The sequence below is a fragment of the Cupressus sempervirens genome, chromosome 2, assembly GCF_028749045.1.
Source record: "Cupressus sempervirens isolate cs-2001-9-10 chromosome 2, ASM2874904v1, whole genome shotgun sequence".
NCBI classification, from domain to species: domain Eukaryota; kingdom Viridiplantae; phylum Streptophyta; class Pinopsida; order Cupressales; family Cupressaceae; genus Cupressus; species Cupressus sempervirens.
The window spans coordinates 444,280,624-444,424,802 of NC_143119.1; the positions used below are offsets into that span (position 1 = coordinate 444,280,624).

A 144,179-nucleotide genomic window follows, 5' to 3' on the forward strand; every position below is an offset into this window, starting at 1 on the left:
GTTGTTCCCACTCAAGTGTAAACATTTAATATGGATTGGATTCAAAAGAAATAGTAATGAAATATAGACCCAACTGGTGAGGCTCAAAGTTTCCCTTTTATGATATGTTTTGTTGATTCTTGGGATTCTCTTGTAAGACTAAGTGTCCAACCTAAAATTCTTTAGGGAAAACCTTCTTGTTATAACTTTGAGACATTTTTTTTCATAAACCCTCATGTGATCAAGTGTAAATTTTCTATGTCATCCAAAAGTTCTGGTTCTTGTAGGCACACAACTCTATAGTCCTCATCTACCATAAGACCTCTTAAAACCAACCTTAGTGGTATAATCCCAACCTATAATGGTAAAATAATCTCTGAACCATATACAAGTGAAAAGGTGTAGCTCCTATAGCTGTGCATATACTAGTCTTGTAAGCCCAATGTGTAGGATTAATCTGTAAGTACCAATCTCTTCCCAATTTATTGACAGTTCTATGCAAGATTTTGAGAAGAGGCTTATTAGAAGCCTTAATATAGCCATTTCCTTGAGGGTAGTAGATTGAGGACCAATGCTGTTTGATCTTGAATTTCTTACAAAGTTGTTTAAGGTCCTAAATCTTTAATTGTCCTCCATTGTCAGTAACTATAGAGGAAGGTATTGTTACGATCAACCATGAACATAAATAACAATTACATGTAAATATAATAGATATCTAAAAATAATAGATTGCATAGAAGAGAACACAGGACACAAGGATTTGATGTGGTTCACCCAATCCTTAGGCTTATGTGTACACCAACAAAAAGTCCAATATTATTATTATCTAGTGATTACAATTTGCAATCCCTTACAACTCAATACCACTGCAAGAACCTACACTCCCATCGTACATTCTATTTTATATAAGCTTTTTTCACTTACAAAATTAGGGTTAGAATAAGTTGTCCAATAGAAAAATACCAACTGAAGCCTTTTACAATAGTGAGTCATTTGATTGGCTTCAGGGGTGCTACCTCTGAAAACCCCCATGGGGGCATTGTCCCTCAACCCCACCCTATACTGCGATAGAGAGCGCCCCTAGGGTGTTGCCCCCAAACCCCCATAGAAATAATCTGGGGGGAAATCGTGCCAAAATAACCTCTATGTCTGATTAGGCTCTACATCACAATAATCTCCCACTTGGAGAGTGATCAAACTCCACAACAATAACCTTCGACTTGGAGACTAATCATAGTAGCACTAAACCTGTAGTTCCCACTGGAATATCAAACCACCTTACTTTGATGTTCTTTTATTCTATTTAGTCTAGAAGATCAACGGAAGCTGAGAGGAGTTCAACTTCTCCCTTGTTACTACCTTGGTAAACATATATGTTGGATTATCACCTATATGTAGCTTCTCCAACTTTAACTGCCCATCATCCAAAATTGGTTGAATGAAATGGTACCACAACTCTATGTGTTTTGTCTTTGAATGTAGAGCAAAATTATTCATAAGATAAATGACACTGTGGCTATCTATGAACAAATAATTATCCCTCTGTTGGTGTCCCAATTCTTTCATAAAGAACATAAGCCATGTCATCTCCTTGGTTGCCTTTGTAGTAGCAACATACTCTGCCTCTGTAGTGGATAAAGCATTAACCGTCTATAACTGAGAAACCCAATGTATTGTTGCCCCACCCATAGTAAATAAATAACCTATAATACTTCGCCTAGTAACAATATCCCCTACCAAATCTAAGTCAACATAGCCCTATAAATTAGTAGTAGAGCCCCCAAAATGTAAACACTTACTGGATGTTCCTCTCAAATATCTGAGGACCCATTTAACTGAAATCCAATACTCAATCACTAGATGGCTCATATACCTGCTAACAACTCCCACTACATGTGAACTATCTGGCCTCATACATACCATAGCATACATCAAGCTTCCTACAACTAAAGGATAAGGCACATTGGACATCTTAGCCTCCTCTTCTACACATCTCCTTGGTCAACTTCAAATGACTAGGTTAAGGTGTACTGACAACTTTAGCATTCTCCATAGAGAAACATTACAACACCTCAATATAATCAACGTGAGATATAATGCCAATTTTTTGTTCTTTCTATCTTTACAAATTTTCATGCCAAGGATTTATTCTGTTGATCCCAAATCCTTCATAGCAAATGAATGTGCTAACTATTGTTTTAACCCCTTAATGTGATCCATGTTAGACCAAGTTACAAGAATATCATCAACATATAAACATAAAATAATGTATTTGTCATCATCTAACCTCTTAAAATTAAGACAAGGATCTAAATAACACCTATTGTATCCATTATCATGCATAAAACTATTAAATTTTAGATACCATTGTTGAGGTGCTTACTTCAAGCCATATAAACTTTTTCTCAATATGGACACTAAGTTCTCCTTACCTTTGACCTCAAATCCCTATGGTTGTGCCATATACACCTCTTCATCCAAATCACCATGAAGAAAAGTTGTTTTAACATCAAGCTACTCCAAATGCAAATCTTCAGTAGCCGTAATACTTATAACAATATGAATAGAAGTCATTTTAACAACATGAGAAAATATCTCATGAAAATAAATGTCATTTTTCTATGCAAATCCTTTTATAACTAACATGGATTTAAATTTTTCTTACCTCCATCCTCTTCTTTTAACCTATAAACCCATTTATTCTATAAAGCCCTTTTACTTGTAGGCAACTTGCATAAATCTCATGTCTGATCTTTCAATAAGGAGTCCATTTCTTCTTTCATTGTAGACTCCCACTAAATCTTAGTATCCAAATGCACATCTTCATAATAACATTTAGGTTCGCCAACATCAATTAGTAAAATAGAGTACAAAGAAAGATAAAATCTTTTTGGAGGTCTACTTAGTCTTGTTGAGCATCTAACATTCATGGGGGTTTGTAATATGTGTTGTTGCAATTGTTGTAGAGCATGAGGGATTACTAGAACATCTTCACTTTGAGTATCATCCAACACTACATAATCATTTTCTTTCTTCTCAAGTTGCTGCAACAAATCTTTGTACAACACTTCTCATTGAATATGACATCCTTGCTTCTTACAATTTTATGATTTTCATAATCCCAAAGCCTATAACAAAATTCATCAATTTCATATCCAAGAAATACACATTTCTTTGACTTAGCTTCTAGCTTGGTTATATTTTTAGATCTATATGTGTAATTGCTTCACAACTAAAGGTTTTGAGAAAAGAATAACTTGCCTTCTAGCTAGTCCATGCCTCCTCTGGAATACCACAACCCAAAGGAGTAGAGGAACCTCTATTAATCAAATATGCATCAATATGGATAGCCTTTGTCCACATGTTTAAGGGTAGCCCAACATGCAACCTCATGCTCCTTGCACACTCCATTATTGTCATGCTCATGTGTTCAACCACTGCATTTTCCTATGTAGTATTTGGAACACTTTTCTGTTTGCGAATACCATTAGTGGAGCAATAATGTTCAAATTCATAACTACAATACTCGCCACCATTAGTAGATTTGAGACATTTTAATCTCTTACCATTTTCATTTTCGACCAAGCATTTTCATTTCTTAAAAGTTTGAAATACATCAGATTTCTATCTAAGGAAATAAACCCAAACTTTTCTAGTTGCATCATCAATAAATGTGACATAATAATGAGAGCCACCAAGGGAAGACATCTGAGTTGGTCCCCATACATTTGTATGCAAAATCTCTAATTTCTCAGTTTTTCTTTCCCTTCTCACTCTTCACAAAACTTTTTTTAAAATTTTCCATACACACAACTTTCACAGAAATCCATATTGACACATTTCAGACCTGGTAAAATTTTCTTTGAATGAAGTAATTTCATACCTTTCTCACTTATGTACTCAAGTCTGTTGTGCCTTGGTGTTGTATCAAAATCTACAACAATTGTTTGTTTTCCCTGCTCAACTGCAACAACTATTCCTGAACATTCATTTTTCTCTAAAATAATTAAACTAGAAGGAATAATATGACTTGCACAAAGATATAAGGTGCCTACTTTCACACCTTTTTCTACTACAAGGGAGTCTTTTGTAACCTTCCAATTTTTAACATTAAAAGTAATTATGCAACCTCCATCACCCAGTTGCCCTACTGAAATTAAATTCCTACTCTACCTTGGAATATGTCTTACCTCATGTAGTAGTCAATGATTCTCATTCTGCAACTTAATCTTAACTTTTCCCTTTCTATTAATATGAAAGGGTTCATTATCACCCAAATAAACAAGCCCAAAATCCCCTTGGACATAATCAATAAAATAACCTCTATAGGGTGTAGCATGAAATGAAGCCCCACATCTAAAACCCAAAAATCATCAACACTTTCTAAAGAAAGAAGCAAAGATTCTTGTTTGGATTTTTGACTTACCACATTTTCCTCCTTGTTCTCTTCTAGTTTATCTCCTTCATTTTTCTTTCAAGTTCAACAATCTTTCTTATTATGCCCTAGTTTCCCACAGTACTAGTAATCTCTTGGTCCTCTGGATTGAGACCTCTTCCCCTTTGATTTTCCTCTTGATTTCCCATGATTTCTAGAATTGTTTCCTCTCACTCATTTTGTCTCTGCTTTGTGTGTTCAGAGCACTTCCTGATGTAGATCCAACTAAGATTTTCCTATGAGTTTCCTCACTCAGAATAACACCAATCACAAAATCAAATCTTAGGGTATTAGATCTAGAAACAAGATTACTCACAACCATTACCAAGCCATTCCAACTCTTAGTGAAAGAACAAAAAATTAAGAGAGCTATAATTTCTTCATCAAAATTTACATTCACAAAAGATAACTAACTAGTAACTATATTAAACTTATTTAAATGATCTACAACAGATCCACCTTCTTGCATCTTCATATTAAATAAACCCTTCATGAGAAATACTATGATTAAAGTAGAGGGGTTTTCATATAGTTTTGCTAGGGTTTGCATCAACTCTTTCGTCGTCTTTGCTTTTGTAATGTTAAATGTCAGTGATGGTGCCAAGCATAATCGAATACTTCCAAGTGTCATTCTATCTAGAATCTCCTAGTCCTCATCTGTCATAGTTCCATGTTTCTTGGCTTTACCTTCCAATGGCTTCCATACATCCCTATGATAAACATAGTCCTCCATTTGCATTTTTCATAACTGAAATTTCTACCCATCAAACTTCTCAACCTTTAGCTTACCTTCATCTTCCATTGCTCCCACTCAATTGTGAGACCTTCCTACCTAGGATAGCTACAAAAAATGACAATAATTTGGGCTAAAAAAAAATTAAACAACTATCTAGCTCTAATACCACTTGTTAGGATCAACCACAGACATAAATAATGGTTACATGCAAATATACGCAATATTAGAAAATAATAGATCACAGAGACGATAACATAAGACAAAAGGATTTAACATGGTTCACCCAATCCCTAGGGTACATCCACCAACATCAAGTCCAATATTATATTTATTCAGTGATTACAATTTGCAATCCCTAACAACTCAATACCGTTGCAAGAACTTACAATCTCATCATACATTATGAAATCCCTAACCCTAAGCCATTTTATACAAGCTTTTCCTACTTACAAAATTAGAACTAGAATAAATCATCCAATAGAAAAATAACACATGATGCCTTTTAAAATAGTGAGACATTTTTTGGCTTTGGGGTTGTTGCCCTCAAAAACCCTCACAAGGGCATTGTCCCTCGACCCCACCATGTACTGCAATAGGGAGTGCAGCTAAGGTGCTACCCCCAAACCCCTATAGAAATAATCTAGGGGAAACCAAACTAAATAAACCTCTGAGTCTACTTATGATCCACATCACAACATGTATACCATATCAACAGATGATATAATTTAGGATGAACAAAGAAACTTTCTTCTTAGTAGTACCATAAAAATGCACAATCTCGATCCATTTTGTGGAATACTCAGTGGTAGTGATGATGAATTTATGTCTACTTGATGAATTAGGATGAATCTGCCTGACTAAGTCAAAGGGCCATCGGTGAAAAGGACAATGTGTAATCGGAGGCATGAGCTCCCTACTTGGAGCATGTATAATGTTGCAATGCATCTAACACTTCTTACAAGACCTAGCATATTTAAGGGAATTTGTCTACATAGTAGGCCAATAGCAACTGACCCTTAGCAACTTCCAAGCTAATACAATACCACTAAAGTGAAACCTACAAATTCCCTCATAGAATTCAACTAATAGATGTTTAGATTGGTCTTTCTCTAAACACCTAAGAAGTGTTCCATATAAACCACTCCCAAACAAGTAACTAGAGATGAGGGTATAATGAGAAGCATTACGAAGGAGGTGGAGTTTCTCATTACGAGTTAGGCCATCAAGAATGACTTGATCATGAATAAAGGAGTAAATATTAGCATAATAGGAAGATTCCGAACCAATAACAGTTAAAATGGCATGACTTTTAGGGGATTTATATGTTGGATATTGTAGCTCTTTGACTAGGAACTCAAATCTTGACTTGTGCTCTTGTAAGACTTAGAAATGACAACTTGTAAGACTTAGAAATAATGTACCATGTGGTGTGATAAATAAGATCCCCGCTCCTAGTCCACTTTATGGGTAGGAACAATCAAAGAACATTTTGCAAGTACGCTTAGTCATATACATAATGTGGGAATCATGGAAGTCTATCTACATAGGAGTGTTATCTTGTAAAGGCAAATCTACTAGCTGAATTGCAATAGCTTGTCTTTTAATGGCCTTACAATCAATGTACTTAATGCCATATTCTAAGTGAATCATCATCCATTTAGCCAATTGACCAGTAAGGTTAGCATTACTCAATAGATACTTTAGGGGGTCAATCTTTGTTATTAGATATGTAGTATGCGCAAGCATGCAATGTCTTAGCTTTTGAGATAGAATTACTACGAAAAGGAAAGATTTCTTAGTGCTATTGTAGTTGACCTCATAGGCTACCAATGTGCAACTGATATAGTATATTGCTCTTTCCTTCCCAATTTCATTTGTCTATGCTAGCAATGCCCCTAAGGATGTAGTTGTAGCTAAAACATACAATGTGAGGGGTTTCCTTGGTATAGGAGGCTTTGCTAGATATGCCTTGATTTAATCTAGACTCCTTTGACATTCTCATTCCAAACATGTAGCTCCCTTATGCATATTCTTACTGAATGGTTTTGACCTATTAGCAAGTTGAGAGATAAACCTCTTAATAAAATGAAGATGTTCCCAAAGACTTCTCATTTGATTGATATTTCAAGGAGGTACCATATCCATTATGGGTTGGACCTTTTCAAGATAAACTTCAATTCCTTTGGCATAGATAATGTATCCTAGTAGCTTTCCTAAAGTGACACCAAAAGAACATTTCTTTGGATTTAGTGTAAGCTAGAATTATTCCATATGATCTATGATTACTTCCAAATCTTCAAGATGTATATATATTTTCTTAGACTTAGCTAGGGTATTATACACATGATCTTCCATATTATTTATGCATCATACCATGAAAATTGATTTTTATAGCTCTTTCATAAGTTTTCTTAGCATTTTTTAGTCCAAATGGCACAACATTCCAACAAAAGGTTCCCCATGCACATGTGAAAGTTATATTTTCTTGATCTTTAGGAGCTATCTTAATTTGGTTATACCTCGAGAACTCATCCATAAGAGAGTACATCTCATAGCCTATAGTCATATCCACTACCATGTCTATATTTGGAAGTGGAAAATCATCCTTTGGGTATGTTTTATTTAGGTCTTGAAAGTCTATGCTCACATGAATGGATTTGTCATGTTTTGAAATTGGTACAATTATTGATACCTATCCAACATAATCAATAGCTCTTATGAATCTAGTCTTAATAAAAAAATTCTAATCTTGCTTTGAGTAGGAGAGCAACATGTGGATACATTTTTCTAAGCTTCTGTTAAATTGGCTTTACACTAGGAGCTATGGATAAATGATGCATAATGAGATTAGGGTCAAGCCCCAACATATCATAATAAGTCCAAGAAAAAAAATATTTTTCTCGCAAAAGAATTTGGTAAACTCTTTGTTCTCTTATGCCGATAGTGACTGGGCTAGATGAATAATTAGAGGACTCTCTTATGTTGCAAGATTAATGTGTTGAGAAGGATATATCAAAATTGAAGCTAATTCTTGAAAATGATTGGGTAAGCTACCAAGTATCTCATCCTCAAGTGCCTCATAGAGGTTTTCACTCTTGGATACATCTTTATTTTTTACTTTTATTGGTTTTGACACTGCCATGAAGTGCTTTTCACCATCAAAACATTTTTTATTTTATTTTTTGACTAAATTACTTGATATCAGACTCAATCATGTTTTTTGTTGGCTCACTGGTGGAAGAGACCACAGGTTCAATGGTATTTAGATAGCAAGCAACCTCATAGTCATTTTGAAAAGTCAAGAGCTCAGGTTGTTGATTTTGTCGAGATTAGGCTATGAAACCAAGACAAAGGAGTGAAAGGGATGTGGAGTGTTCAAGGTTATTGATGTGAAAGGGATAATCTCTAGTGACTATAAAATAATAGTCTATAATGTCCCCTTCAAAGATGTCTAAATTAATCAGTTTCCTAGCGTAGTGATCTTGATCAATAAGTGTGACCTAAGGGTTCAACTCGTCAAGTCTTATGTGTGACTCATCATCCACCTCGTATTGGTTAGCATAAGTGTGAATAACATTGAAACTCGATTCAATTGACTCTACTGAGAAAGAATCTCATTCATACTCACGTAAATCTGTATTTTCTTCCTTTTGTAGTAGATGTGCCATTTTTTTGCATATTCATGTTTGATTAGGGCCTTCTACATCAGACTCATCAAACTGTCTAGAGATAGATTCTTCAACACTATAACTCGTTGTATGTTCAATTTCAAAGTCCTTATCTATATTCTCTTAATTCACAATATTAATGGGCAAGGGTTCTTGTTCACTAATAGATTGATAAAAAATATGCAAGTCACTAGTAGCACCAAACCCTAAACAAGTAATATCTCTAGCTCTTTGTCCATCAAGATGACTAAGGGGTTTAGTAAGAGCATTCCTTTTATCACTCAACCGTCCATGACCAAGATAATCCATCTTATGTAAGAACTCATAACCCTTTCCAAATGTTTTTGGGGATATCTCAATAGTAACAATAGTCTCATTAATATCTTATTCCTCTCCTTTATAGATCATATTCCTAATAATCGTATCTTAATTTTAATCTTCTAATGGTATAGAAGGCTAAATGAAAGTACCATAGATTGTCATAGCTTAAGAGGAAGCTTTCATCCTTTATGAAAGTCATCCATATGATTGTGGAAAGATAGGAAGTACTGCAATACAGTCCAATCTATATCTGCCCGTACTTATGTTCATTATTTAAAGCTTCTTCTCACATTTAGGAAGTGAGTCCTAATGACCAGTTTCTTTTGCAACCCTATTATGAGGTATAAATGTTGTAGCAGTGATAGCATTGACTAACAAAGTATTGTCCCCAGGAATAGATTCCCTAATGTCATTAAAAGGAAACTTGATGCATTGATGATATGTCGATGTCAATGGCACACCTTGCATTTCATGGACCCAAGGTCTCCCTAGCAAGATATTATACACAATTGGACCAACATCAAGCACTTGAAAGACAACATATTTTTCACATAGACCCACATGGAAATGTAAAACCACTAATCCCTTAGAATATATTTCCACTTCATCATAACCCATGATAGTGATTTTATTTCTAGGATCAATGACATGCTCTAAAAACCCCAACTATTTAACTAAATTTAAAGAACATATATTTATCCCTTCACCCCCATCTATCAACACACATCTAAGATAGGTTTTATGGATCAAAACTCCTATGTGCAAGGCAATATTGTACAAATGGCTTAAAGATTTATCATCTTCCTCTGAAAAGGAACTTTAGTGAGTTGAAACAACATGATTAACCATAGTCTAGAAGTGGTCAGGATCATAGGGTCATGAGTTGTCTGGCAATGTGATTATCTTGGTTGCAAGAAAAGCTAAAAGAATCACCTCATATGAATCCCTTTAGGGTATGAAATCTCATTTTGGTCTTCATTTCCATGATCCACTTCCCTTCAAATAATTAGATTTGTTATTTGAGGAAGCCTCTTAAAGTTTCATTTCTTGACTTCCACTTGATAGATTGAATTTGAGTTCCCTAGGATTAGATGTGTCTACCACCCCATTATTGACAACATGTTTGTTTTTGTTCCAATAAGTGTTCTTTCTTTTATCTTTGTTTCCATTGTTGTTGTTGTTGGACTTAAGTAACATATCTTCAACATGGAAAGTACTTTCTACCATGTTGTCAAATTTATCAAAGTTTTGCTCCCTTAGTTCATAGTGTAATTTGGGCACAAGGTTGTTCAGAAAGATGTCAATCTTGTCTTTCTTAGGAACTTGTCGAGGATACCTAGAACACAAATTTCTCCATCTTTGCAAGAATGTGTCAAGTGATTCTCCTTTTTTTTGCTTAAAATTGCATAAGTTTAACATAGTAATGGGTTGTTGGATGTTGTATGAAAAAACTGTTGCACAAGCTCATCAAAAGTCTCAAGTGGAGGTGAAATCTTAGCAAACCATTCCATAGCTTGACCACAAAGGCTTTTAGGGAACAACCTTATAAGTGTCCTCATGCATGAAATCTATACTTGAAGTGTACAATTTTCTCACATGGTCGTAAGGATTTGCATTCTCGTCATACTTGTCATATTAAGGAAAGTTTGTCTTGCAGGGAAAAGGAATCATGTGCAAAGTTTTGTCAAATGGTAGAGGACATATAGACTCAATAGAGAATGAAGTCTTTGGTTTCACTATGTGTTCCATGTCTTGAAGTCTCTTCATCATAGCCTCCTTGTAAGAGGGCTCTTTCTTTTGAATCATACTATCAAAATCAAAGTTGGATGGTAACTTTTCCCCTTTAGATGTCAAATGTAGGAGATACAGGTCACCATTTTTCTCTAAGTGTTTCTTCACAATTTCATGAAAGCGAACATCTTGTTGGAGTTCAGAAAGTTTTCATCAGTGATAGCTTAGTTTGAATCATTGTCATGTTGAGACACATGTGAATCATGTCAAGAGTTATGTCTAGAATTCCTAGAGGGAGATTCATATATGTCATAGTGAGGTGACCTAGGAGGAGTATTCAGGGGCAATCTATTTCTATTGTTCCCAAATGCATTTGAAGTGAATTTTTCATTATTGCCAAATAGATTTGCATTGAAGTGTCCATCATTTCCAAACACATATGCATTGATTAAATCAACCATATGTCATGCTATCTCTTCTATAAAAATTTTGTTGTCTAAGTTCATTTTTCCACATCTTTCATTTTGCATAAAAAGGTCATGAATACATTTGTCTCTTTCCTCCCTAGACATGGTATAGGAGAGACTAGTTTTTGATCTAGGGGATGTGATAGGTGCTTCAAAGTTGCTACTAAGATAGTTGTAAGGATCAAACCAAGCTTTTGAATTTTCCTTATGGGACACATCAAATATAATATGGGGTTCTTTGCCTAAATGACATTAATGGGTAAAAAGAAACTCATCAAAGCTAATTTAAGGCTATTTTCCTTGGCTAACTTGATACCTAGTTGTTATCAACATGAGAGAGAAGGCAAAAAACTAATAGGATAACTCAAAATACTTGGTGTCCAAACTAGATAAGTAAAATTGTCACTTTTCCAAAAAGTAAAAGAGAGAGAGAAAGAGAGCTATTAGCAAAGATAGACTTGCCAAAAGGTGCCCAAGCCACAGGTTAGAATGCCCTATGTAAGACACTTGTGGGTCAAACAAAGCTGAGCCAAGACAAGAGATAAACTAAACCAAAGAGATAAAAAGATTTGGACATGTGAGCAATTCTACCAACGAAGATCATAACCAATATATCTAAGCGATATTTTTGAGCTAGAAATACATTCAATCCTACAGATCTTAGACAAGGGAGTTAGGAATAGCCAAATACAAGCACCCTAATTAGCCAAAAATGTGTTTCTAAGACAAAAAACTGGGTTCAACAACCAGGCAAAACTTTACAGAGAACCTAGACAATAGAAGTTTAGCAAGATGCTTCTTACTATATTTAATTCCCAAGAAGTAAGACTATATACTAAAGGGTTGTACGATCTTTCTTTGGACTACAAATGTGTTTTCATAGAAGAGATAGGGCATCAAATATGTAGCCCTTTTATGTGCAATCTCCTTCAAGAAAACAATCCTACAAAACCATAAGTTAGGGCATCAAATATGTGCAAATGAAATCAAAACCTTACAAAATCACTTGTTAAGAGATGTTAGGATAGATGGAAAACCAAAATGCAAGCTAACTAATCCTAAAGACTCAGATTGTACAATTAGGAAATCGTAGGCAACACTTCACAGGTTGATAGAGCATCATACAATATACCTCTAGAAGACATGCAATATTCTAAGCCCAGATGACATGGTGCAATGAACCATAACAATATTTTGATTGAAGACATGTGATATTTCACAACAAACCCAAAAGATAGTGTAGAAACTAGTAGGATCACTTGCAAGTTATGTGAAATATCACACGTCAATATTGGAAAGTGTCATATGATATTCTTGCAATAAAAAATATGAGTGAAAAACATATGATATCAAAGATGAAAAAATGGAACTAAACCCTACGGTTTTGCCCCATAGTAGGCACCAAAATTGTATGCTAAAAATGTTGCACACTTCTATAAACCTTATACTTGAGAGAATCCATGAAGAAGGGAGTCTTAAGAGGTGGCTTATAGCTTCCTATCTATGATGTACAAGAATCAAGTAAGCAATGATAGTGATGGCTCTCAAATGAACCCAATAAGGTAGACCCTTGCAATGTGCACCATAGAATGAAATATTCTAAAATGATAATGCAAATAAACTAAATGAGATGCAAAACTAAACTAAGATGAAAGCTGCAATACAAGGAAAAAAAAAGTCTAATATAAGTACAATGAAAGTAAAGACTAAGCTATGATGCAAGAACCAAGCTATAATGAATGTAAAGTACTTCAACAATGAAATAATGCCAAGAGTGTGATGAGTGCTCTAAGTGCTCTAGAATGAAACCTATATCATAACTTTAGCATGCATGTCTAAGGTGTGAAAGAGTGGGGAGAGAGCGTCCTTATAAATAAAATGGACAATGGAGATTAAGAGGCAAAATCTACGGTGGAGAATGAACCTCATGTTGACTTTGGTGCACAAGAATCTTGCTCGAGACAAGATCAACATTTGTGTTTAAGAGGCAAAACACATGATTAATTAAACATAGCAAGAAAAAGGTTTTTCCAAAAATTTATCCACCAAATATAATACTTTTAGCTTTGTCCTTTTGGGTTTCCTCGTGAGGCATTACACCTCGTAGATACCCAACTTTCTAGAATAACTCTAACATATGCTGCACCTATTCTTACACATAGAAAAATAGGAAAATAGGTTGCGAAAAGGGGTTTACCTTGGTCAAAGCTTTGTTTAGGAATTGACCTTTAAAATGATATGAATCTGCATAAAGAAAAGATTGTTTATAAAATAAAACTTAGATCTGAATTTTAAGTTACCTTATATCTTGACAATATAATGCTTCTTTTGATGTAATCACAAGTATTAAGGGAACAACCCTTGACTTCACACAAAGCTTCAAAGGAAATCGTGAAAGACAAAATTTTACACAATAAGTGTTGTAGTTTTTCACAAAGTTTAATGATAGAGAATAATGATGTTTTGAAGGCTTGAATACTTAAAAAATGCTTGGATGTTGATTGCTTGATCATGAATCTTGATAATGGATGAATAATGAATCTTGGATACCAGAATGAGGAGAGATAGGCTACTTATATACCCACATACATGTCATGATTCAAAATTGATCTATTCTAACCACAAGAGCTAATTTCCCATCAAAACACCTATAAGTAATGGAGGGTCCTCTTTTCACTTTTATGGATGTGAAAGTAAATTATGAAAAATAAATATATTAATATTAGACCTAGCTAAAAATGAAGCGAAGCAGTAAACATTTCAAAAAGGTAAATGTTGCCTTTTTATTCGTGATTATTTTATTGAAACCTTTATGATATATATGTGAATACCTCCTAATCATTAATAACATCTAACAATACTTGCACTCTTTATTCAATATATATTTTCCCCTTTTTAATTACATTAAGATAAATTATTATTATTATTATTTACATTACATAATTTACAACAAAATTATTTTTAACAAATCTAAGGTTTCAATTGAATAATACATTTTATTCTATACATATTAAAACATACCAATAAAAAGAGAGACAATAAAGGTCAAGTTCAACTAAAATTATGGTTGAATTCACAGAACTATAAATATTCAAAGAAACATGTAATACAAAAATTGTATCCATTTATTACATCTATTAATAAACTATATATCAAAAATTGTATACATCTATTAATAAATTATATATTTTTATCTATGAGAAATATAATTCTTAACCTTTATTTAAATTAAACAACCAGCATAACATACTTTGCAAACAGAGAATTTTAACATTAATATTTAGAAATAAAATAATAATAATATATCTCTTTCTGCAACATCCTTTCATTTATACTCTATTATTTTTGCACATACACTTCGGTATGGAGGAAAGTGAAACAATTGCATTTCCTTAAGATAAAAATTTAGAACAATTGCATCTCCTTACGAAATATTATTAACTAGCAATCACACCTTAGGGTGTAATAGGTACGCCGAAGAGATATTGTAAGTCAAAAAAGTGATCAATTTGGTCTATAATTTGGTCAAATTCCTCGTGCAAAATAAAATCATGCCTCATTACCAGAAAAAATTAACCTTAAACCTTTATCACAAATATTAAATCACAATCCTAAACATAATTGTAATCTAAAGTAAGATCATAACTTGAATTGCAAACATAACCCCAACCTTAATCATGACATAAGCCTAAACCCCTATCCTAATGGTAGCTTTGACCATAAGAGTAATCATGTTTCTATATCTAACCTTAATCCTATGATTAACCCTAACTCTAAGAAAAATTCCTAGTTGCAACCATAATACTATCCATGATGTAATCCCTTAGCCTAACTATAATTTAAACCTGTACACTACCATAATCTCAATAGTAATATTAATCCAAACATTAAACAATAATCTTAAACAAAATCATAAGCTAAGCTATAAATCCAATCCTAAAAAATTAAGTAATGTGTAAATCTAAACTCTTATCCAAATGTTAACCGCAACTAACAATCCTAATCAAAACCCTAACCATAATTAAAACCATGATATAAATCTAACCATAAACATAATTATTATTGTAAACCTAAGCTCTTATCCTAATGTTAACCGCAAATAACAATCCTAATCAAAACCCTAACCATAATTACAACCATGATATAAATCTAAACATAAACATAATTTTGAACAATGTCATAACCCAAATTCTAGGCCCAATCCTAATCCTAACAATTGCATTAACGTAAACTCTTACCCAATCGTAACCCTAAATATTAATCCTAATCAAAGTCCTAATCATAACCATGATATAAACCTTAAATCTAACCATAAGCATAATCCTTTAAACCCTAATCCTAACCATAATAATAATAAAGCAATGATTCAAACTTCAACCCCAACCAAGATCCTAACTGTAATCCTACTTCTACTCCTAACCCTAAATTGTAATCCTAATCAAAACCAAACTCTAACCATGAGACAAACTGTCATGTGAACACTAGAATAATAATAATAATAATAATAATTGAAAGATAACTTAAAAACTAACAAAATCACAAAAATAATTAAATTCTTAAATAAATTAAATTATAATTATAAGTTTAAAAATAATTAATAAGATTTACATTTAACATCTATAACAATTTTATATTATAACTTTAATATTTATTATATTAAATAAATAGTGTATATTGATTATATTATATTATATTTATATTTAATAAATTAAATGTAATATATAATATTAAATATAATTATTTTATTGAATATAATGAAATTACTATTGTATTAAATATGACATAGAATATATATTATATTTAATAATTAATATAACAATCATATCATAATAAAAATAAAATTTAAATAAAATTAACGAGAGACTAAATTAATATAATAAAAAATAGATAACCTAATTGATATGGAAAAATGATATCTTAATATTTTTTACCAAGTCAAAAATATTTTTGATAAGGAATAATCATAAAGCTCATTGCTTTGGAAAGGTTAAATCATACATCAAAGTTCATTCCTAACTTATTTCAGCTAGGTAAATCTTCGTTCCATTTAGCTGCCATATTGAAATGGAGATACAATTTAAAAAAAAGAAGACGTGGCAGAAATCATTCAAAGGATATGGCAAATGTCAGAAACTGAGAAACCGCTCATAAAAACCCATATACCCAAAGAAATAGTCTGATGTGGCTAAAGTCCAAACAAAATAGTATTCTATGACTCGTGTCCTATCTTTTGTGGTGACCAATGATCGGACGGTCAAAGACATTCCCATCGTCTTGCACTGCCCATTGCTAAATGCAGACCGTAGATGCAATTCTGAAGTTCGAGAACTTCAGTATAGGAACGCCTTCGGCGTAATAATTATAAAACATATTATTCTAAATTTCCTATCAAGATATCCTTTGCACATTTATTCCATAGGCAGTAGGACAAATGAAGGAAGACAGTCTCAGTCAGCCTCTGGCGTGGCAGAGGCGAAGCACATGCTCCAGCGGCCAAATTAATCCCAGCCTATTTTGGCGAAGATCACAGTGGATGCATTGAAAGAACTAGCTTCCCATTAAAAAGGAAAAATGAAAGCTAAGCTACCTTCTGTAGACATGGTCATTGGGTACAACGCCGGGCATGCTCATGTACGAGCCTATGGTGGAGTGACAGTTCCTTAAGTGGCATAAATGCAGTAAGATATGCAGCAATGGCCATAGATCTTCCGCAGTCAAGACTTGATTTGCCAGACGTCATTATTACCCAATTCTCCAATCATCTTACGGCTCAAAGAAGAATGAAAATAAAAAAAATTTCCTTATGATTTTTGCCGTGAAGTCATGGTGATTGGTGAAACATAGTTTGTTGACAGTAATAATAAATCTTACACATGTGGGTACCGTGCAGCAGGCAGAGGAATGCCCTAGTACATTTTGCATGCTGTCATTCCTTTTTTGGGCTTGGCCGAGATAATTTATTTAGAGATTCAGGCGGTGGTTTATAGCCTAAACAAGGTGTACAGACAAAACCCACAATGCCATTTTGGGGTGGGGCATCGAAGAGGCCGTGGTTCACTTGGTGATACGAGTACACATTTCTTTTAAGTATGAGTAATCAGCGAGCTATGCATTTTTGGTGGCTGTCTGAAAATGTTTGTTTCAGCAGAGGTACCATGCTCGGAGGTTAGGGATCTCGGTTTTTGAACTGAACATTTCAAGTTGGAACTGTGTGATTGTTCCAATTTTCCATATTTGACGCTTTTTCCATTCCTCCAGTACACGAATGATGACCTCCATCACAAACACTACGCTTCAGCTTTGTATTTGTTCATTAGCCTTGATTTCCTTCATTGGGTCGGGAGTTCCCTTTCTATTTTTCTCTGGAGATGTGAGTTGAAGACTCTATTTCATCAGCTCTTTATTGCTTTGTACGGTAGATAGGAAGGAATTGGAAATATTATCTCTTTGTAGTTCTAATTAATTAGATTGAGCACATTACCCGAGTTGGGCAATCATGGGGTGAACCTGAGATCTGCTATGGCTTCAATAGGACTATAGTAATCATAATTTTTGAGGATAGGGTTGGAGGGAGGAGTGAATATTGTATCCATGGACTGGGACATGAAAGTTTCCTCGTCCCACTGGGATTGGGATAATATGATGCTATTTCCTAATAGAGGAGCAGACATGGTTAAGAAGGCTCAATGGGAGAATGACACGGTTGCTGCGAGCGGGCATCAAGAGATGGATGACAGTTCAATGCAGAATGGATCTTTCTACTCTCTTGGTTGTGGCTCTGGATCGACTCTTGCCTATGGCTCATCTTCTAAAAGCTCTGCATCAGTGGAGTTTTCCACCGAAGCTGAACCCGATCTCTGCAAAGTCAAGGTGGAGTCTGTAGAGTCTGGCTATGCCGAAAAAATTAATGTTGCCTTTCTTGACCTGAGAAGCCAACCTGATCCTAAGACAACTGGGCTAGATAAGGGCAAGTCTTCCAAACCGAAGGCTAATGGCGAGCGTATTGGGTTTTGCGACAGAGAACAGCAAGAGTTGCAACGGAGTTTTGCAGGGAAGGAGTTGGATAAAATCGACAAAACCAATGCCTCCTTCACAGTTGCAGCTGGTTCAGGCAGTGGGGGAGATAGTCATATAGGATTGAAGTTGGGAAAACGGACTTATTTCGAGGACGCATCTGTTGGCAATGGGATTCCAGTCAAAGCAACGCCTTCATTAGCAACCCCTGTCACTTCCTCTACTTCTACTAAAAGACATCGCGGCCTCTCTCAAAGTATGCAGTCTCCATGTTGCCAAGTTGAAGGTTGCAATGCAGATCTCTCCTCTGTGAAAGACTATCACAGGAGGCACAAAGTTTGTCAGGCACATTCCAAGTCTTCTATGGCCATTGTTAATAACCAGAAACAGCGCTTTTGCCAACAGTGTAGCAGGTTTTTGTGCTTTTCATTCTTAAGAGTTTTTGTTCCGATCAAACTAAACATTCTTATTTATATGTAATATCTACGAAGAAATGATTCACGACTGAAGTGAAAACAAAAAGAAAATAAGCTTTTGATTTTACTACAATGGTTTTTGGATTCAATTGCATATGTTCTTTTGTTACACCAAGCAACTCGGGATTCATCTAATCAAAAGCTCAGATACAATGATGCTCCAATAACGGCCATAATTTGGCCCTAAAAACTGTAATTATTGGATCCTTTTACTGGTAGAAGCAAATAAACGGGGCACCGTATTGTTCCTAATCCTGTTTTGACCTCGTTAGAAGTCTTATGGGACTAAAAAATGGTGAAAGTCAATCTGCCTTTAGAGTTTCGATTCTCTCATTATTATTTCCTAGCCTTTTGGCAATGCATACCTGTTTACAGCCTAACAAGGACCTACTGTAGTTGATATGCCACTCAATAAATGTTTTGATTAGAAAGGAACACGGCGTAATTTCCTTTTCAGTTCTTTTCTGAATTTATATTAATAGTATGCCATGTTGGTCTCAAAAATATGACTTAGAAGACGACTGTTAGTTTAGTTCCGTCCTTGTAAAGCCACAGCGGTGGATGATATCTTAATTTTCATGCCCTACACCAAATATTAGTTAAGTGGAAACTATTCAAATTACTAATAAATTATAAAGTTAGTTGACGAAATCTTTTGTATGCAACTGATTATTCAGTGATCACAACATCTGGTATGATTTTCTGTGCTCGTCGTAAACCATCATCAAACTCTGCCCGCTTGTTTATCCTGTTTTCTTCTTGTCCAAATTTGGTGAGAGATAAGATTATTAATAGTTTTCTGGGCAAGGAAAGAAGTAAATTGCTCCGTAGCAAGCATTTTTCTTTTTTAGCTTAACCATTTTGTTGTTGTATGTAAGCACATACCATTAATAAGTTGAATAAAGCTACATACTTTACAGTAGTGCTGGAGGATGGTTTATGGATGCAAGCATTGAATATTTGCGCACAATTTACAAATATAATGATATGTAGTGAGTTGGGAATATATGCACTTCGTTACCAAATGTTTAAGATTTTGTCTTATTTATGCTTAAATGTGCATGTAGGTTTCATGTACTGTCAGAGTTTGATGATGGGAAACGTAGCTGTCGAAGGCGGTTAGCTGGTCACAATGAGCGTCGGAGGAAGCCTCAGCCTGTGTCAATAGCTTTGAACTCTTCAAGGCTTGGTTCCAGTTTCTATGGTACTGTATAATATTAAATAAGAATAAAGTTATCCGCTGCATCATTTCTTTTTTGATGGGTTAAAAACTTGCATTGAATAAAACTATAATAGGACCAAACAAGTAAAATGGCTTATAATGCAAGCAGGGTCACAGTAGGCGCTTCTAAGCCTGTATCAGGTAACAGAAAATATCACTTATGTTCCAAATTTCAGTAATCTGGGGCTGAATTTTTAATCATACTCTGTTGTTATGCTTCATAAGATGAAATTTCCTTGAATATTATCTTTAAGCTTTTCCTGAGAATTGGTTGGGTTGGTACATACTTCTAGGAATGATCCAAGGGTTACTTCTATCTGTTGTTGTTTTTGGACTGTATTCTATATGCAATTGTATTTGAGGAATGCTGTTACCCTTTATTCATTCTGGCATGGTGGCTCAAGTTTTTACCATTGTAAGAGAAAATTCTTAAGACCTGTTAATCCTGGTGCTGTCTCATTAGTGTTCTTGCCTCTCTCTTGGAGATTAATACTTAAATGTTGTTATTGATTTGGAGTAGGTAGATTTCATTCTTTTACTATTATGTATTCATCCTTCAGAGTTAAAGAGGGAAATAGTATGGGTTGTATCCAGTCTTTGTACCAAAAATGATTTTGATTTTCTAGAAAAATGATTATCTGGTCTCTGAGTATAACCTGTTGTACATACCTACATTTTCTATACACTATATTTTTCCGCTGCCTTTCAATTCCTATTTTGCTTCTAAATAGAAAATGGAATAAGTGCTAAACACTGTAGACAATTGACCAGGTTTCATGTGCTTGAGTGAAGGAGCTTTTCAGGGAACTTGTTAAGTACAGCATTTTGACGTGAACACAATTGTAAGAAACAGTGCAAGGGAATCAGCTGCAATTGTATACACTCATTATGCTATGTATTTATTGATTACGAAAGATCTGTAGGGAAACTTATAGAGCAAGGTTCTAAGAGAATAAAGATGTAGATATTGGTATGTTCAAGTTTCAATAATATAAAAGGAGTGTGAAACATTTGATAGTACATTCTGCAATTCCCAATAGTATATGACTTTGGTGGGGTATCGAGTGCATGCATACTATAAAGCATGATGGAGTCCTTGACGAACAAAATTCAAATGTTGAAAAACAAAGTAATTGAAACAATTAGGGATAAGATATCTTGGTCAATAAAATGCTTAGTTGACGCCAAAATAATTGACATGAATATTTGAACTATAGAAATTAAGAATTTGAATGGAAGAATATCAAACCTATAAAAATATAGCTGTAGTTGTTGGATAAAGTATGTAGTCCTTGACGGACAAAATTTAAATGTTGAAAAATAGAGAGATTGGAAAAATTAGGGATAACATATCTTCGTCAATAAATGCTTAGTTGACACCATAAGAATCCGCATATGAATATTTGCTCTATAAAAATTAAGAATTTAAATGGAAGAATATTAATTCTATAAAAATATTGTTGTAGCTGTTGGATGATAGAATTCATAACATATAATTGAATCATAGGAATCATTTATTGAGAAGTTTTTAGGTGTCCTTGCTTAATAGTTGAACATATTGCAAGAATTGACATAAGAGGAAAAGATAGTAGCTGATTCATTAGTACAGTTTTTTGTTGAATCTAGAGGACAATAATTGATTATGGGAGAAAGATTTGCTCACTATCGATTTCCAAGTGGAACTGCAATGCTTTAAATATTGCGGCATTGGAGGACATGAAATGAACATTTATGAAGTTAGTAACCTCCAATATTCTTTTTACTTACCAATCTTAGTTCTAGTAAGGGTTCAACAATTTTTTTTGCTTGGATTCCAGTTCCGCATATTTAAATAAATAAATTTTCTATATTTATATGTACACATATTGATATATTATGAAATTATATAAATATATTTATACATATCATAGATTCATACATATAACATGTTCATTGTTCATTCATCATTGGTTTGTAACTTCAAGCATATAATAATAAGTTAGAATTGTGATACTCATAATAATTTGCTAATAAAATTACAAAGAAAATATCTCATATATCATATTTATGATTTGCAAAAGTCTTAGAATTTCATTACATAACAAGAAATCAAATCGTAAGCCATATTTAATATTTAATATTCAAATTCATCTTCATCATGATTATAGGAGTCAAGGTCAATGTTACTTTTTAGAGGTCAAAATTAGGGTTCTGCATCACTTTATAGGTTTAAAAAATAAAAAGTGGCATGCGGGTCCTGTTTTTGGGCATCTTCAGCCTTGGATTCCCATGAGTCATGCTCTGGTTTTACTTGGGTTGTTTCTCAACGATCTAGTACCTTGCGGGTCCTATAGCCTCAACGATCTAGTACCTTGCGGGTCCTATAGACCAAGACTATTTGGTTCCCTGAAGGTACTATAAAGTAGGACCTTAGGTAATCCAATTGTCAAGGAAGGACTTGGGATGAACTTAGGCAAGACCTAGGTAGGATTGGAACCAAAATTGAACCACGATTAGGATCTAACAAAAAACAGAGGGATCTAGTATCTTGGAAACTTAGGCTATCATGTAGATGGAGCTTTGTCTTTGCTCAATCTTAGTCTCAAATCATGGCTAAAGGGATTTTGTCTTGGAAAATACTGTAGTTCAAGACCTTTTATATTTGGTTAGAAACCTATATGTAGAATGGGCAATTCTTAAATCTAGTTCCATGTGTCCAAGGGGTTTAGCTTAGTTGGTTGAAGCAATGAGTTCTCATTATGGAGACCCTGGTTCAAATCCCAAGAGGGACATCTTTGTGAAATTCTAAGTTGTGACTCTTGGTCTTCTATTGGTTGTATTTGTCTCATTGTAAAAGGTGGATTCTAAGTTGTTTCTCTTGGTCTTCCAATTGTTATTTCTAGTGTGGTTGCTCGTATGGAGCTTGAATAAGATTGTAAGTCTCATGTTGTTGCTTGAATAAGCACATGATTTGTAAATGATTTCAATATAATCTAGATCCATGCAACAAATAAGGGGCTCAAACATCACGTTTTTAAAGAAAAAATGGAAAATTATTTGGTTAAGGTAGAGGCCTTGGACAAGTGGAACCACATGCTTAGGCACTTTGAGTACCTAAAAGTCTACAAAGATTTTAGGTTTTATGAAACAAAGGATTTTGTTGAGTGGAGACAAATATATGATTATTTCAGCAATGGAAGTCTATTAGCTTCTCAATGCTAGGGTATGGGGATGTATTCTAAATAGTTGTTGTTGGTACAGATTAGTTATCGCTTGTTTGGAAGCCTATGCTTGTTGTTTAATGTTGGTGAGACTTGAACTTGGATTCATATGCTGAACAAATGGCTTAAAAGCATTGCACACAAGCAAAAGGGCGAGTAATTTGGTTAGAACAAAAGCTTGGGAAATCTGAAATTGTAAATTTAGGGTTTGAGAGTCCTTGAAGTTTTGTATGGAGTTCAATTGGAATGATAGATATGGGCTTTAAGTGGTTGTAGAGATTTGAACTAATGTTGATAGAGGCAATCTATGAGTTGCCTAATTCTAGAGCGAAAGGTATGTTCTTATTAGTTATATCGCTAAGGTTGTGTTGGTTATCCCTCCTTAACAAACTTGCCTCCATTTTTTTAGTGGTGATGGGGTGAATTCTTTCCTTTACATTATCCCAAGGAGCTCTTGTTTTCATTGCTAATCTACATATACATCTTAGCTTTTAGAGTATTATTTGGGAAATTGAGGTGAGCATGATTGATGAGAACATATGCTTACTGTATTGCTTGGCATGGAGTTTAGCAAGCGTCATTTATTGATTAAGTTAGATAATTGGTTGGATGATTGTTTGCATTTAAGAAGAGCTATTAGACTGATGTTATGTTTGCATCAACAAATCCTTCATGTTTGGACGATAGAAATGTGACATGAATTGCTATAATAGATAAGGGTCCTCTTTCTAACAAGCGTTTAGGGAATGCCCATTTTAGTAGGGTCAAATCCATTTGTTGAGTTTGTAGAAGTGCTTGAAATATTGCTTTTTAAATCAACTATGTATGTTTTTGAATTAAAAATATACACGTTTGATTAAAGAAATAATCTGTTCAATACTACATGGATTGTGAAAAACTTATACCGCCTATTAGGAAGTGAAAATTTGGGGTTTTATCATTTGTAAGTGAGATCTATTTACTTAAGTTGTTTACTGATTCCACTCCTTTGCCCTATCATCTCATATTGGAAGGATGGACAATGTCCCTCATGGCATCAAACAATATACATTATTTATAATTAGAGAATGCTCTTTAAGTGGTTGGTTGTCTTCATAATGTGACCACTATAGTAGAAAGCCTTGGGAACTTGTGGTGTGAGCCAATTGATCTTACCCAATGACTGAGATTCAAACTTCGAAAATTCTACGAGGTGCGATTTTTGAGCCTAGAGCATATTGGCAAAATAATAGAATATTAAACACGTGTCTTGATCATGGGTCATGTGGGCAGCAACCTTAGGAGGCCATTTTGTCTCATGTTTTGGATGATCTTGGCTCCTTAAATTAGAGTATTCTTATTTTCCATGATAATTATAGGATTTGAAGACAAGAAACTTGGTTGTGTAGGTTTAGCCAAGTTTCTAGGTTGAACCATTGTTTAGAGGTGATGAGGTTGTGTATGTGTTTGATTTTGTAAAAGCACAACATAGAAGACCCATTGTTTCTTGTTGTTGGCTTGGTTTTGTTATTATGTTGTCTAACCAAGTTTCCAAAAAAGTACTAATATGCTGGATAAGGATCTTCTCAATCATAGTAATATTTATTGATTCTTTGGATGAATCTTTGGGAGGATTTTGTATAAACTTTTATGCCATTTTGGATTTTCTAAAGATTACTTACAAGGTTTTGTAGGCATTATTCTAGACACAAAACATTTGGCAATTAGCTTTGAAATTAACCACGTCAATTCAATAAATGATGTTTGATATACTAATTCTATTGCTTTTTTTGTCCTTTTTAATGAGTTAACCTCTAAAGATGATAGATCCCTCATTATTTTTTGCAATTTTTTATTTAACCATATGCCAAAAAGATCTTGATGAATACTTTTGGATGGTGCAAACATCATTTCGATTGAATCTTATTCTAGGGAAAACCTATATTTAAAGATGAGGCATTTTTCAACAATTATTGCAAAATTACAAGAATACCAAATGTTAAAGTAACTATATAAAAGAGAGTAATGTAGTGAGGGCAAGAGCTAGGGGTCCTCAAGGAGACTAGATCTAGTGCCTTGCTTGGGAGAGACCTAAGGTTGTTAGATCTAGTAATAGAAAAATGAATAGAATCCTTTGAGACTTGAGAGGAGTAAATATTAAAAGCCATGATTAGCAAAGTTCAATATGAAATGATATGATCCATTATTGGGTAAGAGACAAAATTTCTCAAAAAGTTTATAGATTAAAGACCTTGATTTGGGGATTTAAAGGGTGTTAGAGCTAACAAGGATAACATATATGAACCTATGAGTCGATCAAATTAAAAATCCATAATTCAAAAGGCTTAGAGGATCTTAAATGCAAAAAAGAATAAGCAAAAAAGGATTATATTAATTGCACATTTTGTAATTATTTTTTATGATGTCTATATAAAATACAATGGATGTGCAAATAAGCTTCTAGAGGAACTGAAAATTGAGGTATATGAGGCCCAAAGAGTGTACCAAGGTGCTATTGCTATGACACCAATCCTCCTTAATTATTTGTATGGTTACCATTCCTTCTCTTTGGAGTGTGTCGGTAAATAGATCTTAGAATTGGTAAGTAAACAAGAAATGGTGTTGAGTATTTGGTTCACTAAGCTTTCATTCCATGCGGGATTTTCAAAAGTTTATCTTGAATTTTTTGTTCTTTATTTGTTTGTCATAAGAGTGAACAAGTCTTAACACAATCTATGTTCTCATATTAAAGTTAGCTAGAGTCGAATATGAATAATTAGTTGTAACTCTTAGAGTAATACAAATCTAATACACAAACTATGTTCTCATACTAAAGTTAGCTAGAATTGACTATTGATTAATTAGTTGTAACTCTTAGACTAACACAAATTTAGTGTTATTTTATATTAGTTGTTTCCAAGAATATGCTTGTGTCAACTTGCTACATGTTTGACACTTGACATCTACTGTCCAATAACATCCTTGTTAATCTTGTCTGGATTCACGGGAATCTTTTGTAACATATTAGTCTTTTTTGAACATCCACATAATGAATATTGCTCCAGCACACCTAGTTTGTGTTTGAATTCTTGGAGGTACAATTCATTGCCTTTGTAGAATTATGAATTCCTTCTTAAACATCTCTTGAATGAATTTCCATCATTGGCGACCTCACAATATCACTTTTCATATGCACCTCTTACATTTGTCACTAGATGGACACAAATTAGGTTCGTGCTCATCAGTAGATATCGATTTTCTTTAATAAATGCGGCTATTCTACTCTTATGCTTGAGTGGTTTATTGTTTTGTGCCACTTCAAAAACATCTTTAGTTCTCGAGATATTGAAATTACTAGCTTATGTCTTCGACTTGAATATTTTGTTTGATACATATTAGCCTTGGAGAAATGTAAATTTTCCTTGCTTTACCACAATTTACTCATCCTTCTTCCACTATAAATTTCTTTTTTTAGATTGTAGAAATTTGCTTAAGCACTCTACCATAAATTGTGTTGGCTAAACTTTTGAATGTGATTGGTGATAGTAGCGCAACATGTACTTAAATACTACATGGGCCGGGGGAAGATTGGACCTCTGGACCTTGTGCTTTACCATTGGAAGTTCTTGCCAATTGAGCTAGAACCCCAACGCTATAAACTCTACTTTCTTATTTCCACCACTCTAGGTCATATTATCACTTTCCTAGTGGTTTCATACCTGCCTGTAAGTAATCTATACAACACATTATTTATTAGGAAAATATGTCTAGTGACTGAGCATTACAATAAAATGAACTCATAGGTCAAGTTTTTATGAAGCACAAACTAACCTAGAAAGCTTACATTTATTATCACACAAGATTGTTTATGATTCTAATATTACCTTAAGCAAAGGCCTTTCGATGCTTTTGCACTTTATTCCATAAGACCACCATTTTACATCCTACAAACTCCTACTGGGAGGCATTTTTCATTGCCACTCGTTCGATTAATAAGCGCATGACCTATAAATAAACCCAAAAACATAATAGAGACAAATTACACAATTCATAATGTGTCTAGGTCTTCTTGATAATCGTTCAACTATAATAGGAATGTATGCATGGAATTGATTGCCACCTATTTGACCTTAAAACCAAGGTCTAATTAGCTCTATATAGTATTGTGTACTTGCAGTATGGAACACAAGTATTCTACCTAGTAGACGGAAAATTATGTGACATTAGTTTTTCAAGTCACAATGCAATTTGTGTGTGCCCTTTCATGTTAATGTATGCAAGAATGCCTATAAATGATAACTAAATAATGAGATAAAGCAATGCTGAATATATCACAATCCCACTAAATATATCATGAAGGCAGATTATAAGGCATTGTAGGAAATCCTCCTTGCAAAATCACCTTCAAAGTTAACTTCCTAATTGCAATTAGCTTGCTTGATGAGTAGAAGCATGGTCTAATGTAAAACTTGCACCAACAACTTGTAGTGTTTGCCTACTTGTTACGCTAAAACAAGGAGAGCCATTTATACTAGAATCAACTTGAATTGAAGTCCCCATAATATAGCCACTAGCAAGAGCACTACCATGAGGAGCATTGTATCGATTGTGAATTAGAGAATTGTACTAGTAGTCTAATTTATTTAACTTTTTATCTTGTAGTTTTCCATTAGCTGCTTTGGTGTGTGGAGTCACCTAGAATCATATATGTAGTTATTGAAGCTGGAGTCATCGTCTCCTATTCGTACCAGGGACCTGATTAATCAGACATTCCAAATAGTTACTTTAGCTTGAAATTTTGTCGTATACAAATTGTGCTCCTTGGGATGTGCTCATTGAAGTTGAATTTATATCTCACACATTACAATGCTAAGTATACTTTTATCATGATGTTGAACCTCTTTGCCCATTTGAATAGAACCAATTGTGCCACACATTTGATGAACCCTATATAGAAATGTAGCAACACAAGATGTGGGAGAAAATTGTTGCAAAGGCAAAAAACATATTAATATAGGCATTTCAGCAATAAGTCACCATGTGAAATCCTCTCTTTGCATATGGTCCTCAGTGTACAAATTAGAGATGACTTTCTTGTTGACTTAATAATTCGTTGCAACGTATGGGATAAAATCTCATAATGGCCAATAGTTGTAAGTCATGTTTTGCCATATCTTGAATCCTTGAGAGTTGCAAGATGATTCTCTTTTTAATAACAAGATTCCTTGAGGGTTGCAAGATGATTCTCTTTTTAATAACAAGGTATTTTCAATTCATTTGACAACATTTTTCCTAGAGGAAATCCTTTTGTAAACATTTGATGAAATCCACAACGGGAATGCATTAATATGGCCACTTATGAAGTGCCTAATATTACTCCAATTTTGATGTCATTTCCTACAAGAAATTTGCCATGACTTGTTTCTTGCCTTGAAATCTAATGATTTAAAGAACTCAAGAGGTCCTTGGTATACAATATGGCCCTTTGATGGCAAAATAATGCTATGAGGTGTAGGCACCAATGTTGGTGTTGGACAACCATTTGATTTGTGTGGGTTGGGTGGAGAATAATGCCCCCTTCTTGAAACACAATTAAATGATAATCTATAAACATAACAATAAAATAAAAAATATAAAAGACTAAAATAAAAAATAATTAAATTTTGTTGAAGTTAAACAAATGGTCAAAAGGCATGGATGAAAAAGTTGTGTTGCCCTCAATGATGAGGTATTAAAGGGAGAGAAGAGAACTTCATTTAATGGGTACATGGAGGGTGAAAGAAACATGGAGCATAAGAATTAAGAAAGGATCAAGGGAAGAACGAAAGAATTGGAAGAAAATAAGGAAGTGACTCTTTAAAATGTGAAGGTTTGTGACATTGTTAAAGGGTGTGACCATTGGAAAGGGCAGACATGGTGAAAAGGTGTGACCCTTCCTCACAAAGGATATAAAGGGAAGAAGGAAGAGAGTAGAGGAGATCTAGAGCAGATAGCACATAAGTAAAGGAGGGATCTGAAATAAGAATTGAGAAGGAAAGAAGGAAATAAGATATGTAAATCTAGAAGAAGAGGATATAGAGATCTTGAATGGGATATGTGTAGATTTGAAAAGTGAGTTAGAGAGATTTGAGAAGTGAGAGATAGATGAAGATTAAATAAGATTTGAAAAGGACAACAGTTGCTAAACAAATGTGTCTTCTCATAACCAAAGGGTGTGACACATTCATAAGGGCATTAACAAATGAAAGGGTGCGACTCCATATGCTTAAAAGGATATATAAAAGAGAATTTCATTTGAGAAGAGCATCCAAGGGAGATCAATTTAGGAATAATAGATTATTCTCAAAGGCTACAATAGAAAGTGGCAACTTAATTGTTATGAAAGGTGGCAACCCTCCAATAACATATAAATGAGAAATCATTCCAATCTATCATCACTCACCAATACATCAAATCAGAGAACTCAGTCCTCACTCAATGCTCTATGTAGCACATATTTATTCAATCATCATTCACCAGTATATTAGATTATCAAATCAAACAAAATCATTCAATCATCCATCAAATATCAATTGGGAATCAAGTAAGCAAACCAACAATCAATTGTTCTATCAATTCAGTCGATCTATATTAATCATACAATCATCGAAAAGGAAGACAAAGCATAAAAATATAATGATAGATCATAATAATAATTCAGACTTGCGACGTCGTTATGAATATTGTATGGTACATATATTATATAAGAATTCTATTTGTGATTGTTGTTATTTATGTATATATTGTTCAAAATTATGATATTATGCAATTGTTCGTAATAGTATACATATAGATACATATACAAGCATATGTATAGATAATCTGCATAACTTTGGTTTATATTGCATTGTCGATTCATGAATAGTTTCTTTTTTTGCGAAATATTAAATGTACCTGTTGACTGTTGTAACTGGTCATAGTAGGGGAGATGAGGAGATAACAAGTTTGAAAACAGTGTGAGGTCACCTTCTAAGCTCTCCACGTCATGGTATAAGATTGAGGAGTCCCACGGGGCCAAAGGGGGACAAAAGGGACTTGCCTTTGGGCTAGGGAAGGACTATCTAGGTCATCTATTGGGAATTCTCCTCATGACCTCTATCATTGTGAACAAATGCATAGAGATGCTTAATCATTAGAGGTAAGATAGAACTGGCAAGGTTGAGGTAAATGGTGATAGGATGACACATTAGGTATGCCACCCTCATATGTATGACATAGGCCACATGAGGCCAAGGGGGTTGGTATATTTGCTCTTGGGCTTAGGGAGGGGTCACTGTTACACCTCATCACGTCACCCTAATCACTTTTATTGTTGAGACATCTTAAAATTTGATTAAAGCAATTTACTGATTTGATCTACATTTCTAATAAATGTTAATTTCTATCTCAAGAACATCTTATTGAGAATTATGATTATACATGACTCCTAACTTGCTTGTAGGTTCTTGATCAAAGCAATAAGGTGCCCCTCAACACTATTTTCTTTAACATAAATAGTGCCACTAAGGGCAAAATTTGGGTACTCATGATTTTGGGAAATTATAGTGAGTGAAAACAAACAAGTGCAAGGTGTTGATTTAGTGTCCATTCCCACAACCTCAATATCACTAAATACTTGTGAAGTGAAAGAAACCAAATTTCACGCCCTTTTGCCTTCCTTTCAAAACCATTTAGGGGTAAATATTACCAAAATTGAAACCCATGACTAGATCAATTATTCCAAATAAAAAAAACATAGATGTAGAAACATCCTCCCTTGATTGTGTTTTCACCATGTCATGGAGTTTAGGCTTTGTCTAGGGTTAAGTTAGGCATCAAATGATGACTTACTAACGATGAATAGGTTCCATGCTATTAAATAATTTGCCTCCATCAGCTTTGTTCTTTCAACGCAATTTGTAGTCTTTACCTTTGGTTTGAACCCATGTTTAACGAAGTATAAACTTGTGTATGTTTTTAGAATAAGCCAAAATTAGCTTTGGGTTACTCCCAACACCTGGTGATTTCATGTGTTTTCCTTTGATTCATTGTGAAGAAAATACCTACAAAGGTGGTCTAGGAAGGAGATCTTCTTGTTCCCTTTTTTGATCGTTTTTGGTCCTAGGTACTATTAGTAGGTGGTCTATGTGAGAGAATACTCTTTGAACTCTTGAATCTCATTGAAATACTTGGAGCTTTGACTCATTTACCCTTCAAAAACTTGATTTATTTACATTTTCTAAACACAAGAATGAGTGAGAAGATCAGAGGATGACAATTTACATATTCTCATCCATTTAGATGGAACATTAGGAGTCATAGAATTGATGGACTAGTTGCATATATTGTTGTAACTGAATTTTTTGGATTATACCACCTTTTAAACCTTTTAAATTTAAAAATTCTTGAATTGGATCTTGCTAGGACTCAATCTTAAGGTGCAAAAAATTGCTTAAGCTCCCTTGTATGTTAGGCTTCATTTGACCATCATCTATAACTGATTTGAGAAAACTATAGATGCTCTGACATGGTAAAATTTGCTATGTATTGTTCCTCTTCATCCCCATTGTTCATATCAAATGCTTGAAGTTGGCAAAAATCTGGGAAGTTTTAAGTTCACAAAGGTTTTGGTCATTTGCCTAAGTTTTGAGTTGTAGAGTTTTTGTGGAGTGTTAGATTTCTTTTGGCTGTTTGATTTCCTATAGTAACTATTAGTCTTGCATAGAAGTTCTACATAGGCTATTGGACCACTTCATCCTCCAAATATCTTTCCATCACTTTGTTAGTTTTTGAGGACTGTTTAGACTTTTTACACTTGTTGTCCTAATGACCTCCCATCCTCTCCAATTAGACATCCTTGCATGCTCCCACTCATGATGATTGGTCAAGTTTCATGTGCTTTGTGAACTTGCGGAGTTCATTTAGATTTCCTAACATTTACTTCTTTCTTTTGAGATATAGTTCTTGTCTGCCCCCAATTCTTATGATTCTTATGTTGAACCTTAAAATTCTCACTATTTAGTGTACTACAAAATTAAATCTCTATCATAGATCTTCTTCCCTTGTATTTTATGCCCTAATGACATATACATTCATTTTGTCACTAACCTTACTGTACCCATGCATGTTCTAAGTGTTAAAACCACATACTGCAGCCTCACAAGCATAATCCCATGACAACTATGGGCTAGCAGTGATTAATGACTAGTCTTTGATAACACACCGCATGATTGCTAAGGGAGAAAATACATGTGTTGTTGAGCGGTAGGAAATCCACTTAATAAAGAACAATGACAATTGGATGAATTGTGTAACATCTAGTTTCCTCAGGAGTTAATTAACATCTAACAACTCAAAGAATACAGTTATTACTTCGGTCCATAGGAAGACGGTTATCTCATTCATGTTCATGTGAATAAGATTTACCGTTAAAAATCCGATAGACAAAATTTCTTAACTAAAAACTTTAATTACCATCAAATGAAATTACTACAGAAATTGAAAACCACACACCTCGGAAAATTGAGATTGAATCAAACTAGGGATGCTTCTGCAACCATCGGGTTAATCCAAAAATGCTCTATAACAATTTCACATGACGACTATCCACTATCTTAAAATCAAATGATAATTTCAATTAAATACCACTATATTTAAATTAGGGCATCAGTTACCACTGTATCAATTAGGGCATCATTTACCATCGATTCATTTAGGGCTTTTGATACCGCTAACTCACTTGGGGCTTCCGCAACCACGAAGTCAAATAGGGTTTCCAATACCATGGATTCAACTAGAGCTTCCAATACCATTGATTCAAATAGGGCTTCCAATATTATAGATTCAATTAGGGCTTTCAATACCACTGGATTCAATTAGGGCTTTTGATACCACTCTATTATTTAGGGTTCCAACTATCACTCAATCAATTAGGGCTTCAGATTCCATTCCATCCGAATTGCTTATCGGTGATAGTTTCTCAAGATTAGATAAATAGTTATATTCGATATTCATATAAATGAAAACAATTCACGAATCTATCTAGGTGTAAAATAATGGTATCAATGAAATTAACTCAAATCAACCTTACCTTCTTATAAATAAAAGTGATAATGCCCATTTCCAATTAATAGTTGACTGCAAAGCTTATCTTTGTCTGACGCACTACTGACATCTTGGGGAGAGGTGAAACATTGCCAGGGGCTTAACCACCCAACCTTGGACCACAACTTGTACCCACACGATCTTTAACGAAAAAGGCCCTCCCTCCACGGAATTGGCAAGGATCATCTTGCCATCAACTGGGGTTCCTGGTAATTAACTTACCATACGACTTGGCAGCAGGAGATCACAATAACAAGAATATGCATAGCTATTAATTAATTCATATTAAATGATAAATATTGAACTGTCATAACTGATACTGATTCATATTATTACAGATTCCTCTCTTTCACCTCATCACCCTTTTTCTTGGCTACACAGCCAGGTGGATCCCAGGTGTTAGGAATTCTCAAAACAATCGGTTCTGTCAATTATACATGCATCCAACATTTCACAAATTGTGATTACATAATTATGTTCTTTGAAGATCTCAAAATTGAATGTCTAATTAATTAACTCCACCTCTTCACCATATTGCTCGGTGAGTTCCATGGTGTTTGGATTCATATAAATTAGTGTAACGCTATCACATAAGGAAAATCATTATTCTCTTATAGACTATGACAGACTTCAAATAATTACTGTTCTCAAAAAGAATATGACAACTTGGTAATGTAAAACGGCAATCTATTGTTCAATATGAGTTTTATTTCCACTTGCTAATGCTAAAAGAAAACATGTTCAAAATTGTTGACTCACAGGTTATATTATGCATTCATAACATCAAAGAAAGTGTAATGGTTACACGAGTTTAACAAAAATCTTACGTGGCTCTCTGTCCCCAGATACTTAGATGAACATGTGTTTGAATAGACCTGTCGACCTTGCTCTGCAATCCGTAGTAGATGATAATGGTTCGAATTAAAACAGGAATGATCTGAACAAGACTCAGTCATTATAGTGATGGTTGATAGGGAACTTGATAGCTAAGGGTTTAGAGAAGCCGAAAGAGAGTGAAAGAAAGAATGTCGATAGATGACTAAAGAAATTCATAATATAGAAGAAGCCTGTCTCTATGGCTACCTACAGTTACAAGATTCAATTCAAATACCCTCAAATCGACTTAAGAGAAAAAAAAAGAAAGAAAGGAGGGAAAAGAAAGAAAGAAAGAAAGAAGACGAAAGGTTTTCAAAAGTTATTATAATTATTAAAATCTAATATGAACAAGCAACATCAATTAAGTAATTATTAAATTATAATGGTGCTAAATCATTTTATATTTAAATGTACGTTTTATAATAATTATTAAAAACAATATAATGAAAGATAAATTAAAATCCTTTAAGATAAATTAAAATCCTTTAACATACATTTTATATTTTAACTCAATTATTTTTAATTAAATTATTTATTTAAATAACTCATGCAGTTCTAGAGATGTATCTTGTTTCAAATTGCTAGGTCCTCAACTTGTCAGCCCAGTGATGGTGATGCTCTGCCTAATTTTTTTTCTGACAATGCTTCCACCCCTTCGACATACTCCTTGCAAGGAATTTCTCTGTAATTAAATTATAAATTATATATTCATAAATAATCGTAGCAGCTAACCTTTCATCTTAATTCCATGAATTCACAATTAACAATCAACTAACATGTCATCTTCACTTGAAATCATAACGACCAACTATCTTACCATTTCACCAGATTATATCAAATTAAACTGCCAATTGATTTCATGCGAACCTCAATGACTATATTTCAAGTTAGGTCAAAAATTGGGATGTAACAAATTGCCACAGTATGGTAGTTAATTATTATGATTACTACCATACCACTGAGGTCTTCGGTGAATGATTGTGGGTAAGCATTGTCAAGGAACAAGTAATATAAATATATGTGTTGGTGTGAGTTTTGTGACAACCTCCACATGTAGGATATAACACTTAGAATTCTAGGATAAGACACCAAATATCAAATCCTCTCTTGAATAAGGAAGTTTAGATGCTAAGTAGTTTATATGATTTTGTGATCAACTAAGACAACATCAAGGTCTTTTCTTATTGTGGGCTTAACACAGTTTTGTAACGCAATTTTTTGGTAATTAGTTCAGGACTTATGTTGTTCATTCAATGGATATTAACTTTGCAAAGTTGGATATCTTGGCAATGAATTCGCTTCAATTACTTCTAATGAAACAAATTGTAAATGGATAAGGGTTTGCGAAGCTAATCTAAATCTAATAATGGAAGAAACCATTAATGGTGAGGTGAGGCTTTAATCAACCCTTGCTTTGCCAAATCAACCATGCAAATGAGGCTGCTTGCTTCTAAGGATGGGGGACAACTTTTAGAGTCCATACATTCGAATACCCAATATCGACACAATCCAAATGAATAATTGCCAATTGAAGTTAGATGCTTGCAATTAAGCCCAGAGTAACCTTATATTGTTATTTGTAATCAACAAACACCAGAAAGTATGGACACTAGATTCACAATGATTCACCAGCAACATCTTTGATTCATCTACATCTACTTCTATCCAACACAAAATGAAATCCTACTATGATGAAATGTAGAAACCATGTGTAACATGCCATTTTACTAAGCTGAAATAAAGTACATATTCTAGGATTTTAACTGAATATCATAACGGAATGACATGAAGCAATTGAGAAACAATACATCATAACTATAAATCCAAATTTAAATAACAACTATATCCATTTTATATGAAAGACAACTAAATTAACTCCCTTACTTGATTTCTATGATTTCAATTTAAAAGATACAAATCAATTCAACCATATCTACCACTATACATTTCAAGTAATATAAAGGTACATACAAGTAAAAGATTTAGGATACATATTGAGTTAGCTGAATTAATTGATGATGTGTTGTTCAAGCCTTGACATCTAGCAAAGAGGAGAAGCATTGACATAGGCTTAACCTCCCAATTAGGGACCTTAACATATCCCCACACAATCTCTTACCACTGTAGTCCCGCCATCTTGAGCATACTGGTGTTAGAGTGTCAGCTAAGCAACAAACAAGGTTGAGGGATTCCTCTGTCAACATCTCCTCTGTTAGCTAGCACTCTTGACCTTTAGTGATCATTTTGGCAAGCATGCCTCTATACTACCTTGACCGAGGATTTAGGTAGGTATTAAACAACCCAATCACCACCGCTCCACTTGATAACCGATTATATCTTGGACAATCATGAGCTGACTTGGACTTATGCAACCTCTATCTTTAATTGATCTTATATTTAAGACACTGAAAAATAGTTTTCTTTTCTTTTGCAGGATTCCACTCCTCTTCACCCATTTATACTTGGCTCTACTAGCGTTGGGTGCGTCCTAGGAGATTGCTGATAATCATGAGATTCTTTTAAATCATAAATTTTTGGTAAACCATTTTGAAAACATTCACAACTAGTACATATCAAGCAACAAAGAAAAACATAGGATATTTCAAGGCAGATTTTACACAACATAAAGTATTATATGATTGCATCGGTTGGTATTCCTTTCCCCCAAAATTATAGTGTAATTCATCCTTACAGCATGCACCCGATGCTTATGAAAAGAAATTAGTCATAATATGAAAAGGGAATAAGGAGCAAGCCGAAGCTTCCCAGATGCTAATCGTGCTCAATTCTAACACTGCGTTTGAATAAGGGAGCTTTCTTGAATCGTAAGGCATTACATATAATGCAAACAATTTGAGAAAAATACATGACTTGGATACAGAGAGAAATAAGACTAGGTGCTTGTGCGGTAGCAACCACTATGCAAGATATAGCTCCACTTGAGTGGCTTAGTATTGCATTACTGTTTTGGTGATATGCTTCTGATGTCCGACGAGAAGCAAGAAGAATTTGGTTTAAGAGAATCGTATGCAAGGGAGAGAGAGAAAGCGTGTGAGAGAGTGAATGCTCTCTCAACTAAAAAAATAAATATAATGCTGCTAAAGGGTGGCGACACTCATGCTGGAGCATAAAGAAGTATAAATTATATTCTCCATAATCTTTAAACAATATAATGTTTATATATATATAATATTATGCTATCATGCCTTTGATTTTTTTGTCTAGGATGGTACCTACATATACATATATCTATATGCATATGTAATTTTGAGAGTACATATAATTTCTTTCTATCATTATATTCTCTCTAGATATGCATGCATATACTTATATATACATGTAAGTGCAATTCATAGGCATTATTAGAGTATCATGGTGGCATCATATATATATATATATAAATATAAATATGTGAAGTCTATAATGTTGAGCACATCCACATACTTAGAAATGAAAAAGAGGTAATAGTTCTTTCATGATATTAAAGGTTTATTATTTCTCCTGTTATAAAGTTGACCAAGTAGCTTAGGACTATCCAAGGTATACTTTGTTGCCTGGTCGTTAAATCCTTCATCAAGGTAGTTAGAGCCCATAACCGATAGTCTGAAGATGGACTAAATTGGTGCCCCACTCCTTGAATCTCTTTTAGCAATGCTTCCCCCCCTTCGTTTGCTCCTACAACCAAAAAAATTGCATTTTCCACAATAATAACTTGTTCCTCCATTTAAATTGCAATATCAATAAAACAAAATAACTGATAACTATCACAATGGGTGTCCACCACTAATCTTTATATTAAAATATAAGTATTCATTTTGTCAAAATAGCAGAAATCAACTAACAAGTCATTTCCACATGAATCAATTCGGTCAATCATGACTTCCATTTCACAAGATCATGCTAATAGGAGTATCTAACCAACCATTACAACGACTATGACATTATTTTAAAAGATAAAAAATTTGAGATCTAACACCATGCAATACTCCAAAATAACTGATGAAGGGTGCTACCCTTAGTACTACAAACAATAACAGAAATAGAGAAACAACAACAATTTGCAAGAACAAAAAAATGGGCTTATTATCTCCAAAGGTATGGAATTACAAATTTTAGAAATACAACATGGAAAGCCACATGGGTGTTTTGCTTACAATATTTTGTAAGCCAAAGCCACTTCCAACAACTTAGAACAGCTATAGACAACCCTATGAGCCTTCTTTATATAAGCAATTTTCCACCGCTCAAGAAGGTTCTAGAAATGTAGCCCTAACCCTTGACGCTGACTAACCCTACATTGTTTTATTTTTCATGTTTTATTACATTAGAGTTGGCTCAAAATATTGAAGTATATATTTTTATGTAGCCCAACTTCTAGAGACCATAATTTTGTAACCATAGCTTTGATTGACTATTATAACAACTTTTTGGAAATGACATCTCCTAAACCACAACACCAAACATTGAAAGTGTTGTCAGCTGGGGTTCAACCTTGTTTCAGAGCCTTTAACGCCTTCAAAATTGAGTTCAAAGATTTTATTCCAAAAATTCTCAATAACTGCAGCAATACATATGGTATTGCAATGAAATTTAACTGATAGGTCGCTATATCTAAGATGTGAACCTCCACTCGTGAAATCAAAACATTTTGAGCTCGAATGACCAACTTACCAAAACTAGTAAGTTTCCACAAATAGAAACTCTGCACCGAAACAACTCTTATTAAAAAAAGAAAAAAGAAAAATATTTTTGGGTGATGCAAGATTGCCCTTACTCCTAGGAGCAAACACAAGTAATCCACCATGAAGACCAACAATAAATTTGAAATTACTTTGGTAGCAATATTGCATCAATCTCTCCAAGATTTTCTTCAACTCTAACTAGTTTAATTAGTTACAAATGAGAAGGCCTTTCCATTTATAACTGACCGAATACAATGAAAGGCCATAATTGATTCAAGATCAAGGGCATAAGATTATGCCAACAAAGCCCTAATCTAACTAACAATTATTAAATGTTTGATCAATTACAATGAAACACTAATTGAAACACCGCCTTGTGGGCCAGTGAGAAAAATTACTTTGCTTTTATTGACCAATCAAAAAATAACTTAGGTAGAAGTATTATGTGGATTCCGCATGTAGACTTGGTGTGATTTGATTGAATGTTTTTAACCATATGGAATTGGAACCTTTTGATTGGTTATTGGTTGATGGTGAGTGGGTGCCATCTTAGCATGCTTATCTTGTACAACTCGTCATTATCTTTTGATAGCTTTTTCAAACCTTGGATTGATCGTGGTGTTCCATATTCCCAAATTTCTTCATCTTCATAATTTTTTCTATTTCTTCTTGGTTTTGAAAATCTTCCCAATGACATAGTCTTCAACTTGTTTCTATTTGACTTTTTGGACTTGGTATTTGGAAGTGAGGAGGTACTTCAGGTGGTCAAATCCCTCAAACTGAATTTAGATTTCCAAAGGAAATTCAAGTTTTATAATCTTCTCCACCTGCTTGTAGCCGTGATCGTTTTCTTGCAAAAAACTTGTTGCTTTTGAATTCCATCTTGAGAATCTGGTCTTGAACTTGGAACTTCATTTTGATCTTCAACCTGGAGCATCATCTTCTAGTCTTCCTAATAATACCTCTTTGTCCATCTGCAGCTCCTCATTATCCTCCCTTACTTGAAATGAAAGGCCTTTTCAATCCCTTGCTCATGAATCCATGTCACTGCGTTTCTTCAAGCACCTTGCAAAACAAAAATGATAAATAAAATAGAAGTAAGCCATTCTTATGGCAAATTTAACTTCATACTAAAGTTGTAACCATGTAATATTTGTATTGATGCCCAACAACTCTCAATCTCAATCTGATTAGTATTCTGATTTTACCTGTTTTGGATCTGATTTTACCACTTCCGGATCTGATTTTCTTCATGGTGTAGAAGCTTGGTTGCAATCTAAAATGACAGTATTCATGAAGGGGGTCAACCATCTTTGGACAACCCTGTCCAAGGGAAGTGAAGATTCTGCACCACCCTTGGACAGGTTTCAAAGAGTTGTCAACCTCACCATTAAACTTCTTGCCACTTCCGGATGTGGTTTTCTTCATGGTGTAGAAGCTTGGTTGTAATCTAAAATGACAATATTCATGAAGGGGGTCAACCATCATTGGACAACCCTGTCCAAGGGAAGTGCAGATTCTGCACCACCCTTGGACAGGTTTCGAAGTGTTGTCAACCTCGCCATTAGACTTTCTACAACATCCCCTTTTCATCTCAACAAAACACCTTCACATTTTTCCCATTACCTTGTATAACTTGGATTCAAATCCTAATTTACTTTCAAATGGATGCTGATCTGGTTGCAATCTGATTGTTACTTCCAAGGACTTTATTATTTTTCATATCCACATAATTGATCATACATTTTGAATATAGATAGATGCACATATCATTATTGTTGGATATACATACAATAATTATAATGATCACCACTGAACCACAAAGAACAAAAGATTATTGTGTGGTCGAGCGGTAATAAAGAACATAGGAGCCATGTGCTAGAATCTTGTGAAAGGCATGTACAGTCTTGTGGTTTAATTGAGTTACAATCAATGGTTATAGATGAGATTGGATACCTATCAACCAATTGAATGGAAATCACAAGTCTTTGTTTAAACTTAAACTTAGTGGTCAGTTGCAGAAATCTTCACATGTGAAAGTATTCATGGCAGAGTTGATAATCATGGAAGTCAATAAATTTATGAATTCTGTCATTTTTTTTCATAACGTCAGCAGGAACCTTCAGCAATGGAGGGAGCTGAAATCAAGAGTTCAACATTAAATTGAAGTATTGAGAAGCCAAAAAGAAAATATTTGCCCTTTGATGATTGATTTTCCAGACGTCCCTATGTTCCTGAAGTTGCAGATCCATGTAACGTTCAACATGGAGGAGGACCTTGACAAACTCTCAGTTTTCAGGAGTCTTTATTTGATTCTTCAAAGCAAAGAAATGCATGTTGATATTTCATAATACTGTGAAATCTTTTTGATTTGATGTTCTTTAAAATATTTTTGTTTATTGAGTTGTAATTATTAATTAAGTCAAGGGACACAATCTAATGTTGTTAATATTAAATGTTTAGTGGTGTTTCCCTTCATTTTGTATAAAGGGGCACCACAATTGCGTAAAAAACCAAGAGAATTAGAATCAGAAGTAGAACTTGGTGTGTGTGTGTGTGTGTGTGTGTGTGTATTGTACAAACCTTGAATCAGAGCAATGGAAATAGTATTTTAATTAGTGTTCTACCATTGGTGTTCAATTGTGTTGTAATTCTTGATAATTTATTCGGTTGTCTCTATCTTGGGATTTCATTTATCATTTAAATCAAATTTTAAGGATATGCTTTGGCTTATCAGAATGCATTTTCTTGTTTTGGTGTGATTCACTCTGACTGGTTCTTATAAGGCTAGGTTGATTTGTTTAGATAAGTCATATTGATAGAGGGGATTTCTTTTGTATTATTGACAAAGAGCTTGATAAGAAGCTTCCCAACATGTTTATGTAAGACAAACACACTCAAATTGCTCGACAGCTCGAGTAAAGCCAGTAGATAGATGCACATATCCTTTTAAATTTTGACATCATTTCCTAGTGATTCTTCACACCCTAAAAGAATAGATTCATATAAACATTATGCATTTGCAATTTCATGCATTAGGAGGAGAAAGAGTAGGAAATTAGTCCATTTCAAATCTTCACGTCGGCTTGAAATAGATCAACAAAGAGTATTGAAAGCACCGATTAAAAAAATCGTACATAAATGCACAAAGTCTGCTTAATGCATCAATTCATTTTTAGAGAAGTAAACAAGTATGGGTGATTGACATACACACCCAACTAGGCATAGTAGAGCCTAAAGTGCAAGGAAATCACAACTACATTGGTTCATTTCGTTTGTTTGTGTTACACCCCAATTTTAAATGCTCCTTTATAGTGTTTGTTAAAATTTCAAAAATTCATGGAGGACGATGAATCACAAGGGGGAGGGGTATGTTACATCCCAATTTTGGCTCCATATGAAATATTCATATGGTTGCTGAGGTTTCATGTGAAGTCAGTTGACAGGTAAGATTAGTTACGATCCTTTGAAATGGTAAGATGGTTAATCGTTATAATTTCATATGAAGTTGGTAGGCTAGTTATTCGTTATGATGATATATTAATGTTATCTTGGAAAGTTGGTTATTATTCATGAACTCATGGGAAGTGGAATGGTGGTTAGCCGTTATGATAGTTTATAATTAATAACATGTTATGGTAATTGTTATTGATTCCTTGTAGGAGGCACGCCAAGGGGTAGAAGCATTGTCAGAAAAGAATTGGGCACAGGGGCACCACCATCACTATGCAAATAGGTATGAGTCTTGAATCACTATGGCTAAGGGTAAACAACCAGGCAAGCAAGAGTGTACGTTGGACAATACCATGAGCTACGTGGTTATATTTTTATAACAAGAGAAATATTAAACATTTAATATCATGAAAAGAACTATTGCCTCTCTTATTTTGAGACCAAGGAAGTGATCAACATTATAAGTTCACACACACACACACACACACACACACACGATGTCACCATGATGCTTCGATGATATCTATGAATTATACTAATAGGCATGTCCATATTGATAGCCATGCCCAGTGCCCAACACCCTGCATCTGCACAGGTAGGATATTTATATGTATAAATATATGTCACCTTGATACTTTGATGATATCTATGAATTATACTTATTAGTGTGTGTGTGTGTGTGTGTATACGTGTGTGTATATAGAGGGAATATGATGTTAGAAATAAATCATATGTATTCTCTAAATCACACACGTATATAGATGTATGTATACATATAGGTATGATTATAGATATAACAAAATAACATGATGATACATTATATTTAAATTTTACAATTATATGTAAAGTTGTTTTTATAAACTTTATAATTCCTCTCGTTAAGAGGCGGCCATCTCAAGTTGGCGTCCATCTTTTAAAATTGATGATCTTTCAAAACTAATGACCTTTTTAAAACTGATATCATGGTACTGAGTCGGGGAGCTACAAGACTCAGCGGTTGCTAATGAACAAAGAGGGTATTACTATTGCGCATGACTTCAAACAAGTTTGACATTGCTATTTTCCTTATACTTATTTTCAATTTCTTTTTCCCCATTTCATAGCATCTCGGGCCATCAGCTCCAACCTCACGATGGTGATATCTTGTTGAGCTGACTACTATCGACCATTGAAATAGTTCACTATAGGCTCGATATGCAGGTCCAATAACCATAGGGACCTTGTGCATTTCTTTTTCTTGTACTCAATTATTTTCTTTATGAGAATTTTGATACAAAATCTGATTGCGAATTATGACATAATGATATACATGCTAGTATTTGTTGTATATCGGCTATAGATTTTATTCAAAGAAACCATGTGAGAAAGATCTCAGTATTTTGTGATAGTCTCCAAGGACTCACCCAAGGCTAGTGAAGCCAAGATTAGTGGGTGGAGACAAGGGGATTCTTGCAAAAGAAAAGAAAACAATATGATCAGAGCTTCCATGCATGAACATTTTATTTTAAAGATGTTATTATTAATCAAGTCAGTTCATGATTGTCCAATTATACTCAGTTGTCAAGTCGAGTGGTGGAATTAAGTACCAGGATGCTTAGTGGTTGGGCAAGGTGTTCAATGTCTGTTTTTGGGTAGGGAGGGCCTTTCTTAGATGAGATCGTGTGGGGATAATTTAAGGGTTTACAGTTGGGAGGTTAAGCCCTTGACAATGTTTCTACTCTCCACCAGATGCCAAGACATGCACAAGGCAGAGATAAGTTATGCATTCAACATCTGTTGGTAACAGGTTTCTTCCTTTTATGATATTTGAAATTACAGGTTGTAGATATGATAGATTGATTTATATCGTTGAATTAGTTAATCCCTTCAATTAAATCAAGTTTCTCGTCAATGTAAATGATAAGTAGTAAAATTTGTTGATTTTCTAGTTGAACATTAAATATATCTATATGAATGAGATAGCTTTATCTGGCGGTTGTCGTTTTTGTCTTTCATTTATGTGAATAAAGTATATGAACATATCGTCTAACTATATGTTATTGCTATGGTTAGAAACATAAAGAAAAGGGATGATACAGTGGTATTTGATGCCCTAAATAGTTTTTGTCTTTAGGATATAGTGGTATAACTATTCGTGCCCTAAGTGGTATATATGGATTAACTTGGGTTTTGTACATGTTGCCCTAGGTGTTTTGTACATGTTGCCCATACCACTTATTACATAGGACTGTGCTTGTCTTGTCTTGCATCCCATATTTAATACATCTTGTTTTACATTGAATTGTTGCAAACAACTAGGTGCTGAAGCTAATGACTATATCTGGTCTATTTTCTAGGTAAAAGATTGATGATTTCTAGGTCAAGGAACTTTGTAAATCACTAGGTCTTTGTATTGTATCTGATGTCAATGATAGCCATATGTAGATTTTTTAGGGAGCTTATTTGTGAAAGCTTTCTATTTTAGGGTTTCCTTTTGTCACATTTGGTAGTATGATTCTAAAGAAGATTTGACGAATGTTGTAGAATTGATACATTGCAAACTTTGCAATAGTCTTTGCTCTTTCTAAGCATGTTGAATTGTTTGATATCATATCTTTGGTGTATGTATGTGCATAAATTTTATTTTGTTGTGGTTTTAAAGAATTTCAAAGCATGTTTAGTTGTTTGATATCATATATTAGGTTTATGTATATGTGCAACTTATATTTTTTCTTGGTTTTAAAGAATTTCTAAGCATGTTTAGTTGTTTGATATTATACCTTCAGTTTATGTAAATGCATAACTTTTATTTGTTGTGGTTTCAAAGTGTAATTTTTTTGGTAAATGGTGACTTTGTTACTGTATAGATTAGGCATCAGTCTTAGAATTTTATGATGGAACATGCACTCAAAATGATATACATATTTTCACAGTAGTTAAATAGTCTTTACATGCCTAATGGGTTTAGTGATTCATCTAGGAAGCATCTAGAGCAACCATCAAGAATTTTCATCTTAAGGAATCATGTTTTTTATACCTTCATATTGCACTTATGCAATGATTTTTTTATCTGGTTAAAGTAGTTATTATATGTAGTAGGTTAGTCTTTAGTCTAGTGATAAATTTTGGGGCCAAGCGTATATTGGATACTATTGACGCATTTTTTTAGTTTGTATAGTCTCAATTGTGAATACTCCTTTTAAAGAGATAGGCACACTCTTGTGGGTCTATTTGACATTCAAGTGAAGGAGAGAATAATGATTCTCAACAATTGGCTTGTGATCACTCACACTTTGTTGATGAGCCAATTGATCGAGAAAACCTTAGGATCATATTTCTTTGACCTTGACAAATGATTCCTGTAAGAATGTCAGCAGAAATTTTGAGGCTCAGTGGATTTGATAGGTGATGTGGTTGCTGCATGCTCCATTTATTTCTATTAATTCTCTTAAAATTTTGAAACCTTTGCTTTTGCAAGTGACAAGTAAGATTGTGTTTTTCCTTTATTCAATGGTTGCCATTTTCCTTACAGTTGTCTTGTTGATGCTGGTAAGTCCTTGTCAGGTGTTGATTTGAAGGGTTGTAGGATGATGGCTGATGGGGCTTTTATAATTGTTAATAGTATCTCTCCATTATCTTGTAACTTATCATGCATGTGGAAATAGACACGTGGATGGGTTGACATCATTGCAGGCTCATCTTACTTAACTTGAAGAACACCCTCACAACTTTTACATGGTGCATTGACATTGTTGACCTGATTTCATGGTGATCTAATGGTTTGTGAGACATTTTCTCACAATGATTTTGTGCTTTGGGAGTTCTGCGAATTGTTGGATCATTGTTTCCCTTGTTTCCTGGATGGTATGGTTTCTCCTAATCATTCTCACCAACAAATGGAGGGTTTGAAAATTCCTTCAGTGAAAACATACATTCATTGACTATCACTTTGCAATGTTTAACAAAGGGAATTGTTTGCAAAGAAATACCTAACAAGCCAAGATGATATAATGCATACATAAAACCAACCACACACAAAAAGCACACTATACACATATATTACATGACTGCAAGAAATCAAACACAATGTTTCAAATAAATGTCATTCGCATGGGTCGACAAAGCAGTGACCACTTGCAGTAGAGAGAAGGAGAATTCACTTGCTTAAAGATTGAAATGATAGAGAGCCCACTCCATCAATAATTGAATTTGCTGCTATGTCCTGATTTGGATTTACTCTCATTTATTTCAAAGTTCAGGAACCTTAGAATGTTGCATTGTGGCTCTTTTGCAGTCTAATGAGCTTGCAACTTATTAGTTGCCTGGTCTCCCTGTTCTTTAAGTTTGAACAATTATGGTAGTATATGCCATAATTACAGACATGGTTTCATTCTCTTCCAATTTGATTTGATGCAGCAATTCCAATTCAGAAACTCTATTGTAATGAACAGATTGACTTATTTGTTATAAACTAGGGTATACAGAGAGGTCCCAAGGGCTGTTTTTGAAGTATTTCTATAAGATCACAGGGCATTTTTCAAATTATTTATCCCATCCACTTGATTATGCAGATTAGGCTCTTTTTAGTAGACTTTGCTAAGTTGTTTCCTTGTCGATACTAATCAGAGAAAGACTTCAAATGTATGCCATATCTTAATGCAAACTTCATCTCTCTAGTCAAAACAAATGGTTTTGTATTACCAATGATTGTGGCATTGGAAACACTAAATCTGGCTACAACTCCTTTCTGCAAATCAATTATTACATTCTTAATGGGTTTGCTCAATGAACTGCCTCTGTCCATCCAGTGAAACAGTCTGTTGCAGTGAGAATTCACTTGTGGATGTCACTAGATGACCATGACCATGGAATCCAAGCATACTTGGGTGAATTGTCAATTTGTTGATATGGGCAGCAAAGATACAAATTTGCTTTTTCTTGGTAGTGAAAAACTGACATGTATCATATTCTCTTAGTCAACTACAGGTGTGTGCAAACATGGTTGACTTGTAATAGCTAGCCCTCATAATATTGGTAGTAGTAGATTGGCTGAATAGTCTGCTTGGAAATCCTTGATGGAACTTTGACAAAGATGATGTCTTTTTCGGTTCTACATTCCTTAACAAGACACCATCATAAATTCTTTAATGTGTCATCATAATTCCAAAGTCCAAATGCTCTCCTTTTAGCAGTTATATTAAGAAGGTAGTGACCTTTTTGCATATATTTGATATTTTCCTCTATTCAACTTTGAGCACTCTCACATTTGCTAATCTAACAAATCTCTTCATCACCTCTTGCAGTCACAAGGTCTTTATCAAGATGTTGACACGAGGCTTTTTCTCTGATCAGCTTTTTGGGTTTGATCTCTATGTCATATTCTCGTACTTTATTGATACGATTTTGTTCTATTCTGTCTATTTTTTCCCACATATAATGCATTCCTTTATATTTTGGGCAGATAACATCAACATCAATCTTGTTTTTGTAAACTAAGTGCCGAATTTTCTCAGATCCTTGGCAAGAGCTTATGTTTGTTATCCCACAAGGTTATACCTTACCTCATAGTTCTTTAAGGTCCAGCTGAAGAAAACTATAGGATTCTCTCTTTAATCATCATCTTTCTGTATGAGTACTGCTGCAATGCTGCACTCTTCTAAGTATGGACATATGATAAAATCATTGACGAAATCTGGATTTGACAATACGCTTCTGACATGGCTTGTTTGGTCTCCCCTGAGGTTCTCTTCCCCTTTGTCATCTTTGAATGTTTGGCCTTTTTTGAACATGAGCTGACAGGTTTAACTATTCCTGCAAAATCAGAAAGAACTTTGGGACAAATTTATTTGCCCAAAGAATGATTGGAAGGATTTCTTGTGCTGAGGTGGTGAAGGGTTAAAGACAGCCTTACTTTTGTTAGGATCTTTGGAAATGACGTTTTTTCACAGTATGCATCCCAAGAGTTACCCCCGTGGAACACCAAAACACTTTCTTTTCTTATGGATGGAGAAACAATGCCAAGCTCTTTACAATGTTGGAACACCTTATCCAAATGTGCATGATAATCCTTTTTTCTCTTGAAGAAAACAATCAATTCATCCAAGTAATTTAGGATTATTTTATTGATCAGGTCCTTGAATGCAATGTCCATCCATGTCAGATCCTAAAATCTAGTCAATTACAAAGAGTCAACTTCTCTCCCTTGGCTCGAAGAGAACACACCACAAGCCGCAGATTCCACATAATACATATTCTACTAGATCCTCCAAAAGAATTGGTTGCCATACTAGATCGCAATACCCATCGTTTGTCTGATTATTGCACTTTGGAACCCAAGATCTTGGTTTTTTGAGTTATAATTATATTTGGCTAATACATATTCTACTAGATCCTCCAAAAGAATTGGTTGCCATACTAGATCGCAATACCCATCTTTTGTCTGATTATTGCACTTTGGAACCCAAGATCTTGGTTTTTTGAATTATAATTATATTTGGCTCTGCATGATTGCAGATAGCATTTTTCCAAGCTCTTCTTGATAGGGCATTAAGACAACATGAACTTCCTGGTCCTTCAGGAGGGCTTTTCTAGCTTAAATTTGTGAGAAGTAATTCCATTTTTGGCCATGAGTTAGATTACATATCTTGCGTTGTTGACATTTTAAAATTCCAACTCCATTAGCCCTTATCTCTTTTTCTTCAAAGGAGTAGGCTTAAATAACCCACACTTCACAAGTCGAGAAACGCCACCCATACCAAGAGAACTGGAGTCTGTTGCTTCCACACCTAGAATTAGTTTCCCTTCCTTCTTACCCCGCAAGTCATCCTCCATGCATGAACTTCACTTTCTACCTATAAATGCGAGAACTCGAGGCAAAGAGATTCTCCTCTTTGACCTTGGACAACCCATGGATTACCCCCACTAGATAAGGCTAAGATTTTATGGAACTTTTATCTATTTTCAAAAAAGTTAGAGAAGTTAAATATTGAAGGATTGTTTGGTTTATTATTGATAGAGAAGCAAAGACTAGAATGATGTATGAATTATGTATCCTTATTGCTATCATGCCCCCTTTCCTTTCCTAACTTTTCCGAAGACATGGTTAGCCTATCCTTCCAGCCGGGTAGGAATATATCAATTATTGAAGGGATGTCAAGGTCGTGAAACCTTGTGGTGCGACCTTGGTGCAAAGATTATTTTATTAAGGTGCTCATTGATATACATTGCCCATATTATAAAGTTAATTAATTACTTGGCCCTTTTATTTCTAGTCTCATTTTGAGTTGGAGAACCTTTTATGCGCTATTAAATAATCACAATGTGAGTGCACACATAGGCCAATGTTTCTTGTGTGCACTATGGTAAAATTTTGGAGCGAAAATAATAAAAAATTTGTAATGATATGTTTGTAATAGCTGCCAGAGAGTAATGAACATGGGCAGAGTTTTGAGTGCGAAGCCATGCATGGAGAGGGGAATTTGAAGATTGATTATTTTACTGCGAACACAAATTTGTTACCTGCACAATTTGTTTGAGACAAAGACCTTGGGCAAAGCTGTTTGGACTCAAACCCAAACAGCCAAATCTGAGTATGTTCATTTGCAGACCTTACCACTTCATTGGAAACGCACGTTTATGGAGGAAAGTGCCGTATTTCAAGTATTTTAGTTGGATTGAATGCGGTTTACACAATGATGCTACATATGCGAGTTTGTGTGGATAGAATGATGAGATGGTAACTGCGCGTGGAATACAGGTGAAGAGTTGTGATTTATGAATTTGAAGGGCATTGTAACATTTCAATGCAACAGTAGGCTTGGGTTGGGAATAAGAGGTGACTTCCTATCAGTGTTCTCTGTGTGTCACGGGAGAGCAGGTTGGAGACTAAGCCATAGATTTAACATCGTGGGTGGATGATATATATACGACCAACAAACCTACTATGCGTTCTGGAATTGTGGACACAGTGATGTCTGAGCATCGGCAAAGTCTTTGATGCAGACGCAGTGAAAGGGGTGATCTAGCCCTGTTTATGTCTTCCAGAACACATTTATGTTGCAGCTAAGCACTGCTTCCAGCAGAGTCTGAGATAAGGCGACACCAATAGTTTTGTTCTTGGCATCATTTGTTCCAGGTTCTGCTAGTTTACAATTATTCTACCAGTTTTTTAATGTCAGTAAGTTGCTGATGTGTAGATACTGCTTGAACATTAAACCTATTTAGTCATTGTTGCAATTGGCTTCTTTTGCATTGAGGTAACATTACCCCATTGATAAATATGTGGTTGTTAAATGCTCCTTTGTTTGGCTGAATTATCCTGGTTCCAATTCATTCTCTAAGACTGCAAAAGTTAAAAGAAACCAGACATTGTTCCATACCTTAAAAGTTGCAGGAAAACATGGAGACTTAAATTGTCTATTTACATTCAAACAAACTTTCAGAACAAATCCTAACAGTTTGTTTTTAGATTTGAGAAACAGTTACCATCAAATTCCCTATTTGGAAATGTTACAATTGCCCTTGTTATGGAAAGTAAACAAGTAATCAAGCATTACAGTTGCCCTTGTTATGGAAAGTAAACAAGTTATCAAAGAGAGAGCCTACATCAGGCGCCAAGCATGGTTTCCCAGAGGAGCTTTCCAAAGTGTTTTGTTTATGGCAAGTTTAAATATTGTATAGGATGCTTGGCATAATAAGCATAACGAATACAAGGAGCATCACCAAAAGTAAGCTTGTAGTGATGAGAAATTTGAAGACACCTAAAGGTAATGTGATGCAGGTGCATCATGGGGAATCATGTCTATTTCCCCTTCAATTTTGGCTTTATGGTCATTAGGTGTTTGCATGTAGGTGAAATTGCATTTGGTATTCATTTAATGTTGAGTTGTTGTAATTGGTCAAGTTCTTACATCATTTTATGCATAGTTGCTCATTGGTCAATGGAAGTCAACCTTGGTCAATGGGCAGTCAGAGTTCTATTTTGGGTGGATTATGATGTAATATGGTGTTTGGCATGTTTTTGAGTCATTTGGTTGTGTTTAGAGGAGTCTTGCATGGTCTTGAGCATAAAATTTCAAAAAGATACAAAAAATGTTTCAACTTTTGTAAAATTGCAAAATTGCAACTTTTGCAAAATCTCAGAAGTTGAACACTCATTTTTGGATTGTATGCATTGGGTGAGGGTGAGTGTGGGAAGGTGAGGAGTCATTACCCACGTTGTTTTAAGGATGTAAGAAGATATTTGCATTGTTAATGAAGCATGGGCAAGTTTTTGGATGAGTAAATGTATGATTGCTTTAGGACTGTGATTACTGGTAAGTGTTTTTGACCTTCAAATCGTGATTTTTCTTGAACACCTTTGCTGCTCAATGGGTTGAATAAGTGGAGTAGCTAATTGTACACATTCGACACACTTTGGTTGGGTTGGATAGTTGAATTTTTGAGTTTGATTGGATCTTGTAAGCTTGTTGGTTCTGTTAATGCCTGTGATAAGGGGCCTATTCTTCTTAAATACACTGTTGAAAAATTCTGATTTTTGGTCATTAGAGGGCTAGGCATGTGCACTAACTTATTCTCTCACCAATTTGCTTGCCACTTGTGTTACCTGTGAAAAATGATATGATTTTGGGCTAGGCATGTTGCATGTGACTACCTCAGTGAACAGAGTATGCTGCAGAAGCAGAGGGTTTTGGAAGTGTGGGATGACATTGGAAGGTGGAAGTTGGTGAATTAAGTTGTCCTTGAGATGTCGGTAAAGCCAATTTGAGTGGGTGGTCAATATAGCCCTTAGATTTTGAAAGCCCTAGTTGAATAAGCCAAAAACGGTAAAACCTACATAAATTGACCAAATTGGGGCTTTTGGTATTAGAAAGCAGTTGGAGAGTTGAAACCTTGTAATCTGATAGTCCTTCCAAATGGGTATCTGAATATGTGATTTGTTTGGGAAGTGTTTTGAAGTGATTTCTAGTTATTAGGCAAAAACCAAGTTTGGAGGCCTAATTCTAGTAGGTCAATTTAGGCCTAGTCGATAGATATTGGTGTGGGTATTTGAGCTAAGTGTGGTGATTTGGGGAATGGTTGAAAATCAGTTAGAGAAGATGCCTAAAGCCTCTATCTTGCCTCTTGGTGCTCTTGAAGTGGTAGTTGTGCATAGGTCCTAGGGTGGTCTGTAAGGGTTGAGGGTAAGCTAGGAATTAAATTGGAGTTAGTGTGAGTTGTGTGTAGGAGTGGGAGCAAGGAATTTGTTGAGCTAGACGGATTTGGAGAAGGCTATTCACCTTTTACCTTGAGATCTAACTTGCATTTGGAAGCAATTGGTGGCTAGTGAAACTCACCTAGACCGGTTCAGATTTTGCATCAACCTTACTCGGATCATAATGTCTTATAAGCTATTTCAAATTTTGCTTTTAAACCATGTATCACTATCTTTTCTTTCAAACTCATTAGAAGTCATGAAAAATTCATCACTTGACAAAAGTGTGCTATAAAATATTGTTCTTGGTAACAATGACTTCTTGATCATGTAACGTATCATCAAGTACTTCAAAGATCAAATACTTTTTCATGTCTAGTTAGCACAAAATACCTTTATTTTGTTTTGTTAACATGGTTGTGTTTGACTATGTATTAATTGGTTGTTAGCTCTTGGGTAGTTATAGGGGCTAGTTGATAGATGGTTGCGTGCTTGTAGCAACTAACTAGCTCTTTGGTCTACTTGTTCAATACCTTGATGTGTGGGTAAAGATATACTTTTATTTCTTTATTTGGTATGCATTGTTTTTTCAATCATTAATTCAAGTATTAGTTTATCAAATAGAGAAAATTTGGTGGCATTGCAAAAAAAAAGATCTGATCAGACTAAGAGTTTCATTGGTGCAGGGGCCTTAGGTCATGAATAAGGTGGTCAAACACCAAGGAGGAGAATGTGAAGGTCAATAAGTGTCCAAGTTGACACAAGTTAGTTTAGATATTCTTGTTGTGCATTTTAGACAACTTGATTTCATGTTATGCTAAGGTTACAAGCAAAGTCAAAGGGTGGCAATTGGTCAAGCATGGGGAGTTGACCAAAAATCATCAATCTTAAGTTTCATAAACTTTGTTCATGTTTTGGTATAGTTGGGTGGCCTTGGTGAAGTTTTTATGTCATGATTTTGAGAAAAATGTAAAAATTGCAAAAAAAGTTGTCATGCAACTTTTCTTGCAAAATGAGGGAAGCTCAACATTCAGCTTTGTTTGGATTGATAATAGGTAGATGAAGTTGTAGGGACAAGGTAAGGGATATATAATTTGTCTATCTTCCATCTTGAGGGTTAGAGATGCCATGTACGGATTTGGAATGAGTCAATACACTTTTTTGGAAGGAAAATCTGTGTACAGTCAGCAGTTTTATTTCTAAACTTGGGAAAATAAAGAGCTTGAATGACACCAAGAACAACGCCAAATTTGGAATAGGTTAAGCCTTGACAAGGGATATGATGTGGATGATAAAGAATTAAAGACTGAAAAAGAAACTAGTAAAAAAACAAAGTAGTTTGATACATTGAATGTAAAGGTGAAGGTCATATAAAAAAATAGTTGTCTTAGGAAAATATTTGTGATATTTGTCAGACTATAAGTTATGCAATTAAAGAATAACCATATGAAACTTGAGGAGTAGGATCATCGCATTGCACAATGTCAATGTTGTGATGGATTGGGTCAGTTTGTAATACATTACTATAGAAACTAGAGCACAATGAGATTACTATGCAAATAGGTGTGGACCTGGAGACCAGGAAGTCATTGGATGTCCAAGTAGGCCAAATATAAACATGATTAAGTATTGATTCTTACTAACTTACTGAAGCCCAACTGTAATGTTCCCATTTTAGGTCATAATGCTCTATAAGCACGGGCAAGTTTTGGAGTTTTCCAAAGGTTTCTAGCCAGTGTGGGAGAGTTCTAGCATTTTGGGAGAGTGCACTTTAATGTTTTTTATGGAATTCATTGATGTTTTGGAGTTTAATTCTCTGCCTATGTTCTCCTCAGTTCTTGGAAAACATTGCTATTTATGGTAAGTGCTTGTTATGTCACTTGTCTTGCTGTTTTTTTTGGAGTTGTTCTCCTTTGTCCTTGGAGGACATTGGTATTTATCATCAATGCTTGTTTTGACATTTGTTATCATCCTTCAACATCAATTATGTTCCTCCATGATCGATTTCTACTTTCAGTGTCTCAATGAGTTTTTTGTAAGGTGGTTGATAATATTTTAATATTTCCACTTTCAGTGTCTTAATGAATTTTTGGTAAGGTGGTTGATAATATTTTAATATTTCCACTTTCAGTCTCTTATTGAGTTTTTTGTAAGGTGGTTGATAATATTTTAATATTTACACTAAAGTAATAAAGTGATGTTTTATTATTCATTGTAGTGTTTAAATATTAAATAGGTGTTTTATGTTCCCCAGGTTGGGTGTCCATGAGATTGTAGGACTTAAGTTATTTTAAAACGTTATGGGAGTGTTTTCAAGGGAAAATAAAATATTTGAGTTTTTAAATTCCCCAATTCCCTCTACACTCTATAGATTGGAGTTTTTGCTCTCATTTCGCCAATTCAATTGTGTCACATATAATAGGATAATGCTGGAATGAACAGAGAAGTTCTTCTGAAATTGGTTGAGGATGAAAACACCTCATTAGATACACTAGTTTTGGTGGCGAAAGATCCTCTTTACCTGTTTTGATGTTTTCACACAGGAAATGCAATTAGTTTTCACATTTTTGTTGGAATCAGGGATTAAGGAAATGGTGATATTCAAGGTATTCTGATTGCAGATTTGTGGGTTTTCTTTAGTCGGTTAGCAAAGATTTTTCTGGTTTTTCTTTGGTGGTGTTTCAGATGATTCTCTAGTTGGAGAACCTTCTTTTGACACTAAACTATGAATCTGGAAAAGGTTTAAATTTGTGGGCGATTGATTATACTGATATTATGTGTTCTTGACTGAGTTTGGAAGTTCATTGGTGCCGTTGGATTAGTTTGGTTAAAACTTAGTATAGAGGGATGAACTAAGCCTTTTGGGAGATAATTTTTAAGTGTTCCCTTGGCGATTGGGGCCACAAAAGTCCATTATCAGCTTAGAAAATTCACTGGACAGTCATATGTTAGTCTTTTTTCATCTTACACGAGTGTTGAGTTAAAACATGGTGAAGGGAGACAGTGAATGGGTGTTTATGCTAAAAAGTGGATTTTCAGAGATTTCCTCCACCATATAGGACTGTGACAGAACATAAACAGACCTAACAATTGCTCATAAATCATTATCAGACCTGTCCCTTTCTATTCTTGGCTAGTTGGAGCTGTTTGAAGACTGTTGTGTAGGATGTTGTGCGGTGTTTAAGGCATATAAGATGGTTAACTTTTGGGTGTTCGTAAGTGTCCAGTCCTGACTAAAGCAAGGACCACCAAACAGCAGTTCTACAGCATTGTCCTGCATGCTCTCTCAGATTTATTCATCTACTCTTTATCATGTAAGAGGTGATTCTCAAATGGACGTGTTGTATGTATGGCATATTAATGTAATGGCAACCTTTATTTGAATTCCTTGTTGACTCTATTGCAGCAATTGAATAAATGCATTATTCTTGTATCAGCTTTGTAACAGTGGTGAATTCATCATTTGAAAATCTAGATTTTTTCTCTATTTGTTTAGAAACCAAGGAAGGCATGCTACAAACTTGGACCCATGTACATAAAAGAGAGATTGTGAAGATAGACCCTAAGTAGAGCATCTTAAGGCGCTAACTTTTCCACTTAAATGCAAATGCATGCTCACTAACAAATCAATTATAGTTTGAGAAAAAACACAAGAAAGTTTTAAACTATCATACCTATATAATTAATGGAATTATTCCAAAGTTTTCCCAAAAGAGAGATTGTGAAGATAGACCCTAAGTAGAGCATCTTAAGGTGCTAACTTTTCCACTTAAATGCAAATGCATGCTCGCTAAAAAATCAATTATAGTTTGAGAAAAAACACAAGAAAGTTTTAAACTATCATACCTATATAATTAATGGAATTATTCCAAAGTTTTCCCGAACAATACAATATGAGCAATATTCTATTTAGGAAGAGTTAGATGGGTCATTTAGAATTTGATCACATCTAGAAAAACCCTACACGCTTGATTCAAAGAAAGGGTTGGATAGAGAAGCATCACTAGGGTTTGATGGGAGCATGATTTGGTGGAGTTGAATGACGATGGTATTTAGGAATTTTAGTTGTTCGAAGGATGAAACAAATTCACTTTGTGGCTTGTACCATTGACAACTAGAGGACTATGGAATATTTTTGTCAAAATTTAATTTTGTAGAAGCTAGGAAAATCAATAGAGGCCAACATGAATTGTACAATGACGAGCAGTACAAAATGCACACAAGTTAATAATTGTTGGTAATGTAGGAACACTATTTTACAAAAGAATTCAAAATTACTAAAGGTGCATCTTAGAATAATAGTATTAAAAAAAATTTGATTTGGAGCCTTCTTATAAGTGTTTTGAAGGCTAAGACTTTTATTGCATGTTTTGGCATGACTTCTAAGTGAGGTTAGAACACAATAAGGAAAAATAAGAAATTACTAAAGACTGATCAGAAAAAGAGAGTGCAAAGTGGAACCAACAAAAAAGGTGAAAATTAAAGACAAAATAAAGACATTTGATGGGGTTGAAGGAAAAAGATCAAATAATAAAGTGTAAATATTATATAACTCCCTTGTAAAGTGTAATATTTCATTCTTCCCTTATATATCTCCCTTATATGGCCTAATAAAGTGGAAAACTTATATATTTTTCTTATGGCTTGCTACTCATATTTTCTTGATGAAAACATAGTTTGAGAAATTTGATCTATCAATATGGTTTGAGATTTCCTTGTTTACCATACAATTTGGCAATTCCTTGCTTCTTGTAGAACCCAAAGAAGTAATAATATGAAAGATATCCCATTTAAACTGGGATTATTGTGAATCGACGAGCAAGTTGTTTTCCCCACTAAAAAATTGTGATTCGCGAACAAATCTGTCCAAACTTTCCATATCTATGCATTTAAATTACTTTAAAATCATCTTAACATCCCATTTTAAAATGAAAATATATGTGAAAAATTGTTGCTAAAACTTGTGAAACCCTTGGAAAACTCACAAAGTTGCCAAATCATTCAAAGATAGGGTAAATTTAAGGACGAAATCAAAGTCAAAGCAGATTCAGTGTGAAAATTGTTTGTTATTTTGTCTGTTGTTTTCATTTCAACCTTTGGAAAAGATCTAATGAAAGGAGTGTGAGGGTCAATGACAATCATTGACAAAAGTAAAAAAGGCCTTAGTCATCCTCAATTGTAGGGGATATGTGAGATAGCATTGAAGGAGCTGCTGACTTTTGTGTAAATCATGGCCTTAATATGACATATACTCTCTACAGGTCCCACTCCATGGATTTTGATGTAAACAAGTATATAATTTATCAATAAATATTAGACAATAGTTTTAAAATTAATTGCTATTCTTTTTTGCATTCGAGTGTGTATTTTTTTGCATCAACGTTTTGGATCACACTATGTGATCCATCATCAGGATGAGTGAAGGAGCATAGGGAGTAAGTGAATATCCCAATGATGGATCCAAGAGTGTAATCCGACACATTGATGCAAAAAAGGGCTACACAATCGAATCCATAAAAAGAATAGAGATTGATTTCATGGATTGTGGAAATCTATTTACTCTTAGTTTTAAAATTGTTATGTACTATTATAGATGGCACTTTGATGTGGATGGATTGAACCTCTATGGTTTAAGAGTAGTTTTAAACTTCAATTATTATTGATTATTTATATATGTTAATATTTTATTTGACTTACAAATTAATATATTTAATTATTTATTATGAACATTGTTCACCGCCAAAAATATTAGTTGTAAGCTAGGTATTGCCAACAATGCTGTGGCTTGCTGATCTTCTACCCTAACTAAACAATCTGTTTTGTTGAGTTCTAATCCATATAAAGGACTTGCTAATTGCTAGTATAGAAATAAAGCATTTCATTTGTGGTATACGATTTGATAAGCTTTCTCAAATATTGATCAATGATATTGCTGAGATCACTTTTGAGTGCAACTCGTACTACCTCAAGAAACCTCCATTGTCCGTACTAGCGTTGTAAACAAACTTCACCCATGTGACAAGGTAGTTCGTCTGGGTGACTGGTAGTAGTTTGGATGTTGTAGGTAGACGAAGTTGTACGTTGAAGACAATAGGCTAATGTCCTACATCGGTGATGGAGATGTTCATAAGATGGCTATAGGATTTGACTATATGGCCATGTCAATGGTTATGACGTTGAATGGCGTACGATTATGGTGCCAAGATGACGTACAATGTGTGGTTAAGATTACAAAGTCATACAGTGAGGGTATATGGGCTGTACAAGGTATGTGGATCCATATGGTCACCACCTTTTAGATGACATATAACCTATAGGCCGTACGACTTCTAGACTAAAGTGCAATGCGTAAGGTTGTCGACTATCTCTAATTCGAACATAAGTAATGTAATATAGAACAATTACTAATTGAATGCGCTAATGATAGCACTTTAGATTACAACAATAGTAGATTGAGAGCAAAGGAGAATAGGGTGAGGAGTTACTCCCATTGAAATTGCGGATGCCAAGTAGGGAGGGTCTTTTAACTCCGAGATGGCATAACACTCAACTCCAATTGGAAGTTCTCATATACACATAAAATATTAGGTTCCCATGCCTACAACAACCTACAAATTGGCCTTATATATGGCTTCGGGTAAACTTCTTGAAGGGTTACAAAAAGTGCCAACACAACCAACACGCTATAGACAATAAAATAAAAAATGGGTTTGAGAGAACTTTAATTTTGGGGCCATACATAAATAATCTTAATTGAACTATTATATTGCGATCCTCGTTATTTTATAACTAAATTAATTAAAGAGGCCCTTATTTTGATTTTTGGGAGCACTTAATTAATAAATTTAATTAAGTCATTTATTAAAATTGGGGACATTACAAGAACTATTGTACAAAACTCTTTGCATAATTGCAAGTGAAGTCTTGGATCACTTCAAAATAGTTTCCACTTTTACTAAATTCCTAAATGTAGCTATATTGTAGTTTGATAAATTTTGATCCCAGTTAGTTCAGAGATAGCCAATATTTGATGTCAAAATTAAACAACTATTCGATGACTCCCCTCTTAAGAGGTCCGATGAATATTGATCTTAGTTACTTCATAGACTTGGCTAATATTTAATCTCTAATTGAGATGACTATTTAGTGACCGCCCTCTTAAACAATTAATTGACTATTTGCCTATGTAATCAGCAATATGAATATAAATGGCAATTTTAAAAAAAATCTTATACATTTGGTTTGCTGATTTTGTCCATAAATTATTTTTGCTGCTATGGTACAACCCTTGTTCACTATTGTTGTATGCCCAAAGATTTCCTCGACCACGTCTATGATACTCTTCTGTTGTATGGCTGTAGAGTTTATTATATGCTTGCAAATCTCTTTGTCTGCAACAAGAATACACAATAACCTCAATTGAATTGCCAAATGTCCAATCCTCATTGGTTGTTATATGACCATTTTTTGTTCTTTTTGTTACACCTCCACCCGTTTGATCTCCTAACCATTTAGTTTTGTCTTGCAACATAATTTACCTTCTAAAGTATGACCTCCATGTTTTATTGTATGATTGTTTTTTGTTGGCCCTTCCATATGATCTCCTATGTTTGGTGTACAACTTGTTCAAGGAAGTTCTATATGGTTTGGCAGAGCCCGTTTTCATTCTTCGGTTATGTGATTTGTCCAACAAACTTTAAAGGTTCAATTTCTGTTGTTTATGGTGCAAACCATTCAATTGTATTCATATTGTGAGCTGCTATCAATCCTTTTGTACTTGTCTCTTCTTGAAAATGTAGATTAGACAGAAGCAAAATAATTATTCCTACCATTTGTTGAATTGACCAAAAGTACATTTAGTGCATATGGGGATATTTATCATTTTTTTTGAGAAGACATTTTTACGACGCATATGGTACCATCTTTATTATGTTGATAATACGTTAATCATTGTCAACTTTTGGGCAGTTATAGGAGTAAATTGATAGATGGTTATGTTACCATGGCAACCATCCAGCCTTTTAAATGGCCTTTGTGTAATTAGTCAAGGAGATTAGCATGATCCTTATTGACAATCTTTGGTCTACTTGTGGAATAACTTTATGTGCAAATAAGGAAATACTTTTACTCCGTCTAGTATCGCTTGAAAACTACAAAGAAAGGAAAAAAAGCATTTTGTTTTGTTTGCCAACATACAAGGAGAGAGCTTACATGGTTCTCACATTAGAGTCCATATAGAATGCTTTGGCAAGAACAAAATGTTTGTCAAGTTTGCCTTAGATCTCAGACAAAATTTACAACACCTTGTAACTAAGTTTACAAAGAATACTTATCACTTCAAATTACAAAGGAAACACTTTGTTAATGGGGGGAGTTGAGACTTGAACTTATTACTTCCTGTAAATCATTTGAAAACCTTAATGAAAACCCTCTTGTCATGTCTAATATATTTGATGATCAAATGTAAAAACGTTAACTTATTTTGTCTTGTTCAATAAGTATGATGTTTAAATGTAAAATCATTAACCACTCTTTTTAAGGGGATAATATAAAACTTTGAAATAAAATAAATCTATTGGCTCCCTCAATAGAAAACAGCCTTTAAAGCTCATCTTCATACCAGATGCATCATATGACATTAGGACATCAGTGCAAAGAATATTGTTCTATTTATAAATGACTATTTGAAATTATGAATTTAATTAAAATATTCAGATTTATAGCTTATGACATATTCTGAAAATAGAACTCTTCTTGATTTTCTTCTGTAGTTCTCCAAATTTGCAACTAATATTCCTTGAATGATTGTCCTGTAATGTCCCCAATTTTTAATAAAATATTCTAATTAGGTTAATTAATTATATGGTCCTTAAAATTAAATTATATTACAAGGACTTTTTTATTAATTCGATTTAATTAATGAAGGGTCCAAATAATAAAATAATAACTAAAGTTTGTCGGCCGAGGTTTTATTTGTAATCCTTCGAGAAGCTCCCTCGAAGCCCTTTATAAGGCCAACTTGTAGGTTGTTGTAGGATGCAATTTGGATTATTTTTGTTGTACTGCGAATTCCTATTGGAGTTCAATATTGTTTGACATTTTGGAAGTGGAAGATCTTCCCTACTTGGCTAGTTTGGTTTCAATGGGATTCAACCCTCACCTTATTTCGATTCTCTGTATTACTTTTCTATGGACTTGGCACATTTGGAGCACCATCTCTGTTGAGAATATATTTCTATGTTTTGGTGACAAATTGCATACATCTGTCTTCTTGGTTTACAAATCACTATCTAGAAAGTTTCCTGTAAGTGTTTGGTGTTTAGTTGAATCGCATCTATTCGGTATCGTGAGCCTCACACTAACTCCCATTTCTAGCTTCGACAAATCCACCCGAATCCATATTTTCCCTCGGCACAATACATTCTGTCCAACGCTGTATGACACACAACCCCTCCGTTACTCCCACTATACGACTTTCACAGAACCATCGTATGGCTTGTTCACACCACCTATACAACCGACCCAACATCACCTTATAGATGATAGTCACCCGAGGTCCCCTTCAAATCGAGATCCCCTTCGGACCAAGATTTGCCTTCGGGTTGAGATAGCCTTCAGACCGAGATAGCCTTCGGATTGAGATTACCTTTTGACTGAGATTACCTTTGGATAGAGGTTACCTTTGGGCTGAGATTGTTTTTGGACTGAGATACCTTTGGACAAAGATCACCTTTGGGCCAAGGGTCACCTTCAAAGTGAGATAGCCTTCAAGCCAAGATTGCCTTCAGACCAAGATTACCGTTGGATAGAGATCTCTTTTTGGTTGAGATTGCCTTCAGTACATGACACGTCCCTAATATCTACCCAAGTTAGGGTATTCGTCCACCAACTTGCTAAGAGAAATTAATAGGTTTTGTCATTAAACTCTCAATTTTCATTGGAGGGGTTTTATTCTCTCTGGCTGTAATTTTCACTTGCAATAAGCTAAAATATTCTAACCTGAAATTGATGTTTTTTTTCTCCTTGGTACGCCTTCCTTCTATAATTTTCCTTTAATCATATGACACATCCTCAATAGGTTTTTGAGCATTCATAACTTGACTTAATCACATTCTTGTTGTAATGGTGTGCATTTGTTTTAGCTTAAGATCTACAGGAGATGTATGAGGGAGCAATGAGTTATTTTTATTTTCAAGGAGGAGACACTATAGTCTGCCTTTCCCAAAGATTGCTTGTCCTCAAGAAATTTCAGTTTTACTTTGTCAATCTGAATCATTTTTGCTAGTACTAGAATCCCAAATCAACTTTGGGGATTTGTAATTCCTATATCCTCCTTGTGGTATAATTATCTTCAGCTGCGACATTGATACAATTAGTAGTTGGAAATTCTACACTAAGTGATGTTTCTTTCATGGTCTTGGTATGTCCAGCTTTGGACTACAATGATGTCTCTGAAGGGTTTTTAATGTCAAACTCATTGTCCCATTTGTCATGAGTGGCGGTTCACTTTACCCATCTCTTGCGAGAATGAATGGAGCACTTAGAATTCAATGCATCTAGGGGATGGTCATAGAGGTGAAGCACTAGGACTTCCTAGGAGGTCACCTATCCTAGTACTACTCTAGCTAAGACATGCTTAAGTATAGAGTTTTACTTCTGCAATATCCCTTTGGATAGTTTTTTCCCCAATTTTCTCACAAACAATTTTCAGAATGCAACAGATATCTTTATGCAAATATAACCAACAAATAAACCGGCAAATGCTCATATAAAATATTCAGAAATTGTTATTGCATTATAAATCAGCAATGCAATATCATAACATAGAATCCAATCTTACAAACAACAACAACAGTCAGATTGGAAAACACATAGAAAGGAACCTTTAATTTCAATATGAACTCCATCATTAATTCACCTCTAATGTTGAACTGAAGTTGCATCCGATTTGCCAAGAAGAGCTGGAAGGTTTCTAGCCTTGGGTTTTGAAAAAATGAAAGGTACACGCTTCCAAGTTTCTCCAGGAGAAAACTGATGTCAAATGGAATAAGAAAGCATAGCTCTAAAGAAACCAACTCTCCTCCTTTAATGTCCAATGCCATGACTCTTTGATTTCCTGTACCCTGTTCCATTGTCTTCTTGCCATTTTGTCTCTTATTAACCCACTTTAATATTAAATTGACCCTCTTATCAATCTGCGTTAAGCTTTCATAAGTCAATTTTAATATTTCATGAATTTGACTTTAAATTTCCAAATGTCGCTAAAACGGGACATTACACCTCCATAGGTAGACTTTGCATGCAATCCCATTTGTAAAACCTTCAACAAGTGTTGTGCCTTATGGACCATTCATTAGAAAGCCCCTTAAGCTCATCAATTAATAAATAGGAGATATTTTCCATAGCAGTCAATTTGTGATATTGCTACGAGGATTCAATTGTGCAGCTTTTGAGTCAAACTCATTGATCCACGTTTCATAGGTAGTGGTTCACAAGAGCTCATCTCTCATGAGAATGAATGGAACATGAAGCACCCATTGCATCTAGGTGATGCTCAGAGGTGAAGCACTGGGATTTCTCAAGAGATGACCCATCCCAGTACTACTCCAGCTCAAGCGCACTTAACTACATAGTTAAGCTCACTTTCTTTGCAACTCCAGTTGCAAAACCTTCAGCAAGTGTTGTGCCTTATGAACCATTCATTAGAAAGTCTCTTAAGCTTATACATTGATAAGTAGGATATATTTTCCACAAGTCAAATTGTGATACTGCTATCAGGACTCAATTGTGTAGTTTTTAAGTCAAAGTCATTGTCCCATGTTTCATTAGTAGTGATTCACAAGACCCCATCTCTCCTGAGAATGAATGGAGCACATAGCATTCATTCTATATAGGTGATGCTCACAGAGGTGAAGCACACGGACTTTTTGAGAGGTCACCTATCATAGTACTACTCCAGCTTAGGTGTGCTTAACTACAGAGTTTCCTCCATAGTTAAGACTACATTGCTTGCAACCCCATTTGCAAAACCTTCAGCAAGTTTTTAATCTACTTGCCAGACTTCTGATATAGTTTACTATCATAAGGCTGATAGCATCATCTAAGGTGTGAGACAATTTATTGTCTAGTATTTCTTTGGGCTCATGTACTGGTATTTCCCAATAACTTTCAACAACAAAACCAAGAGTTGATAATTGGCAAGGTTTGTAATTTAATACAAGTTTTCTCTCATCTTTAGAGAAAAAAATCAAAAAGGTATCTTGCAGTCCTGCAATTCTTTCTTTGAACTCCACTGTACAAAGATGAAAAAAATGGCCATTTTTAAATCACTCTCTCTTGTAAGTCCTCATTTTTATCATTTGAACTCTTTCAATGTGTTTTCTGAATTATTCTTTTCTTGACATTTCTTCATGTCCCAGGCTTAATACCCTTGTTTCATTAAGCTCATTTTGTTGTTGGGCACCCTTTCTGGACTGCCGTATCGCATTTTTCAATTCTTTTTTATCATTTCTATGTTTGGCGTGTAGTTCTGTATGTCACAGTTTCAACATTTTTATTTTATAAACTGTAGAATCAAAACTTATTTTGTAGCTTTACAAATTCTTCTTGCGTATCTGTCTTACAAGCATATCCCAAGCATCCATTTTCATTCACCGTTTGTTGTAATTGCTCAATCTTAACCTTGCATTAACTTTATTTTCCAACTCACTTTTTCTCAAGTACATAAGTTCTCATAGTTCTTACTCAATACTCTCGATCGAATAAGTTTGTTCTTTAGAACTGCAGTAGTGCTTTCCATGCTTCCCTTAGTTCGTCTGAGAAAAGCTTATTCACCTTCCCTAATTTCTCTTGGTGTTTCTATGGCTTCTATTTCGGCTTCACAATATTGGTTAATTGTGATCAGATTAGTGTGAAGTATGGCATCCATTTGATTCTTATTAGTCCATATATTTACCTTTAGGTTTTAATTAACCCAAACAAACTTGTTTTTGAATTTCAGATCAGCTATTGATCGTGTAAGGACCAATGTGATGTTTTCTACCAGTGCTGTCTTGCTTCACACTTAGTCAAAATGTAGAATGTGCCAGCATTATACTTGCAGACAATAGATGGTATTATCTGCCTTGGAACAATTGTGAATGCAAATTCCTCTTCTGCCTTCCCAAAGATTACAAAAAGATTTTCAGTCTGATATCGAGTCCTTTCTTAAATAGGTGATAGGAATTTGTTATATTATAATCCAAAAAACTAATTTCCTCCTGTGTGAACTATCATGAGCTTGTGTTATTTTTGTGCGGGAATGTTACAAAGGTTCCATTCAATGAATACCATAATAAGACGGTAAATACTGTATTCCTTGTTTACAAAATTCCATTCTTATGTGCCATGCTCTCTCAGATAGTTGTGCCAGGTTTTTTTCATGAAACAATATGCTCAGCTTGACCTAAGTACTATAAAAGTGCTGCTTATTCATATATATAGCATTAGATTTTAGCCGTGAAAAAAAACAAGAAAGATTGGCTTGGTCACATCGAATAAGATCATCTCTTCTCACGATTTTCTGCTCTTATTTCATTTTCACCATCAATCCTAGGCAATGAATACAAACTTCTGAGCTGATGTCCAAGATGATAGCAAATTGTTGCATCTTTTCTCATGATGAATTATGGTAGTGTTATGAATACCAGGATCCAACTCCTTTGTGCAAACCCGATTTTATGCTTGAGTGGCACGTGAGCAAACTATATTGAGTCAAAATTATATGAGAGGTGTGAGGATGGAGGAAATGTTTCACTGCTGATTATCCACTGCCCAATCGAAGATTTGATTCTGATCAAGACTGGCTAATCCAGTTACAGTATTTTTGATTGCAGCATGCAATAATATATTTTTTTCACAGTTCTGTTGTGGCAAATATCTATACAATGATTTTTATTTGGTTCATATGGAGTTTATGTTTCCGTGGATCTTATTTGGTTTGGTAGCCTCAATGTCTAGAGCCTCAAATAATCTTTGGTTCACTCTAGGCCTTGTCATCAGTGGGAGCGGTATAAATTATTTTATCATCAAGCAATCGATAGTCTCGTTAAATAAGACATGCTTGTAAGGAAGGTCTCCTTAAAATATGATCTAAGATTTAAAAAGAAAATTCCAATCTTTGTATGCTCATTAATTGTCATAAAGATTGTAGTTAAAAGTAAGATTTAAAATTTTCTCATATTGCATGAATTATAAATTTTGTAAGTTTAAATCATTTCACATGTATTTTAAATGCTTTTCTCCCATTTTTTTCCCTATATGTGACTGGCAGATACTCACTGGTTAAGGTGTCCAAAACCCCTGGTATTGACTATATGGTGTACATACCCGCTCAAATGCCTCAAATGGAATGAGCTTCAGAGTGTAATGTATATATACGGCTGACTAGCAAAGCTAACTCCTGGTTAGAATAGGCTCACGGCCTGTAATGGTGCTTTAGTTTCCGTCACTAGTATCATTGATAATAAATGATGAAATGGACTATTTGAGAGGGCACACTATGCTAATTCATGGAACTTGTGCCAGTCTTGCAAACTGGGATTTTATCATATTTTTCAGTTTTTATGGCAATATGAATACCCATATATGTAATAATAGAGAGGTTAAACAAATATACTTTAATGTATCATAAACATTGTGGACTTTTATAGGACCAGTAAATGTACAATACTAATATCTTTCTTGAATGTACAGATGGCAGTCGGACTGGTCTTCTAATGGATAGATCATCCTTCATGCCCCCAAGAATTTTTTCAAGTTCAGTACTGGATAGCTACGACAACTTCAAACTCGGACATGGTAAAGGCTTCTGGCCAAGGATTGTTAAAACAGAAGATCAGTTGAGTTTTGATGGTCAATTGCAAACACCAGGTGTTAATCAGCAATCCTATCTCAATGCTGTGTCTCTGCCATGTGCTGAAAAGCGATATATGCTTTTGCAGAGCTCTGAAGCTGCTTCTGATGATTTTCCCAGTCAAAGCATTCGCAACTATACATGGAGCCAAACAAACCCTGCCACCCAGGCCCTAGCACTTTCATCTTCATCAGGAATGGAAGTTCCTGGTGGTTTAGAAATAGATTCTGCCACAGGAATGTTATCGGGTGTCTCCATCCAAAGCCGTGCTCTCTCTCTTCTGTCATCACAATCAAGGAGCTCACGGGCTCCAGTTTCATCATCTTTAGATCTGGCCCCTCGGCCAGATTTTGCACTGGAACAGTTTATGCATCAGAATCACTCTCCCATGACTCAAATACCAGTGCCAGGAATGCAACACAATTTTAGTCCTGTTACCAACAAATTTCTCTCTATTAACTCCCAGTCTTCTACAGGTTTGGTCTCAAATGGATATCCAGCATCTGGAGCAAGTTCGCCGGATAAGGTCAATCAAGGGGGCTCACTTATTCCTAATATGGGCGGTATTGGAAACTTTGAAGGTCCTTTTCATGATTTACTGCAACAGGAAATGAGAAATCCTCATGATTCAAGGTCCAAAGATGTTCGGCCTACCATAGATTTAATGCAAAGGGCCTCACAGGCACAGTGTAATGAATCACAGGAGCGATCTGTTATTGGGCAACATGGTAACAGGCAATTTACGGAGTTTCAGTTGATGCGGTGCTATGATACATCAATTCTTGACTCACAGCATATGCAGTAATTCTATTTTTCACCTGTTAAAGGGTTCGGAACCTTCTACAATTTATTTTGATATGAGATATTTTGGTTAAGAAAAACTATTCAAGCTATATGTTCAGGTGATTATTAACTGTTGAGCAGACAATAAGCCTAGATGCTATATACCAGTGTGCCGTATTAAGTACACCTTAAATGATGTTTTCTAATATGAAATGCATGAATGAGTAATTGTTGTGTGTGATCATTTCTATATTTCTATCGCAGGTGATTAATGGTTATTTTAATTGTCTGTTGGTTCCATACAGTTTCCTTTGCCTTACTCATTTTCAATTCATCAATTAGTAATTACCCTTTATGCACCTTGTATGCAAATTGTCATACCAGGGGTTGCACGGAATTACATGGTCTGCAATTTCTTAGGGAAAGAAAAGTGTAACTTTTCTCCGAATATTTTGTGTAGCCTTGTTTAGATAATTACACTTTCATATGCTTTTCATTTCTTGAAGATTGTAGCTGACTTAAAACAACTCAATAATAGTATTTCTTTTTCATCAAATGGTAATCCTATACAGTAAACATAACAATTGCAATTTTCCTCCTTGTGGATGCTGAATATTGTTAACTTAACTTTTTGTTAGTTTGACAGGACCGTTTAATGAATGTTGAGATTTTTTTAATGTCATGCCAACATTGTTTTCTCAAAAGAAGTGCTGCTAAGCCGAAGTGCAATTACACTTTCATATGCTTTTCATTTCTTGAAGATTGTAGCTGACTTAAAACAACTCAATAATAGTATTTCTTTTTCATCAAATGGTAATCCTATACAGTAAACATAACAATTGCAATTTTTCCTCCTTGTGGATGCTGAATATTGTTAACTTAGCTTTTTGTTAGTTTGACAGGACCGTTTAATGAATGTTGAGATTTTTTTAATGTCATGCCAACATTGTTTTCTCAAAAGTAGTGCGCTGCTAAGCCGAAGTGCAATTTTTCCTTGAAATTCTACAAAGCTGGGGTTGCCTGTTAACATTATCGTAACTTGTCCGGGTCGTGAATCTATTTCTTTGTATATGGCTATTGCACCATGGTTTAAAATTGAAAAAAGGTTTTGAGAATTTTTTGTTTGTAAACCTAAAAGAAACTACAAAAACTACGGTAGAAACATTGAGCATAACACAGTAATCATAGATGATTTTATATGTTTTATAATTTATGTTTAATTCTGTGTACCTAATGGCAATTTCAATAATTCAGACTGTAACCAATAATCCAATTTAGATGTATGTATTTCAAGTTTTTACTTTCTCCAGGGTGCTGCATTAAAAATGTGAGCTAGAAAATACTGTTGGGATTTTGTATTTTGATTCGTTGTAGCTTGTAAGTGATAATTATGTTTGTTTTAAATGGTCAACTAGTAAGTGAGTATTATTTAAAAAAATAAAAGAAGTCAGCTTGGAAGTGATTATTATATTTTATTTTTAATGGTCAGCTAGTTGCTGACATATTTTATTTATTTATGGTAAGTGATTATTCTATGTATTTTTAATGGTTCTATAGTCTGAGAAAATGAAGAGTTTGGAAATCAAAAAAAAAAAAAACAAAAAAGTCTAAGTAAATTCTTTGAATAATAGTTAGAAGGTGAAAATTAAAAGTAACATTGTTGAAAATTTCGTTTTTCATATATCAAAAGTAATGTTTAATTCAATCATATCATTAGAGAAACTAAGCTTGAACTTTTATTTCATGAGTTTTGTTGACAATTAAATACCAAACAAATCTTAAAAAATTAGACTATTGTTAACCAAAAGAAAAAATAAATGTTTAGTGTTTGTTTGACAAAACATAAGTACAATTAAACAAAATAAAATACATAAATGAAAGCAAGATGGACGTTACTGCTATTATTGGTTCCTATCAATGAACCTTTAAAAATTGCTTAGGCTCCCATCCACTGTCGCTCTATAAACATCTTCCCCTGTGATCGATTCAATTGTGGTGGAGGCTGATTGGTTGTGCCCTCTACTATGTTAGATGGAATTGCAATCATAGCTCTCTATGGATTGGATGTTCTTGGTCCTTCACTTGTAGGGGGCTTAAATATTCTTCTTGGGTCAAGTGGTGTTAGGTTTTCTACTAGTGAGGCTGAGGGTTGGGGCATCACCTTCTAATGCTAATATTGCTGACATGTGAAGCTATGCCGAAGTTGCCAAATTTGCAACCACTACTTCAAAGGTGAAAACTTATTGTCCCATTGCCAATGCCAAGACCTCCCTTGTGGTGGTGTGGTTTGGATGTGGTGGATAATGTGGACTTTTACTAACAATATGGGTTGGTCTATTGATTTACTAGTTTCTGGCCCTCTCGTCTCAATTTGCATTGCTGAGTGATATATTCTTGGATATCATTTGTCTTTGGTAACTTCGAGCTTGTGCAAAGGTTGCTTTTCCTACTGCTTTTACTTTTGATGATGAACACATTTTCATTTTGAGCAAATTTCGAGTTTGGGAAAATCACTCTCTATGCCAAACCTTGGATGATATCCTTTAACCCTATTATTGAATCGCTCAGTGTACGCCTAGTGTGGGTTCATCTCCCCAATCTCCCCCTTCACTTTCAAGAGAATTCTTGCTTTGGGGCTATATGAAACTCTGTTGTCATTACTTTAAGATGGATGAAGCTACACCTGTAGTGAGCTTTACCTTTGCTTGCATTCTGGTTGACATTGACATCTTTGCATCCCTTCCAAGGATGTACTTCTCATTGTCGGGGACAACCCTTGGACCTAATTGCTAGATTGTGAGGGCCTACCCTTTTTATGTAGGCGAGGTTCCTCTTTTGGTCATTTGGCTACAAATTGTTTTCTTACATCAAAAAGGCGTTGCCACTTGGTGGAAGGATGTAAATGATGATCATTTGACTATTTTAGCCTCTTACTCTTCCTCAGATGACTACAGGTTGATGATGTCTCCCCTAAGGTGTTCCTACTATTCCACCTCTTGCTATTGGTTCAATCCCCTGTAACAACATGGATCCTTATTCAACTATTGTTGCTCCTATTTTCCATTAGCTTATTATTGTCAAAGTTTAAAGTTGTGACGCTGTCATCGTATTTTCGAGACCTCAACTAGATCAGTCCAATTGAGCAATAATAATAAACACAACAAAAACACGTATACAAAGAGAACCAAGCTAGATCAACATTTATTCATGAAAAATTAGATGTACAGATGTTTGGCAATATACCTTCTCACATGCCAAGGTTATACATGCCTATTTGCTTACAATCTTCGATCAGAGACCTTAGATTCACTTCTAATGTACCTTAGCGTAAATCCTTCAAATTGATATCTTGAGATACATTACATTACCATATATAGGTACCACGACACACATGCCAACCTCAAGATACAAAACATCCCTCAAGAATAGAAAAGATATTACAACAAACAAGCTTGCCCCCCAAATTATAATGAACACAAGACATAAACCATAAGAAACCTTGTGGTATTATATTTAAGTCCTCACACAATCCAAGGACATAGCTAGAAGTGTCATCGAAGATCTAGGATCATAGATTTTCACTGCAAGATTAAAATCCACCAATGGTCATGAAAACTGGCAAGAACACACTACCTGAAAGAGAATGAATCACAACTTGAGAAACAAGAGACCAAATAATATGTGAACCTATGAACAAGAACAAGACTAGGTCCAGATCATACTTTGAACATCAGATGTGTTAACTTGAACAGATCAAGGATCATTGAATCAGTCAATAGACTATAATAAATTGACAAGCTAGAAACATAATATTTTTTGGTTGATGCAAGATTGCTCTGAGCCCAAGATACTCCTTGATAAGACAACTGTGGTTTATAAGAAAGTGAGTCTCTCACTATGATGCTTGAGAAATATCAAAATGATCCAACGCAGCCTAAGAAATCCATGCAGAATTTTCAACTGGTTTATCCTTCCACTTGATTAGATATTCTTTATACTCTTTGCCTCTTGTACTCTTTCCAACTCTATTGTTCAATACCTTCTCTATCCTATTCAACTACTTCTTATAATACTATTGCTTCACATTTGAATCATCATCCAAACTTGCTTTAGGTTCATGATACTCGTACAAATCAACAACGTTAAAAGGTGAAATATCCATATCCTCAAGTAACTCCACTTTATAAGCACTCTTGAAATTAAACCTCTTCAAGATCTTACAAGATCCAAACTTCTTAATCTTCAATTTTTTACAAGTCCCAATTGTAAATCTTCCTTTCTTCAAATGAGCCATAATCTCATCTCTTGTTGAGATTTCTTATGCCTCCTAGTTCTATCAAATATCTCCTTATACTTATGATTTATACTTTCTAAATGACACTTGACCTCCTCATGTAATGACTTCAAATAATTCATAAATTCCTCAGCTTCAACACTCATTTTATCCTCTTGCTTAAGATCCCTTAACTCCAAAACTCCCTTAGAATTCATACCAGTAACTACTTCAAATGTTGTATTTATAGTGCTCCTATTTAATGAACTCTTACATGCAAGCTCTTCTTGTGCTAAAACCAAATCCCAAGTGCTAGGTTCATCTCCAACCAAACTCCTCAACAAATTCCCCAAGCTCCTATTCACAACCTTTCTTTGTCCAAAATATACTCCAAAAATAGTGCACTATCTCTATTTGAAACTATACTTGGTAATCCATGCAATCTTAAACATCCTTAAAGAAAAAGTTAGCTGCATGTACTACATCTGATGTCTTTTTATAGGGGATGAAATGTGATATTTTAGAAAATAAATCCACTACCACAAATACATAATCATTACCTCTTTGTGTCTTTGGTAATGCCAAAACAAAATCCATGCTAATATCCATTTGAGGTCTACTAGGTACATGCAATGGAGTATAAAGAACCAAATTCTAACTACTCCCATAATAACTTGACAAATTCTACAACTTTTAACAAGTTTCCTTACATCCTTATAAATCTGTTTCAAAAATACCTCTCACTCACCAAGCTCACTATCTTGTCAATACAAAAGTGTTTGAAAAGTTGTCTACTATGTTTCTCCTTAATCAAATTATCCCTTATTGATCCTCTAGGTATGCATAACTGAAATCCTTTGAATGACATATTGAATCCATAATGAAATAATCCAACCACTTGCTTCAGCCCACTATAATTGGTTCCTTTAGAAGCCGCCCATGCTTATGCAAAATAAGGATTTTTCTCATACAATGTCTTGAATTCATCAAACCCACGCACTTTTATTCTCATCTATTTCATAAAATTTTTGTCTTCTACTCAATGCATCTGTTACTCTATTTGACTATCCACTACTATGTTTCAACACAAAAGTATAACTCTACATGAACTCAACCCATCTCATATGTCTCTCTAATCTAATTTTCCTTGACTACTAAAATAGTGTAATGCCTAATGCTTAATATACAACACAAATTCCTCAACACAAATTCCTCATGCAAAAATTAATTTCTCTACTTATTTAAAGCTTAAACTATGACATATAACTCTTTGTCATAAACCAACTATTTCCTGTTGGAGTCATTCAACTTTTCATTACAAAAAATAATAGGTCTACCTTCTTGACTAAACACATCTCCAATTGCATTATAATCCACTGGAAATACCTTGTTGAAATTTGATAAAGTCAATACTCATTGCTCAATTTCTTTTTACTTCAATAACTCATAACTTTGGTCTTCTCCTTATATCTACCTAAATTCTTTATGATCACCTCTCATAGTCTCTATCATTGGGTTACAAACTAAATTGAAATTCCTAATAAACTTCCAGTAAAAAATAGCCAATCCACGGAATGATCTAACTTCCCCAACACTCTTTGATGTAGGACATTAAAAAATAGATTTTACTTTTTAGGATCCATCAAACCTCAATCTAAAATTCACAAAGTCATGATAAAATATCTCGGAATAACATTTGTTAATATTAATCATCAAAATTTCTTCTTTCAATCTCCACAATACGTGTCCTGTTGGAATATACAAATGGGAAGAATGCTTCTGAGAGGGGGGGTGAATCAAAAGTACTACCCTTTAGCCTATTTTAAATCCTTAATAACATATAACTAAAATTATGATGCATGTATATAAACATTAAACAATCATGAGAAACAAACATGCATCACCACATAACACTTGAGATTTTGGTAACCTAGAAAACCCTCCAAGAATAAGAAGGTAAAACTGGGGTGGGGATGATACCCACAAAATCATTGTAGCAATAATGCTTGACCACTTTTGATGGTTTGCCCTGTTAAAGGCTTTACACTGTGTCAATAGTGACCTAGTTAAAGGATTTACAAACACTTTACATGAAGTGTTACCCTGTTAAAGGATTTAATCACCTTTTTAAAGGATCTACAAAATATTTGTTACACTAACCTATCACCATAGGGTTTCCTTTCTAATACAATGGCTAAAGAGTATTAGGTATAATAAACCTGATAGCTTACAATCCTTGATTGCTGAATACAGGCACTTGATCTACTTTCTCTGATCTTGATTCTCTGAGATCTGATATTCGTTCATATCCCTTGCTTTGTTCTGATCAACTGGATGTCTAATTGCTTCTCTCTTCCTCTAAGTCTTTTTACTCTTCACTTTGAACTCCACTATAGTTTCCCCATACACTCCTTCATTCATTCATTCGTAATACAATGAGATTTCATCTTCCTTATAAAGACATTTGAAGAGTTAGGGTTAGGTGTGGATCTATGATCCATATTGAATCTCTGTTTCCCGCTCATTCCTTGCGCTTTTGTTATTGGTTGCATGCCTTCTTCATTCTTTCATTGGCAGTATGTAGTTTGCATAGGAAAAATAAAAGATTCGATCTTATCTGTTTGATCCTTCTAGATCCTTCAATGTCGGCCATAAAAACAATTTTACATCTGAATTAGTGAAGTTACAAAATCATATGTGCATTTAGTGTTACTCGACACTTACTAATTTTTGATGCTCAGCACATGTAACAAAACTATCTCACTCGGCTCCTATTGCATTTTTGTTTTGCTCGGCATTGTCTGTGGCTCGACACTTAAATATCACTCGGCTCCTGTATCATGCTCGACACCTAAAGTCACTCGGCGCTTGATCTTCACTCGGCACTTGAAGATCACTCGGCACTAGATCTTCACTCGGCATCTAAAGGTTGCTCGGCACCTGAAGATCACTCGACACTTGATGGATTTTTTGACTCGGCACATGTTGTGGCTTGACATGCATAGTGTGCTCGGCTTCAATGTAGAAAGTGGTTAAGTGTGTTGGCATTCAAATGTCAAAACCATTCTGAGACTAACAATCTCCCCCCTTTGACATGAGTGACAAAAATACTTAACTAAGCATTATTTATTAGACCTTATGAGTACATTCACTAATATGCTCGGTATATATACATAAGTTAAAAAAAAACTTGATCAAAATTTTGTAAGAAACAATATATATCGCAAAATTATTGTAACTCCCCTTGAGTTGATTGTGCCATTATCTATTTTATCCTGGTAACCAAAATTGTTGTGCTGAATATGTCTCATGCTATGTCTCATGCTGAATGTTGATATAACATTATATCTCCCCCTTCATCTCATCTCCCCCATTCTCTTTATTGGTAACCAAAATTGTTGTGCTAAATATGTCTCATGCTGTGTCTCCTGCTGAATGCTGATATAACATTATATCTCCCCCTTTATCTCCCCCTTTTTGACACTTATGTCAAAGAGTTCTAAGGGTTAAGACCATATTTTGCCAAAAAGGTCCTATTTACCTCCATAATCATCCTGAGAGAAGCATCCCAATTACTCAAAGCAATTTCAAGAGATTTGTACTGAATGACAGTCTCTGTAGCAATATGAACAAGACCATCTAAAGTAGACAAATGAGGGTCTTTCTTTAGAACATTTTCTGCATAGGTTTGTTCCTTCTGGAGGATTTCCAAGTGTGGGGTGATGGAAGATTGAAGCTGTAGCAATTTGGATTTGATGGTGCTCTCTTCTGTTGTCAATTCAACTAATTCCTTTTGAGTACGAAGCGTTTGAGCAAAATGCTTCTTACTTTGAGTTGGATCCTTAGGTAGCTGCATGCTTGAAATATTCAAATTTCTCCGCAAGCTCACTATCCTTTGGCTGGTCTCTTGTGTGAAATATGAGAAGTCACATAACTTTTTGTACAATGAGAATATATTCTCAAGTACCTGTTTGACCTTTTCAATTTTCTTGGCTAGTTCAACTTGTGATAGTGCTATTTCATTTGCAATTTTCTTGTTTACTTGCCTTTGAAATTTCTTTTTAGACCATTCCATTAGTTTTACATTGGTCTCTTGGTCTTCACTTTGTACCTGTTCCACTATATTGGCTAGTTGCTTTATTATGGGCTTTGTTTCATCAGGTACCTGTAAATTGAAAGCATCTAGAAATATATCCTTAATTTCTACTAATGCTTGCCTTTGTTTGTACTCATACCTAAGTACCTCTTGTTTCTTCTTCCTTTCAAGTGCCTCTTGCACTTCAGTCATTTGGGCAATGGTCATGCTGTCAAAGTCATACCTGGGAATGACTATCTCTTCATCAAGAGTAGGGTCTCCATAGTGAAGTACCCTTGCAACCTTGGTAGAACTCGAGCCTGGTGCAGATATTTGCAATGGTACTGTAGAGCTCGACTATTGTGAAGTTTCAGTGGGAGTCCCTGTTCTAGGCAAGTTGGCCAATATTTTAATTTCCTGCTACTCCTCCTTAGGGCTCTCCCCTTCCTTGTCCTGTTCTTTTCTACCTTGATCAACGACAATTATCTTAGGCAATGCACCTTGTGTTTGTGCTGTAGATATAGAGGTATCTTTTTGTCTAGTTTGCTCTTTTGCTGTCTTCCCTGTAGGTGTACTCATTGAAGTGTCAACCTTAGTAGTTGTATCTTTGACTTCATGCTCTTTAGGTTGAGTACTAGTAGCTGTAGGAAGTTGTGAAGGTGGTTCTTGTGGATTCACCTTTTCCTTGGTAATTTCAGCTACTGCTTTCTACGGTTCATCTACACTCACCAAAATAGGGCTACTGCACAACTGTGATTGCAATGTTGTTTGGTGAAGAATCTTCTTGAGATCCTCTGTAGTGAGTGGATTGATGTTCTGACAAGAGGTGTTAGGAACATCCTTTATTTTTACAGATTCTGCAGGTGTAGTTGCAATATGTGGAGGACTAGGTGGTGGCAATTGGGTGTCTTGGACACTCTGTTCTTGTTGCTGCTCCTCAGCTGTTGCCTGTTCACCTTCTTGGGCATCTTTCTCCACATCTTCCTCTTTTTCACTTTCATCAAAACATTCTTCTTCATTTCTGCCTTCAAAAGGGTCCTCTTCTCCCTCCTTTCTTGTAGTCAATCCATAGATTACCGTCCATATTTGTGTTGACTTTTTGACAACATCTTCAATTTGATTCTGCAGGATACTGAAGGCTCGATATTTGGGTACAAATTTGCTTGCGTATTTCTTGCTTGCCTTACTGATTTGACCTTTTGTAAGGTCTGGCATTACACGAGCCAAAGTTGACTCTCTTATTTCCTTTTCCACTTTGAGGCAGTAATGCCCCTTATTCTCAATTAATGTGCTTAGCTACTTGGGTATTGAGTCATCAAGTTCAAGTGGAGTAGTCTGGAACTTTGCCATCATAGTGTAGATGGACTCCTCAACTGTGTTTTGTTGTTCTATAGACAACTAATTGAACTTTATGGTCTTAAGACCAGACAAATTTGCATTATCTCTAATATCATTACAAATGCTTTCTAATCTGGATGAAGTTGAGCGTCTTACCATTCTAAATTGTTCTTCATTAGATTCTATTTCTTCTTCCTCTGACTCCTGTGGTGCAATAGACTTTCTTTTCTTCTGCTCTGCAGGTCCATCTTGCTCTATTGCCTTCTTTTCTTGTTCCTTTTCTGCTTTGGCTCTTCCACTTGTATCTGCCCTTGTAGTTGGCTTTACTGGGCTAGGTTTTGTCATAGTTTTCTTTGCCTTAGGCTATGCAATTGGTTGCTTCTTTGCTTTCCTTTTCTTGGGCTCAGCCTTGGGTGCATCCTTCTCTGCACTTTCCTCTTCTTCAACATCTTCACCCATGCCTTGGGTTAGTGCAGGTGGTCCTTGCTCTTGCTCTTCTTCATCTCCTTCTGCTTCTTCATCTTCTTCATCCCCTTTTGCTATACCCTCACCAATTTTTGCCTTTAGCTTTTTAACCAATTTATCCTTTTTCTTGAGTGTGGAAGCAATCTTTAACTCCATATTCACCTTTGACCTTACCACATCATAAGTGCCAAAGTTTGGGGCACTCTTGTCTATCTCTTCTGCCAATAATGTAGTTATTGTTGTAGATGCTTCATCTATGTTGATCTCATAACCAAGAGGCCTTAACCATCTCACTCTTGGTATGATGGCTTGTACATAGGTATAGTCAATATTTACAAGAAAACAAACATCATTTACATGTTTCTCAACTAAAGAAACTAGAATCCTGAATCTTTGCTTCATTGATTTCTTAAAATCTTCAAAATAACTTGTCATCAGTGTGTCAAAATTGTCTCCCATTTGTTCTATATATTCATTGAATTGGGCTATGATAGTTCTATCATTTCTCCATGCAACTTTTCCAAAAGAAGGAAATTCATTTTGAACATAGAAGAATATACGAACCAAAATTGCACCAAATTTGCATTGGGCACCCTTTGTCCTTCTTATAGCTACTAAGTTTTCATTAATCTGTTGTAGTTGTAGCTCTACAAGATCATAAGTATGATCCTTTTTCACCAGTTTGTAGCCTACATCTATTGCAATACAAGACACATTGTTGAGTCTACTGGATTGATAGAATTTATGGGCAATAACTCTAACAACAAATTCAACGAGAGGATCTTGAATGGTGTCAATTGTCATTCCTCTTTTATTCCACTTGGCACTTGTTTTTTTCTCAATCACCTCCTTGGATTCACTTGTCAAGGTCTTGTACCGATCTAGGGTAGGATATCCAGTTACCCTATGAATTATTCTTTTCGTGATCTTTATGGGAACATCTTCTAACCATAGACCACCATCATGAATTCTTCTTAACACAAGTCTAACTCATTCTGTCTTAAATATGGTGGGAAAACCCAAAGCTCATGTTAAACTCTTCCTCTCAACAATTTTATATTCATCCTTCAAAACTCCATCGACACACAATTTCTCATAGGCTTCCCTTATTTCCATATCTCCTATGGCTCCTATCTTACAGTTATAGCATCTCCTTATGTCCTGAACCATTACAACTTTCAGGGGTATGTGGGAAAGGGCTCCGGTGGGATCGTTCTTATATGAAACTTAAGGGATGGGACATAAATTAGGCTACTTAACCTCATTAGATACTAGTTGGACCTCAAATGAATCTTTGTCATGGGTTTTCTTAGAACTCGAAGCCATTTGTGCAAACTAAGGTTTCCTTTACAAAGAAATATGAAACTGCATAGCTCGACACAAATGAAAATACCTCAAGATTGATGAAAACGCATTGTAAGAGGTTGGAATATGCTTGGAACACTGGATTCTCTACTATGAATTTGCTCCGTTCTCTTTCTCTTCTTTGCTTCTTGTTCACGATGAAGAAAAATGATTAAAATTGCAATAATATACCCTATTTCCATTGCATTAAATGCTCAACTGCCCACTCATCTTCTGAAGGATTTTTAACATTACTCGGCTTGCACTACATTTCCACTTCACTTGGATTCCATTGGAGTTACTCAACTCAACATCAGTCATCAACTCGGTAGCTGTTAGGAACTCGACACCCACTAAAGTTTTACTCGGCCTTTGAGGACAACTCGATAGTTTTGTAGGAATCTTCATATTATGACTTGGCATCTTTGCTTATGCTGATTTCTTCTTTTTAGTACTTCTTTGTCTTGGGACTGGTGTATGATATAACTTTGTATATCAGTCCCATGCATCTATTCATGTTTAATTTGATGAAGTGTGATCACTTGACCCATTGGGTGAAGTAATCCCTTCACTTGATGTGCTGCACTCATCTTTCTTCTTCCAAGTCTTATTCATTTGCCCTCTCATTTTTTCGACATCAATCAGTTCTTTTCCTTTGTTGGCTTCATTTTTTGGTGCATTAGACCTTGTAGGACAATTTCTGCTGATGTGACCAATTTTCAAGTAGCTGAAACAAGTGGTTTGACTTAGCCACCTGCTATAATTCCCTCTGAAGTGTATCCTTATACAAATTTTTAGGATATGTCCATATTTGTTGACAATAATGACATCTAGGATCCATATTGAATCTCTGTTTCCCACTCATTCCTTGCACTTTTGTTATTGGTTGCATGCCTTCTTCATTCTTTAATTGGCAACATGTAGTTTGCATAGGAAAAATAAAAGATTCGATCTTATCTATTTGATCCTTCTAGATCCTTCAATGTCGGCAATAAAAATAGTTTAACATCTGAATTAGTGAAGTTACAAACTCATATGTGCATTTAGTGTTACTCGACACTTACTAATTTTTGATGCTCGACACATTTAACAAAACTATCTCACTCAGCTCTTGTTGCATTTCTGTTTTGCTTGGCATCGTCTGTGACTCAACACTTAAATATCACTTGGCTCCTATATCATGCTCGGCACCTAAAGTCACTCAACACTTGATCTTCACTCGGCACTAGATCTTCACTTGACATTTGAAGGCTGCTCGACACCTGAAGATCACTTGACACTTGATGGGTTTTCTAACTCGGCTTATGTTGTGGCTCGACATGCATAGTGTGCTCAGCTTCAATGTAGAAAATGGTTAAGTGTGTTGGCTCTCAAATTTCAAAACGATTTTGAGACTAACATGTCCTAGGTACAAAATCACAAATTTACCTAGGAGTTCCTTCATTCCTTCATTCATCAAGCTCATGGAAGTAATAGGTGGATTAGTTAAACCAAGAGACATAACCAACCATTCATACAAACCATCATTAGTCTTAAATGTAACCTTCCATTCATCACCTTCTCTAATTTTAATGTGATGATAACCACTCTTCAATTCAATCTCAGTAAAATACTTTGCTCCACTGAAACAATCCATTATGCCATCCATTCTAAGTAAAGGAAATCTATAGCTTACTATGATCTAGGTGATAACTTTGGAATCAATACACATTCTCCATTCAACATTCTTCATAAGTGCCAATATTGTAGGTACTACACAAGGACTCAAGATTTCTTTGATCAAACCTTTCCTCAAAGTTTCTTGCTCTTGTTCATTTAATTCCTCATTCTTTGCAGGTGTCATCCAATGTGGTACTTTATTTGCAAAACTTTCTCTCTAAACTAGATCCATACAATGACTAATACTTAAATAGGTGTAATCCATCAAGTACATTATCTAAAATGATATCATCAAATTATGTAATTAACTTTGTTATTTTATTAGGGTGTTCGTCTACCATTTCTAATTCAAGTTTCTTCAAAATCAAAGCATTACACATACTCTCTTTCTTCATACCATCCAAGAACTTTCTTCCTTCAACCAAGAAAATCTTTAGTGTGGTGCAATTCTCATTCTCAAGATCTCCTACAAAAGGTAAGAATACTTGCTTCATCCCATTTTATTCTATGGTATACTTATTCAATCTACCATCATGTATTACTTGTCCATCATACTACCAAGGTCTACCCAAAAAGATATGTGATAGGGAGGTTGGGTGAATCAATCACTGATTCATTCTCTTGGTCTTCTCACAAGACTCTTAGGGTGTCTCTCCCACACCACTTGTCACCTATAGGACCTTAATTTCCCAAGGTCCCCTGGTCTCTCTAGCCAACCCAACTACCTAGAAAGATTCATCAATCAAGTGAAGACTTAGTGCATTCTCACTTCATTCACCATAGCCTTTAAAGAAACATAAAGGCTCTCAACCTCCAAATCTTGAGCTAGACCTTGCAGAGGTGTGGAGGTATTGTCAAACACTTCAACTCAACCAACTAGGTGTGTTAGAAGTCCCATCAGTTTCATCTTCCCATCCAATTTTTTAATTTCTTCACAAATAGGCCTAAAAGGCTAGTAGCCCCAATTAGGTCTCCTATAGTGAGAAAATAGGGTTTTTCTCCTATGCCTTCCAAAAATAACCCTACAATATTTTTTAGGCTTCTTATTTCATTAGTAATCTCAAATATTTTTGGGGTCTTGGGGTCATATCCTTCCATTGCCCTAACCCAAATTAGGTGAGAATTGGGCTTTTTAGGTGTCATAGGATGCTTCAACAATCAATATTGTTTTAGATTTATTCTAGGATTGGAATGATCCTCTACATTTCATGGGATGATGGTAATAATTCCCTCTTCCATGTCCAAAATGAATTAGGGCTCTAGCTTTGCTCCTCTGCAAGAAATATTGATTTCTATATGGTTTCCCTAGCTAGACTCACCACAGGCTCACTTAGGGAAAGACCACAAAAATAATTTCTCTTCATTTATGGGTCATTTCTTCTATACACATGATGTACAAAGATTCTACTCAATATTCTCAAGAGGTCATATGGAATGAATGGTGGGAAAGTGAGTTAGAGCTCCATCTTCAATAACTGCCTGGGCAAAACCAGTGACAATGTAAGCCCAAAATAATTTTACAAAAGGAAAAAAATGATCAAAAATCTTATCTACCATCACATAGAATCAAGAAAACATGTACTTCAAAGGATACATAGGTGATAGTATGAATCTTGAACTTCTAACTACCTACTGTCATCAATACCAAACAAATTGCATACAAATTGCTTCCAAATGCTAATTGCAAAAGCACTCTATCTGTCCAATGAGCATCCAACCCTACTCATAGGTCTTGTCATGCCTTATAAATGGTGGTTTGGTGGTTACTTATCCCTTAGGACTCTCCATCGATTTGCAACTTTCTTGAAAAAAGTTTCTCAAGCAACTTTTAAAAGTTGCACAATGCAACTTTTACATCTTTTAGCAACTTTTCCCCAATTTAGTCAAATGACCTCCATTTCTTTCCAAACTTCACCACAAACCTTAAATAAGGTAAAAAAATCACTCTAACCCTTCCTAGACCCTATTGATCTCAGGATGATATCACCATCATGCTTTGGGCTAATCAGAGGGCTTTATACTTGTTAGCGCCTAATTGCATCTAGTAACAAGATCTAAGACCCTATGAACAAAATCCCTATTGTACTCCTACTATGGTCAACATGACCATATATCTAACACATCAAAAATTCTCTGAGGATCACACACACACAAAAAAAAATGAAACATTAGATTGTCTAAGCAATCCCTAGGTGCTCCTACACCATTCTCCCCCTCTGCAAAGCTTTCAAGGAACATGAGGAGAAATCAGTGACATATCAATGCCAAGATTTTTGAAATTTTCTTCCTCTACCCATGTAGCTTAAGCTTTTGGTTGTCCTTTCCATTGGATTAGGTGCTCCATGTAGGTCTTGTGCCTAGTAGACTTCCTTACCCTGGATTCCAAGATCCTTTCAGCTTCTTGTTTCACCTTGGGAGGTAGGGCTGCAGTATTGACATCTTCCAACATTTCTCTATTGTTCTAACTTACCTTTGATAATGGTTCATTGTATTTGACTAAATCAGCCACATTTAACACTGGTGAAATGCTCAATCTGTAGGAAGCTCTACCTTGTAAGCTTTCTATCCATATTTTGCTAATGCCTTGCATGAACCTACTCTCTTCATTTGTAACTTTGTTGGCACTCCCTTCTATATTCTTGACTTTTTTAGGTGGACCATAATATAGTTTAAGGGGTTGGTGAACATTCCTAATGTGAAAAACAAGGAGAGGCCAAGGCATGAGCTTACTCTTTAAGAACTTCATACAACTAATGACAAGGTCTTTCAGAAGATTTTGTTAATCTTGCAGAGAGTCCCAACAGAGGAGATGATCCCAAAAAAAGGAAGATATGGAATCACCTTTCTAATCGTTTCCACCAGTTGAAGGATTAACAAAAAGACAAGAGAAAGGAGCTAAGCTAAAGATAGTATCTAAACTTGATCATAAAGCTCCTATTTTAATGTCACCTAATTCTAGTTCTCATATTATTGCAATCTTTGGTAAATAAGAGGCTATTCCTAATGCTATAGATCAAGGTGACAATACTCCATCAAAGTCCTTTGAAGAAGAATCTTCTAATGATCATATGCCTGCACTATAACATTCCAATTGTGATCTACCAATAGCTACAAACCTGAATCTAGTTGAAGAAAAAAGGAATGAAGTTCAACTTGAAGAATGGTTGTGTCAACATGAAGAGGAACTTCACGAACCCACTAGTAAGACTCTTAGCCTTGATAAAGATGTGACTGAAGAAGAGAGTCTTGAGATCAACTATTAGTTTATAGAAGAATCAGTTCCATTGGTAGATGCAACTTTTTCTTATAGTAAAGAAGAGGAGATTGTTTGTAGGATCCTGCCACTCCTCCAAATGGATGAACCCTCTCAAGATGACCTAACTATGAAACCAAAATTGAAGAAGGATCATTGGCTTGTGAATCTCTTTCTGTGCATTTTAAACTATGAAGGTAATGATCATACACTAAAAGAGGTAAGGAATGAAATTGATTTGGTTCTTCAAAGCAATGAGGTGACTGGTCATCAACTATTGGATTCCATGGTGAAGGTGACATCTTCCTACACTCAGGCTCATAAAGAAAGTTCAAACCATTGCAAGAATGATTCATATTCTTAAAAGAGGTGTATGTCTTTGGCACAATAGAAGACCATCAAGAGGATAACATGAAAAATGCAAAGGGAGATAATGAAGTATATGACTGGGTATGGTTGTTTAGACTTGAATAGATGTATAGGCAGCTAGTGCATGTAATTAAAGAAACATGTGGAGTTGCCATGTTGTTGTTGCTGCTACAAATAGGGATCTTACTTAGCGATCAAAATCAATTGTGGAGGAGGGGATCCTACTTCAGTCAATCAATAAGTGGATTCACTTGAGTATATTTTATTGCTGGTTTCATAAGGTTAGATTCATCTCACCTCTATAAATATGTTAAGTTAGGTGTGTGTTTATTGTAGTTGTCTTTCCTTGCTTTCTTACTTTCTGTGTGTTTGTTTTTCTTTTGTTTTGGCTACCCTACTTTCCCACCACTCAAATGCATAGCAACTCCCTATGCTACTTTAGACTTTGCAACCCAATGGACTAGGCACTGATCTTTGTTGTTTGGTGTTTTTTGTAATAAAAGAAGCAGGCAGTCTGTTGCTGTGTGTGTGCTTTTGCCGAGCTCTTTTCGAAACCCAGAGATTGCTAGGTTCTTACCTAGGCACTAACATGCCTAGTTCCCCAGTCAGGGCCAATTGTTTCTATGATTTTTGTCCCCAATATTTTTCAAGCTTCTGGGATTAGGGTTAAGTTGATGTGATGTGATGTCTGTGTTTAGATTATCTTTAAGGATCTTCTCTTCTCATCTATTCCTTTGTGTACACCTACATGGGCATTTTAAAGTAGTCAAATGCATTTGATCATATTAGGTGATTAGGAAAGGGAGGGTAAGTTTATGCATTCCCTAGATGAGAAGAAAGTTGTTTTGAAACCCTAATGTTTTGATCAAGTGTTTGTGGTGAAGACAGGATGCATTCAAGAAGAAGATTGCAAACATATTTAGAACAAATGATAGCAAAGAATATGAGGATAAAAGTTAAAGACAATATGTAGATCGTGAAAATAAGCAAGAAACAAAAATAATTAAATTTGATATAGAGTGAGCATTAAAAGATACAGAGATGGTGAAAGAACCAAGTCAAAGGTGGTATGACTCTTTTTATAATGAGATCAACGGCTTATATTTAATCTACACGTTTACATTGAAAAGTTGACAAGTCAAATGGCTCAGAGAGTAAATCTAGATCGTCGGATGAAGACTAGATCAATGGATGATGTTTTAAAGATGGAACTATAAGTATTCAATGATGAATCTCCTCAACTATCATATCTTAAAAAATCCATGCTTGTCGTTATATCACTATGGAAAGTTGCTCGATTGTTGATTATAGCAACATAACGACAAAATGCCACATGTCTTGATGGGCCCATTATATTCCATAAAGTGCCATAGAAAAGTAGTCCTAAGTTAGATTCTCCAAGAAATGTTATAGTTCCACCTGTCTGCCGCAATATGCATAGTTGGAAAATGGACCTGCATCATAAAGTAAACAAAGGGTTAAGATCTTTTATTGCCACTGTCTAATCTAAATAGATAAACATTCATTGTTATGTCACTATAAAGAGTTGCTTGAAGAATAACCAAAGTGACATAACAATAGCGTGACATGTGGAACAGGTGGGACCTTCTTTCAGTCATGCACAATAATTAAGAAACACAACAAGGATTGTTGATCTCACAACAGATCTATGGTTGTCGCTTTCTCATTATGGAAAGATGGGGAAGTTTTAATCTATGCGACATAATGAGGTAATAACATTTGTTCCACTAGGCCCATCACATTCCACAAGATACAATCAGAACCTAGTCATGAAGTGCCATGAAGAAAAGTAGGTCAATGTCAGATTCTCCAAGCAATGAAATAGTGCCACCTATTTACCATGATATGCATAGCTAGAAAGTGGACCCATAGTGCAGAGCAAAACAAAGAGTTAATATCTTTTATCACCACCGTCAGATCAAAAAGAGATCAATGCTCATTGTTATGTCACTATTAAAAGTCACTCGAATGTTAATTATAGTGACATAATGATGATTTGACACATGTACACAGAGGGACAAATAGAGGAAATTAAAAAGGAAAAATAAGGAAGTTTGTTATGTTTTAATTGTGATTGTTGGTTTAAGATCGATGGTTAGAATTCAAAATTGAAGTGACCATTGGAATATGAATTATATGGATTTGGCACCAATGTGATTGCTATAGATCAGAAGAGAATGTGAACCATTTTGAGGAATTATAATTATTTCTACTATATTTTCCCAATGTATTGAACTATAATTGTTGACTGTTGGATTTTTGAGTGTTTCAAGTGTTGTGTTAAGGTAACTGATGAATCGGTAATTGGCCAAGAAACCTAAGAAGGGGCATATAAATGTAATTTCATCTGATAATACATGGATCGAAAATTCTGTATAACTTTCCCCCCTACATTTCTAGATGTTGAATGAGAATCAAAGAATTAGATTTAATGAAGGATTTGTATGATGTTTGCAGTTAGGTAATGTGATTGTTCTAATTCCATTTAGGACTAGCATGCCTAGGTTTCTTTAATTGTCTCTTTTAGTCAAGCTAACCTTGCAATTTAGAATAGTTTCTATGAGATTTTAGGACATATGTATTTGAATTTGGTGATATCTTACTAGATTCAATTTTAGTGGAGAGTTATCAGTCAAGGTGGATTCCATTTCATCTTTCATATGCATCTCTTCTCTATCTCTAGGTTGCATTTCAGTAGGACTAGTCTACACTTAGAAGTAGGAGTAGATGTTAGAAGAACTTCAAGGTAACTTGTGGTATCCATTCCATTGGGTGTTATAGGTTTCCCAAATCTATTTCTCCTTATGGTGTTTGTAGTTATGAGCATCCTAGTTTATTCACTTCTACTCTCAGGTTAATAGGATACCCCCCATCCCAATGATCTATTAAAAACACAATTCATTTCATATATTGTATATAAGGGAGTTGTACCTTATAAATCAGAGGGTAGTGATATAATACATATATTGACCCATTTTTTGGTAACATCCTTTTGTTTCCTCACATTTTGGGCATCTAGAGTCAAGGTAAGACCAAGTTAGAAAGAGAGACAAACTCTCAACCAACAATTCCATAGCTCCTAGATCTATAAGTTCACACACACCTCTTGGGTGCATACCATACACAATCTCAAAAGAACTTATCCCTATTTTCCTATTTACACTACCATCATGGGCATATTCAACTTGATGAATGATCAAGTCCCATGTCTATTCATACTCCTTGATTAGGCATCTTAGAAGGTTAGCTAGAACTCTTTTGATCAACTTAGTTTGACCATCATTTCAAGGATGGTAAGATGAATCAAATGATAGATTAGTTCCTAGTACACTCTATAGAGTCTTCCAAAAGTGACTCATAAACTTTTCATCTCTGTAAGAAACTATGCTTAAGGGTAATCCATGGATTCTTACAATCTCTTTGAAAGAAAGAGAGCAATGTATCTAGCATCATGAGTGGTTTTACAAGGGATAAAATGACTCATCTTGCTAAACCTATCTACTACCACATAGATGTTATCCAACCTTATTTTATTTTTAGGAAGACCTACCAAAATGTCCATGCTAATGCACTCCCATGGCTTGTTAGGAATAGGTAGGGGTTGGTACAAACCTACATTACTAGCTCCCCCTTTTGATTTCATACACACGACATATTTCTCTACATACCTTCTAACATCTCTTGGAAACTTGGGCCAGTAGTAGAACCTTTGAACCATTTCTTGTGTCTTATTAATACCAAAATGGCCACTAAGACTGCCATTGTGCTTCACTTGAATGAGGTTCTCTCTTATTGAACGTTGAGGAACACATAACTAATTCCCCTTAAATAAAAATCCACTTTGCAGAGTATATTTAGAGAATTGACTATGAAAATAATTTTGAAAATTAGGACATACCTTATATGCTTAAGAGAAATCTTCATCATCCTTGTAGAGGCCCTTGAAGCTTTCTATGCTAATGCTTTACAATTACACCTCTTGTACTATCAACATTGTTCTGCTTAGTGCATCTACCACCTTATTCAGTTGTCCCTTCTTGTGCTTAATAGTGAATGTGAAAGATTTTAGGTATTCCATCCACTTTAAATGTCTATTGCTCAGTTTATCTTGAGTGCTAATGTAGCTAAGCTCCTGATTATCAGTAAACACCACAAATTCCTTAGGTAGGAAGTAATGTCTCCACTTCCTTAATGACTTCACTAGAGCTTATAACTCCAATTCATAAGAAGAGTACTTCTTCTTTTCCTCATTGAGATTCTCACTAAAGAGAGCTATGGGTCTACCTTCTTGACCTAGTAATCCTTGTACCACAATCCCACTTGCATCACACTCCACTGTGAACAACTGATCAAAACTAGGCAACAATAGAATAGGTTGGGTAGCCAATTCTTGTTTTAATCTTTCAAAGGCTTGTCCTACCTCAAGAGTCCATTTGAATTTAGTCTTCAATCTACCTTTGATGGTATCTAACACTAGTGCACAAAGACCACTAAAGTTCCTAATAAAATTTCTATAAAATTGAGCTAACCTATGAAAAATCCTTACCTTTGTCCCTGTGGTTGGTGTTGGCCAATTCAAAATAGCCTCCACCTTGCTTGGGTCTAGCTTCAATGAACATTATGATACTACAAATCCTAGGTATACAAGTTATTGCTTAAGGAATTCACACTTTTCCAAGTTGATAAACAACTTCTCTTCCTGCAATCTCTAGGTGTTTCATATGTTCCTACTTGGTTTCACTAAAGATGAGTATGTCATCTAGGTATACTACCACAAACCTTCCAATGTAGTCCTTAAGTACTTCATTCATTAACCTCATAAATGTGCTAGGGGCATTTTTAAGCCCAAATGCCATAACTTTCCACTTATACAACCCTTCTGTGGCTTTGAATGCTATTTTCCACTCATATCCTTCTTGGATCTTGATCTGATGGTAGCCACTCTTTAAATCCAACTTAGTGAAATATTTATACCCCCTCATACAATCCATCAAGTCCTCAATCCTAGGTATAGGAAACCTATATCTGGTTGTGATCCTATTAATAGCTCTAGAATTAGTGAAAATTCTCCACTTACCACCTTACTTGGATTCCATTACCACTGGTACTGCACAGGGACTAATGCTCTTCTTTATCAATCCCTGGTCCAAAAACTCCTACACTTGTCTAGCCACTTCTTGGTTCTCATTTGGAGTGAGCTTTTAAGCTAACTTGTTAGGTAATGAGACACTTGGGATAAACTCAATCCGATGATTAATATCCCTTTTAGGAGGTAAAGTTGCTGGTTTCCCATCACTAATAATATCTCTGAACTTACTAAGAAAATTTTGCACCTCCTCTAGTATAGGTGTTGGCATGGTCTTCTCTTCTTCCTTAGGTTGTACCATGATAATGTATCCTTCACCAACTTATTGTAGGATATTGAAAAAATCCTCGCCACTACTCAACATAACACTAGGGGTTTTTGATTGTGGTTATTTATTCTCCATTAGCGACTGTATTTTGAATGTCCTACCATCCTTCTTAAAAGAAATGGTATTCTACTTCCCATCATAGATGACACCTTTTTCATACTTCCATGGTCTACCCAATGGGAGTTATCATGCATCCATAGGAAATACATCACAAATCAACTTATCATTATATCCACCAATAGATAACTCCACAATAACCTTGCAAACTTTTCCAAGTATTTTGTACCTTATTCAAAATAAGGCTCTCATTTGCTTTTGTTCCTCCTTTACAGGTGTAGATGCTCAAAAATGGTTCATGTCTATGGTTTAATCACATTTTCATACTAACCCGTCCAATTTTCTTATTCCACTAATTTTGATCTTTTGGTCAACTTGATTATCATTTGAGCATATTTCAACAATATCTTTCATCATTCGTATCCCCTTTCAAATCAATTGCATATCACTTTAGAACTGGTTCCCATTTTATCCAAACTTTCTCGAATCAACACAAAACCATTTCAACATCATTAGAATCACATCCAGTCAACTTGAAATCATCCCAAATCAACTTGTAATCATCTTAAATCAACCTAAAATCATCCCAAATCATCTCTAATCAACTCAAAATTTGTCAAATATCTCAAATTAATCATCATATGTCAAACCCTAGGCATCATCGTGTTTCTCAGTGCCTTGGCAACCTATAAAATCTTATCAAACCTATCAAATCTAACCTTAGTGGTGTCATGTCCCCCAAAAATAGGTTAAATCTTTCATCTTTATCATCCAATCATTGACATTGTTGAGTCCCTCAGTGTTAGATCATGGCATTATAAAACCAATTTAAGAAGATTGACAATGTTTGTCAATGTTATTATGATCAACCCTATCAATCAACTTTCAATCTTGCGACATTTACAATGTTCATTAAATGTCACATGTTATTAATCCATGTCATGTATCCTTTTCATGCTATTAATCCTAATCAATCATTCAATTTGATCATGGCTTTGATATACCGATTATTGTCCTAGTCGATCTGCATAATCGTTGCATTATATTGAAGGATATTATCATATTTATTTCATCGAATTGGCCAACCATTTACTAATTTATCCTATAGGATTAGATAACCCATAATCTAAACCTATGCTAGTTTAATCATTTTCATCACACATTACTAATTATTCTTGCTAATCAATATTCTTAAATAATTTCATATTTATTAATTAATTGATTCATCTTCACCAACTATGAGAATTCTCAATTTCATAAGTCCTATTTTCTATTATTTTGTTGTTTCTAATGCTTCCTTGGTTTGATAGTGTGAGCTATGTATTAAGTATTTGATCCTATATACAAGGCGATTGTAGTGGCTAGCTACCTATGCATTTTGGCGAGATGGATCATCTACCATATAGACACACTCAGTTCATTCCTTCTATTTTCCATGGAAGTTCTTTAGATCAACAATTTCTTTTTGATAGAGTTTGCAAGTTCTTCATGCTTCAGTGATGCTCTTCATGATCTTCTCTTTGTTCCTATTTTTTGGGACATTCCTCTAGTTGGAGGCTTCTTCAGTCCTTCACTAGATTTTCTTACCTCTTTTTGGGGGAGGGTTTTTCCCATGTGGTTTTCTCTCTTTCCCCATTTTTAGAGGTTGTATTTCTTTGCATTTTTACATGGGTACCTAACATGGCCTCATTGTCAAGACCCATTTTGAATTTCATCTTAGCTATTGTGAGCTTAAGTGCATTCCCCTAAGTTGCACTTAAGGTGGAGTGTTAGAGTAAATAATTATTATTTACACTTTTACTTAAGTTTACTTAGGTTAATGCATTTATTTATTAGTTGTAGTCTAGGAGTTGTTGACAATATGAGAGTTTGTTCCTATCTAAGTCATACTTATCTCCTCACCTTGATCAAGAATAACCCACCTTTTGTGGGTGTATGCTTAGTTGTCATTCTTATCTCCTAGCATTTTCTAGCTTGTTCTAGAAGTCTCCTTGAGGCCTTTATATTCAAGCTCTCTCATTGTATTTCTAAACTCATTTTCAAGGGATATTGTACAACAATTTCATTTTCACATTGTTGCAATATAATTTCTTTTTGTTGCTTCAAGCATTTGTTCCTTCCTTCTTCGATTTCTCTTCAGTAGGTTATTTGCATGCAGGTGATCTTGGCACACTGTGAAGTTGACTTTCATCAGCTTCTACATGGTATTAGAGCCTCCCTACTACTTCTTAGTTGAAGGATTTTTGAAGCCACGATTTGGAGACACAAACCCTACTTTTCTTGTGATTTTTTTCTTCAATTAGGGGGGAAGAGAATTTTTTTAGACCACTTGGGGCCTAAACGAATGCTGACATTGAGTTCAGAAGGCCTGTTACAGTCAAGATTCATATAAAATTTTTCATTTTTGGCTTCTGTAGCATCTGAAATTTTTTTTTAGCTCCTTGGGAGGATTGTATAGATGATTTTTCGAAAAAAATCTTTTTCAGCAGCAGCGCCACCACGCCATCACAGTGTCGCCGCTGCACAACTTGGGAGCCACCATAGCCGGTCGCACCACTGTAGCCTAGCCACTATTGGCGAGCCTCCCACTAGCCATCGTGACTTGTGATGTAGTCGATGTTTGCCACCCTATGGCCACCGCAACTAGCGACGACCACCCTTCCGCCACATCTTTGCATATCTGTCGTGACAACAATAGGTGGACCTATCTGTGGGTGCCACATGGCATGACCATGTGGCCCCTTGCCATGTTAGCCCACTCACGTCAGCAATTACCACATGAATGGTATTGTAGACACTTAAATTTGTCCAAAACCCGTTCCTAGCCAATTAAATAAATATTCATTATTTATTTAATTCCCCTACCTTAATTAAATAAAATTTGTATTTATTTAATTACATTTGCATTACCATAATTTAAATAAACTAAGGTTTATTTAAATCCCAGCCTTCCCACTTGCATCCTAACCCATTCCCTTTGATTAAGTATGTCATTTACTTAATTAATTCCTTGCCTAAACCCCCTAGGAATTAAATATTACATTTAATCCTATTTGAGCACATGGCTCCTACATTTAACCCTCACCTAGCCTCACTGTCCTACCTAACCCATCATTCTAAACCAACCCACTTCCTAATCATGCTTGCTTTGCATAATCATCCTAGCTAATCACCTCTTAATCCTAAGTGTGTTCTCACACATGTGTGAGAGATGTTCACACTTCCCTCATCCCTCATGTCTTGCATGTCTCTTGCACATTTTTCCTCTTGCATGAGAGTCAAGGTGTCTCACACATGTGTGAGAAGCCATGCCTTCTCACACCTCTTGTACACTTGTCCTCTTGCATGAGAATCAAGTTGTCTCACACATGTGTGAGAAGCCATGCTTCTCACACCTCATTGGATATGTCACATCAAAGGTTTCTCACACATGTGTGAGCATCTTCCTCCCTTTGAATGGTCAAAACCCTAATCCACATGGAGTCTACTTGGCCTCCACCTCATGGACACCTCATTGATCCTGAGAGATCCTAGCCATCCATCTTGCATTCGATCTCAACCATCCGTTGCATCGATTTTCCTATAAAAGGAGAGCCCTCTCCTCATTTTTTATGAAGCACTATCTACCTTATTGTTATGCTACTAGACTTGTGAGCAACCACATCCCACAACAATGTGGAATCATCAATCACTTGATGGTTTCATGAGGTTTGCATAGTGCTATTTTGATGTTCATGTTATCTTTATTTTACATTGTTTTCTTTCATATTTTGAGGTTTTGCATGATAATGTAGGAATGTGCATTAGTTTCTTAGTGTTATTTCTTTAGTTACATTTTTATGCAACACATTTTGGCACACCCGGTGGGACCCACTTCACGGGTTCAAACTAACGATCTAATGTATTTTGAGTGTTTTGTGAGTTTTCAAGCTTATAGGTCAAAAGCATGCATTTGGAGATCAAGTTTCATGAGGAGCCTCTAATCAAGTTAAGGAGCCCATCATTGCATTTGGAGGACCCAAGGGAAGTTTTTTGACATAAGACACTTTATATTTTGCCGATTGCTTTGTTTTCAAGTTTTAGGATACATATGCATTGAATATCCTCTTCGTTATTAGGAAAATTTAGAAAGAAGAAAAAAAAAATACACTCCCCTTTTGTTAATATGTAAATTGTTGAAAAAAAGTGGGCATTTGTGCATTTTTTATTTTCAAAAATCATTTAAAGTCATTTGTATTTTTAAAAAAATAATAATAAAAATATAACAAATATAAAAGAAAAAATGGGGGGGGGGGGGGGCGCTTACCATTTATATATGTAAAAAATTGTTTGTTAGTTTTTTTTTAAATTATATAAATCAAAAAATCAAATTTAAAATTAAAAAAAAAACAAAAAAAAAATTCATTTTTTTTGCTTTTTAGCAGGTTAGCGGCGCCCGTGAGCACTGCCCGCGAGCGCCGCCCCCGCGGTCGCTCCCCGGTGGCTCTCCCATCTCCTGGCGGCCCCTATCCCCTTTGCAATTCTATCGCCAGTGGTGCGAAACCCCACCGTGGCGGCCGTAACCCTTGCCGCTGCTGCCACCAATCCTTCTCCCCGCTGCTCGGCCTGCAAACGCTCACACATAGCCTCTCTCCACTTCCCACGGCCTCCCTTCCACTCATGGCCCTTTCTCCTCCGACCTCCTACCGCCCTCACTGCCCATGGCATCGCTGCAACCATTGGCGCACCTTCTTCTGCAAACCCCTGCGCCGCCCGTTGGCCACTACTTGCACCTTCGCGGCTGAGCAGCTCCTCTGCATGGCCGCAACCTCCTCTCCTCTTCCGCATTGCCCCCGCGGTTGACTTTTCTCTTGCCACTCCTCTGCGATTCCCTCCACTCACCGCCCCGCTCGACCATTTGAAACCCTGCTCCACCGCCAACTACGTCACCCGCCGCTGTTTCTCCCACCACTTGACCTTCACCACTCCTTGCAAAACCCTTCCCCACGCTCAGCCGCAACACCCTGCTTCCTTCCCTCTCGCGTCTGTAGCCCTCTATGCCGCTCCTCCCCTTTTCGCCCTCCCTCCACTCCGACCAAATCTCCCGCCCCTTTTTCAATTAGCCTCATACAATTGCAATAAACAACAACATAAAATTTATCTTTTTAATAAAATGGGATTTCACTTTTTTTAAAACAAAAACGTTGAAAAACAAAAAAAAAATTGCTTGACGTTCTCTTAACCGTCAATTTTTTGTTCGCAGGTTGCTGATGTCAGCACTGCATCAGCATTCCATGTCCCTCTAGACCATAAGAAGGAACCTTTTCTTTTTTACTCATAATGTGAGCATATGAGCTCCGTTTTGAAAAATGAAATATCGCCAAAAAGTTGATTCGGAGCCTGTCGTCATGGTTTTGGTTTCACATTGAGATTTTGATACTATTTAGATCTCTATTTTTTCTGTCAAAGTCTAAACTTTGTGCTAACCTTTTCATTGCAGGGTTGTTTCACGTTTGCTCTACATTTTTGATGCACTAACTTATGTTTTTGCAGAGATATCTTATCACTAATCATATTTCTTGCAAGATTTTGCCTTAATTTTATTTTTGAAATGAGCTTGTATGCATAAACACTTGTCTTTGAATGCATGGTTACAAACTCAAACAATCACATTCAATCTTGAATGCCTTAAGGGAATGGACATGTATGCTTAGGTTAGCAAACATTTGGAATTGGTGCTTAGAACGAACTCACACAATCTTGAATGCCTTAAGGAAAATTAATTTCATTTTCAATATTTTGCTTATGCACATGCTTTTGATGTAGAAGCTGACCATAGGGGTGTTTTTCTAGTCGGCTCCTTAGGATTTTTTCCTAGTTGGCTAATAAGGAGGTTTTTTTTAATTTTTTTTTTTGTATATAAATATGAGTTTCATTTTTTACAATTTGCATTTATGTGAAATCAAGTTAGTGGCTTTTGAATTGGGTAGAAAGAAATATTTGACAAACTTCAACCTATTTTCAAATTTTGGAGGAAGAATTTACGACATGGGCAATAAAGATAAAAGAGCAAGTAAATATGCATGAAGAAGAACTAAGGAACAAGAAGATGAAAATCGTCAAAAAACGCTAGCAAGATACTATCTTAGATCAGGTACACATGCACAATCTTTTTTCCAATGTATTTAATTAGTTTATTTAGTTAGGATTAGGGTTTAAATCCAATTAGGAATATCATATTTATCTTAAATTAGCATTACTAGATTAACTTAATATTAAGAGTTTATTTGAAATTATGTTCATATTTAGGCCATTAGGGTTTATTCAATTATGTCCATATTAGTCCTTAGGGTAAATATTACATTATGAATAAATTTAAATTATGAATTTATTTAGCATGGGAATTACCTTGTTTATTCAATCATGTTAATAATTTATAGTCCATTAAGGTTTATTAGATTATGATTAAAATTAAATAAATGAATTTATTTAGGATGTAGTCAACCAGGACAACCTACCGACATTGGAGAAGGTTCATCCCAAGTTCAAACAGGTACATGTGCATCTCTTGCAAGTATATAATATAGATCTTTCTAGAATTCTAGGTCTCTATCAAACTTTATATCTTTAATTTTTAAATTTAGTGAGCGATATTACCCTTTATAAACTTACTTATTTTATTTGTTATATCGTGCATGTGCAATTCTAGTAGATGATGAAAATGTTGGACATGAGGAAATTGAAGATGAAGCAATGGATATTGAAGAAGGACCATCTGAAGGTTAGATAATTTAATCAAGTACATAATATTTCACTCAAGTTAAAGATGTATATATGTATACATATATGTCCCCTAAAGAGATTGTATCTTAAGACTTTGTTTCATTTTTTCTTGTGCAACCCGAGATCAAACAACAAATGAGAATGTTAATTTAGCTCAAAGATTGAAGAGAACAATTAATCATAGAAACATAGATCATTTAATTGAAATGGATGTGGAAACATTGAGAGAATATGCTAATCAACCTACACATACTACGAAGAGGAAATTGAATAAAAAGTCTAAAGACATAATTGCACAATTTGAGAATCTATCAACAGTGGAGAAAACTCAACTATTATCAATTTCACTTCTCAAATATGAATTAAAAGAGCCACTAAGACTATTGGGTATAGATACAAGTATAAAAAAGATGAGGACTTCTAAACTAGAAAAAGATATTGTTGAAAGTGTTAAGGAAGGGTTACATTCCATTGGGAAAAAAACTAGATCTGCAGATAAATCCATTGCACGAAGAGTGATACTGACATCTATTTTAAATAAGAAAAAATCCCAAAATAGACAGATCTCTTCATTATCATCTCATTTCAAGTATAGTCGGAAGACAATACTACATTATCTGAAAAGGAGAAACAATTTGAATGATAGTACATTAGAAGGCAATTGGGCACTAATGTGTAGAGCTCCTCGATCTGACATGATTGGGGAAACAATTAAAAACTTAGTTATTCAATTTTGGATTGATAATACTCGTCCTTCACCAAATAGAAGAGATATCATCAAGCAGAGGATTGGGCCTAAGGAATATATTCAACACGCAAAACATTGGTTGGATGTCACTCAACATGAATTGTATCTCTCATTTTGTAATTTAAATCATAACATAAAGATTGGACAAACAATGTTTGAAAGATTGAAGCCCTATTTTGTGAAGATAAATAAATCTTTTGAAACATGTTGTTGTTGATATCATGTTGAATTTGATCTGTACTATGAAGGGTTTCGAGAGATGATAGAAGAAAGTGGTGAAATTTCTCAAAATACTTTTCCTAAACGATCGAGTCAATTCATAACATCAATCTTATGTGAAAAACCAAATGATTGTGTCCTTGAAATAAATTGCATAAGAGGAACTTGTGAAACATGTGGTAACTTGACTAAATTTCCTTTGAGAGAAGAAGATACTAATACGACAAGGATGGTAAAATGTAAGATATATAAGTACATAAAGTTAGAAACAAAAGCTGGAAAAGAATCAACAAGGTTAGAATATGTAGAGGATGAGATATCGCTGGAGAATTTATGTCAAATTTTTGTAAATTGATTCAACCATATATATGCCATGCATTTTTGCTAAGTGGCAAGTAGAACAATTTCAAACACTAAGAGAAACTTTCCCACTCGGAACAATTCTATCTGTTGTTGACTTTGCAGAGAATTACTCTTTCGTATCTGAAAAACAACTTCAAGCAGAATACTACTATATAGAGCAGGTTACTATTATGGTTCAAGTGTCTTATCGACATGCACAAATTGATCTGGATGGTGTGGAAAGTACAAATCAAGCACGAGTCATTAAAAAAGAGTATCACTTTTATATTAGTGATGACAAAGAACATGACACACATTTTGTGGAACATTGTTTTAAGACATTTTTTGAATATTTGAAAAACAAAAACATTAAAATAGAATTTTTTTTTGTATGGTCAGATGGATGTGCAGCACAATTTAAATCAGCTAGACCATTTTATGCATTATGTAGATATCATTGATACCTTAATATACCACACATTTGGAGTTTTTTTGAGAGTGGACATGGAAAGGGTGAGCATGATGGTGCAGGAGCTTGTATCAAACATGCTCTAAGAAAGTATCAAATGGACTATAAAGGATATCACATTAATAATGCTCATGATGTGGTTGAGTGGTGCAAAATGCATTTTTCGGTGCCAACAAATATAGATAACACATCATCAGAAGTAGATCGACTCATACCATTTAGAGTGTTTTGGGAGGTATCAGGTATATATAAATTAATTTGTTCATATTTTTAAATTGAATCTTAAATTTATATTTAATATGTTACCTTAGATGATCTCTAACTAAATTATGGACCTTGTGTACACATTCAGGTGTTGATAGAAGATCAATGCATGCATGCAAGAGGGTAGAGAAGACACGATCTTTGCATTCAGTGATGAGTACAAATAGTAATGTGTGGTCATTGTATACAAGAGAATACTCATGTTTTTGTCCTAATTGTATTGATGAAGACTATGGTGGTTGCATTAATCAAGAACGTGGATATGTGGGTGAATGGACTTTGGTGCCACTAGATGTTATTAATACGAATGAGTTTGAGGACGAAAACTATGATGATATTCCATTGATTTCTAGTGATTATAACCATATTTCAGGATTGATCAGAGTTGGTATGTATGAACTATATATATACCTGGATCATGTACATGTATACATTTTTCATAATTTTGGTTAATTTTTATTATATATATGTACTTATGTAAATGATGTGTATCCAGAATTTTGACATATATAAGTTTGTGTAGGAAATGTTTTTGCAGTCATAGCAGAATCGGAAAATGTAGAAGGTGCTAGCTATTATTTATTACGTTGCACCATGGAAAGAGAGAAGCTAACAAAGACTAAAATAAGTGATGAAATTGTTTTTCACACAGGTTAGTATATAGTTGAATTATGTATATATGTATGTCAAGTATCTATATTTTTAATGAATTCAAATTCTTTGACTTAAATTCAAGATTGATGTATTTTTTAAATGTGTACATGTGCAGGTTCTGTTGTTGTACAAGGAACATATTTGAAGCAAATAAAAGTACTTAAAAATGGGATTCATTTCATTGATTATCAACCTAACAATAAGGTATATCAATATAGTAACCATGTTATTGCCACTGGTCTAACTCTTCATCCAGTCAAAGGACCTAGAATACGTAAGTGGAGGCTCCATATTGATGATCATGAGAAAATATTAAATGTTATCCAAGAACGAGCATATCCACTTGATATGAGATAGAAACAACTCCTAATTTGAAATGTAACTCAAGAACAATTTGAAATTTGGTTCAAACTATTTGAAATTTGGTTGAACAATCATTTGATCAATTTGAAATTTCATGGAATAACTAATTTTCTAAATTAAACTTTTACTCTTTCATTTTGAATTTTCTAAAGTAACTAATTATAGAAATTATGAACTTATATGTACATGTGTGTACACTAATTACCTAACATGTGCACCTTGAGGGAAAGAAATTCAAACACCACTTGTCTTAAGGGGATGAAATTAGGAGTTTGTAAAATTAATTATATTGAACTTTCCATTTCACTTAACTTGTCAATTTTTGGACACATGTACACTTTCAATTTAACTAATTAGGACACGTGCTTTCAATTTCAGGACACGTGAGCTTTCAATTTAACTAATTACCTAACATGTGAGCTTTCAATTTTAGGACATGTGAGCTTTCAAGTTCAAATTGCGATTTGTTTAACTAAATTTTGAACATGTACATGTTTTAAGTTGGACTTGAATTAGAACATTGGGCTTAAGGGGATAAAATTCTAGGATACATGTGTGCACTTGAATTAAAATTTCACTACGATTAAAATTTGAAATGTAACTCAAGAACAATTTGAAATTTGGTTCAACAATTATTTGATCAATTTGAAATTTGGTGTCTAGTAACTAATTTTCTAAATTGAACTTTTACTCTTTCATTTTTAACTCAATGTCTTGAATTCATTTAACTTTCTATTATATTGAACTTTCTATTTCATTTAACTTGTCAATTTTAGAACACATGTACACTTTCAATTTAACTAATTAGGACATGTGCTTTCAATTTTAGGACATGTAGGATTTCGATTTAACTAATTACTTGACATGTGAGCTTTCAAGTTCAAATTGCAATTTGTTTAAACTAAATTTTGAACATGTACATGTTTTAAGTTGGACTTGAATTTTACAACATTGGGCTTAAGGGGATAAAATTCTAGGATATGTGTACAAATAAAAGGGATGAGTTCTATAGATTTACTCGAGTTAGGAATTATGTACAACTAATTACCTGATACTTTAACATTTAATACATGTGATATATTACCAAACATTTAAATTACATGAACTATTTATATATATATATCTAAATTTAATCAATATATTAAACATGCACGTACATATCTAAATAAATTACTTACATATCTTAGAAACAATTTATAATATACTAGATCTAGATCTAGTTGTAGACACCTAAAAACCTTTAGAAAATAAAGTATTTTTATTTTCTGAAAAAGTCTTGATGACATCATCATTAATTAATTAATTTTTATGCCATTAAATCCCTTTATCTTAATTAAAAATATTTAATTAAAGAATCCCGCCCAAAAATGTTTAAATCTTATTTAAACATTATTTCCTTATTTATTAATTATTTAATTAATAAATTGACCAAAAAATCCTATAATAAATAAAAAATTTATTTTTTGCCCAAAACTTGGCCAATTTCCTTATGACCAATAACCTCTTCCAAAATCTTCTAATCCTTCTTTAATTTTGATTAAAGGCTAATCCCATCATTTCCTACCCCTAATCCCAACTCAAAATATTTAATTAAAATTAAATATTAATCCTCATGTTTATTAAAAAAGTTTTAATAAAATCTCCTCAACCCAAACCCTTGAAATAAATAAAACTTTATTTATTTCCTAAAAATCTAATTTATCCTCATCCTAAAAAGTTCTAGACTCTTCTAGAAAGTCTTCATCCTAGGAAATTCTAGACTATTCTAGAAAGTCTTTATCCTCATCCAAAGTCTAGACTCTTCTAGAAGATGTCTTTAAACCTAATCCTAATCCCCTCCTAACCTTGTCACATTCCCTAAACATGGGTTAAGAATTACTAACCCAAGCCAAAGTTAACAAATATCTCCTCCTTCACCCACCCTCATTAAATGCCATCCACTTGCCTATCCCTAAGCTAATCCTAAACCATCCTAATCCATCCTCTAATCATTTGCACAAGCCTAAACAAGCTTAAAACCTTCCTAATCAAGTCTAAGTCAAAATTTCTCTCATCACCCTCAAAATATCTCAACCATAAAACTTTATGAAGTCCACTAGGTCATAAATGACTCTTACAAGCCCTTTTATTGCTCTTACAAGTCATTATGAGGGTCTTTATGAAGATTTTATCCCTTGAGCCTCCTTTGTTGACTCATCCTTGCCCTTTCTTCCATCCTCTCACCCTGTGACATGTGTCACTCCCTGATTGGTTGTAAGGAAGCACAATCCATGTGCTCTCCTCTCATGCAATCTAAGCCCTCCATGAGCTTTTTCCCATCCTTACATCTTAGCCCTCAATCCCTCAAGCCTCTTCCCTATAAATTGGATCTTTCCCCTTTGCAAAATAACACAATCCATGAAGTAAAGTTATAATGCTATTTTGAGAGCCAAATCCATACTAAAGCCATCTATCCACACCAAAAATCCACAATCATCCATTGAAGCCTTTGGAAGCATATTGAGCATACATCCTATCCATTTAGATAAAGCTACTCAACAAGAGAGCTTCTTATTGAGAGAGTCCATTAATGGCTCATATTCTCAATTGAGAGCTCATCTTAGTCTATCTTGAAGTTTATGAATTTTGTTTAGTTTGTAGAAGCTTTATTTAAATTTGGTTTCTATTAGCATACTAACATTGCTCATATACATTTTGGCATGCCCGGTGGGACCCCGCATGGGTCATCTTCATTAGCTTTTTTAGTCAAGTTTTGTATGTTATTTGCTGATTTTGGCTAATTTTTCTTATTTTTGTGATTGGTAGGATTGTATAAATTGGTTTTGTAGGTCCACATTAGCATGAAGAAGACAAAGGAACTCATAATCTATCTCATAGTGTTTGCAGATTTTTCAAGCTTATAGGTGGACAAAGAACTTGAAATTCTTCTTCCTCTTCTTGTCTATATTCTTCTTATTCCATCTACTTCTTCTTCTTCTTCTTGTGGGAGATCTTGGCCATTTTTTTTAAGGAAGCAAAATCATACACACTTTTTTTTAGTGCTTAAAATGAACCCCCAAATCTTACTTAAATCCATTGAAAAATTAAAAATTTGCAAGAAAGAAAAAATCTTTTAACAAGTGAAACTAAACCAGTCTAATCATTTGCATCCTTGCAACATCAAGGTTTTGGATGCATTCATGCAAAATTAGGAACACTTCATTTATGGGAATTTAAAAAGAACTTCAAGTTTCCATTTCAAAAGGTTCAAAATCAACACTAAGTGCACACTAAAGTTCTTTTAAAAAAATCTCATGAAAACTAAGAGTCCTAAGTGGTTGCCAAAAATTGTCCTAAAAGCTTTGTTATTTGTTCCAAACAAATGTCTTATTGCAAAATCTTGAATGTTTCTTAGGATTTTCATGCATCAAAACAATCTAGGAATATCATTTTTGGGCTTAAAATATGCAAACTAGAACACAAAATCTTGAATGGAAACCAAAGTCCAAAGAGTCATTTTCACTTTTGAGTCCAAAACAATCTTGAATGATCTAAGGTTAAAACAAAGCACTTCAAAGTTCTTAAAACAACACACAAAATCTCAATCTTGAATGCTCAAAAGAAAACACTTGAATGTTTAACCACTTTTCTTTGAATGCATGTTGCTAAAATAACTCTTGAATGCCATGGATTAAAATCAAATTTTCCTTGAATGCATGATTAAAACAACAAATCAAATCTTGAATTCTAAGGATCAATTAACCATTGCAGTATCAAACACTTCATTTGGAGCTTCTAAAAATTGAACAAAACAAATCTCTTTTCCACATGCAATCTAGGTAAAGTTTGATTTTTGGACATTTAAGAAACTTTGTTAAGTTAAAATACAAATTTGCAAAAATCAATTTGAGTAGTTCCTTGGACTCACCTCTTTTCTAATCACCCATCAAATATTAACCATTGGTTGCAATCTCAGCGCCATTTATGGGGATGGGTCTACTTGAAAAAGGTGTTAAATGTTCCACAATCTAACTCACTCACTTGGTCTTTGAATGTTTGCTTTAACTTTATCAAAATTCTTAAATGATCAAAACTCTAGATTAAATCGATCACACTTCAAGTTTGGGCACTAAAATTGAACAACAACTGACGTGGAGAGCCTCCGGGCGCGCGCTTGAAATTGAATCTCACACACTTTTGTTTTGGGCTTAAAACAAACTCACACTCAATCTTGAATGCCTTAAAGAAAATTAATCGATACTTGACGTGGAGGGCCTCTGGGCGTGCGAGTTTTCTTTTGTTGACCCTAACTCTTCTTATTGTTTGCATTCTTCGATCAATTTACTTTTGTTGGTGCTTCAAGTTGGAATTGAACATTGTCTCTTAAACATGAGTGCTTGCAAAGTCTAGATTAGCACACATAAGAGTCAGTTGGTAAAAGAACAAGCGTGTTTTTTAGCCCAAGGTCATCCAAGTCTTCTCTCCCCTTGTCGTCTTTCGAGGCCATCTTGGGTGCATAAGATTAGGATCCAAAACCTTGTTTCTTTTTAGTAGGCCTGCTTGGGGATTTCATCACCCCTTGGACGACCTCAACTCCAGCGTTCTGGCAGAGTATAAGAATTGAGAGGTGAATCGAAAGACACCTCTCTTGGGATCAAGATTTTGTCACTCAGGCTAAGCCTCAAGGAACTTTATACCATTGAGAAGTGAAAGAGGAGAAGTGGGTTACCGCTACTCTCGGTTGTGTGACATCTTTTTGGTCTCATCTACAGATTTGGGCCTCACGTACCTTGGGTATATCAAGGACTCCTTAGCTAAACCAACTGTCAACCTTGTAGACAACCATCTAGGATGTTAATGTGTTTGAGGTGACTGATCGAAACATTTGTAGAACATACACACTCCTTGGCGCAAGTATCACTTTCTGAGAATCAAAAACTTCTATCTGGTTGTTTCTATCTATTGCTTGATCTTTTATTTGTTGAATGAATGTTTGCCAAACTTGGTCAATCCTAGCTTAGGGCATACTTAGCGTAGTCACTGCCTATTCTAGAAGTTGAATGAGTTGAAGCAAAACAACCAAGATCTCTCAAAGCCAAGCAGATTCAGAAATTGATGTCAGAGCAACCCAAACCCAAACAGAAGTTCCACAAAGTTAAACTCAAACCATCTCTAGCATACCAAGAACTTTCAGCCAAGAGAAAAGAAATAACACCAAGCCCACGAATTGCCAAACTCCACAAAGCAGAGGACAAAGCTATCGACGAAGCACTTCAAGAGGCCTGGTTAGAGCGCACCATCAAATTTAGCCAACATCCAAGAGTTAATCCTGCTTATGCCTTACCAACTAGGCATGATTTCTATGATTAGACACCCTTGTTTCTCCACATCTTCTTGGATTAGCTTCACTTTAGAGTCATCTTTGTAGAAAAGCCAACCATCTTAAGTTATCCCCTTAAGCATTATTAGCTCATCCATCTCATTTAGAATCAAACCATCTAGCCAGCAATCAAAACCTCACATCCAAGCCTTCAAAATTGTTGTCACTTTTGCCAAAAGTTTGCCACTCCTAAAATCTTCCAAATCCATCAATCTCACCAAGGTTATCCCTTTGACAGAGCTTTGTCTAGGGTAATCCAGCTTTGTCACTTGTTATCCCTCATCACCTTGAGCTAAAGGTTGGGATCCACAAGTGGTCAATCTCATGTTCTTCCTAAAGGATCATCAGTCTATCCTTAAGTTGACACAATCACCACCAAGCTTGCACATAGGAAAGCAGACCTTTCGTGCTTTGGCAACATATCTTTGAAGTTAGAATCTCCAACCCAATCCTCCTTAGGTTTTTTCATATAGCTTTGCCTTAACCTAGGAAATCATTTGCATAGAGAAGCCTTCCCCCTTTTGCATCCATCAGCATTATTGCATCTCATCCCTAGGAGCATTTTTCATGCCACCCATCACTCGCTTAGCCAAGAAGAAAGAAACAATGGAGCCCTATCATTTGGATCGAACAACCTCACCCCCCTTGAGCACTCAGCCATCCTTCAGCCCAGAGAAAGCTATGCCATCATGTACTAACATTGAAGCTTTCATGAACCAACCAGGAAATGCAGTATTGGTAAATGCCATTATAGACAAGAACAAAGAGACAATCATGGCTAATTTTCGAAGGAAAAATGTAGGAACCTTTGACTTTGGAAGACCCCCTCCATTATCAGATCCATCTCACCCATTGTTTGGGCAGCTACCACCACCCATAGGCTCTTATGATCCAAATTATCCTCAATATATGCCAAAAGAAGAGCCTCCAGCCAATCCATATGATCCAACAGACCCAAACATACCATCAGCCACCCAAGTTGAAATCTCCATGCCGCAAGCCAACCCATCCACCACCACTCCATCCTTGGTTCATACCTCTCCGCTCCAAACCCCCTTTACCCAAAATAGCTCACCGTTCACCCCCTTCACTATTGCTGCTGCTGCTCCCCAACCCAGCCTTCCAAATCCACCCATCTCCCAAATCAGTGCTAGCATCTTTGGCCAACCTCAGCAATATACAACAGGGATGCCACCCATGGGGCCAAGTAATCAACCTTTCATTACCCCAAGCTTGTTCACTGTAGCCCAAAGCACAATGCCATCATTTCCATTAGGTCTTGGGAGCTCAATACCATTAGCCACAAATCTACAAGCTACTACCCTCACTCCACAAAGCTATCAAATCCCACAAGCTACTACCAATTTTCTACCAAACTCCCAAGTGACCCCAGCCCCTGCCACCATTCTACCAAGCTTCCAAATCCAACCACAAAGCTATCAAACCCCATCAGTTCCATTCCCAAGCTTTCAATTCCCACCACCTCCACCACCAACTAATCCATTACCTCCAATTACCAACTACTTTTCAATGCCACTTCTAGGAGGTAATCCACCACCCCAACCAACCACCAATTATTTGCAGATACCATCCCAAATGGGGACACAACCCACATATATTGGTCAAACCCCACAAGCCCCCCGATCCTTTCCCCAAGCCTCTCAACCATATTATACCTTACCTCCACAAAGCAATCCATTTATCCCACAGCTAGCTTATGTTCCTCAATCCCAACCTCAAATCCCATATCAACAGCAAGCCTCGCAGCATATGCAGCAATATGCGCCACCTCCCCCTCAGCAACCTGTCATCCACCATGCAGCTACCCAAACAATGTACAATCCCTATCAGCAAATCCCTCATAGCCATCGATATTCAGTGGCCCCATCCAACACATACCTACCTCAAGGCACTCCTACATTGGGGGCACCCCAACCATCACCTATCAATTCAGAATGGGAGCAAATGAAGATAGCTCTGAAAGCCATCCAAGAAGGGAATGATCCGAAGACATTCAAGTTTGAGAATGTGTGTCCTTACCCATTTGACAGAGCCATTACCATGACACCATTTCGAAAACACTTTGAGGTACCCAAATTTGACAAATTCATAGGAAAAGGAGACCCTGTCACACATATCAAATAATTTTACATGCACTGCCAGGACGTAGCATACAATGATGTCTTCCTCTTGCGCCTTTTTCCCAAAAGCTTAGCTGGACCAGCTCTTGAATGGTTTTATAGAATCCCCTATGGCACAATTAAAAACTTTGCTGAATTATCTGAGGCATTTGTAGCCCAATATGCCCATCTTGTTGAAACAGAGCTATCAATAGTTGATCTTGTCCACACCAAGCAAAAAGGTGGAGAAAGCCTTGCTGAATACCTGCAAAGATGGAAAACCCTTACCACCCGCATATCCTGCACCTTGCCAGAACACCATGTGGTGAAAATGTTTATTGATAATGCCCATCCTAGCTTGGCTCACCACATGAACATGAACTGTTTGCAAACCTATAAAGATATCAAAGAGAAAGGAATAATCCTTGAGCAAGGACTCATTAAAGATGGTGTGGTCAAGCTTTACAAGGAAGCCAACCAAAATCAATCACATTCCAATGACAAGTCTAGGTATTGGAACAAAAACAAGCACGTTGCAACAGATGGCGTCACTGACACCAGACATATGAATATTGTTGGTCCTTCTCACAACCAGTCCAACCCACCATATCAACCAAAAAATCAACAAGCTATCAACTACCAACAAAAAAATAACCAAAGCTATCAAAACCACAATCCAAGACCCAACTTCCAAGGGTCTAGCAATCAAGCTAATGCCATCAATGTAGCTGCAGGACAAAAGCCTAGATTCCAATCTACACCTAGAAACTATACACCCCTTGGTGAGCCATTGGATGTCATTTTTGAGAAATTAGTCAAAGAAAACCTCATCAAATTTCCTCCTACCCAGCAAATTGACCCAAGCCAATCCAAAGCTGCATGGTACAAAGATAATGAGTACTGCAAATTTCATAGGGTAAAAGGTCACACTACCCTCAGATGCATGAAACTGAAAGACTATGTGCAGGACCTCATTGATCGGAAGGAAATCACTGTTGGTGCCCAAACCTCTCCCAATGCAGGCTTACAGATCTATCAAAATGCTTTTCCTCCACATCACAACCAAAATCCTGGAAAAGCACCTATCCAAACCAACAACAACAACACCAACAACCGTCAGCCAAACCAACAACATGGGAAGAACAATGACCACACTTCATCCTATATAGACTATGGTAGCCTTATAGGTTGTATATCTGAGAAAGAGCCTTCCGTCAATGTTATCAATATCCAAGGACCAAATAATGAGTGTGCGGTCACCACTCGAAGAGCGCAATTTAACATCGCAGGCCCACCTATTACAACAACACCATCAGCTCCATCAAAAAGCTAGTACAATATCTTGGAACACCTTGGGAACATGCCAGCCCAAATCTCCATTTTAGACCTTGTTCGCACTAGTCTTGTGTACAAGAACATCCTTGACAGTGCTCTCATAGAATCTCATGTCCCTTCTGATATCAATGCTACTAATTTTCATAATCTTGTTGGACACCTCTCATCCTCATGTTCCCTATCGTTCAAACCCACCGACATACCCGTGGTCGAGCCAGATCACACCCTTTCACTTCGCATAGCCATCATGGTATCCAACTTTGCTGTAAAAAGAGTAATGATAGATAATGGATCAGCCTTGAATATTTGCACCCTAAAATTCATAAAACAAGCTGGGTATACTGAGGCAGATATCATCAGTGAGGTTATCACCATCAAAGCTTATGACAACTTGGAAAGAACCACAGAAGGAACTATTTTGCTGCCAATCAAGGTTGGGCCAGTCATCCAAGAGACACTCTGCCATGTTATTGATCTAAACCTACCATTTAACATCCTCCTTGATCGCCCATGGATTCATGCCATGAAAGCCGTTCGATCCACTTACCATCAGTGCATCAAATTTCCGCATCAAGGCACTGAGGTAACCATCCATGCCGATCCAGAACCCTTTGCTTACTGCAATGTGGTTGAAGCTTCATATACAAACCATTGCCCTGGAATTGATATCGGCACATCCATCGCCAGCTCATCCCACACTTATAATGACCCAGAAACCATCCTCGCCTCTACCTTGTCTACCGTGAAGATCAATAACAAAGGTTGTGGAGAGTATAGTCTGTCAGATGCATTTGCTGTCGGGGCACTCCCACTTGATCCACATGCCCATGGACGACCGACATATCACAAAGCTAAGGAGGTTCCACCTCCTTGATACAAACAGTTTGGCCCAACAACCTTTGTATCCTCAAAAATCCCTCTTCATGAGGAGCTCACTCCAGATATCAACAAATGGTTACATAAGGATGCACCTCAAAGAAATCAAGCACGCCTTGATCACTTTAGCCAAAAGTATCCCCAAGAACATAAGCTCATCATTGACAAATGGAACTATCAAGGTGGTGGTCTAGGACCAGAAGAAAGAGGCATGCAGTGCCCCATCGACGCACACAAGTGGGACTCGAAGTCAGGTCTTGGCTTTGGCATACCCACAATTGGGGGCACCAATGAGAACGGTCATGCTTTTTTAAACATTCACCGCAACCTTGTCGAAATTGAAGACATTCCTGAGGAAGTTGAAAAGAGAGCCTACGACGATATCCTAGACCAAATCTCCCTTGGAGACTCTGTTCTCCAAGAACTATCCATCCACCTCATTGACCTACCACTCACCCATCCACAACTCATAGATTGAGACCAACCAAGTGTCATACACATTGATGAGTTCACATCAGAGGAGGCACTTCTAAGATTCATGGGAGCTGAAACTCCTCACAAGAAAACAAAGCCAGATTTTGCCTATATCTACAAGCTAGATCCCAAGGGGTATTTTGGAGAAAATCCCCAACCTAGTTCCGATACACCCAAAACTGGAACTAAGGTGAATCTAAGACTAGCTAAGGCAACAAAGAGAACCCCTCAGCAAGAAAATCCAGAAGAACATGAGGATTTAGCATTGCCTCCTCAAGATAATCGACCAGAGGTGTCTTCTATTCTAATTGAGGATACTCAAGAAGTCAACATTGGTTCATCAGAGATCCCCAGACTTGTTCACATTGCTGCATCCCTATCACAAGACCAAGCTGACCTCCTCTTTGAGGTCTTAAGAGAGAACATTGGCTGATTTGCATGGTCATATCAGGACATGCCAGGACTTGATCCAAAGCTTGTAGTTCATCATCTTGCAGTTGATCCAAAGATCAAGCCCGTCAGACAAAAGCTTAGAAAAATGTACCCCAAGGTGGCATTATTGGTCAAAGCTAAATTAGAAAGAATGTTAGCTGCTAAGGTTATTTGACCTATCGACTACTCAGAGTGGATCTCCAACATGGTCCCTGTCACTAAACCTTCTGGTGACATCAGAATCTGTACTGATTTTAGAGATCTTAACAAAGCTTGTCCAAAAGATGATTTTCCCTTGCCCAACATAGATATGATTGTAGATCTTACAGCTGGACATGAAATTTTGTCCCTCATGGATGGATTTTCTGGGTATAATCAAATCAAGATTGCAGAAGAGGATCAGCATAAGACAACATTCACTACCCCTTGGGGAACCTTTTGCTACAACATGATGCCTTTTGGCCTAAAGAATGCTGGGGCTACCTATCAAAGAGCTATGACAACCATTTTTCATGATCTCATCCATAGCATTTTGGAGGATTATGTGGATGATATCTTGGTCAAGTCTCATACCTTCATGGATCATCTTGCTGACCTGGAGAAAGTCTTTGATAGGTTAGCCAAATATCATCTCATGCTGAATCCCAAGAAATGTGTCTTTGGGGTCACATCTGGCAAGCTTCTAGGTTTCATAGTTTCTAAACGAGGTATAGAGATCGACCCCAAGAAGGTCAAGGCTATCTTAGACATGCCTCCTCCCCAGACACTGCGACAACTTCGCTCTCTTCAAGGAAAGCTCCAATCTGTTCGGCGCTTCATCTCCCAGCTTGCAGATAAGTGTACACCATTTTCACATTTACTGAAGAAGGATGAGAACTTCAAGTGGGATCCTTTATGTCAGCGCAACTTCGACCATCTCAAGCAGTATCTCATCAATCCCCCTATCTTGGTTCCACTAGTTCCTGGTCGTCCCCTGATTTTGTACATATCAGCAACACCTACTGCTCTAGGGGCACTTCTAGCACAGCTTGATGACTACAATAGAGAAAGAGCCATCTACTACATCAGTAGAACCCTAGTTGGTTATGAACTCAATTACACTCCTATGGAAAAAGCTTGTTTGGTAGTTGTTTTCTCAACTGAAAAGCTTCGCCATTACATGCTAAGTCATACCATCCAACTAGCCTCCAAGATTGACCCTCTCAAGTATATGCTCTCTAGAACAGCACTTACAGGCCGTTTGGCCAAATGGGTTATGCTCCTTAGTGAATTTGACATCCAGTATGTGGATAGAAAGGCAATCAAAGGGCAAGCTATAGCAGATCACCTAGCTGATGCACCTCTAATAGATGCTTATCCATTGATCACAGAATTTCCAGATGAGCATATCTGTCTAATTGAAGAACAACCCCCATGGAAACTTTATTTTGATGGCTCATACACATCTCATGGATTAGGGGTAGGAATATTGTTGGTCACACCTCAAGGAGATTACATTCCAAAAGCCTTCAAGCTACAATTCCCTAGCACCAACAATATAGCTAAATATGAGGCCCTCATAGCAGGATTAAAGATAGCTGCAGAATGGAACATTGTTGAGCTACAAATATTTGGCGATTCTCAGCTCATCATCAAGCAAGCCCTAAATGAATATCAAACCAAAGATGAAAAACTATTACCCTACAAAGAGCTGGTTGATCAGCTAACCCAACATTTTACAAAGCTTCAATTTACACAAGTGCCTCAAATATAGAACAAAGCAGCAGATGCTATGGCTACTATAGGCTCGTTCTTGGAAATTCAAGCAGCTACACAGTATGAGTTTTTAGTGGAGCAACTCCTCACACCCGCCTATGCGAATGAGGATTCAAACTGTGTTTGTATCTTGGTTGGTCCCCAATCCCCTTGGTACCATGAGATTCATGCTTACCTTAACGATGGTATCATATCCCCTCACCTCACACGTACCCAACGCTAGAACCTCATCCGAAAATCATCTCGCTATGTTATCATAGCCAATACCCTATATCGTCGGGGTTATCATGATACTCTCTCTCGATGTTTAGACCAAAATGAGGCCGCGATGGTGTTAAAGGAAGTACACTCTGGACTTTGCGGTGCCCACACGAGTGGTATTGTCCTAGCATGACAAATCCTTAGAGCAGGCTACTATTGGCCTACCATTGAAGAAGACTCCTGTGACTTTGTCAGAAAGTGTCTCCCATGTCAGCAGCATGCAAATCTTGTGAACGCTCCGGCATAGGATCTACAGCCTATTGCACCACCTTGGCCTTTCGCTTGTTGGGGCCTTGATCTGGTTGGAACTATCACACCCCTCTCATCTGATGGACATAAATGGATAATAATAGCTACAGACTATTTCACTAAATGGGTGGAAGCAGTCCCCCTAGTCTCAGCTACAGGAGTTCAGGTCTCCAAGTTCATCTTGTACCACATTGTTTTTCGCTTCGGCATCCCATCCACCATCTTCACCGACCACGGAGGTAACTTTGAAAATCTCAACATGGAAGAATTATGCACTTCCCTCCGCATCCATCACCACTTTTCTAGCCCATATTTCCCACAAGGTAACGGCCAGGCAGAGGCAACTAAAAAAACCCTCCTCAAAATTCTAAAGAAAGTTGTCAATGATTCCGGCCGTGATTGGCACCTACAAATAAATCCAGCCCTATGGGCCTATCGAACTTCCTTCCGTACATCCACAGGCACAACTCCATACTCCCTAGTCTATGGTGCTGAAGCGGTACTACCTATAGAGGTTGAACTTCCCTCCTTGCGCATATCTTTGCAAGGGCAAATATCAGATGAAGAATATAGAGTAGCTCGACTCACCCAGCTAGATCTCTTAGATGAGAAGCAGCAACAAGCCTATGATCATCTCACAGTCTATCAAACTCGTCTCAAAAGAAATTTCAACAAGAAGGTGCTTCCACGACACTTTCAGCCAGGTGACATGGTCCTCAAAGAAAACATTAAAGTCCAAGTAGATCGAGAAAAGAAAGGCAAGTTTGAACCTACATGGCTTGGTCCTTATGTTGTCACTACTTCCTTTGGCTCTAGAGCTTGTCAACTATCTACACCAGAAGGAGAACTCTTGAATGATCCTACTAACATCATTCATCTCAAGAAGTTCTATGCTTGAAGATCCTTGGTATACCAGGCTTTTGAAAAATACAAAAGAAAAAAATAGTAAAGAGAAATAAGCGTCCAATGGTGAAAACTTGGCAATTCAAGCACCTTGGATAGGTACCTTGGTGAAAACCTGGTAATTCAGGTGCCTTGTGTACTAAAGACTAATCCATTATCTATCACTATCCTATCCCTCATCCATTTACCCACCATCCCATAAGACACACTTGCTTGTTCCCTTGGTGTTCCAATCAAATATCCAAAATCTGATGAAGCTTGTAAATACCTCCTGTACAGCTTGTAAATCTTGTACCAAAGCTTGTATTATACCTTGTAAATCTTGTACCATACCTTGTCTATTCGAATCTTGTCCAAGGTTTGTACCATATTCCAGCCTATAAATAATCTTGTATCCTAGCTTGTATACTATCATGTGCACACACAAAACCCCTTTTTCACTTAATCTTTTCGCAAACCATCTACCTATCCACCTATCACCTATTATAGACATCCCATCCTTCACAAACATTTCCATCTCACAAAAACCAAAACATGAAAAAACTTGTACATTTGTAACATATCTTGGTCCATCAGCTTGTACATCCTCTTTAGCTTAGTACCATTGTATCTATCCAGCGTTCGTGTCAGTTCGTCCTTGGTCAACATCTTGCACACATCGCACACTTTGGTTAGATATTCCAATGCATCCTTTAGCTAGAGTTCCTATCACCAAAGTGTTATCTTTCTTAGTTCAGCTTGCCAGATGCATCACTCATCCAAATCCACTAGCTTAGGTGCTCTCCGATAGGTCCTTGTAGGATATAGCTTTCCTCATGTCTGATCTTGGTCCGTTAGTACCTCGTCCTACCCATCTCGTTGGCAAATGGTTCTCTTTTGGATTTTCACTTTCTTTTGATTTGGGATCTTCCCTTTTGGGTCTTGAAGTATCTTTTCCAAGCAATCTCCTTGTTCCCTCCTCAAGGTTGCCACGATCTTTCATATCATGGTATGCTGCGAATGGGGCAATTAGAGCGTAAGGTCTTGATCAGGTCTTTCATTTTTTTTTCTTTTCTGCTTGAGGGTTCTCCAATGTCGTTTCCACGCTGCTTCCTCTAGGATTCATGTGTGATGTTGGGGCAATCCTTGCATGTTTGTTTTGAGTTAGTTTGTCAATCCTTTGGACAGTTGGTGAACAGGCCTTGATGTTCTTGGTAACCTTGGCAATTAACCAATAGTCCTATAGCAAATCTAGTGCTCAACTACATGGTGGTACTTCTCTTTGAGGTATCCCCCCGCTCAAAAAGCTTCAATGGTTTTCCTTCATCTCCATTATCACCCATCCATATCCAGCATCCGTCTCTCCTACCCCAGCTTATGCATCAGTATCTCTTTGAATCACTCCTCACCTTTAGCTTTAGGGATCCACAATCCTAGTCTTAGGGATCCACCAATCCAAATCAATCCACCAAGCCTCATCTTTCGAGATCCACAATCCTAGTCCTAGGGATCTCTGAAACCCATCTTCTGCCAATCTGACTCTTTGAAATCCTGTTGCATTAGCTTTTTTAATCCCCTCATCCATCTCCCCATCTTGGATTCCTTTTATAGCGCTCTGCTCCTTCATCCTCTGCAATCCCTGAGATCTTAAGCTTGCTTCATCTTGTGCCTCTGATTCTCCCTTTATCATTCTCCCATATTAAGAGTTTGAGCTAACTAAACCTCTTCTCTTAATCCAATCTGAGTCTCCTTGCTCATCCGAGATTCTTGTACTTTTCAAGAAGCCATCGAGCCTCGCTTTCTCTCCCCGCTACCTTCTTGAGGGGGCATCTCACAGTCCATTCTCTCCTCTTCTGATCTAGCCTTGGGCATCTTATTTTCTTATCTTTGATGCCATGCCACTTGCGGCATCACATCAAAGAGGGGCAAAATGTAGACACCTAAAAACCTTTAGAAAATAAAGTATTTTTATTTTCTGAAAAAGTCCTGATGACATCATCATTTATTAATTAATTAATTATTTAATTAATTAATTAATTTTTATGCCATTAAATCCCTTTATCTTAATTAAAAATATTTAATTAAGGAATCCCTCCCAAAAATGTTTAAATCTTATTTAAACATTATTTCCTTATTTATTAATTATTTAATTAATAAATTGACCAAAAAATCCTAAAATAAATAAAAAATTTATTTTTTGCCCAAAACTTGGCCAATTTCCTTATGACCAATAACCTCTTCCAAAATCTTCTAATCCTTCTTTAATTTTGATTAAAGGCTAATCCCATCATTTCCTACCCCTAATCCCAACTCAAAATATTTAATTAAGATTAAATATTAATCCTCATGTTTATTAAAAAAGTTTTAATAAATATCTCCTCAACCCAAACCCTTGAAATAAATAAAACTTTATTTATTTCCTAAAAATCTAATTTATCCTCATCCTAAGAAGTTCTAGACTCTTCTAGAAAGTCTTCATCCTAGGAAATTCTAGACTATTCTAGAAAGTCTTTATCCTCATCCAAAGTCTAGACTCTTCTAGAAGATGTCTTTAAACCTAATCTTAATCCCCTCCTAACCTTGTCACATTCCCTAAACACGGGTTAAGCATTACTAACCCAAGCCAAAGTTAACAAATATCTCCTCCTTCACCCACCCTCATTAAATGCCATCCACTTGCCTATCCCTAAGCTAATCCTAAACCATCCTAATCCATCCTCTAATCATTTGCACAAGCCTAAACAAGCTTAAAACCTTCCTAATCAAGTCCAAGTCAAAATTTCTCTCATCACCCTCAAAATATCTCAACCATAAAACTTTATGAAGTCCACTAGGTCATAAATGACTCTTACAAGCCCTTTTATTGCTCTTACAAGTCATTATGAGGGTCTTTATGAAGATTTTATCCCTTGAGCCTCCTTTGTTGACTCATCCTTGCCCTTTCCTCCATCCTCTCACCCTGTGACATGTGTCACTCCCTGATTGGTTGTAAGGAAGCACAATCCATGTGCTCTCCTCTCATGCAATCTAAGCCCTCCATGAGGTTTTTCCCATCCTTACATCTTAGCCCTCAATCCCTCAAGCCTCTTGCCTATAAATTGGATCTTTCCCCTTTGCAAAATAACACAATCCATGAAGTAAAGTTATAATGCTATTTTGAGAGCCAAATCCATACTAAAGCCATCTATCCACACCAAAAATCCACAATCATCCATTGAAGCCTTTGGAAGCATATTGAGCATACATCCTATCCATTTAGATAAAGCTACTCAACAAGAGAGCTTCTTATTGAGAGAGTCCATTAATGGCTCATATTCTCAATTGAGAGCTCATCTTAGTCTATCTTGAAGTTTATGAATTTTGTTTAGTTTGTAGAAGCTTTATTTAAATTTGGTTTCTATTAGCATACTAACATTGCTCATATACACTAGTATGTACATTAGATTCCACAACATAATGCAACATGTATAAATCATCTCGAGAACAAATAAAAAAATTATGTATCTATCTAGAGATCTATCAGAAGATAATATCAAATATAAATAGTGTGCACACATGTAGACATGTAAATCCAGGTACATCTATATCAAATCTAATATAAATATAACATGCATCATGTGTGTATATAAAGTGTCTATCTAACATATATGAATGTCTCTCTGGATGAAAGTCTACAACAAATCATCTAGATAAAAAAAACTATAGATCATCAGGTGCAGGACTATCATCGCCACGCCTCCTCACAACGCACTCTAAAGACTGACTAGTATCAAGGTGCTCACTAGAATGTGCTGACCCCTATATATAAATTCAAGAGAAAGTGATATCAATACATACATACATTTAATCAAGAGAAAGTGATATTGAAATACATGTACTTGCATTTAATCAAAACATAAATAAACATTACCTGTCCACTACTGACATCATCCAATGAGTCTCGACGACATACATGATCTGGCATCAAAGTTGGAGTAAAAATAGGCATGTCCCCCTACATTGTACACGTGCACGTGCAACACATCAAATTAAAATTTCTCTACATGATTACATTTGAATCTATGTGCATGATATACATGTACATGTGCACACATGCACATGTCTAAATTAAATTAGTTTGAAATGATTGAATTTTTAACATGAACAATTTTTTTTTTACCTGTGTAGATGGTGGCATCTGATAATACTCGGACTGCCTAGCATCGATCGTGTCCACTAATGCATCCAGATTTCGTTGCTTTGCATCAAGCTCAATCTCTGCATCTACGCAGGCCCCATGGCTGGTGACTGGCACATGTCCTAATAATGATGAGACAAGTGGACTATGTACATGAGATGGCATAGAAGTAGAATCATCACGTGTCAACAAGTCCATCCACCCTGTGGTCGACAAGCTCAAATCAACATCATCAAGGCCCACATCTGAACTCTGAGCCTGCGCTATAACACTGGCTGAAGGGTCTATGGTATGTATATGTCTCTGTGGATCAAAAGAGTGGTAAGTAGATGGATCATCATGTGCACTACCACCATGACCACTACCTGATCGATGAGAGGAATATGGATGAGGATGTGTCCTAGTACTATCATGGACATGACCTCGAACATCTGATATGGGTATGCCAAGATGCTCTGATACAAATCTATATGTGTCTAATAAATCCTCAGCTAGACCAATCATAGTATCTCGTGCGAACACTCCAGTGAGACCCTCTAAGCTAGCCATTGAAGGGATGCCTGCTACACTATACAAGTCTCTTGAAGATGAAGCATAGGATGATGATCTGGAACGTCAACGAGACATCAAATACTGACCAACCTCATCACTCAAAATAGATCTGAAAGCTGCTGCAATCTCTCCAACTCCCTGAAGGACCCCACGTAACTAAGTGCTACGCATGGCCTCATCAGCTGATGGACCTAACACAGGGGAAATAGTAGGTGCCCTCTCTCTGACAATCGATCTATGTGCTAGTGGGGGATGACCTGGCTACCTATCAGCCAATCTACCACGCCCCTATCCTAAATGTCCTGGTAAATCTGTGTAGTTCACTGCCCTGCATAAGCGAACCTCTGCATAAAGCTGTCGGGCAAAATAGAGTGGAATTTGGTAATTATTTGGATAACGACCATGGGCAGCAAGGAAGCGTGGGTATATCAATGCAACCATCTATGGATCTGTACACTTAAGGGGAGAATATCCCTTCACATACTTTTGTGAAAGATAATGAGGGAAACATTCCCTCTTCAGGACATCTTTGGGCACCAAGCCTTGCACCTCCTAGAGTGAAAGACCATAGGAGACCTCTCATCTCTTACTGTCAAGGACAAAATGTATAGTATGTGTAGAATATGGGGCAGCGCCATGAATCTCATCTTGAATAAATGTCAGGCTGCATAAGATAGTCTGGCATGTACCACTATAAACACTGGAACATGTGCCACTAGTCAGGGATTCCTAAAGTCTATGATTCTCCTGGTTAGTGCGATCATAGAGCTCCTAAGGTGGGATAGGTAGATGATCACAGGGGACATGATGCTGCTCAGGGGGGATAGGCTACTTCTCAGGGCCTGGGATAGGTTGCTCGGGCCCGGGTATAGGCTACTGCTTAGGGCTCGGGATAGGCTACTTGGGCCCAAGTATAGGTTGCTCAAGGGGGACAGGCTGCTCGGGGGGGGGATAGAAGGCTGTTAATCAGCCATGTCAATGTATGTAGGTGTGCGTATAATGTGTAAGCCTAAAAATTTAAATTAAAATGTATGACATTTAATAAACTTGAAATTTATATTAACATATATGTATGTACAATTTGACAAAATTAAAAAACTTGTATCTAAATTGTTTTAATAAAATTAAACATGCACGTACATGTCTACATATATATAAAAGTCCTAAAACTTAAATGAACATATACCTTAAAAGAAAACTAAATTTTAAAACACACATGTTTTTATATATATAATGTTTGTAACTCAAGGACCTTTTAAGAACTACATGTGTGCAAGTTATATTTCTATCTAAGTTAGATTGAATGTTCGAAGGTTTTAGACATATGTGTGCACATAAACTTGTCAGGTGTAATTTAGGTCCATGAAGTTTAAATATGTGCATATATATATGTATATATAGATATATGCATATATACATGTACATGATATGTATATTTGCACATATAGATCTATCATGCACATGTGTATATATACATGCATACGTGTGCATATATATATATATATACACGTGCACATGATATGTGCAAATATATATATATCATGACACATATGCATATATAGATCTATTTGTGTACATATATATAACATTGATGTATCATTTTGAGACCTTGATATCAATGTTTAATTAGTTTTAGGATTAGGGTTCAATTTGGTTTGTACTATTTGATTAGGTTTACATGCTTAGGTTTCAATTAGGACAAGAGTTAATAAATTGAATTAACATTTCAATTCAATCTTAGGGTAACGGTTCAATTTTGTTAATGGTTGGGGAAAGGATTTAAGGTTAAATTCAAGGTTTCTACTATTAACTTGGGATATATAATTACCTATTTATGATCATGGTTTAATTCAATTTGGTTTATAAGTATAATATTAATTAGTTAAGGGCCAGGGTTACCTTTCAATCTAGTTTGATATATTCAATTTGGTTTAGGGTTGACCCAGGGGTTAGTTTATTTTAGTGTTAAATATTAAGATATACTGCTAAATGATATCACTCATTTTTTGATATTTTGATATGATGGACATGTTGTAAATGACATTTCTATATGATTCTTTTGATATGATATGCATGGATTATATATATAATCTTATGATTTAGCCCGTAAATTATCATTTATAATATAAGGGTTTAGAAATTAAATTTTAAGATCTTGAGGTTAGGGTTAGGGTTTGGATAATTAAATTTTAGTTTTAGGTTTAGGGTTAGAGTTAGGATTATGGTTAGGGCTATGATTTAGGATTGAGACCAAGATTAAAGGGTTAGGATCATGTGGTCGGAGACCAAGTACCTGAGTAGAAATTATAGTCTAGATCAATTAGGGTTAGTAAAGTAGGCAAGTTAGCATTTAGAATTTAGGGTTATAGTTATGATTCTAGGGTTAGGGTACATTGGGTTTACATTTCTATTAGTATTATTTATAGGGTTAGGATATGGGCTGACATTGATATTAATATTATTTTTAGGGTTATGGTTTGTACATCAGGGTTTAAATTTATGGATCTAGGACTATGATTAGGGCTTATAATTTATGATAAGGGTTGGGGCTTATCATCTAGTATAAGGGAACTTACCATAATTTATGATTAGGGTTAGAATAATGGTTTAGTACTTAAAATTAGTTTATATCTAGCTAGCTTTTAAAATTAGAGTTTAGCATTTAAATTTAACAAATTTTAGGATCTTAGTGTACATACATCTTGATTCTAGGGTTTAGTATAATTTAGGGTCATGGTTTAACATTTATGATTATAGGTTATAGGTTTGTACATTACCATTGCTAGAAGTATGGTTAGAGGGTTAGGGTATGGGTTTCCATCATGTTGAACTAGAAGTATGATTCTGAGGGTTAGGATTTGTATTAGCAATAAAATTTTTGATTATGGTTTTAACACATAGTTTAAATAAATTTATATAATTAAAGTTAGGATCAAGTATTAATATGATTTACTATTTAATGTTGGGGTTTATCATTTAGACCTCTACGGTTCAAATTGAGATTTAGGAAAGTTTTATGGTTTCAAGTGTGCATCTAAGATTAGGGGTTATAATTTATGATTAAAGGGTTTTGCAGTTAGGATTATGACCAGGTTTAGTATAATTTAGGGCTACTGTTTAGCATTAAGGAACTTAAGACTTAAAATTTAATTTAAATATATTTAATCTTTACATGAACATTAGATTATATGATGTACATTTTTTTATGTAACTTGTATATTATTTAATCAAGTTATGTTCTTATAATTAACTTTTATTAATTAAAGGTTGTACCATGTATTCTTTAGGTCATACACATTCTAAGTTATATGTTCTTATGTATGTATATGTATGTTATATTCTTACCTAGATGCAAATTAATCTAGACATTCTTATATATGTATTTAATTTAGGATCTGGACCCAAGTTAAGACATGTGATTGAATTATAATATAGTTAATTATATACTTAGATTATTTTTAAATTCAATTTACAAACTGACATTATAGTTAATTCTAAATTAGGCCTAGCCAAGGGATCCAAAGAACTAATCAAAAGTTTTACTAAGCAAACAATAACATACATACAATAATTTACAATTATTAAAAACATAAGAGATTGCAAATTCTTTAATGAGCACATTTACATTTCATTTTTAAATAATTATAAGTACTAAAAGTAAAATAAATAACACATCCACATGAAATAATATTAACTAGACTTCAGTTCAATCCATTTAAATAATTTATATACATTTGTTTCGAATGCCACTTGGCAAATTAATTCGGAATGCACAATCATCCACTGTACATGTCACAGGATATGAAAGGCTGAAAGAATATACATTTATAAAATAGTTTACATCATCCATTTTCGATCCATGAAACAAAGTACAATACAATTTAAGTAAAATCATTTTAAATAGTACTAGAAGTTTTTTGTTTGGATCCCTTGGCGAGTTGTTATGTGATTAAGTACTTAGTTATATATGTTTAGGGTTTTATTGTACATAACTATATGGTTAGGTTGAGATTATAGTTTAAATAATGAATTTAGGTCGAGGTTATATGGTTCTAGGTCAAGGTTATATGGTTCTAAGTCAAAATTATATTTATTTGTAAAATTACATGTAACTTAAACAATGAATTTACATCTAATCTAATCATTCAACATTGTAATAAATACATAAATTAAATACATTTCAAAACATCTAAAATAATAAATTTTTAAATAAACTTTAAATTAAAAGACAATATTATATATTTAGATCTAATATAGATGAAAATTATCTTTAAAAAAATCTTGTTTGTGCATTTAGAGATTCACAATAACATTAGAGGCTTAAGCATGAACAGTAAAATAAAATATACAAAGAAACATATATAAAAAACAATAAAATATACAAAAAAACATATAAATTTTAACTAAAACAATAGAAAAAAGGAAAAAACAAATGTTTCATACCTTTTTCAGATGATCGATAAGGCGGATGCCAGTCTCTCTCCAACTTTTGATCAAAATAATGAGGAGAGAATCCGACTGTACTGCTATTTATGCTAGTGGGTTTCATAGTTTTGATTGAAAATTAAGTCAAGTTTCGATCAAAACTTTAAAACCACAAAGAAACCCGCGTTCCAAGTTTCGATCAAAACTATTTGGAGCGATTATTTTCGATCTACAGTTACTTTCTATTGAAAGTAATTAGTTTCGATCAAAACTTTTAAAATAAGTTTCTATCAAAACTATACAGTTAATTTTTTGGGTCCGCACTTTTTTGGAGAATTTCTTCCTCCGAAAAAGTGTAACCCACTATTGTGGGTTCACCCTTGATTTACTTTCTTGTTGATGAATCTGCATTTCATTTACGTTGACGATAATTTCAAGTTGGAAAGAAAATTGTATGTTATAAATGCGTATGTTTTCAAGTAGATTACATAGCTTAAAGCTTCATTGGGAAAGAATGCGTGTTTTTTGAACCCCAAGGCCACTTACATATTCTCTCCCCTCGTGCCTTCGGGTGATCTTGGGTGCACAAGAAATAAGTGGTCTTGTTTTTTTTTTTTTTTTTTAGGAGGCCTGCTTGGGGATTTCATCACCCCTTGGGACGACCTCAACTCTAGTGTTTTGGCAGAGTATAAAAATTGGGAGGTGAATCAAAAGACACCTCTCTTGGAAGCATACTATTTTCACTCTTGGCTAAGCCCCAAAGAACTTTATACCTTTGGGAAGTGAAGGAGGAGATTTGGGTTACCGTCTCCCCTCGGTTGTGTGGCAATATTTTCTTTCATCTACAGATTTGGGCCTCACGTACCTTGCATATATCGAGGATGCCCTTTAGTTGATCCTTGTACAACCTAGTTGCAACCTTATAGGTTTGTTGGTGTGTTTGACGTTCTTGAGTGTTTGCAACACACTTGCATTATACATATTTCATTGTATATATTTTACATCATAAAACATAAAAATCCAAAAAAATCATAAAACTTCAAAAATCCAAAAAAAAAAATCCAAAACAATTTCAAAAACAACAAAAACAAGTCTTGGTTTAAGACCTCTTAGTTACGTTGTCCACATCATTCCACGTCACATCTTCTTTCCATCCAAGTCATCACACTCATACATCTCTTGTCTTCATCATTCATAGCATTCCTTGACATCGTCATCATCTCCATTCATCCACATCAAATCCTTGTCATTCAATCTAATTCCATAGTCTTCATGCTAGTCATGATTCATCATCATCTAGCTTCAATTTCCTCTGCTAATCTCATAATGCATTCTTAATTCAATCCTCCACATCACCATCCTTCTAATCCAATCCCTTGTCAAATTCATTCATTTCTAATCAATTCTTAAGTCAATCCATTTACATATTCCTCCATAATCAATCTTCCTAATTTCATTCATCTTATTCTAATTCAACTTTGCATCACATCTTCTACTTTGGTCATAGGAGCATTGTCATCAATATTGGACTTTAATTCAAATCTCGCGTTCACTTGTTTGTCATATCATAAGGGTTTTTATCAAATCAAATCAAACCCTTATCCAATCAATATCAACATCAAATCAAATTCAATCACATCAATATCAAGTCAAATCTAATTCAAATCAAGTCAAAGTCCAAAGCTCCTAGTCCTAAGTTCATATTCCTTCATCATCAAATCTTTCATCACTCTTCCTCTAGCATCTATGGATTTGAATTTTTTGAACCAAATGGTTGACAATATTCAAAGACAATATGGAGTTATACCTCCTATTCAACCTACATATCAAATCCATCCTCAACATTTCATATCCAACTCTCATCCATCTCATGTCCATTATTCTTCTACCTTTGACAAGGGAAATCCACCTCATTATCCTTCAACTCCATAAAATTCTATTCCTAGCCCACACACTTCCTCCAAAATAAATACCCTTGCCATAGAAATGGAACAATTAAAGAATTATCTCTTAGCAACCCAATAGCAAGAGTCAAACTTCCATGCCATGTGTCCTCTTCCTCCATGTTTCGAAGATCCTAGTCCTCATGTCCCATCCATCCCCAACCCTCCATGTAATCCCCTCCCCATAGTTCAACCTTCACATGATCCTCATCCTCCAAAATCCACATCATCCCCACCTCGTAAGGGGCATTTCTCATCATTCTTGGCTAAGTGTAAAATACAAAATGAAGAGAGCCAATCACCCACAGTGATAACCCTAGTTCCATCTCATGACCTTCCTCGAAAGCATTTCACTATAGATTCCTTTTCTATAGATTTGAGCATTTCTCCATCCCCTTGTTCCCCTATCCCTCAAGATCCATTTATCCCCCCTAGTCCATCTCATGATTCCATCCCTAACCAAGATCAAGACATTCCATGTACCACACACATTACCGATTCCACTCCATCTCAAGAGTTAGCCTCCATAGCTCCTCCACTTCATGAAGATTCTCCTTCCACTCCATCCAATAATATTCCTCCATTTCAAGACCAAATCAATCCATCTCATGGTTCCATTCCTTCCACTCCATCTTATGATTCTAGTCCATCTCATGATCCACTCATTCCACTACACAATCCTCTTTTAAGTCAAGATCAAAGCACCCATTCCTTTTCCTTTCATGATCCCACTCCATCTAACGATCCTATTATCCTTCATGATCCCCCTTGAAATCCTAATCCTCCACATGATCCTATCATACCTATCCAATCCCCTCACGAACCCCATACACCTGGACTCGCATCTTGTATTGAAAATGATAAATATCCTAGTGAAGGAAACATGGCTCAAGATGTTGGTACACATTCCACTTCTCCCAAATCCACAATTCCTCCTTCCAAACCTATAGCTTCCCATCATTCATCTTCCAAGTCCATTCTAGGTCCTTATCTTCCATCCATTCTAGGTCCTTATGTTCCATTGTCAAACCCTTCATCCCTTCCATCCATTTTGGGCCCTTACATACATTCATCCACCATATCCATGTCTACCACATCATCCCCTCATACTCCTAATAAAGATCAACAAAGGCACACATCCTTGACTTCCTTACAATGTTCACCATCCCTACGCTCTCCATCTCCTTTACTTTCATGCACCCATACCATAGCCAATGGAAGCAAATTGGATGCAAAAGAAAAAGTGAATAAAGCAAAAAATCCACAAAAATCCAAGGATCAACATGTCCCCTCTAAAAGACATGTTCAAGAGAAGAAAAATTTGATCCAAAGAAAAATCCAAAGGACACAAAGGCTAAAAATCAAAAGTGCAAAAATTATGTGGATTCCAAAGCTACTTAATGTAGCAATGAATCTCAAAGAAAGATTCAAAATAACATCCAATTATGCTACTCCAAAGGCTTCCCACATTCATAATCCATCCATGCTTCCATCCTCCATCTCCATTTTGGGTCCTTATGTACTCAAATCCACCATCCTAAATCCATCATCTCCTTCCTCCATTTTGGGTTCCTATATCCCAAAATCCACACTTACATATCCTCCACAATTTCCTCCTTTCCACCACCCTTCAAGGTGTGTGCCAATGACGATCTTTCCACTTCCTTCACAAGCCTTCCAACCTAGAATCCATCAACCATATCTTCCTCCCACCCACTCCACCCCCTTAATCCAACCTTTTTCATAAGCCATTTTCCTCCGTTCACTATCCTATCAACATCTATGAGAAAATAGTAAACATTCCTTAAAAATAAAAAATAAAAATGGAATAATAAAAATTCAAGGGATACCATCCATATATTTAGATGCTTGAGTCCTCCCTTCATTTTCCTATCATGTATCCATTTCCTTCCACTTCCACTTATCCTTCCATCTATTCACTTTTTCTCTTCCACTTGCACTCTACACTGGGGGCAAGCTCCATCCATAGCGAAGCTTCCATACATATCTTCCCTCCTTCCCTCTATCGTTCATTAGCCTTTTTTCCATCTTTGATCTTGACTTTCATTTTCCTTTCATCCATCCATATGCGCTTTCCATGTCCCTTTTTCCATGTCCATACATTTTCCTACCATACTTCCATAATCCTTCCATATCTTTGATCTTGACATGCTATCCATATCTTGCCTTCCATAATCCCTATCATGTCCGTTTCATCCCTTTTCCATTCATACTCCTACATACTTCCATTCATCATTCATATGTCCTTGATCTTGGTTATCCCTACCTTTCATCCACTTCATATCTCACATTCCATCCATATCCTTCATATCATTACCCCTTTTCCATACCCTCGCTACCATATCACATATTCATTCTACTTTCATCCCATGCTCATGATCACTATTAGAGGCACAATACCATAAATGTTCATACATGCTTTGGTAGAAGACATGCCTTCTCTTCCTCCATATGCTAAGCCTTCGTGCCATTTTCCTATTTTCATGCCTTCTCTTCCTACATATGCTAAGCCTTCGTTCCATCCTTCCCATTTCCATGCATCCTTTCCCACCATATTGTCTTCCATTTTCCTATCCTTGGTATGGGGCATTTGGACTCCTTCGAAACATGATCCTTGGCCCCACATTTTTTTTGCCACCATATCATTTGGCCCCTCATATCCTTTCATTATTCCTTGCATCCACCAACATCACAGTGCTTTTCCTCCATTTACCATACCTTGACCCTCCCTTGTCATTGGTTCCATTCTATCCATTCTATCTCCCATTCATTCAATCTAGTTCTTCCACTCAATTCAATCAAATTCATACCTCAATCAGTTTTCAATTCTTCTAAATTCTTTCACATCACATCTATTCTACTGTCATCACTCTTCATCTCATCAATATCTATTCTTCCAATCTCATCCACGATCATTCTTCTATCCACCATAAAATTAAAAAAAAAAAAAAAAATCTCAATCACTGTGCAATCAATACTAATTCAATCAATCTAATCTTGCAATCTTGAACATCAATCCTTAATCAATTCATCAATTTGACCCAATCAACTGATAATCTATTAACCATATTCAAACATCATTATCATGGGATGAATCCTTCCCAATCCTTGGATGTGCATTACACTTAGCATTAGCTTTTCCATCCTTAATCAATCATCATCAATTGATCCATTAATGGGTTTTCAGCTTGACTAGGGGCAAAATGGTGGTTTGCTTTTGGTCTTTTGTGCATGGTTGCTTGATTACTTGTATGCATTAGCATTTTTTGCATATATCATGGTCTTTGCATCCTACTATCCTAGGAATCATGGTCTTCCATATCATGGTTTCGTAAGGCATATGGTTGTATTAGACCCTCTTTATCACGTACTGGACACATTTTCATCTTGGTTCCTCATACCTTGGTGCATAGTGTTGAGTACAATATCAAACTTAGATTTTTCACACCATTGCAGCATAACTCCCTTCCATCCTCTTCCTTTTCCATCATGCTACTAGTCTTATCCTCCTAGCCACTATATTTTATTCTTCTTTGATATAACATTACTAATGCTATATCAAAGAGGGGCAAAATGTAGACACTTAAATTTGTCCAAAACCCGTTCTTAGCCAATTACATAAATATTCATTATTTATTTAATTCCCATACCTTAATTAAATAAGATTTGCATTTATTTAATTAGATTTGCATTACCATAATTTAAATAAACTAAGGTTTATTTAAATCCTAGCCTTCCCACTTGCATCCTAACCCATTCCCTTTAATTTAGTACATCATTTACTTAATTAATTCCTTGCCTAAACCCCCTAGGAATTAAATATTACATTTAATCCTATTTGAGCACATGGCTCCTACATTTAACCCTCACCTAACCTCACTATCCTACCTAACCCATCATGCTAAACCAACCCACTTCCTAATCATGCTTGATTTGCGTAATCATCCTAGCTAATCACCTCTTAATCCTAAGTGTATTCTCACACATGTGTGAGGAATCCTCACACATGTGTGAGAGATGTTCACACTTCCCTCATCCCTCATGTCTTGCATGTCTCTTGAACACTTGTCCTCTTGCATGAGAGTCAAGGTGTCTCACACATGTGTGAGAAGCCATGCCTTCTCACACCTCTTGCACACTTGTCCTCTTGCATGAGAATCAAGTTGTCTCACACATGTGTGAGAAGCCATGCTTCTCACACCTCATTGGATATGTCACATCAAAGGTTTCTCACACATGTGTGAGCATCTTCCCCCCTTTGAATGGTCAAAACCCTAATCCACATGGAGTCTACTTGGCCTCCACCTCATGGACACCTCATTTATCCTGAGAGATCCTAGCCATCCATCTTGCATTCGATCTCAACCATCCATTGCATCCATTTTTCTATAAAAGGAGAGCCCTCTCCTCATTTTTTATGAAGCACTATCTACCTTATTGTTATGCTTCTGGACTTGTGAGAAACCACATCCCACAACAATGTGGAATCATCAATCACTTGATGGTTTCATGAGGTTTGCATAGTGCTATTTTGATGTTCATGTTATCTTTATTTTACATTGTTTTCTTTCATATTTTGAGGTTTTGCATGATAATGTAGGAATGTGCATTAGTTGCTTAGTGTTATTTCCTTAGTTACATTTTTATGCAACACAGGTATGTGGCTCTTTTTTTCTTGTGATGGCCTCATGGCCGTCAATTTTAATCAAGTGATTTACTGATGTTAGCATGACATCATCATTGCGTTAGCATCCTATAGGCACTCCAAGGTCCTTTTTGACCTACTTGTGGTTTTTTGGCCATATCTTGAGCATACTGAGGTATTTTTCGAATTTGAAAGAAGCATAAAAAAGATGGTTCCAAGATGGAGGCATTGGTGTAGGTATTTTCAAGTTTTGATGCAATTTTGTGGCTCATTTTTGTAGTCAAATTTGGATGTTCTATTTTTCACTCCGACAAGCTTATCTTGTGCATCCCATCTCCATTTTTTGAAAACATTATATTTTTGGAGAGCTAGTTCTGTCATCTTTTTAGAAATGCTATAATTTCCTTTAGATTCTACCCAATGCTCTTTCTATCATATTTTTGGCATTTTTTTCTCTATGGTGGATATCTTGGGTGTTCCAGGTTCGAGGATCATTTTCATGGAATGGGATCTTTTGTTTTCGGCTATACTATCTTTTGTATCACCTTTTTTTTACCTTTTATGATCATTGTTGATATCATTTGTAAGCATCTTTATACAAGCACACTGAGATAAAGTGCCACTCTTGCATTTCGGGTTCATGAATGTTGTTTTGAGATAGTTGTACTCACACTATTTTATAAAGCACCATGGGGGGGGGGGGGTTAGTTGTTACCATTTTTGTGCCCTCTTCCTTTGTCAAGTGAGTGTCCCTTCCATGACATTAGCCCCATGATGTGTTAGTGACACATTCCTTTATAGGTGTTTCTACCTCTTCCTCTCTCACTATTCTTGGTTCTTTTTGCAGAGGATTTTGGCCCACTTTTTCAGTTGCCTATCATCTCACCCCGTTTGCATTAAGGGAGGGTTATTCTATTGTTTCTAATGCTTCCTTGGTTTGATGGTTCGATATTATGAGCTATGTATTTAGTATTTGATCCTATATACTAGGAGATTGCAGTGGTTGGCTACCTATGCATTTCAGTGAGATGGATCATCTACCATATAGACATGCTTGGTTCATACCTTCTATTTCAATTGGTTTTCATGGTAGATTAGAATAGTTTAGTGTATTTTGATTGAGTTTTTGTGGTTGCTCATAGTATGCTAGTTTCTAACCTATTTTCTAGTCCTACAATTGGTGAACCCAACATGAAGATCATGCTTACTAAGTTGGGTTTCTTTGTTTTGTGCTTGTAGGTGCAAGGAAGGAGTTCATTTGAAGGAGTGTAATATTTGTTTTCTCTTTCATATCTCATCCAATCTAACTAGGAGGCCCAATAACATGTTTTTGGCTTTCATTTATGAATTTTTGTATCTTGCTGTCTTAGGTGTGCACTTTGCTCTATCAGGGTGCACTTGGGGGTCATAGGAAGTTGTTTTAGGGGCTTATGAATCACCATAACTTTTGTCTACTGTTCTCACCTGATCAACTACACTCAAAAACCACCAACTACACCCTTTTAGGACCCAAGTGCACCAAGGGCACACTCTAGACTGTTATAGTGCATTTGATAGGATGGATTTCAGTTTTGTATTTTCTAGGTATCATTTTGACCTCATTTCACCCTTTTCCACACTTAGTCTCCCAATTACACCATAAAACTACCAATTATGCTCTAACTAGCCCCAACTTCACAATGAGCATAGTTGGCACTATCTAAGCCCATTTGGGGGACCTCCTAAGTGTTAGTGGCCTTTTGGGGCACAATCTGCACTATCAGGGCACATTTGGTTTACATAAAGGTTATATTTTAATCATAATCTTCATATAGGGTTTTAATTTCATTCTAGGACGTAGGGTAGATGTTTTTGTGCTATTGATGATCTATTTACAACATTTGACATTCATTAAGAGAAGACTTATCTATTCAAAAGTACTAATTATTTGATGTAGGACATTGATGAAGACCTATGTGCTTGTTCAAACTTTGGGTGCGACTTTCTAAGACTAGATAACACTTCATTTGGTGCTCTCAAATGAATTTTCTTTTCTATTTTGCATCTATGAATTGTTTACAACCCTAGGAGTTGCATGGACATATCCTCTCCCCTTGCCATTTGTGAATCTTGGGTGTAATAGAAATTCATGCAATTTCTTTAGAGAGGTTTTCCTTGGAACCAATACTCACCACTTGGTGAGTCCCAAGGGTTGACCTTGAAGTAGTAACAGGCCAAAGTCATGTCTACACTCTAGCCACTATAATAGACTTGATATGGTTAATGTTGCGTCAGTGACATTGTTGCATGATAGCTCTCCTCTAGTACCCTTGTAGTGCATCAAAGCCCAATTCTCAGGGCTAGGAGACCTTCTATGGAAGTTTATCATTTCACTTTCTGAATAGAGTACCCAAACTAAACACCTTGTCTTACTGGCCAAAATCCTTTCTATCCATTGGCTTAGGGGGTCACCCATTCCCATGAAGACATCCCCACATTCTCGCGGGTAGAGGCAAAAATCCCTTGGAAAGTGATGACCCTTGGGAAGTAGGTCTTGGTAGCCCTGAGAAGTGAGTACACTATAAGGGGGAGCCTATGGTGCCAAGATTCTAGGTTTTCCACTCTAGATAAGCACACCTGAACTTTAGTTCAAGTGGGAATTTAGTGGATATAGTCTTAAAGCCTAGGTTGTGATGTGTCTTTAAAGTTTAACAACAACTATTCTTGTTTATTATGTCTTGTGTGTACGAATAACATTAATCAAGATAATACCAAATCTAAAAACTCACACCAAACACACCTTGAACCTTGGATACTATCAAACATTGTGAAAACATTACAACTCTTTTCAACACATTAAATAAGTTTGTCCAAACACTTGAGACTTTGAAAACATGGAGATTTGTAACCTTAGGAGTCCTTGGCATGATTTAGGCTTCATCATTGCATAACACACCATTTCCTTTGTCATTATTTGAGCCTCATACTTACATCCTATAGGCCTCATCTTGCATCATTTTGTACTCATTTTGCAATCCTTATCTTTTATATTGCATCCCTTAGGCTTCATTTTTCATCTCCTAGTCTTTACATTTCAACCGTCAGTCTTCATCTTGCAAACCCCAAATTGCATTCTTGCATGCACTAGCTCTCATTTTACACATCTTATTCCTCATTCCTCATATCCTAATCTTAATTTATTATCCTCATTCTGATCATAGAATTATCCCTTGTCATCTAGGTCTCTAGAATAATAGTCTAGAAGTCACCAAGCCCAAAATCACTCTAGTTTTAACCCACTTTACCAACTGCACTCTAAAACTACCAATTGTGCTCTAACTGGCCCCAAATGCACCATGAGAGCATAGTTGGTTCTATTTGAGTGCACTTGGTTTCCAAAACAACCATTTTGGACTTCCAAATATCATTTTGGGACTTTAGGATTGCCACCAGGTACCTCGATAGGTCCCCTATGCTGATCATGTCTTGAACTTCATTCTTCATATCCTAACCCTAGTGTGTACACTTTAGGCTTCATTCCTCAAGTCATAAATCTCATTTCTCACATCTAGTCTAACCATAATATTATCCTTAACCAATTATCTCTCTAGTATAACAATTTGAGTCACCAAGTCCATGATTAGCAAAATTTAAACCTAGCTTCCAAACTGTGCTATGAAACAACCAAATATGCTCAAACTAGCTCCAACTACATTGTAAGATAAGTTGGTACTATCGGAGTGCACTTGGTGCTATCATAGCACACTTGGTGGCTAGAATAACCATTTTTGACTTTTAGACTGCATTTTGGGACCCTAGAACTACCTCCAAATGCTTGTATAGGTTCTCATTCTGATCATAACCCAAAACATCATTCTAAACCCTAAACATCACTATTCATCCTAGGATCCTTTCATCTTTCATATCCAATCTGCATAAACCTCATTTTGATCCCCCCTAAACCTTATTTTGAACCCAAAAATCCCTTTGAACTTAGTCAAAAATTAGAACAAAGTATGAGTCCTAGAGTATCTCCTAATGTTGATGGATGATGGGTCTTAACCATAGTATTTTTTTCATCTCTTTTTTCATTTTCTTGGGTGAAAATCTATCTATGTCTTGATGGATTTGATCTTGTCATTTTTAGTAACTTGATCTTTTGAAATTTTATCTCTTTTGGTCAAGATCCAAAGTCGATCTTCACAAGGTTAAACTCTTAGATTAATACTTTCCAAAGATTTCTCGTAAGCTCAAAATCTTGTATGCACCCTCATCATAACATTATCATATCTTGAGTCTCCCTGAATGTCATTTTGATTAATCCTAGTTGCATAATCACTCCATCTTGCATTATCCAAAACCCTAGCATCTCTTCAAATATCAAAATTCAATCAACTTTTCCAACAATCAATTTTTCCAAATCATTTGTCAAAACCACCAATTTTCTTGATCCCATATCCGCATCTTGCATATCCTAAATGTCATTATCAGCCTTAACATACCTTCCTTTTCATTATCCACATTGCATACATCAACCTTTAACATCATTCCCAAGTCTGAATTTGAACCCTAATTTGTATTATGCATACCTTAGAATCATCTTCATACACTTTAGTCAAAATCTAAAACATCATTCACATTTGCATTTGTGCATCATTCACTTAGGTCATTTACATCTTGCATATCATAACCCTAGGTCATTTTGCACTTTTTAAGGTTCAATAACACATCTGAATCCTTAAAAATGAAAAAAAAATTCATATGTTGCATACATACTTCCAAATTATCAAGTTTTGGTCTAATTCACCAACTACACACCTCAAGTGTGCACTTGGTAGTTTTGGTGCATAGTCAGTAGTTTTAGAGTGCACTTGGTAACTAGGAATTTCATTCTAGGTTCCATAACCCTAAATTGTATTCTCATAGCTTGCATTGCATCTCTAAACCCTATAAAACACCTAAAAATAGTTTGATCATCCATACTCTACATATTTGTCACCCAAACACTTTTTTTTACCAACTGTACCCTTCTAGATACCAAGTGCACACTCCTAGGGTGCACTTGGTACTCTTAGAGCACAATTGGTAGTTTAGGTGCACACTTTGGAGGTAGAGAATCTATTTAGGAAATTTTCCATCACATATAAATCCCTAGATATCATGCCATCACTCACAATGACACAATCAACTCATATAATAGAAAGATTTTATCAACTATTGTTTTCTAAAGCACAAACACAATCTAAACCTCGTCCAAGACAAAAGAAGAGCAAGAAACCACAACAAACATATTACATAGATCAAACTAAAATAGGAAAAAAATTACTTGTGGACCCATTAAGAATTTATCTACCAAACTCTAACCATCAAGAAATGACACAACGAACCCTAAACGACATGTCTACCATGAAGTTCCCTCTAAATAACTCCCCTACACATGGAACCATTCAATGGAGTCCCAAATTCAAACCCATATTTGTGCCCATACGACATGGATGTAGAAGTGTACCCATGACACCTAAGGATGAACCTACTCCTTTGAATACATAAAACCTAACACAAGTACCTTGAATCCTTCAAATATACAAGGTTCTTTGCACCTAAGTGATGATTCTGATAGATACTATGGTATCACTGATGAAGAAATGTTTAGTGTTGGAATATTCAAATGGGAAGAGTAATTCTGAGGGGGGGGGGGGAGGGGGGGTGAATTAGAAGTATCACACCTTTTAAACCCTTTTTTTAATCCCTTAAACATATAACTTTAAAAAAAAAATTGCATGCATGTAAACATATAAAAGAACATAAAATCAATCACATGCAATAACACATAACACTAGAATTGATAACCCAGAAATCCTCCATGAATAGGAAGGTAAAACTGGGGTGGGGATGATACCCACAAAAATTATTGCAGCAGTCAATGTTCAACCACTTCTGATGGTCTGCCTTGTGAAAGGCCTACCTTGTTAAAGGCTTTACATTGTGTCAATAGTGACCTAGTTAGAGGATTTACAAACACTTACATGAAGTGCCAGCTTGTTAAAGGATTTACAATAGGTTGTTAAACCCACCTAATTTAATAGGAATTTCATGACCTTCTCCAAAGGTTCTCCTACATGATTTCAACCTCTAATACAATTGTGAGAGAGTATTAGAATATTTGACCTAATTGAATGCAATCTCAAATTGCTGGATTCAGGTACTACATCTACTCTTCTCATTCTAAGCCCTACGTGGTCTAATCTTTGAATGTATCCCCTGCTCTATTCTGATCAACTAGATGTATATTTGCAGTCCATTTCACTAAGTCCTTGACACCTTTGCTAATTGCTCTATTTTACAATTTGATAACTCCATCAATAACCTTCTCAACTCTTGTCTTAGCAATCTCAACAACTTCTTCAAAAACTTCAATATGGTGTTGTGGTCTCCTTATAAAGATATTGCGGACTTAGGGTTTTCTATGCATTTACGAACTTGAAATTCCCTCTCAAATCCTTTATTTTCACCTATTGGTTGCATGCTATCTCCAATTTTCTGATTGGCTACATGTTGATTTTGTAGGTAATTGCAAGGATTCAATCTTATCTTCTTATCCTTTTGTGAGACATGCAAAAACTACTTTACATCTTAGTTTTTGATGGCACAAACTCTTATGTTGATTCTGAGTCACTCAACACATATTGTATTCCTGATGCTTGGCACATGCTATTTCTAGATTGCTCGACATCTACTACATTTTTGGTTTTCTTGACACCTGTTATATCCTAGTTTGTTCGACACTTATTGTATCCTAGTTTTCTTGGCACATGAATGTTCTTGGATCACTCGACATCTGAACAATTCTGGATCACTCGGCATACATTGTGTACTCGACATATATAGTGAAAATGGTTAAGTGTGTTGACACTCAATTGTCAAGACTATTCTTTTGACCAACAAGTAGGGATTTCCAAGACAATTTTTTTTTGAAAAAACTTTAAACTCTAGGTGGCCCAAGAGATAGTCAAGTTTAATCCCAATATCAAAGGAACCAAGTATAAACATCAAGATAATTCCATATTTGAACACATTCAACCTATGATTAATTTGGACATAGATAAGGGGAAACAACCTTTGGAAATTTCAACTACAAAGGTAGCACCTAGGAGGAGTGACCAAGAATCAACCACAGGGGTGCCAAACATACCTCCTTTGGAAAAAATCAACCAAGTACACCCTTGCTCATAACTTTACCAACTATTATGACATCAAATGCTATGGAGCCCCCTATGTGTATGCATCTGATCAAACATCAATAATTATTGCAAAAAACCCCATCAAAGCACAAAAAAAGAGTGTTATTGATATTTCACCAATTCCCCAAAGGAATGTGGCTCATTTCAAAATAAATATGAGGTCCCAAGGTGAAACATCAAACACCCAAAGGTATAAAAATGAAGACCCTAACATACTATTCCCCCTAGCAGACATAACCAACTACCAAGACAACAACAACACCAAGTGGTGAAAAGACCCAATGTTGCTAATGCACAACCAAGTCAAAATCCACTTAACATGCATACAATATATCAACATCAACATCCACAACAAAAATGCCAACCTCAAATGTGCAGGGACCTAATATCTCTAATACACAACTTAGTCTAAATCCACTTGACTTACACATCATGTACCAACAACAATTCCAACAACAACAAGCCATGTTTTCTAAACAACAAGGGCAACTAAAATAATAGTTGGAATATCAAAGATTCCTAAAGAAATAAATTTCTTATCAATAAAAATTCTTGCAACAACAACATGTTCCACAAAAAACTCAACATATACCTCCACAAAAATAGTCATATACATGTCCTCACATTCAACCAACAAAGGTATCTCAACAAAAACCACAACAAATAGAATAACAACAACCCACAGTAGAACAATCATAATCAATACCAAAAAAAGTACCACAACAAGGACCTTTCTATCTTTTAGGTGCCAACATATCTCCACCTCCTAGCGACACATCACCTGAGTCTTCAGACATAAAAATATTAGAATCAAGTAGACATAGTTCTTGCCATAGAAAATAATCTACTCATAGACATAAAAGACTTGAAGAAAGGCTTTACACTCAATACCCTAATGAGGATTTACTATAATAATTCAAACAATTAGCCAAACAAGTTGAGGCATTGGGAGTCTAGAAGAAACAAGTCCTATATGCCAAAAGGGATTTATGTCCTAATCCCTTAGACAAGAGTTTGTATATGCCTCCATTCCCAAAACATTTTGCGGCACCAAGTTTTGGAAAATATTGAGGAAAAGGAAACCCAATTGACCACATCAGAGAATTATGTGCATCTTGTACTAAACTCAATAATAAGCCCACATATATTATGAGACTATTCCCTTGTTCTCTCAGTGAGCTTGCACTTGAATGGTACTCCAAATTACCTGGTTACTAGTTATATAAAATCTTGGTCAAAATTAGTAGACAAACTCATATCCCACTTTTCCTTTAACATAAAAAATGAGGTGACACTATTTGATATATTCTCAATGAAACAAAAGAAGATAGAACCATTCATAACAATCCTATTATGTTGGAGAAACCTTGTCAGTCAATTCTCACTGGATATTCTCAAAGAACAACAAGTTAATCTATGCACTAAAAAGCTAGTCCCTAATTTAATGTAGGAAGTTAAGATCAAAAGCCTGAGCACCATTGCTAAGTTAATAAAAAAGGGAGCTAGCATTGAAGATTCCATCATCTATAAGGGCATCCTAAAAAAAAAGAAGGTAAACACCAATACAAACTCATCTAATGACAAGGAAAAGTATTTATCCAAGAACAAGAATGTAACCAATAATAGTATTGTAGATGCACAAATGATCAACATGACACAACCTCAAATGAATCTTAAAGGTGCAAATGCTCCAAACTCACAAACTTGTAGCCAAACACCACCTCAACAACTGAAAATAGAAGCCTTGCACAAGGAAGACCATGAAGACACCCTAAAAATAAAGATAGAAAATTTACACCCCTAGGGATACCACTCAAGACTGCACTTCAACAATTACTTAGCAATCACTTCTTACAGTTACCTCCAACCAAAGGTGAACCATCAAGTAAACCTCCTTGGTGGGATGACAACAAATTTCATGATTACCATCACACTAAAGGACATAAGACCACTTCATGTTCCAAATTTAAACGTAAAATCCAAGACCTTATTAATGATAGTGTGATTATTCTCGATCTATTACTACTAGCATCCAATTCTAATCATACTATTTTCAAAGATCCTTTGGGTAATCATGACAAAGGGGAAGCCTCTAGTTCAAATGAAAGTGCACAGGCTAATGTAAATTACACATGGAATATATATTACTACACCATCAATTATTTCAATGAGTCAGACTTCTAGACTTCCACATATCCACATTGACCTTAAAATATGAAGACCCTCATTGTGCTGTCACCACATGCTGCACTTAGATCACCTTACTTGGAGCTCCGACTAGACCTATAACCCCAGTTAGATCTACAACCTCTACTAGACCCATGACCCTTGGTAAACCTATTGATCCTAGTTCTTCAGATTACAACCTTGTAGACCAACTTGGAAAAACACTTGCACCAATATGCATCTTGCATTTTCTACATGCATCACCCTAGCATCAGAAGATCCTTGACCAAGCTTTAAAAGAGTCAATAGTTCCATATAACATTGATTTTGCTGAGTTCTAGGCCATGGTTGGGAACCTGTCTACATCACAACATATCACCTTTTCACCCTAAGATATGCCTAAAGACAGATCCAACCAAAATGACCCCTTTCATCTCAAAGTATTTATCCATAACGCCAAGGTTAGATGTGTCTTGATATATGGAGCATGACTAAACACCTATACCCTTAAATTTGTCAAGGGTTTGGGTTACTCTAAAGAAGATGTGGATCCCTTTTGCATAATCATAATAAAGGCCTATGATGATGGTGAATGCTTCTCCAATGACATTATCATGTTACACATAAGAGTTGGTCCAACTACCAAGAATACATTATTCTAGGTCCTAGATATTGAAATGAAATACAACATGATACTAGGATGCCCTTGGATTCATGCTATGAAAGCAATGCCTTCTACATACCACCAATGCTTAAAAATTGCCTATAAAAATGTAGAGGTTAGCATCCCTAGTGATCAAGACCCATTCCAATTCTATGCTAGTCTTAGAGTAACCATTGCACACTAAATCCCAAAAAATAATGAAGCAAATCCACTTGATTCCTCCAAATATGTCAATCTTTCCAAACTCACAACTGAATTCAAAGGAAAGCTCAAAATTGAAGATCAAGGTTGTGATGAATATTCTGTGTCACATGCTTTCCACATCAGGAGGTTACCTCTTTCTCCCAAATCATATGGTGAACCACAACTTATGCATATGAGACCTAAATTCACATTACAAAAGAAACATCCTGTGACTTTCACTAGTGGAGGTGGCCTACATGAAGAGCATATTTATGAGAACACATCTACATGGATTGAAAAGGCTAAGGAAGAACAAAAATCTACTCTTATATCACTAAAAAAGTATGGTCCTAAATTTAAAATCATGTATAAAAAGGGATTTGACCAATGTAGTGGCCTGGGACCTATAAAATAAGGCATTACTGAGCCTATTATTGTAGCAAGATGACCTCATAGCCTGGGACTTGGATTCAAGCCATTTTTATTTGGCCTTCCTAATACTAAGTCATCCTCATCCAAGAATGTGAATGTTTCAAACTACAAAAAGGCATCTAAGAACAACCAACCTTAAACGACATAAACTAAACCCAACATTGATGATCCCGATAGCTCCTATGGTCTTGGCCACATCTTTGATCTCGATGAAATACCAATATAGGATAAACACATCAATGACACCCCACCTAGTCCTACAATGCATTTAGAATCTTATGATGAAATACGACAAGACCCAAGCCCTCTCACCTTTGAACATAGAGCTTATGAACCATATGACAGTGATACCCATATCTTTTCCTTCAACCACAATTTATTCAACACTGATGATGGAATTTCCCTAGTTTACCCAAACTCATTGATTGGGACCAACAAGGACCATCAACCTTTGATTAGTGCAAAAATTATGATGCAATGACAAAATTCTTTGCGTTTAATGAAGACCTACTATGAGGAGACCATAAGTTAGGTTTTTCCATTGACCTAAACATTATGGCATACTTTGGGGAGTCAACTCCATCTTCTAGTTGCAAAATTGGAAAAATATAAAAAAATGACAAAAGTAGGTCTCTTGGTGAAAACTTAAAGGTGCCATTAGACTATGAAAAAGTAAAAAAAAAAGGACTATCCAAAGGTGAAAACATCTTTGAGGCACCCAATGATGGAAGATTGGACATACTGCTATTCAAGGAAAGATGAGCATTTCTTGTGGAAATGATAGAAGAGATAAATATAGAACACCTAACAACCCTAAGATCATACATTTTTCAAATTTATTATCACAAGAAGAAAGAGATTAGTTGGTCAGATTCTTTCTAGAAAGGAAGATCAACTTTGCCTAGTCTTATACAGATATACCTGGATTAGATTCTGAACTAGTCCTTCATCAATTGCCATTAAAACCAGGAGTGAAAGCAATTAAAAAAGAAGTTGAGAAATTTGTATCCTCAAGTAACTCTCCTTTTCAAAGAAGAATTGAAAAACTATTAGATGCAGGCTTCATAAGACCCATTGACTACGCAAAGTGGATATCCAACTTGGCACTAGTAAGTAAACACTCTGGGGGCACCCAAATATGCATAGACTTCCATGATCTCAAAAAAGCATGTACCAAAGATGATTTACCATTAAAAAATATAGAAATCATCATAGACATGAAAAATGGATATAGTTGTTATCAGTGATGGATGGATTCTCCAGATACAACTAGATCAGAATAGCTCCCGAGGACCAAATGCAAAAAAACTTTCATATGTCCTTGGGGAACATATTACTTGAATGCCATTCCTTTTGGCCTTAAAAATTCTAGGAAAACATATCAAAAAGCAATGACTACTATCTTCTATGATTTCATGCACATCCTAATGGAAGACTATGTAGATGGCTTACTTTGCAAATCCCTTAGAAGAAGTGTTCATTTGGGCATCTTAGACAAAATATTCAATGTAATGGAAAGCTATAAGATCCATTTGAATCCTAAAATGTGTGTATTTGGAGTTGTTTCTCAAAATATCCTAGGGTATATTGTTTCTCAATGAGGCATCAAGGTTGATCCCAAAAAAGTGAAAGCAATACTTGAAATGCCTTCTGCAACAAATCTGAAAACATTACAAAGTCTACAAGGGAGATTATAGTCTATCCATAGATTCATTTCACAACTAGTAGATAAATTTCACTCATTCCAACATCTATTATTCAAGGGAGTATGCTTTCAATGGAACAACCAATGTGATAAGTCTTTTGAACAACTCAAAGACTATTGTCTACATCCACCATTTTTAAAGTCTCCTATTCTAGTAAAACCATTCATTTTGTACATCTCAACTAAGGAAAAAATATTACAAGATTTTTAAGCACAAAATGATGAGTGAGGGAGAGAGTGAGCCATTTATTACATTAGAATAACACTTTTAGGATATGAACTAAACTATTCACTCATTGAACGAGCTTGCCTTTCTATTGTCTTTGCAACCCAAAAGATGAGGCATTACATATTCCATTAGAAAATAATGCTTGTCTCTAAGATTGACCTATTAAAGTATCTCCTAAGTAAAGCTACTCTCATAGGGCACTTAGCCAAATGGGTTATGATCCTTAGTGAATTTGACATTGAATATGTGAACAAAAAGACAATCAAAGTACAAGTGATAGTTTATCAGTTAGCAAAAGCACCTATGACAAATGATTTTTCCACATTGATAGATTTTCCAGATGAAGCCATATTTAACATGGATATAGCTAATGAATGGGAGCTTTACTTTGATGGATCGGGTATGGTAAATGGTTCAAGAGCTGGCATTATGTTTGTCACACCTCAAGGAGATATAATCCCCAAGTCATACAAGATAGAATTTAGTTATACAAATAACATAGCATAATACAAGGCAATGATCATAGGAATGAAACTAGCCATCCAATGGAACTTACATCATTTGCAAGTATTCGGTGATTCTCCATTAGTCATCTGACAAGTTAATGATTACTATGAAACCAAAGACGATAAGTTAATGCCTTACAAGTAGATGGTGAATTTTCTCAAATCAAAACTTATCATTATTTCTTTTCATCAACTCCCAAGAATACACAACCAGCAAGTTGGCACTATGGTCACTATCACTTCTATGATTGACATGCCTTAAAATGTGGAGCATTGTGAATTCCTTGTCAAGAAACTCTTGATTCTAGCATTTCAACTCTCTCAATTTGAGTTTATGTATGAACTTGTAGGTCCCAATTCCCCCTGGTATCAAGACATTTATGATTACATACATGTCCAAATCCTATCCCCTAACTTATCCAAGAATGAACATCAAGCCTTTATCCAATAAGCTGCTTGATATGTCATCATCAATGACACCCTTTACAAGAGATCCTTTGACCAAACCCTTCTTAGATGCCTTGAATCACAAGAAGCTAAAACTGCCTTACATTAGGTACATGAAGGTATATGTGGAAGCCATTTCAATGGTTTGAGCCTAGCAACAAAACTGGTAAGAGATGGATATTATTGGCCTGCTTGTCTACCTCACAATAGGTGTGTGATAATCATGCCCAAGGCCTTACTTAGGAATAGTTTATTCAATATAAGGATTAATTCTCCCACCATGAGGTGCATTTAATTTTTCAACTTAGGGACGTATACTTGAAATGGTCAGCATGATATGTGTACTAGGTTTCTTAAGCAGTCACTATGCTTATGTTGTAGGAAAGTAAAATGCAAAGAAAGACCTACACTAGTGCTGTAGGAAAGTAACACACTTAACTCTTTACTAAAATGAATAATAGAAATAAAACTAAACACTAACTTATATTTCAACTCAAACCATCCACTATAGCTACTCTTGCAAATACTGCAGGAACACTCACAAAGTATGATGATGTAGGGAGAAACTTATAACTTCTACTTGAAATACTTGAAATGTTGAAAGTAAATCTACACTACTCTTGTCTAAACCACCTTCCAAGTGTGCCCCCTTGGTTGGCTTTTACTAATCTACTAATATAGAATGAAAACCAATAATTACGTCATTATATTCCAAAACTCCTTACATAAGAAAAATATATAATTTAAAAAAAAAAATCACTATGAGAGTCAATATTATTTTTCCATAAACTTTTCTCTAATAGAAAAACTATCAATCCAATCCA

The 144,179-nt window shown here is 35.6% G+C and overlaps 1 protein-coding gene across 1 annotated transcript; it reads left to right on the forward strand.

Moving 5' to 3' along the window:
- The first annotated feature begins 16,747 nt into the window (after positions 1-16,747).
- On the forward strand, positions 16,748-68,452 carry LOC149572979 (uncharacterized). The gene is made up of 3 exons (XM_089814112.1): positions 16,748-18,764; positions 19,895-20,031; positions 67,266-68,452. Exons 1-3 carry the CDS (start codon positions 17,929-17,931, stop codon positions 68,228-68,230), a joined length of 1,938 nt encoding a protein of 645 aa, XP_089670238.1. The 5' UTR covers positions 16,748-17,928; the 3' UTR covers positions 68,231-68,452.
- The last annotated feature ends 75,727 nt before the right edge of the window (positions 68,453-144,179 follow it).

Coding starts and splice junctions, on each gene's coding strand:
- LOC149572979 (XM_089814112.1), top strand. CDS start 17,929: ATGGACTGGGACATGAAAGTTTCCTCGTCCCACTGGGATTGGGATAAT. Junction 18,765..19,894: donor TTTTGCCAACAGTGTAGCAG/GTTTTTGTGCTT, acceptor ATGTGCATGTAG/GTTTCATGTACTGTCAGAGT. Junction 20,032..67,265: donor GCTTGGTTCCAGTTTCTATG/GTACTGTATAAT, acceptor TTGAATGTACAG/ATGGCAGTCGGACTGGTCTT.